The 144,179-nt window shown below is 44.3% G+C and overlaps 1 protein-coding gene across 2 annotated transcripts; it reads right to left on the bottom strand.

Moving 5' to 3' along the window:
- Window positions 1–293: 293 nt before the first annotated feature.
- Window positions 294–78,702, bottom strand: slc28a1 (solute carrier family 28 member 1). Of its 2 annotated transcripts, none has more exons than XM_072281950.1 (18): window positions 78,614–78,702; window positions 53,780–53,881; window positions 53,615–53,691; window positions 45,095–45,186; window positions 37,057–37,246; window positions 36,437–36,578; window positions 34,198–34,311; window positions 32,865–32,942; window positions 30,283–30,363; window positions 29,895–29,975; window positions 20,481–20,606; window positions 18,583–18,713; window positions 14,101–14,269; window positions 11,412–11,609; window positions 9,403–9,484; window positions 4,907–5,005; window positions 4,077–4,188; window positions 294–937 (listed from the first exon to the last, which is right to left on the bottom strand). In XM_072281950.1, the coding sequence occupies exons 2-18, from the start codon at window positions 53,831–53,833 to the stop codon at window positions 808–810; spliced, it is 1,956 nt and encodes a 651-aa protein (XP_072138051.1). In that variant the 5' UTR covers window positions 53,834–53,881; window positions 78,614–78,702; the 3' UTR covers window positions 294–807. The 2 variants fall into 2 exon arrangements, with proteins under 2 accessions (XP_072138051.1, XP_072138053.1); XM_072281952.1 differs by lacking the exon at window positions 78,614–78,702 and adding an exon at window positions 56,798–56,819.
- Window positions 78,703–144,179: the final 65,477 nt, after the last annotated feature.

The following is a 144,179-nucleotide window of genomic DNA, read 5'->3' on the forward strand; positions in this document are numbered from 1 at the left end:
AAGCACTTTGTTGATGAGAGAGGTCAGAGGAGAATGGCCAGACTGGTTCATGCTGACAGGAAGTTGACAGTAACTCAAATAACCACACATTACAATAGTGGTGTGCAGAAGAGCATCTCTGAATGCACAACATGTCAATCCTTGAAGTGGATGGGCTACAAGCAGCAGAAGACCACAAACATAAACTCCGTGGCGACTTTATTAGTTTGAGGAGTATGTAATAAAGTGCCACTGTGTAGATGTCATTATTTTTCTAAATGTTTGAAGAGGGAAAAAAATACAGATTGAAAGAATTTAGCAAATCACATTTAATGTTCTTGTATAATAAACAGAAATGACCAAAGCAGTAGGCGTTCCTCCTCCAGGTCATCTGCTTGTGTTTCAACAGGAATGATCAAGTGGAAGTCGCAATCCCCACTGTTCTTCACTGTCACCATGTCAATCACATGTTTACCAGTAGCACAGCCCATTGGTCGTCAGCAATGATGTCGGCACCACAAACTGTGGTCAATTTTAATTTAGACTTTTCACTCCCTTCTTCCCACCACATGGCTAAATACTCGGAATGTGGTCACACTGTGATGATGTTGCAATATACAGTCAAGTTTGTTACACATAGGGAATAAAGGGAAATGTTCTACGAAGTGCATGTCTGTGGACACAATTAATTCATACAACAGCATGTGTACATGACAAAGCCAGCAACTCTATTCCTTGTTTTGTAGACAATTGGTTGGGGTAATCTCCATCTTTATAATAACATGGCAACTGGACAACAAATTTTTTAAAAATCTATTTACAAATTTGTTAGAAGTGTTGTTTACATGGTTCAATGTTGTTATACAGTTTGCAGCAGTTTTGAAAGAAAGAATAACTCTGATTGACTTTCAACCACTGTCCTTCAAAAACAATGGTTTGATTTCCGGTGGACACCACACTGTGGAAAGAAATGATAGTGGGATGGAATCAGTTCTGATGGATAATGTTATAGTGACAAATCAGATCACAAAGAATTATAGACCAACACATGAATAAACCAGTCAACAGTTTTCTAACCCCACACAATATTAACTCGTTGCTTAGGTAGAAACAATGATCTTCCTTTGATCAAGGCTTCTTTCTGCCATGTAATATTTAAATGGTCAGGTTATTTGTGGTGTTCAATAGGAATCAGATTGTTGTTTTGGGTGCATTGGGAGATGTGCAAAACTGTAAATCATGGGTCTTGAAATTGCTCACAATGATGCAGAAAGAAAGCAACAACAAAAGGCTGTTTTGGGAGGCGGCTGTCTGCATGGGACATAACAAACTGATCTAGATACCCACCCACAGGCTGAATTAAATGGGGAGGGAATGGAGATGAGTTAGTGGGCACTGGGTTCGGGTGTTTCGGTCTTCATTCTTATCACACTTTTACTTTAAACTTTTTTAGCACTATGATGTTGAGAAACATGAATAAAATACTTATTTTTTTACAATAAGACCATATTTCAAAAGCCAAATCTGTGTTGATTCATTCCAATGGAAGGAGTTGGAAATCTGTTAGAAGATGCGTGAAAGAGTGGGTTCAGCGAGTCATGTATCTTAAAAACAGCCGTACATTAAAATGTTAAATTCCACTGGTGTGTGAGTCAGAATTTTTTCCAGGTAAGCTCCCACTGGGGAGTGTTGGATGATGAATTACTGCCACACCTTCTTGGACTTCTTTCCCAATTGTTTGTGACTGAAGAGAATGTTAGTTCCATTAATAGACTAGAGAGCACTAGGTCACCCTCTGTCAACCGAGCTCGGTGACCGCACTGCTGAAAATGACTGGGATTTATCTTTTGCATGTTATTTTTGTGTAACTATCTACCATTCTCTGCAACATCTACAGAAGTTAAATCCTTCTGTTTGCGTCTTTCCATTCCCCAAATGCCCTGGCATTCCCTGCAGTCTTGCCTTATCTGAAACATCTCATAGACTCATAGAATAGTACAACCCAGTACAGGCCCTTCAGCCCACAATGTTGTGCTGACCCTCAAACCCTGCCTCCCATATAACCCTCCACCTTAAATTCCTCCATATACCTGTCTGGTAGTCTCTTAAACTTCACTAGTGTATCTGCCTCCACCACTGACTCAGGCAGTGCATTCCACGCACCAACCACTCTCTGAGTAAAAAACCTTCCTCGAATATCCCCCTTGAACTTCCCACCTTAAAGCCATGTCCTTATGTCTTGAGCAGTGGTGCCCTGGGGAAGAGGCGCTGGCTATCCACTCTATCTATTCCTCTTATTATCTTGTACACCTCTATCATGTCTCCTGTCATCCTCCTTCTCTCCAAAGAGTAAAGCCCTAGCTCCCTTAATCTCTGATCATAATGCATACTCTCTAAACCGGGCAGCATCCTGGTAAATCTCCTCTGTACCCTTTCCAATGCTTCCACATCCTTCCTATAGTGAGGCGACCAGAACTGGACACAGTACTCCAAGTGTGGCCTAACCAGAGTTTTATAGAGCTGCATCATTACATCGCGACTCTTAAACTCTTTCCCTCGACTTATGAAAGCTAACACCCCATAGCCTTTTTTATCCACCTGTGAGGCAACTTTCAGGGATCTGTGGACATGTACCCCCAGATCCCTCTGCTCCTCCACACTACCAAGTATCCTGCCATTTACTTTGTACCCTGCCTTGGAGTTTGTCCTTCCAAAGTGTACCACCTCACACTTCTCCAGGTTGAACTCCATCTGCCACTTCTCAGCCCACTTCTGCATCCTATCAATGTCTCTCTGCAATCTTCGACAATCCTCTACACTATCTACAACACCACCAACCTTTGTGTCTGATGGGGTGTGAGAAAAAACACTTCACTGTTTAGGCCCAAGGGCTTGAGCTGAGCAAATAACTGCTTGTAGCCAGCCTCCAGAGTAAACTTCCTGCTGAACTGGAAGGATAATTAAGAAGGGGGTGAAACTGTATAGAATTGACAACATAAAAATAAGCCATTTGGCCCTTCCAGTCTGAACCACAGTTTATGCTCCACTTAAGCCTCCGCCTATGTTTCTTTGAATCCATCAGCATAGTGAGGTGGCACTTCACCTGTCAAAGGCCAGGGTCATCTACTGCAGCAGAGGCTCCCTGTGAGGCCTTTGCTACGTCAATGAGACTCCATGTAATTTGGTGGAATCGCTTCACCGAGCACCTTCGCTTCATTTGCCACAAAAGGAGGGATTTCCCAGTCACCAGCCATTTCATTTGACTTCCCATTCTCTTTCTGACATGTCAGCCCATGGCCTCCTCTATGATGAGGCCACACTCAGGTTGGAGGAGCAACATTTCATCTTCCGTCTGGGTTCATGAAACTAGGTGAAGGGGAGACGGGTGCGTGGGGTTCACCAACCTGATGGCATGAACATCAATTTCTCTAACCTACAGTAATTTCTCCCCCTTCCCCCCTTCTCCTTTTCCATTCCACATTCTGGTTCCCCTCTCACCCCTTCTCCTCGCCATCCCATCACCTCCCTCTGGTACCCCGCTTCATTCCCTTTTTCCTATCGTCTGCTTTTCTCCCCTACCAGATTTATTCTTCCTCAGCATTTGACCTCTTCCACCTATTATCCTCCAACTTCTTACTTCATCCCTCCCTCACACAGACACCATCCCCCTCACCTGGTTGCATCTATCACGTGCCAGCTTGTATTCCTCAACCTTCCCCTCCTTCTTATTCTGGCATTCTTTCCTGATAAAGGGTCTCGCACAAAACATCGACTGCTTAGTCCCCTGAATCGATGCTGCTTGACTTCCTTTTTGTACTTTCGGCATTGTGTGTGAGTATAGCCTCATATTCCCTTCAATGAATCCACGCCATTCCCAACATCACCAAGTTCCATTGTCTCCCCACTTGGTATAAACAGTTTCTTCTGAATTCTATAACGGATTTCAAGTTGACTGTTTTATATTGGTGTTCTTTCAAAGTGGTCTTTGCTAAAGACATTGAAAAGCGGTGTAGAATGAGTATTTGCTTTGCTTTGATTTGATTTATCCATCTGCACGTCTCTAGCCACTTTCCTCTTTAAACAGCGATGGAACTCACCTGTCAAAGAGATCCTGACAGCAGTTTTGGAGGTTTGCACTTGTCCCATTAAAGGAGCTGCTATTGAGGTAACTTATGCAGTCCAAAGTCTCCCTGGGCACAAACAAAATCCCTACAAGACAGAAAGTAAAGATGAATCCTGCACCAAATAAGTAATCAGTTTTAACTCAGTTTTTTTTTCTCTCCACAGATGCTGCCTGACTTGCTAGTTATTTCCAACATTCTCTTTTAATTTTTCAGTCTTGGTCTGTCCTGTGTTTTGTGATATCACACCGCAGGAAATATTGTATCATTTCTTAATGCATGCATTACTAAATGACAATAAAAAGAGGACTGTGTGTCTTCATAATCTAATCTAATCTCATTCAGGTTTCCAGTAAATCCTTGTTTCTATTTCCAGCAGGAATTTTTTTCTTTCTCAGAGCCTTCAATCTGAAACATCAACTGTTTCTCTCTCCATACTTGTTATGTGGCCTGTTGAATGTATCCAACATTTCTATCCCGGCTTTTGTCTTTTCCCTCTCCTCTGTCCCCATTCCCCTCTCCCTCAGACAGATCAACTGTGATTAACAAACCTCCACAACCCTCCCACTCACTCTATCCCTTGTCCTTCTTGCTCTCTACCTTCCCACCCCACAGCTCAAAGCAGGTTTGACTTCCATCTAGTTCTGATGGTAGGTCATCGACCCAAAACCTCTTTCGACTCCACAGGTGCTGCCCACCCTGTATAGTATCTTTAGCATTTTGTCCTTTCTGTGAAATTTGATTTTCATTCCTTTTGTTTTGTCGGGTGGGGATAGACCTGCAGTGTGAAGTTCATGGCTGAATACCTGCGACGCATGCATTCACCAGCGAGGTGACGAACCCGGTGATGAGAGCTCGGATAACCACCTCCGCAAAGTCATTCTTGCGGTTTGGGGCCATGGCAGCTGCAGAGGGCAGGACAAGGGGATGGTGGAGAGAGCATGTGTAGAACACGTGAATTTACACCAAAGAACTTGGCATAATTACAGCACATTATAGAATTTTTAGTGATTTTTAAAGAATGGCCTCTGGTAATTAGATAATCAGCTTTAGTTATTTCTTTGAGGGATAAATATTGGCCAGGATATGAAAAGAACACTCTGTCTTTTTAAACAGTACAAGGCATCTTTTCTATTCAGCTAAGAGGACAGAGAGAGCCTTGGCTCATGTTCTGTCTGGGTAGCCTCCAACCTGAAGGGATGAACATCGATTTCTCTAACTTCTAGTAATTTCTCTCCCCTCCCTCCTTCCCTCTTCTTCCTTGCCCCAGACTGGATATCCACTCACCCCTTCTCTTCGCCTCACCCACCTTCTGGTCCTCCTCCTTCCCTTTCCTCCATGGTCCACTGCCCTCTCCTATTAGATTTCTTCTTCTTCAGCCCTTTACCTTTTCCACCTGTCTCCTCCCTGCTTCCTACTTCATACCCCCTCCTTCACCCACCCATCTCACCTAGCCTCCAACTTGTGCTCCTCCCCCTCCCCCCACCCTCTTGTTCTGGCTCCTTCCCCCTTCCCTTCCAGTCCTGATGAGGGGTCGTGGCCTGAAATGCTGACTGTTTTTCGCTCTCCGCAGGTGCGCTTGACCTGCTGAGTTCCTCCATCATTTTGTGTGTATTGCTTGATTTAAAGTATCATCCGGAAAACATCTCTGACAAGGTCTTGACCTGAAACGTCAACTCTTCATTTCCCTCCATAGATGCTGCCTGACCTGCTGAGTTCTTCCTGGTATTTTGTGTGTTGCTACAAATTTACATTATCTGCTATCCCTCTTGTGTCTCCACTCTTACAGCATAGTGTGACCTTGGCACTCTTTATAAGATTCTTTTTTTTGGAGCAAGGCCATCATTTATTGCAAGTCTCTACTTGCCCCTGAGAAAGATAGCTACCTTCTCGAACCACCGCAGTCCTTCTGGTGTTGTTAAGGAGAGTGTTTCAGGATTTAGACCTAGTGGCAAAGAATGACCAACAATATATTTCCAAGTGACAATGTTGAGTGACTTGAAGGGCAACCTACAAGTGGTGGGGTCATCAGACCATATTGCCAGGTTCAAAGGAGGTTCATGAAAATGATTCCAGGATTCAATGGCTTGTCATATGAAGAGTGTTTGATGGCCCTGGCCTGTATGCACTAGAATTCAGAAGAATGACCTTATTGAAACCTATCGAATGTGAAAGGCCTTGATAGAATGGATGTGGAGATGTTTCCTATGGTGGGAGAACATAGGACCAGAGGACACAGCCTCAGAATAGAAGAGTGTCTGGAGATGAGGAGGAATTTCTTTATCCAGAGAGTAGTGGATCTGTGGAATTTGTTGCCACAGGTAGCTGTAGAGGCCAAGTGATTACATATATTTAAGGCAGCGGTTGATAGAGTTTTGATTGGTCAGGGCATGGAGGGATATGGAAAGAAGGCAGGAAATGGGGGCTGAGAGGGAAAATTGGATTAGCCATGATGAAATGGCAGAGCAGACTGGATGGGCCAAAATGGCCGAATTCTGCTTCTATATCTTCAGCTTGTATTGTCTTTCTTGGCAGTAGATGTCATGGACTTGGGAGGGTGAGTAATGGCAGTGGAATTTATAGTTGGAGAGTCATTGAGAGATTCAGTTTAGAATCAGACCCTTGGGCTCATTGAGTTTGTGCCAAATATCAAGTTCCCATTTTTACACTAATCCCATTTCATCCCACATTCCCATCAACACCACCCCCCCCCCACAGATTCTACCTTACACCTACACAGAAGGGGCAATTTACAGTGGCCAAGTAACCTATCAGCTTGCACAGTTTTGGAATGTGGGAGGAAACTGGAACTCCCAGAGCAGTCGACTGGGAAGATGCAAACTTTGGCCAGACTGCACCAGGACAGGTGGTGCACACCGTGGCCAATGTGTGCCAGCAGTGGAGGAAATTAATTTTTATGATGATAGACGGGATGCGGCTCAGGTGAGCTGCTTTAGTCCTGGATGGTGTAGTACTCACTGAGAGTTGTACTTGTGTAGGGGAATGTATTTCATCAAGGTCAGTGTTATTTGTCACATGTACGTGGAAGCATTAAAACATAAAATGAAATGTGCTGTTTGCATCAACGACTAAATCAGAAAGTAATATTAATGGGAAGACTCTTAGCAGTGTGGAGGATCTGAGAGAACTTGGGGTCTGTGTCAACAGGACACTTAAAGCTGCTGTGCTGGTTGACAGTGTTGTTAAGAAGGTGTATGGTGTGTTAGCCTTCATTAACCATGGGATTGAGTTCAAGAGCTGAGAGGTAATGTTACAGCTAAATAAGATCTTGGTCAGACCTCACTTGGAGTACTGTGTTTAGTTCTGCTCACCTCACTACAGGAAGGATGTGGATACTATAGAGGAGTGCAGGGGAGATTTACAAGGATATTGCCTGGATTGGAGGGCGTACTTTATGAGGATAGGTTGAGTGACTTGGCCTTATTTCCTTGGAGTGATGGAGGATGAGAGGTGACTGATAGAGGCGTATGAGATGATGAGGAGCATTGATCATGTGGATAGCCAGAGGCTTTTTCCCAGGACTGAAACGGCTAACACAAGGGGGTATAGTTTTAAGGTGCTTGGAAACAGGTATTGAGGGGATGTCAGAGGTAAGTTTTTCACACAGAGCGGTGGGTACATGGAATGCAGTGCTGGTGATGGTGGTGGAGGCGGATACAATAGGGTCTTTTAAGAGTCTCTTAGGTACATGGAGCTTAGAAAACTAGAGGGATGTGCGCTAAGGAAATTCTAGGCAGTTTTTAGAGTAGGCTACATGTCAGCCCAGCATTGTGGGCCAAAGGACCTGTAATATGTTGTAGATTTCTATGTTTTATGTTCTATGACCAATGTAGTTCGTCATATGCTGGGGGATAATCTGCACATGTCGCTAAGCTTTTGGCGCCAACATATCATGCCTACAACTTACTAACCCCAGCTTATATGTCTTTGGAATGTGTGAGGATGCCAGAGCATGCAGAGGAAAAGCATTATACTAACTTCTAAGCTCTCATGCTTCCCTACAAGGAACATACCCAGTTCCTGAGAGTGGACAGCACATGGAAGTGAGTCACTCACTGCAGGATATCCAGTCTGACTGCTCTTGTAGCATGGTGTTTATATGGCTGGTAGTGTTGTTGCTGGTCAATGCTTGGGGGAGTTGATGATGTCATATTGTACTTCAGGGAAAAGTGTTGGACACAGTAATTACTTGGCCCTTCTGTAGTACGAGTGTTACGTGGTATTTTCCAGCCACGCGTGGACATTGTCCAAGTCCTGCTACATACACGAATTGGACCGCTTCATTCCTGAGGAGTTGCGAATGGAATTGAACTGTTGAGTTGGCTTGAGTTAACTGCTCAGGTTTACAGAGTGGAACATTAGTCTACGAGCTACTGATTCGGAGATGGACATTTCACACTGGGAATATTGACACTTGATCTTCTACATAATTCTTTTATTGAATCTAAAAGGATGGTGTTGCTATACTAAAAGAAATTTAAATCAGTTCCATTCCCGAAGAAGCCCTTTGCCAAGTTCGAGCAAGTCGAAGCCCTTTCTACTGTTCACCTTCAAGGCTCAAACTTAAAATTTGGGCCACATCCCAAACAGGTGCCACATTGAGGGGTGTTATATTTTGGATGAGAGTTTTAATCAAGGTTCCTTGTTCCATCAAGCTGGATGTAAGTGATCCCATGACACTGTGTAAAAGGGAGCAGAGAGTTTCTCCTGGTATCTTGGCCAACATTTCTTACTCTGATTACAATAGCAATAGATAACCTGGCCATTACTGTTTGCCTTGTGTAAATCAAACACTATTACGCCATTCCTTAGTGATAGCAGTTCATGTCAGCTTCCAACAGCAGACTCCCAACAGATCCATTTTCACTCCTTATTTCCCTGTATCCCAGCAACATGTTCTTCCAACAAATCCATTAGCTCCCCAGTGACACATTCTTGCCACTTCCACCTGTTCCATGAACATGGTGTCTGCAAATCAGCCACATCTTATCCAGGGGCCACCCATGGAAATTGTCTGTGGGTGAAGAAGCCCAACCAGGAGGGAAAATACATCTGTTGGGCTTACGTGGAAAGAAAGAGAACTTTCACAAGCTCTGCTACAACCTCAGATTGCCCCAAAGCAATTGAATTGGACAGAAATTAAGACTATTAGAACAAAGAAGTTTAAGGTAAAATATGCGAGCATGGTTTGATGATGCAATTTAGAGCAGCTAAAGCTTACAGAAGATTGACTTGTTACATTGAGGAGCCATAAGCACATAGACAGTGACTGGCTACTTACAGAGTCCTCCGAGCGTGATACCGATTGAAGAGAAGTTAGCAAAGCCACAAAGGGCATATGTGGATATTGTTTCTGCTCTGAGCTACAAAAATAAAAAAGGAATCAAACCTTCTCCATTCACCGCTTTGATTTCTTAGAACAGGGGTTCCCAACCTGAGGTCCATGGACCCCTCAGTTAATAGTAGGCATCCATGGCAAAAAATGGTTGGGATCCTCTGGTTTAGATGTTCTAATTAAAGTTCCTACTTAGTTACAGAGTCATACACCACAGGCCCTTCTGCCCACCTTGTCTGTACCAGTCTTCAAGTACCGACCTACACTAATCTTATTTACCAATACTTGGTCTGTAACTTCTGTGCCTCAGTGACTCAAGTACCCATCCAAATGTCGTGAGATTTCCTGCCTTCAACAGCTCCTCAGGCAGATTCCAATCAGGCTCTGCATAAAAGCTTTCCTCCTCAGTTCCTCCCACCAACATCACCCTTACCCTAAAGCTTTAGTTTTAACCATGTGTTTGAATGAATGTCACTTTTAATTTAACAATACATGCTGCTTACATTTTGGGTAATAGGGTTTGCGGCGATTTGGATCTGAGCCAAGTAACCCGAATACAAATTCAGCCTGGACTGAAGTGTTACCAACATGTTGAAACTAAATGAAACTTCATCTGGTCTCCTCACTGGAAGTCACCGTGCAAAACGACTGGGTGATCTGACACCCACGCCACGGTGAAGAGGCACACGAGCTCTGGGAATTACATGGTCACACCACAAGTAGATGATTAATATTATAACTTTGCTACAGTTATATTCCGGTTATTGATGTTACAATGATAAAAAAGCTGCATGCTAATATGTTTTTGAGAACTCCTGCACAGGCTCAAATTGGCTAAGGTATTGGCTAAGCCTGATATGGAGGCTCCAATGCACAGGAATACAAAAGGCTGCAGATGGTTAGACACCCAGATGGTTGTACAGCCACAACCATCCCCACCATCAGGGGCATCTTCAATAGTTGGTGCCTTAGGGTTAGCGTTAGGGTGGTTTCCTTCACCGAGGGCCACCACCATCTGGGACACGGAGGTTACTATGGTGAAGAGGTACTGAATCCACACTCAATGTTTTAGAAGCATTTTCATCCCCACCACTGTTATATTTCTGAAAGGCCCACAAATCCATTAGTACTACCTTATTATTCCTTTTTAACATTATTCCTCAAGACCTACAGGGGCACCACTGAGAGCATACTGATTGGCTGTATCACCGCCTGGTACAGGAACTGCACCGATCTTGATTGCTGGGTGCTGCGGAGAGTGTTATAGACAGCCCAGCACATCTATGGATGTGAGCTTCCCTCCATTGAGGACATATACAGCAGCAGGTGTGTAAAGAAGGCCTGGAAGACCATCGGGGACACCAATCACCCCAACCATAAAGTCTTTCAGCTGCTTCTGTCTGGCAAACAGTACCGCAGAATTAAAGCCAGGACCAACAGGCTACGGGACAGCTTCTTTCTACAAGCCATTAGACGTTCAAATTCAAATATCCGTACATTGTGATGGAGTCATAATGCAAAGATTTTTACTCCTTCACATTGTGGGATGGATGTAAGATTTAAATAAATTCTAATTCTAATTGTAATTATTTCTGTAATTTACAATAATTTTACGTCTCTGCACTAAAATGCCACTGAAAAACAACAAATTTCATGTCATATACGGTAGTCAGTGATAACAAGTCTGCTTCTGATTCTAGTTGCCCACCCCTCCATCACCAGGTACCCATACTCTCCCTACTTCCCAAAACTTTCACCCTTTAGTAAACTTCCCACCATCATTGTCATTGCATTAAAGAAGTTATGTTAGGATTGGCGGGCACCTTGAGTTAATGTGACCTCCTGGAGGCAGATCCATGAGATGAAGTTTTCCTCAACCTGTTGGGTGTCAACAACTCCTTGGGGCCTGGCTACTTGTTGGCTGAAATTTAACATTGCACATGGTCCATACTCACTGAAATCCACTGCTTTCGGCCATCAATAAATTCAGGTACACCTGCCAAACGTTTGGTCTTGTACTCGGCAAGATGCTGGTAAGCCACAAACTCGTTGAGAAAGAGTTTGGTTCCAATCAACTCAGCCACAAGGAAGGAGTCGTTCCACTCTGCTCCCATTATGAAGGCGATTGGCATGAAGATGTAGGAGCAAATGTTCTGCATAAACAGTACAAAACAGTCCTCACTAAAGTGTCCCACATCCTGAGCCAGCGACTCTAACTAAGAGAGTTCACAGTTCATTTAGGGGAAGTGGTCTTCCTGGTTTAAAGCAGAACTGACTGGTGACTTATCAGGGATGGCTGTGGCTCTCTTCTTCAGAAAAGTGGCAGTGGGAAGCCTTTGAAGTTCTGAAAAAGTTTGATAGAGTAGATGAAAGAAGCTGCTCCCACTTGGAGGAAGCCTGTGAGGCAGTAAATAAAAATGCAGGAGGGATTTCAGGAATGGACTCTTAACCAAAAGGCTGAGCGAGCTAGGACTTTTCTCTTTGGAGCAAAGGAGGATGAGAAGCAACCTAATAGAGGTGTATGAGATTATACGATGCATACATAGAGCGGACGGCCAGCATCTTTTTCCCTGGGCAACAATGACTAATGACTAATATCAGGGGACATCCCTTCATGGGGAGCAGAGGAAGGTTTAGGAAGAGATGTCAGAGGTATGGTATTTTACACAGAGAGTGGTAATTGTCTGACGGTGGTGGTGAATGCTGATAAACTGGGAACATTTAAGGGACTGTTGCATAGGAACATGGATGAAAGAAAAATGGAGGGTTTTAGGCTATGTAGGAGGGAAGGGTTGATTGTGGTGTAGATTGAAAGGTTGGCACAATATTCTGTGTTGTACTGTTCTACGTTCTGTGTTCCAATGAGTGATTAGGAAGTGCAACTCGCTGCCACTGGGGGAGGGTGAAGCCAGTATAACGGATGCATCTGGGAGAGAGGTACAGTGGATAACACTGAAGTAGGAATGGCACTGGGATGCCAGAGTGCTTATAGCACGTACCACTGAATGGGATCATATGGGCATTAGCCTGGCACTTAGGGCAGCATGGTAGGGTAGCAGTTGGTTTAACGCTGTGACAATGCCAACAACCCAGATCGAATACCCCCGCTGTTGGTAAGGAGTTTGTATGTTCTCCCCGTGACCACGTGGGTTGCCTCTGGGTGCTCTGGTTTCCTCTCACATTCCAAAGATGTACACCTTTGGTAGTTTAATTGGTCACATGGGTGTAATTGAGTGGCACAGGCTCTTTGGGCTGGAAGGTGCATGTCACAGTGCTGTCTCTCTAAATAAATAAATAAGAAATAGCAGCAGGTAATGCTTGTAGTGCTCATGACTCTGCTTTCCTGTTCAGTAAGATGTCATCCTTTATATCTTTAATTTCCAAAAGAAATCAGGAATTAGAGTCATGCACTTCAGAAACAGGCCCTTCGGCCCAACTCATCCAGGCTGACCAAGTTGCTCAACTGAGCCAGACCCACTTTTCTGAGTTGGCCCTTATCCCTTTGAATCTTTCCTATCCAGGTGCATGTCCTTTTTAAATCTGTTGTGTCTAATGTGACATGGGTAACGAATGTTGTGGCTCATGTGACGTAGTGTGCACCCTTTCAGAGAATGTAGCATGTGAACAATTGCTCTGTGAATGCACTGCAACCAGTAGTCTGAAACAAGGTTCTAGAAAGTCAGTCAATGGGAGGGTCCTTGGGAGCGTTGCAGAATAGAGGAACCTAGGAGTACATGTACATGGTTCACTGAAAGTGCATTGCAAGTAGACAGGCTGGTGAAGGCTTCTTGGCATGCTGCCCTTTATCATTCAAGGCATCCAGCATGGAAGTTGGGTTGTTACTGTATATTGAGCTGTACAAGACGTTAGTGAGGACATATTTGGAATAATGTGTTCAGTTTGATTACCCTGCTATAGGAAAGATGCTATCAAGCTGGAAAGAGTGCAAAGAATACTTACGAGGATGTTGCCGGGACTTGAGGGACTGAGTTACGGAGAGTTCTTTCATTGGACAGTAGAATGAGTAGTGATCTTATAGAAATGTACAAAAAATGATGAGGGGCATAGGTATGGTGAATGCACATAGTCTTTTTCCCAGGATTGGGGAATCAAAAATACAGGGTATAGGTTTAGGATGAAAAGGGAGAGATTTAGTTGGAACCTGAAGGGCAACTTTTTCACCTAAAGCAGGGGTTCCCAACCTTTTTAATGCCATGGACACCTACCATTAACCAAGGACTATGTGGATCTCAGGTTGGGAACCCCTGCCCTAAAGGGTGGTCTTTATGTGGAATGAGCTGCCAGAGGAAGTGGTTGAGAGAGGGTTGTACATTATCAACATTTAGAAAGCTGGTTGGACAGGTACACGGATAGAGAAAGCTTGGAGGGTTAAGGGCCAAATACAGGGCAAGTGGGACTAGATTAGATGGGAATCTTGGTCAGCATAGACCAGTTGGGCTGAAGGGCCTGCTTATGTGGTGGGTCAGTTTACTGTGTGTCTCCATTACTTGCTGCAGCTGTGTTCCCATCGGTTTGGACTGAGTGAATTTGTCGCTCTGTGACATGTGGTCGAAGGCCGAGTCTGTGTGGGCGGACCAGTCAGATTCATTGTCAGATGGCCTTAGGTGGAAGGTTGGACCATACCTGGAAACTGAGCTGGGGATAGTCCACCATTCCTCCAAACCAGGAGAGTGCTGCATTCAAAAACGCCAGAATAGCTAAAAATGCAAGTAGGTTCACAGCAATGTTAGCAATCAGACCAACAGAGGCAGAGGCACCATTACTTGCAGCTTCTAGAACATTCTGTTCTTCACTGAAGAGGAATAAATAAGAAAAAAATGGTTACTCTCATTTTAGATTAAAGAGCATAGAAAATGAAACAATGGAAAATCGGTAAATTGAAAGGAATTTCTTCGGCCTTTCATAATGATACTAGCCACTGTTAGACTCGGTTCCTTTCCCTTTCTCTGGGGCCCTTTCTTTAGTCCTCACACCTCAAATCTACAGCTTCAGTTCTGTCGAGCCTCTTGGCAACACTTAGTATGTTATTGGGCTTGGATTTTACAATTTCTAACTAATAAAACCCAAAGCAACATCAAGAAATGAAACACAAGAGGCTGCAGATGTTGGAATCTGAACACGTAATTTGCTGTAGATTGGGCAGTATCAGTGGGGGGAAGGAGGGTCAAAACCCTGTATCAGTCTTGATGCAAGGTTTCATCCCCAAACACTGGCAACTTCTTTCATCTCATGGATGCTCCCTGACTCACTGAGCTTCTGCAGCAGGTTGTAACACCAGCAAAGGTCTAAAATACAAATAGAAACGTTGAGCAGTTCAGGCGTGCCTTCCACTGATGGAAAGAGTTTCAGTCAGGCTGTCTGCTCCTCTCATTATTAAACTCAGAGTGAGTTGACTCTGAGCTGGGAAGGTGTTTTAACTAAAATAAAAGAAAAGAAAATGCTGGAAACACTCAGCAGGTCAGATAGTATCTGTAGAGAGAGATTTAAATTTGAAGCCAAAGACAATCCATTGGAATATGTAGACTGAGCCTTTAGTCTATTTCTTTTTCTTCAGAGACTAAGTACTTCAGCATTTCCTGTTTTTATTTCCATCTTCCAGCGTCTGAGCTTCTTCCTTGATTTCTTCTGGGCGCCTCCTCTACTTAGGAAGCTGCTGCTTGAGCCAGTAAGCGAATAGCAAGTCCGCAAACTTGGTTTTAACTCCAGTGCTGGAGAGAGCACGTTGAAATCTCCTCCCTATTGTTAACTTAAAGCTGTATTAGCCAGGTGCAAGGTGAAAGCTTATGGTCTGGAAATCGGTCTTCAGAGTACCTTCATTGCAGTTAAACACCAAGTACTCTGTCTTTTTAGCGTTTAGGTGAAGTCCACCTTTATTGCACTCAATTTCCACTTTTGTCAGTAGATGCTGTGCTTCCTCTATCTGGTCAGAGAGCAGGACTATGTCATCTGCAAAATCGAGATCTGTGAGTGTAACTGCTCTGACCCTTTTGGTTCACCCTGGTTTTATGGTAAAACCGAGCTTGTCATGATCTTTGGTAGCTTGATGCAGAGCGTAATCAAGGACGATTATAAAGATGTAGGGTGCCAGAGTGTCTCCTTGCAGCACACCAGCTAGGAGCTCGAACACTGCTGTTTCTCCGTCTGGTGATATAGCTTTCGCCATGGTCTTGATATAGCTGGACTCTGTTGCTCTCAGTAGATGGTCTGGCACTCCGTGAGCTTTCAGGATCTTCAGCATTTTACCTTGGTGAATGGAGTCAAAAGCTTTGCGAAAATCGATGTAAGTAAGCATGGCTGGTAGGTTGTTCTTCTTGACTTCCTCGATGATCCTACAGAGAGCAAGTATTTGCGCTTCTGCTGAAAACCATTCTGATTGAATCTTAGCTTAGGGTCAATGGCGGTGTGAATCCTGTTCAAAATCATCCGATTGTATAACTTTGCTAAGATGCAGGTCAAGCTGATACCGCGGTAGTTATCTGTCTTCATGAGGGATCCACACTTGGGGACTGGGATAACGTTTGAGAGTGACCATTGTTCTGGTTTGTCGCCTTTCATCAGTGCCGTATTACATATGTCCAGCAAGATGTCGTCCAGGTCGCAGTTCTTCAGGACATCTGGTTGTGTCCCATCTGGTCCAGCGCTCCCGCCCTGTTTGAGTGCATATTTGGCCTTCTTCAGTTCCTCAATGGTGAATAGGCTGTCATCGATATCAACGTGGGTATGTCCTCTTCTTCTTCTGATATCATTGGAGGGCTTCCCAGCAGGCTCTTAAAGTGGGTAAACCATGTATAGACATGGTCCTCTGCTGTTTTACCACTTATTTGACCTGATGGGGACTTCTTCTGTCTACTGATCTCATTGACTAGGTGCCATGCTTCTCCATGCTGCATGTCTTCATTAGCATCCTCTATCTCTCTAATCCTCTCAGCTAGTTCCTCTTCCTTCAGTCGGTCATCAGTGGCAAAGAGATTCTTCTTTGCTGTCTTGAACTTGTCTCTTAGCTCTTCTGTTTCGCTCCTTCTAAGTTCGGCATGACAAGCATTGACCACACTTCTTGCTGCGACGATGTCAGGATGTTTCGAGATCCAGCTCTTCTTGATTCGCTTCACAGTAGGCAAACTCTTTGTTGTTTCTATGTGTGCATCTATGAGCCATTGATAGCGGTTGGTGGCAGTCTCTTCCTCCCCGCTTTCCAGTGGGCCGAAGCGATTTCTCACCTCCACTGTGTACTGGGCTTGAAGAATAGGTTGTGAGGAGAATGCCTTCCAGTCTATCTTCTCCTTGGGACCTGTGGCTTTGGGTTGCCGCAGGCTCAGCCTCACTTGCATTGACACTACTCTGTAGTCAGAACTGACCGAGTTGAAAGCGCTGTAGGCTTCTGTGTTGATCACACAATTACGCCATTTTGTTCTTACGAGGATGTAATCGAGCTGTTTCCTGTAGATGGAGGCTCTGTTTTCATATGTCCACAGTTTACCAGCTCGCTTCTTGAATTGTGTGTTGGTGGCAATGAGACTGTGTTCCTGGATGAAATCAACTAGATATTGTCCATTTCTGTTGGTGAAGTCTTGGTATAAGTATGGAACATCTTCCAGTCCGACCTGGGCATTAAAATCGCTGAGCACAGCCAGGAAGTTATGTGCCAGTATTGAAGTGACAGCTTCGTGAAGTTTACTGTAGAAGGCCTCCACCTCCTTCTCCTCGCTGCAGTTGTGCGGGGAATAACAGATGATGACAGAAGTCACCGGGTTTCCGTCGAATTCCGCAGTAAGGATTCTGTCACTGACTGAGACGACGCCCCTCAGTGCCTTCTTCGCCTTGCAGTTCAACATCAGCCCTACTCCACCTTGTGCTGACATCGTCGTCGGCTCTCCCCATGCGGATGAGGTGATGAGGTGCATCCCCTCTACCTCGGTGAATCTTATCTCTTTGTCAGGGTGTACATGACGGTGTTCTTGGATCCCCAGGATGGAGATCTTGTAGCTGCTTGCCAGTGATGCCAACTCTGTGCATGGAGGCAAGAGGCGGATGGTGTTTGCCTTGAAGGTTGAGACGATTGTTTTTACCTTACAACGCAAAAGAGGCACAGTTCGCTCAGCTCCCTTGTCAGACTCAACCCTCCCCGTGGGGTTTGAGGTTGCACCTTCATACTGCCTGTCTAGGCCAGGGTCTGGGCGTTCCGCAGAGTTCCTGAGCACTCCCAGCTCTGGAAGTATAGGGTTTGTTGGCTTGTCTGTCATCATAATGCCTTACGAAGCGCGAAACGAAAGACTGTGTGGCGCGCCACTCCTCACACAGACAGTAGGTAGCCGTTGACTCACAAAGAGTTCATCCACCCTTTGACAGGTTTTGTTTTCAGTCCTGCTGGGTGCCTACACACCCTCCTCCCTGGTTAACCGAAGTGCACCAGGGGGTGTGCCAGTTGAGCTGCCGACAATCTGACCCGAGACAGGTAGTACAGGTAATATGAGGATAGGCCCATTCTGGTTAACCTCTCCAGTTTAACCCAGATTCCTATTTGTGGTTTTCTTTGGGCTCATGGACGGTGGGTGGAATTTCTGCAGAGGGTTTTTCTCATGTCCCACTTTGACATCAATAGGAAAGGAGCATTATACAATCACATTAAGGTGATAAGTCAGGAGAATCCCTGCAGCAATCTTACTCTGAGGTGTCTTGACTTTAAACCATGTCAGGCAGCCTGGACTTGGTTTAATGTCTTTCTTTCTTTTTAAATCTTTTTATTAATTTTTCAAAATTATAAACTCAATAACAAAGTTGGTACAAAGAGATTGGAAAAATGTTCATCAGCATATATAAAATGAATTTTAAGTAACATAGATATAAAAGACTTCCAAATTCATAATAAGATTAAACATTAAAAAAGAAATAAAAAGAAAAAAAAATATATAAACAAAAAAAACCCCAAAAGAAAAAGAGAAAAAAAACCCAAGAAAAAAAAAACAGGGCTAGACCAGGTTTAATGTCAAGAATTAAACCTATAGCCCACTCCATCCTAAACCTGGTATTGTGATGTGTTATTCTGGAGGATTTTGATCATGAAATGAAGGTTCTGAGCACATTCAGTGCAGGGCTGATCTTACATACCTCTTATCAAGTTTTATTCCCTCTTCGGTCTTGAACTTGGATTCTTCCAGCTCAGGGTAGCTGAGTTTTGAAAGGGCGAGTGCACATGGTGCTGCCATCACAGAGGCTGCAATCAGATTGGATGCATTAATCTGGAATACAAGGTGAGAATGTCAGCTGACTGAAGCAGTTAATCGAGAAGAGCAACTAACATAAAAAAGTCCAAGGCAATTTCTTGGAAGATATGTTCTAGGATAATTCTTCACACATGAGAAGTATTTATTAACTCTCCAAAACTTTATGTTCACAAGTATATCCATGAGTACCTTACTATTCAATGTTACAAAGTTTGGTGCTACCCACAGTATATCCAAGGGACCTCCTGGGAAGTTGAACCCTTAGCCAGATGAGGGTAATTAAGTAGATCTACTTGGGAGTTCTGCAGACTCCACAAGGAATTCCTGTATTTGGAGGCAGAGAATGAAATTGCCCTTTGGGTCTCTTTTAAATCTTCCTCTCACTTTAAACCTGTGCCCACTAGTTTTTGAGTCCCTCTCCCTTGGAAAAAGACTGAGTACAATTGCCCTACCTATGACTTTTATGAGGCCATAACATCACCCCTGACTCTCCCGTGCTCCAAGAACAATAGTCCTTGTTGCGACTACATGTGAGCTGGAATGTTGTCTTGGTATATGAGCAAATACCACATCCCCAACTCTTGCACTCTATAACAAATACACACAGGAATAAAAAGTGTTAAAGCTCTTACAAGCTCATTTGATTGATTGTTTTATAATATCCCTATCATCCTTTTCCTCTTGTGATCCTAATTCATATTAATGACAGTAATTTGGAGAGATGGAATCATGGAAACAACTCGATCATACCAACCAACACGACCATCCAGGCTAATCCCATTTGCCCAAGTTTGTCCTGTATCTCTTTAAAACTTCCCTATCCATCTCTTCATTTCTGTAGAAAAATTTGCCAAGAATAATCATGGTCATGGAAAGACCATGATCACCCACGTCATACGACACAGCAGATAAGGAACAAACGGTCTCTTAAAACTACTACAACTACAACTACTTTCTCTGGCACCTCTTTCCTATGCACACCACCCTCTGCATGATGAAGTTGCTCCTCGGGGTAATTAAGTAGATTTACTTGCGAGTTGGGAAGAATTCTGCAGACTCCACAAGGAATTCCTGCATTTGGAAGCAGAGAATGGGCTTTTTTAAAGGATATGTCATGAAGAAGCTACTCTCAGGCCCCTTTTAAACCTTTCCTCTCGCACCTTAAACCTGTGTCCTCTAGTCTTTGAGTCACTTTCTCTAGGTAAAAAGGTGGTGTGCGATCATCCTATTTATGGTCCTTATGATTTTACAGACCTCTGTATGGTCACCCCTCTGTGTCCTATGCTCAAAGGAATAGAAAGCAAGCCTCCCCAGCCCCTAGCTATAACTTAGGCCCTTGAATTCTGGTAACATTTTCACAAATCTTCTCTGCATTTATGTATCGTTAGCAAGAATCATTTTGTTTTACAGTCATCAGAAATAGTAGTGAGCGGTGAGTGGTGGGGAAATAAGTACTCTAATGAACAGCCCATAGGTAAAATAATAATCTACCCTCCTAGTTGGATGTGGGGCTATCCAACCTTTCATGTCTGTTCTTTCATTTAAATTTTGACCAGACTAATTAATCTTAAAATACTCATTCACTGTCTACCTGCCTTTATTTCCTAACCCTTTGCATCAGGAACCAAGAAGCTACGCAGTTTTGACCTGTGGAATTGAACATGTTTTTGGGCAGTGACTTCCAGATTTCTGCTGTCGCATCTATGAAAGGTTTGAGAGAAAGGGACAAGGATTGATGGGAATTAATGCAAAAAAAGGAGCTTCAAACTGACACATACTTACCCCAAAGGAGATGTAGGCTCCCAGAACACTGCCAGCGATGGTGGCAAATCCTCCAGTCATAACAGAATGTATCTCTGACTTGGTCATTTCTGACAAGTAAGGCCGGATGAGAAGAGGTGCCTCTGTCTGAAAAGAAATATTCCCTCATAGTTGTTGCAAGATAGCTGTTTGGATGAAGGGTTCTGTTTGCAGTATGTCCTATAAGATTTGTTACCTAACTGATCATATCATATCAGTGATTTTTGCAAATATTGTTTTGTTGTTCCTGACTGACATCCAGTGGCATGGAAGTCTTGTGTCAGATCAATGATGATTTCAAGAATGGGAGATTGTGTTGGCAAAACCAAAGAAGATTGGGGTGAGTGAAGGTACAACCCCTGTTAGACCATAAGATCATAAAACATAGGAGCAGAATTAGGCCATTTGACCATTGAGTCTGCTCCACGATTCCATCCTGGATGATTTATTATCCCTGTCAACCTCATTCTTCTGTCTTACCCCCATAATCTTTAATGTCCTGACTAATCAAGAACCTATCAACTTTAATCTGCTTTAAGTATACCCAATGACGTTGGCCTCCCCAGCCACCTGTGGCTGCATTGAAGAGATTGTCTGAGCATTGGAGTTCAGTGGTGGGCTCAATGATGCACTGAGAGACCATTTAGTCTGTGGAATCTTACAAGAAAGCATTCAAAAACAGCTCCTAACTGAAGCACAACTCACATTTAAAAGAGCAGTTGAAATCACTGTATCAATGGAAACCACAGTTAAAGGCGCAATTGAGTTGTAGTCAGGAATAAAAGTGAGCGTGAACAAAATTGCAACATCTAAACAGAAGGTGATCTGGCAGAACAATTTGTGCTATCATGGTGGCAGGGGCTCACATACACCAGCCAGGTTTTGAGGTGTAACTTGCAGAAAATGCAACAGAGTAGGACACAAATAAAGAACATTTTGGGCAGACAAAAATAAATGGACTGTATATGTCACAGTACTACCACATGATAAGAGCATGTTTAGATTAGATAATGAGGACGCGCAGTCCTCTTTTATTGTCATTTAGTAATGCATGCATTAAGAAATGATACATTATTCCTCCGGTGTGATATCACAGAAAACAGGACAGACCAAGACCGGAAAACTAACAAAAACCACAGAATCATAACGTTTAGTTACAACAGTGCAACAATACCATAACTTGATAAAGAACAGGCCATGGCACAGTAAAAAAGTTCAAAGTCTCTTGAAAGTCTCACATCTCATGCAGATGGGAGAAGGAAGAAAACTCTCCCTGCCATGCCCGACCACAGTCTGACTCTGGGTCGTCCGAAAACTTTGAGCTCTGATCAGCCCTCCGACACCGAGTACCGAGCACCATCTCTGCTGAGTGCTTCGACCGCAGCCTCGGTCACCAGCAGCAGGCAAAGCCAGGGATTTTGGGGCCTTCCCTCCGGAGATTGTCGATCGCACAGTAGCAGCGGCAGCAAACCGGGCATTTCAGAAATTTCTCCAGATGTTCCTCTGCTTCTTACGTCTGTCTCCATCAAATCAGAATTGTGTACGGCATCCTACTTAACAAATATGATATAATTTCACCAGAGAGCTGTGGGCGCTGCGTCGCGTTGCCATCTTCTCCTTCCGCCACCAATGGGATGTCATTTACTTTAGCATGTCTTGCTAAAGTAAAGAACAAACTAAGACCCATTCTCCTGGACTCCTGTCTTTTTATTGCAATTAGTCTTTACGTTTTGAAGTTACTACACATAAAAAACAGCAAATTAATTAACACTGAAATGGACACTGGCTTGGCTGTTCAAGTCATTCCACAAAATGAGTTTGAATGACATTTCAAAGATACTGAACTGAAGCCTATAGATACCCAATTAAGAACTTATAATGGAGAAAAGATAACTCCTGTGAGCATGACATTTGTACCCGTGAAATACAACAACCAACGAGCCATACTTGGCTTGTATGTGGTAAAAGCAGATGGACCAGCATTGTGAGGATGTGATTGGCTGAGACAACTACAACTTGATAGGAGGTCCATTCACCGTTTGCATGCCACATCGCCTGCAATAGGGTCAGCTGAAATCGAATTAAGAAATATACTGGATGATGCCAAAGCAGTGTTCATAGTCATAGTCATAGTCATACTTTATTGATCCCGAGGGAAATTGGTTTTCGTTACAGTTGCACCATAAATAGTTAAATAGTAATCAAACCATAAATAGTTAAATAGTAATATGTAAATTATGCCAGGAAATAAGTCCAGGACCTGCCTATCGGTTCAGGGTGTCTGACCCTCCAAGGGAGGAGTTGTAAAGTTTGATGGCCACAGGCAGGAATGACTTCCTATGTCACTCTGTGTTGCATCTCGGTGGAATGAGTCTCTGGCTGAATGTACTCCTGTGCCCACCCAGTACATTATGTAGTGGATGGGAGACATTGTCCAAGACGGCATGCAACTTGGACAGCATCCTCTTTTCAGACACCACCGTGAGAGAGTCCAGTTCCATCCCCACAACATCACTGGCCTTACGAATGAGTTTGTTGATTCTGTTGGTGTCTGCTACCCTCAGCAGATTGATGGCATTAGAAAACTCAAACACATTGAGGTCAAATGAAAATGCTAAACCCGAAGTCTTATAAAGGCCATCTGGTTCCTTATACTATCCATGATAAAGTAGCCAGTGAGTGAGAGCGCATGGAGTATGAAGGAATTCTTTCCAAGTTTGAATGGAGCCCATGGGCAACACCAGTGATCCCAGTAGGCAAGAAGAATGTGTCTGTCAGGATCTGTGGTGATCTTAAGGTCACAATCAACTGAAAGTAGATCAATACCATCTGCTCAGGATAGAGGATATCTTTGCAAACTTTTCTGGAGGATAACACTTTAGCAAAGTGGACTCAGCTGAGGCCTACCTACAGTTGGAGATGGAAGGAGACTCCAAGGTGTTTCTCACCATAAACACTCACAAAGAGCTTTATCACTATAATAGGCTTATTTTTGGAGTAGCTTCTGCACCTGCACTCTGGCAGAAAGCTATGGACCAGGAGCTGCAAGGCTGCCCTGGCGCTCAGTGTAACCTGGATGACATCATTGTTATCAGTAAGGATGACAAAGAACATCGCCAAAATATCAAGGTAGTGTTAAAAATATTAGAAGATTATCGGCTCAGATCACAATGCAACAAGTGTGAATTCTTTAAACCAAGCATCACTTACTGTGCTTAGACCATCGACGCACGAGGGTTACTAAAAGTGTTGAGAAAATTCAAGCAGTGATGAGTGCCTCAAGGCTAAAGGACATGTCACAGTTGCAGTCCATTTTACTATTTGTCAATTACTATTACGGATTCCCACCAGAACCTGGCTACTGTGCTCAGCTCCTTGAACTTACTACTACAGATTGGGAAGAAATGGAAATGGACGTAGCAGTGCAGATGGCTTTCCGAAAGACAAAGGAAATGGTGACATCAGACACTGTACTCAACATTATGATCCACAACATCCAGCGAAGCTTGCCTGTGACACCTCCTTTTATGGTGTAGGTGCAGTCATGTCACATGCTATCAGTGATGGAAGTGAATGCCCATAGCCTTTGCATCCCGTTCCCTTACTGCTGCAGAGAATCGTTACGCACAGATTGACAGAGAGGTGATTCCACAGATTCCAGGGTTTAGCTGGAGTGGTCCCTTTAAGTGTCAGGACAATTCTGCTAATTGCCAATCACATTTTGGGCACCGAGAATTGCGCATTTAAAGAGCACCTGAATAGAGCCTTGATGCTCAATAGTAAGCCCTACTACTGATATCATCTAGTGTTTGTTTTGTGCTCAGTTCTCAATCCAGTTTCAAACCATGTCTCAGTCCTTGTTTCAGATACTCCAGCATTTGGGTCCAAACCATCCTCGTGAAGGACTCTCGTCACAGTAGCATGGACCCAGCAGGGTCAGGGTATCAGAGTCTTTCATCCACTGTGACCAGCCACAGCAAGAGGATTTCCAGACAGAGCCTGGAGCTACACGACCTCCAGGTAGCCGTTTGTCAACTTTCGCAAGAGGGAGGTCAGAGTCGCTTGGGGGAGGCAGCTGGTTGCTCTGCAGAATCAATACATCTTCCAAACCCGGAGAGATTGGACAGTGACCTGGATTCCTGCTGCAGCTTCCCCATTCAATGCTCATTAGTGTTTGAACTCCAGCTGCTCCGGTTCCCTTCGGTGCACGGAAAGGCAACCTTCGTTATCTCTCTTCTGACCAGGAGAGCCCTGGCCTGGGCCACCGCGCGTTGGGAATGCAGGTCAGAGATTTGCCCAGATTCGCAGGAATTCAGGACCGCCATGAGGAAGGTGTTCTATTATCCCACCAGAGCAGACTGAGCTTCGGACCGTCTGATGAAGATTTGACAGGGTGGATGGTCAGTGGCTGACTATGCGATCGAGTTTCAGACCTTGGCCTAAGAGAGTGGTTGGAACAGGGAGGCCTTGGCCTTGGCTATACTGCCACAGACTCCAAGGTGAACTGAAGGATGCCCTGCCTTGGGAGAATCAGCACAGAGCTTAGAGATTCTGGTTGACAAGTCCATTTGTCTTGATAAATGCCTGATAGAGTGATTGAGGGACTACTTCAGAAGGTCAAAGAGTGCTAGTCCCAACATATGGCAGTTCTGCTCCACAACCTTGGACCATGACTAGTCTGTCTCCTGCTCAAGATCCTGTTGAATCCATGCAGATCAGTTGCACTAGACTCTCTGTCGATGAGAGGTCCTGGTGTCAGAGTCAAGGGAGCTGTTTCTACTGCGGGGAAGCAGGTCACCTGCGGGCCGAGTGTTTCAGGCTGCACCTATCGGGAAAGTGCTGAGACTGTCCAGTGTCGGGAGGACTGTGTCAGTAGCAGACACTACTCCCGATCCCATGGATTCTGGTTTCGCGCTGAAGGCAGAACTCACTTGGGGTAAGAACCTGAGGCAGATGGCTTTTGTGGACTCTGGGGCAGGGGGTAATTTTCTGAACCGCCCGTCAGCTCGACATACCGCTGTGAGAGTTGAGCTGGTCTATGTCTGCAGTTGTCTTGGATGGCTGCCCGCTAGGTTCCGGGCAGATGAGGAGAGGGGATCATGTGGAAGACATTAGTTTTTACATCACTGACTCTCCACTCATACCCCTGTTTGTCAGGTACCCTTAACTGTCCCAGCATAACTCATCCATGGTCAGAAGGGAGGGGAGAATAATTCCTTGGTCCAGTCATTGTAAGAGGGTTTGTTTGCAGCCTGGTGTTCTGACCCCTAGACTCTCCCGAGACCAACGACCAACAAGGGGACACCCTTCAGTGTGAGGTAACCTGAGGCCTTCGGGAGACCTAGTCCTGCCCTCAAGGATAGACAAGATGGTCCCGGCCAACAGGACTGTGTGTGCTACGACCCTGTCTAGCTGGGACTGTGCATGAACTCGAGAGAAAGAATCTCTAGTTCAGGAGAAGACCAAGGAGATGCCCAAGCAGTCTGGAAAACCTGAGCTGAAGACTAAGAAATCCAGCCGACAGCTCTCAGGTCCAGAGAGAAACACAATGGAGGTGTATACAAAGGAGGCTGTTGCCATGGGCTTCATTCAGCCCTCCACTTCACCTGCAGGTTCTTCTCCATACGAAGGAAGGATGGTCATGCATTGATCATAGGTGTTTAAACCTCATAATGGCCAATAATTGCTAGCCCCACTCAAGAATGCGGCTTTCAAGGGTGAAGGCAAGGGCAAGAGTATTCACGAAGCAAGACCTGTGGAGTGCATAGAACGTGATCTGTATTAAGGAGAACGATGAGCAGAAAACTGAATTCAATACACTGACAGGTCACTACGAGTACCTGGTTATGCCCTTTGGTCTTCTGAATGCTCCAGCTGTTTTTCAGGCCTTCAAAAATGATGTGCTCCTGATGCTCTCCATAAGTACACTTTTGTCAACGTGGATGATCTCCTAATCTTCGCAAAGTCCGAGGAGGAGCACGTTGCTGACATCAGGGACATCTTAAAGAGGCTTCGAAAACATGGACTTTGAGAAGTCTGAGTTTCACATGGCCGCCTTTTCATTTTTGTTTTTTTTTTCATCTCTAATGGCAACCTAAAGATGGACCCTATTAAGACCCAGGCAGTCAGAGACTGGCCACAACCATCTTGTGTGAAACAAACCCAATGATTCCTGGGGATTTGCAAACTTTTACCAGAAGTTCATCAGGAACTTCAGCTCAGAGGCAGCCCCACTGAGAGCACTAACAAAGAGATCCATGGTCCCCCTTGTCTGGACTATCGAAGTGAAGGCTGCTTTTGTAGAGTTAAACAGCCGTTCACATCAGCTCCCATCTTGGTTTCTCCTAACCCGGACCTTCGCTTTGTCGTGGAGGTGGACGCTTCAGACTTTGGAACGGATGCAGTGATGTCTCAACAGACACCATCGGACAATAAACTGCACCCATGTACATTCTTCTCCAGGCGACTATCCCCGGCAGAGCGAAACTATGACATCAGGAATTGGGAGCATCTTGCAGTTAAGTTAGCTTTGGAGGAATGACGTCACTGGCTGGAGGGGGCCAAGAACCCTTTAATCGTCTGGAAGACCACAAGAACCTAGCTTATATTCAGGAGGCCAAGAGACTGGATTCCAGGCAGGCCAGGTGGTCTTTGTTCTTTAACCGCTTTAAATTCATCCTGACTTATTGACCGGGGACAAAGAACCAGAAATGAGATGGCTTGTCCTGTCAGTTTGATGAACCCACAGGAGAGGAGCAGCCTACCACCATTGAGCTCCAAGCCAAGGAGGTAGTGCTAATTCACTGGGGAATTGACGCTCTTGTTTGCAAGGCCCAAGCACAAGGGGAGATTCCAAAGAACAGTCCTCTGGGTCGGCTGTTCATTTCAAGTTCCATCTCATCTCAGGTCCTCCAATGGGGACATCGATAGAGAATAACCACTCTCCCAGGGATTGCCAGGACCTTTGAGTTTATCAAGGCATCATATTAGTGGTCTGAATTGATGAAAAATATCCGGCAGTACATGCAGGCATACAAGGTGTACGCTCGGAACAAGGAGACCTGTACCTGACCTCAGGGGTTCCTCCACACCCTAGCTGTTCTAGAAAGAGCATGGACTTTGTCATGGATTATCCACCATCCAAGCGAAGACTGTCATCATAGTCATCTGTTCCAGCTTCCAGAGTTTAGACACTGTCTCACCATATATGGATAGCTGGCACAGTCCCATGAGGGTTCAAGATCGTCTCGTTAATTGCCAGTCATGTTTTGGGTGCCAAGAATTGAGTATTTAAAGAGCACCCGAATGGAGCCTCAGAACTCAATTGTAAGCCCTACTAGTGATATCGTCTAGCATTTGGTTTGTGCTCAGTTCTTGATCCAGTTTGATACCATGTCTCGTCCCTTGCTTTGCAAACTCCAGCATTTGAGTCCAAACCATCTTTGTCAAGTGCATGGTCATGCACTTTGGTAGTAGAAATAAATGTCCGGACTATTTTCTAAAAGGGGAGAAAATCGAGGAGTCTGAGATGCAGAGGGACTTGGGAGTCCTTGTGCAGAACACCCTGAAGGTTACCTTGCAGGTTGAGTTGGTGGTGAGGAAGGCAAATACCATGTTAGCATTCATTTCAAGAGGTCTAGAATACAAGAGCAAGGATGTGATGCTGAGGCTTTATAAGGCACTGGTGAGGCCTCACCTTGAGTATTGTGAACAGTTTTGGGCCCCTCATCCTAGAAAAGATGTGATGTGCTGGCATTGGAGAGGATCCAGAGGAGGTTCACAAGGATGATTCCAGGAATGAAAGGGTTATCATACGAGGTACGTTTGATGACTCTGGGTCTGTACTCACTGGAATTCAGAAGGATAAGGGGGGATCTCATTGAAATCTTTTGAATGTTGAAAAGCCTAGACAGGATGAAAGGGCGCCCTTTCAAAACAGAGATGCAGAGAAATTTCTTTAGCCAAAGGATGGTGAACTTGTGAAATTTGTTGCCACGAGCAGCTGTGGAGGCCAAGTCATTGGGTGTATTTATGGCAGAGGCTGATAGGTTCTTGATTGGACGTGACATCAAAGATTACGGGGAGAAAGCTGGGAACTGGGGTTGAGGAGGAGACAGAAAAAAGAATCAGCCATGATTGAATGGCGGAGCAGACTTGATGGGCCAGATGGCCTAATTCTGCTCCTATATCTTATGGTCTTATGGGCAGGGACTCTCGTCACACCTTGAGTCTGGTTTGGGGTGTAAAATGTTTCAACTAGTACTTGTATGGGAGAAAGTTTACCCTCATTAATGACATCAAACACTGGTGTCGGTTTTCAATCGACAGAAGGGTGTTCCACTAAAAGCAGCAGCACGAATGCAGAAATGGGCTCAGCTTCTTGGGGGACACAATTACAAGATTTAATTCAAGAGGACAATTAATCATGAAAATGCTGATGGATTGTTCTATTTACCTTTGGAAAAGGAAACAAGTACCTGAGACATTTACAAAAGAGGACACTCCTTTTGACATATTCTTCATAATGCAAATCGACATTCTCCCTATTATGGCAACGATGATCCACAGGGAAACCAGAAAACGCCCCACACCATCTCAGGTCCACTTGACTACCCAAAATGGCTGGAATTTGCATTAGAATTTCCAGTTCCCACATTCTACCAGCACCAGGGGGGTCTTGCCCTTGACAGAGGTTGCCTTATGTGGGGATTAACAGTTGTTGCACCATCCAAGCTGAGAACTAAAATGTTGGAGGAGCTGGTCATCTAGGTGTGGTCAAAATGAAAGCCAGGCTTGAAGCTTTGTCTGGTGGCCCGGGAAAGATCAGCAGGTGGAGCAGCTTGCCGTGCACTGTTCACATCCGTAAGGAAGGTGTCCAGAGCTGTCCGAACCACTTCCTGTTGTTCCAGAGCCAACTCCTACAACCACCACGGAGGAGGCCCCAGAACCTGAGATTGTTTCACAGCCACCATTCTCACCTGCCAAGCAGAGTGACCCACCGCCCCACCACCACTGTCAGGAAAGATGCCCTTCCACAAGCAAGATGACTAGAGAGCAATACGTTACATATTTGAATTAAAATGCATTCTCTATTGAGTTGGAGTTTATAGCTAAGCAGAGATAAGTGTAGTGTATTTAATAGTTCAGTAATACTTGAGTAATATTGTAAATATATTGTTTGATTAAGCATTTGTTGTTGTTTACATAATTCATTATGAGTTATACTGTATATAAAAGTATGAGAATGGCGAATGTCATTATGCCACTATGTAATATATGCCAATAAAAGTAAAGAACGGATCTCGAGCATACATTTATCTTGGTCTCATGTTGTTCTTTTGATTAATTTCTGGATTGACAAAACTTAACAGAAGTTATCTTTAATTATCTACCTACCTGCCCCACAAAGATGTTGCCAGCAACACTCAGGGTCTCTGTTGCGGATGTACCCATTGAAACCTGCATCAACCATGCGATCTGAAAACAACACCAGATTTCACACTGACCACATGCAGCAAAACAGCTGAGTGCGACGGTGATACATCCATGTTTAACATATTGGAAACTCAAAGCAAGGGGAGGTGTGCGATGGTGGTGGGATGGTATGGAGGCACAGAGAGGGAAGCACAAGGAGAGGCAAGTAACTTTCAAGCTTTACATTTGCTCTGCCTCCGAAGAGTATCCTATTGAAGTTAACGGAATGATTTGGGGAAGCAGAATGTAATGCACTGATGTTACAGCATCATAAGTTCAGCAGTACCTACCAGGGATATATGTTTACTACCTTAAGAATTAGCCACTGCATAGCGCCAACGTAGTACAGAACGGACATCACAGAACTGAAGAAAACAATGATCGGCAATGCCTGTGGACAGAGAGACAAAACATTGAATAAAATCCTGAAGGAGTGAATGCAATGATTCAAGGATGCAACTGGCCAAGGCTGACCCTCCAGGACTGGGGGAATTCTGCCAACAATATTTTAAAAACCAAAGCCTTGCAACTGTCCAGCATTCAAGGAGATGTTACAGGTCTCACAGCGTGTCAGTAAAAGGGTATCTCTGAGTGACCTGGCCAATGTTTGTCGCCAAGTAACACCAAAACAGGTTCAAAAATAACATGCTGGGAAATGGACAGTTGAATTTTGGGGTTGAGACTCTCTATTTGGAATGAAAAGTAGTGGAGAGGTGGCCAGAAAAAAGCAGTGAGGGGAAAGGGTTTTGAAAAATCTGGCCAGCAACGGGTGGATCCAGGTGAGGAGGTGCGATAGGAGAATGGAGGAGGGAGGAGTCATGATCGTGACAGAGACTGTGAGGTTTGAGGTGGAGGCGATGAAGGCTGGTGGAATCTGACTATGGAGGAACGTGGAGTCTGGGACCAAATAAAGGAGGAGGAGCTGGATTTTGGCTCCAGATTCCAGCATCTGCAGTCTCTTCTGTTCCCAAAACAGAGTAACCCATCCCCTCATTTATGAAGCCCTGTGATCGATTCTCCATAATCAAATTCCTATCTTCATCACAGAACTGAAGAGGCTTTAATCGAAATTTCGACTGACCACCTCCTGTGATGGTGAGTGACCTTGGTTAATGACTTGTTCTGATCTTTCTCAACTTGTTGCCTTGCTTTGAGATAGGTTCAGTCTGAGGTAACACTGCTCCTAGATGATATTGCACTTGTCAATTAAGTTGTAATTGAACAATCCCCTGCAATGACTTCTCTTCCTGATTTCCCTCTTTGGTTCTCCCTTCCTCCACCTCCCCCCCACATCACTCAATTTCTCAGCCACGCCGTGCAGAGATATGTTGTAAGATTCTGCTGATTTGATGATGACACGTAGTTCAGCCTCTTCACAGCCTCCCTCAGCTCCTGCCCACTGCAGTTTGTCAGTGCTTGCTCCACATTCGGTCCTCAATGTGTGGAGCATAGGAGAATAAAAGGGGATCTCATTGAAACCTACCAAATGTTGAAAAGCCTAGATAGGGTGGATATGGAGAGGATGTTTCCAATACTGGGGGGGTCTCGGACCAGGGGCATAGCCTCAGAATACAAGGATGTCCCTTTAGAGCAGAGATGAGGAAGAATTTTTTTACCCAACAGGTGGTGAATCTGCGGAATTCATTGCCACAGATGGTTGTGGAGGTCAGGTCTTTGGGTATATTGAAAGCTGGGGTTGATTGGTTCTTGATTAGTAAGGGTGTAAAAGGTTATGGTTAGAAGGCAGGTGAATGGGTTTGAGAGGGATAATAAATCAGCCATGATTGAATGGCAGAGCAGGCTCAATGGGCCAAATGGCCTAATTCTGCTTCTATGTTTTATGGTCTTATGGAAATTTCATCTGATCTTTACATCCTGAATTGCTCCAGGCAGGCAAAATTACAACATTTAAAAGGCATTAGGACAGGGTCGTGGATAGGAAAGATTTAGGGCAGGGGTTCCCAAACTTTTTTATGCCATGGACCCCTACCATTGACCGAGAATGGAAACGGCCAAATGAGGGCATATGGGACTATTTTAATTAGGCAACTCAGACAAAGGGCCTGTTTGTGCACTGTGTAACTCTATGTCTCCATGACTCTTAAGACTTTATTTCCAAGTCACCTGGAACAAATGGGGACTCAAGAAAGTGCAGATGCTGAAACAACCTGGAGCAACAAACAAAGCACTGGAGGAACTCATGGGTCAGGCAGCATCTGTGGAGGGAATTGGACAGTTGACATTTCAAGTTCAAATCATTCATCTGTACTGAAAGGTAGAGGAGAGAGAGCTGGTATCAAGTGGTGAGGGGAAAATGGTGGAACAAGAGTTCCCTTCACCAGGATGTGCCTATCATTTTGCTAGTTCTTGCTCCACCTGTTTATACCTCTCTCTGATCTGTCTTTCAGTCCAGATAAAGGGTCTTGACACGAAACGTAGACTGTCCTTTCCTGCCTTAGCCATTGAGTTCCTCCAGCTTTTTGTCTGTTTCACCTAGAACAAACCTGATTCCCTGACCCAAGCACATTAACCCGATCATGTGAATACCCAGTATTTAAACTGATGAGTAAAGTTTTTGGCCTGAAATATTGGTCTGAAACTATCAGAACTTCCATAGTGTTTACAGCCTTTACTTATATACGCATTCTTTCAAAACTGCAATCACATGGAACTGCAATCCGTGTCCAGTTACAATTTGCTCAAATCTGTATCAATTTCTTCCCTCAGATTCCCTCCTTGAGTAGGTAACTCTGCGTTAAATATTTTCTTGGGTTAACCTGCAGTTGTGTCCTTCATTACAATTTAGGGACCAACTTGTTGTCTATAATGTTGTAAAACTTGGACCAGAGGCAATAGTTCATTCACCAGAATAAGAGGAAGTAGAAAACTGACCTGAAAGGCAAAAAGGCCATTGATCAACTCATTTCCAAACAGGAAGCTGGACCCTGCAGTTGTATAATTCAGAAAGGTCTGCAAGGAAAACGAAGCAAGTTATTGTTACAGCTGTAAGGCTTTCAGTGTTGATGTTGCTTCAGAACTCTTCTCAAAATAACAATAGATAAGGTGGAACAGTTCTGTTCAGGAGAGAAACCTTCCTTTGTTTGTTCGTCAGAGCTAACATCACCAGCTGACTACCTGCTGAGAAGGTCACGGCCATCCCGCCTCTGTGCCCACCACTTTCCTTGTGGTGGAAAGTAATCTCGCACTGTATTGGATAAGGATTCTTGGGGCTTAGACCCAGTGAATGGAATGAATGGCGATAGACTACATTTCAGAGTCAACAAGGTGTGAGGTTTGGAGTGGCAGTATTTCCATTGATAAATTGGTCTTGCTTTTCTAATTAACTGAGGCCGCAGGTTTACTAAACACTGATAAAGATGCTTTGGTGGGTTCATTGCTGATATTTAGTGATGAACACATTCAATATATTGTGAGTGGGAGGAGAGAATGTTCATACAAGCATGAACAAGCTGAAAACAATGCAGAACCTGGCTTTTGCACTTATCTTTCCTCAGCCCAATATTTGTATCTTATATTGTCTTACTCCAGAGGTGGGTTAGAGATACGTCTCTGCCAAAGGAGGTGTAAGGCTCTCCTTCCCTCTGCTAGCCTGCAGGTCACCCTTGGGCATCTGTTTAGTGCCTCCCCCGAACGGGGTCACGTGAAACCAAGGGAGAAGTTGGTGGATGGTCATATGAGCGGCTGGTGCATATCGCTAGTCCTAGTTATGCAACCACTGACGCCAGGCAGACAATCTCTGAAGAGTACTGATAATGGCTGGGTCGCCTGTCTTGTAAGACACTGCATAGAAGAAGGCAATGGCAAACCACTTTTGTAGAAAAATTTGGCAAGAACAATTATGGTCATGGAAAGACCATGATCGCCCACGTCATATGACACAGCACATAATGATGATGATTGTCTGACTAATTTTTTCTCCTCTTACCATTTCAATTAATCTATCACAAAGTATGAGCCCAGAAATTTGATCACACATTAATCTTGTACCTCCTTCATTTAGCAGACAACAGTGTACAATGGAAGTGTTAAATTATGGGACCAGGAAGTGGGTTGTCCAGTAATACTGTGACTCCTGTTTTTAGGAGATAACACTGAGCAATGAAAATGCTAAAATGATATGGAACTATTAAAGTACCAACAATAACATCGCATTGCTAGTGGATGACACCCACACCTGAGTGAGATTCCTTCCCTCTGATCTCACCTGAACCTGGGTTCCAAGCCAATCAAACGCCTGTAAGCCAGGTTCCGTCCTGATGATAAAGATGCCAAGGACAAACTGTAAGCCCAGTCCCACAAACAGTGCTCGGCAGGATACCTGGGAGGTGGGAAGTGGCAGTTAGTACACACTTAGGCAATGTCACTGAATGGAATTACGGCAAAATTCTCATTGAGACATACACACAAACTTAGTTGGCTGAACTATTTCAAACATTAGAGGATGGAGTGGTGTGCTGACAATGTTCGTTGTTTTGCAGGAAATTTTATTAATGATCTTATTGGTGAACAGATTGACACAGCCCATTATGTCTCTATTAACTCACAACTGCTCACAGCCTTGCATTATTTTCTTTTTTGAGCATTACCAAGCTCTCTATTAACCCTGAATGATAACCAGTTTTTTCAAAAAAAAACATATGTCCCTATCTCAATTTCAAAATGTCTTTTGAGAACTAAGCCAGGTTAAACCTACTGCCAATAGATCTAGTTTCTTCTTGAATGATCACTGCCTCTCACAATTCCCAATTCATTGATTCTTCCCTTAACCACTCTGGTTGAAAGGGAACAGCTATAATTTGTCCAGTCTGTCCACATGCTGAAACTTCATCAAACAAATCTCCCCACCACCCTCTGGGATTTGTCTATGAGAGTGATGCTCAGAACTGGCTGATGACTATGAAATCATTTAATAGAAGTGTCGCATTTCCTTACGCTGATGTACCTATACAAACCTATGGATGCTTGAGTGTTTTAGGATCTTATCCTGACATCATTCATCAACGTACTTGTCTGATTTCCCGTTTTCCCAGCAATAATGGATGACTGACATTTAGAATTTGGAGGGAAAAAATGTGTCTGTTCATTGGCTGCTTTTGGCCCACTTGAACTAATCTTCAGGTGGTCCTAAAAATAGGGAGACAAGATCTAAGCCCGATCCTGGTAGGAAAGTAAGTCTCCTTCAGTACTGGGATCTAGCATTGTCTGGTGGAACCAGCTTCCAATCTTCATTACCCCAGAAGTGTTTCAGATGTGCACATAATCCTCCCTCTATGATGAGCCATGAAGCAGCACAACCGACAGTTATTTAGGGGTTAAATCAAAGCAGTTGTGAGCACGTCGTTTGGATGGTTAATATCCAGCTCTGGGCACTCATCACCTTCACTGCCATTGACGTGAACAGTTCAAGAAATGTTAAACATTTACCTTCTTCAACAAGCCAAGTGCTATATCTGTTCAACGCTGGAATGCTATGACTCTGATGAATGGTCACCAACCTGAAATGTAAACTCAGTTTTTCTTCCACAGATGCTGCCTGGCCTGCTGAGTACCTCTAGTATTTTCTTCTTTTCCCATCTCAAGAAGAAAGATGTGACGGCCATGATGTGGTTCCAGAGGAGATCAAAAAGATTGTCCTCGGGAATGAAAGGCTTACCTATGATGAACATTTAATGTCTCAGGGAGTTTGGAAGGACACGGGTGGATCTTATTGGAACTGTCGGATACTGAGAAGCCTGGATAGAGGTGGAGGGTTGATGGGAGATGGTAGGAGATTCTAGGCCCCAAGGGTACAACCTCAGAATAAAAGGATGTCCTTTTAGAATGGAGACGAGGAGGATATTTTCCAGCCAGGGGGTGGTTAATCTGTGGAATTCATCAACATAGGGGGCTTGTGGAGGCCAAGCTTTTTGGTGAGTTTGAGGCAGAAATTAATAGGTTTCTGATTGGCAAGGGATTAAAAGTTATGGGGAGAAGGCGGGAGAGTGGGGTTGAGAAAAAAATCAGCCATGATTGAATGGTGGAGCAGACCCAGTGGGCTAGGTAGCCCAATTCTGCTCCTATATCATACATTTAGGAAGAATGTAATGTGTTGTCGTTTGAGAAGACAAATCAGGGTAACACATTCACAGTCAAAGAGAGAGCCCTGGGAGTGGATTTAAGTCCATGGGTGTATTTAAGGCAGTGATTGATAGGTTCTTGATTGATAAGGGAGTTAACAGTTATGGGGAGAAATGGTACTGGAGAAAGTAACGATATTGAATGATGAAGCTGACTCGATGGGCTGAATAGCCTGGTTCTGATTCTATACCTTATGGTCTGATAGTCTTTTATTTTAGATTTCCAGCATCTTCAGGATTTTGATTTTCACTTATGGGGAAGATTGTCTGGGTGCGTTTGTTGCAGATACATGAACCGGGTTAGAAGATGGAAGAGAGTGAACTCACCGCCAGAGGCTTTGTAGAGAAGATAAAGAGCAGGAAGATGAGTATACACAATCCTCCGAAGGAAATTAACTGCTCGGGTCTTTTTGAAGTATCAACGCCAATCCAAATAATTAATCCCGCCACAGCCAAAAAAGCAACAGTCCTGGCAGGAAGAAACCCCAAACCATTAGACCTTTCATCTGGTATTACTTTGACAGTTAATAAGGTTGAAGTGGGATGTGAGGAGTTCACTAAATGGCTTTACAAGGTGCTTGTATTTCGCTTACGCGCCGATGGTCGTGGGTTCGACACCTCACTCTAGTCTAGGCTAATGTACTGTGGGAGTTCTGCACTGTTGGAAGAGCAGTGTTTGGATGAGCAAATAGATCAGTTCTCTCAAGAGGTTGTAATAGATCGGTAGAGGATCAAGGGGTTCTCTCTGATTTTCTGCCCAGTGTTAATCCCTCAGCCCAGAGAGGTTCTGGAATAATGCAGGTCATCAGCCCTGAATAGAACTAAAACATAAAGAAATTTTATCCCTTTCTCTCATTAATGCTTTGCATTGGTTCAGCAAGTATTAAGTTTTGCAAGGCACAAAGAATAAGCAGCTTCACCATGTAGATCAGGTACAAATGACCTACCATTTAAACCACTTGCTGTACTTCTGTAGGAAGGAACTCACAGGCGCGAAGAAATTCATGATCTGTTCCCCCAGCAACTTTTTCACAAGCTCGTAAACCGTAAAGAAAACCACTATGCACGTCATGATGAGGAGGGCGAGAGCTCGCTGAAGATTAAGGATGCATGCGGCGATGAGAAACCCCAAAAAGGCTGCGTTAGGAGGAAACAAACAAATGGTCAGCTAATTTTAATTTCATTTATTGGGTAATAGATTGATATAACAGGCAAAAATATTGCAATGGAGACAAACGTTGGACTAGGCGAGGTAGAAGAGTACTTTTAATTAGACAAAGGATTTGGACGTCACTAGTAATACCAGCATTTCACAGTTCAAAGTACATTTACTATCAAAGTACATATATGTCACCATATAGAACCCGGACATTAATTTTCTTACGGGCATATTCAATAGATCCAATAATCAGAACAGGATCAGTGAAAGACCACACCAACAGGGCGGACAGCCAATGTGCAAAAGACAACAAACTGTGCAAATACAAAAAAGAAAAGAATAGAAATAATAATAATAATAATAGCTTTAAATAATAGCATTGAACAATTAGGCCTACACAGCAATATTTATGTAAATATCCAGAAAGCCACAATACTAAACAACACTAGAATAGTCCGAAAGTTCCTAGCAGTTGAAAATGAGTGTGATTGGCTATGCCCATACCTAAGGTTTTCCCAGCTAGAGCTGAGAAAAAGTACAAATAATAATAATAAATAAATAAGCAATAAGTATCAAGAACAGGAGATGAAGAGTCCCTAAAAGTGAGTCCATAGATTGTGGGAGCAGTTTAGTGATTGGGCAAGTGAAGCTAAGTGAAGTTACCCCTCTGGTTCAACAGCCTGAGAGTTAAGAGGTAAGAATTGTTCCTGAACCTGGGTGGTGGGGGTTCCTGAGAGTGGATGCTGCTTTCCTGTGACAGCGGGCCATGTAGATGTGCTCAGTGGTGGTATTGGCATTGATACAGGTTTTTATTGTCACATGTGCAGAATTACAGTAAGAAGCTTAGTTTTAAAAGCCATCCAGACAGATCATTTCAAAACAAAAGTTCTTAGAAACATATAAATTACAGAATGCATACCATAGTGTTACCGTTAGCGAGAACGTGCAATGCTGGTAGATAATAAGGTACAAGGGTCATAATGAGGCTGATTGTTAGATTAAGACTTTATCTTCAATATACAAGATGGGAGAGATGCTGTCTTTGAGTCTGGTGATGTATGTTTTCAAGATTTTGTATCTTCTGCCTGATAAGAGGGGTAGAAAATGTTCGGGTGGGAGGGATCTCTGACTGCTTTTCTGAGACAGTGAGAAGTGTTGACAGAATCTGTGGAGAGGAGGCTGGTTTTCACAGTGGATTGAGCTGTGTCCACAATCCTTAATCGCTCATAAGCTGATGAGGCGGTTAGAAGTCAGGTACATTGTTAGGTCTGGAGTTATATGTAGGCCAGACCTAGTAAGGATGGGAAATTTCCTCTCCAGAGATGTATGGATAGGTTACTAGGTCATTGTAAAATACCCTCTCGGTGTTGCTAATTGGCAGAAGAATCCGAGGGGAGGTGAAGGTTATATAAAAGAGGGTAAGTTTCAGGAATACAGGTAGGAAAGGAGAGTGGGAATGGGCCTGATGAGATTACTCTGCAGGGAGTTGGCAAGCGGCAAAATTACCAAATGCAGTCCTTCTGCATTGTACTAAATAAAAGACAGACAGCTTCCATACTGGGAGAGAACAGCCAGTGGAGTTTTGGGGACCAAATGAGATGCGGGCGGGTGATTTTAAACAGATCATAACCCCAGTGAACTGGATAAAGTTTACAACAGTCCAGAAGCTTTAATACTCCTGTTACTGAATCTGGGTGTTTATAAATTCCTGATGTTCGTAATTAAAAGGCAACGTGAAGAAAGGCTGTGTTTTGTCACCTTATTAAAATCTGGAAGAATCAAGAGTGGCATTCCAAAGGGAATTGGGTATATACTTGAAGAATTTGCAGCAGAGTGGAGAAAGGGAGGGAACATGAGACAATTGATAGCGTTGTTAGAGAGCCAGAACAGTAATGATGGTCTCTGATTCATGATTTGAATACCAGGTGTTTCCACAAATGGTTCTGGAGATGATATGGAATAAAGGCCTAAAGTGTCCTTACTGACCTAGAGAAGATCAAAGTTAATTGATATATTTAAATCACCTGCATATCCCTCTAGGTCCTGCTTATTTTTGATTTAGTACAATGCAGAAGGAGTACATTTGCCTTGTTGGGCCCTTGCCAACTCCCTGAAGAACAATCCCATTACTCCCAATCCCACTCTCCTTTCTTGCCTATATCCCTGAATCTTATTCTCTTTCACAACTCCTCTCAGGTTCTCTTGCCACTTAGCAACACAAAGGGATATTTTACAAGTGGCTTAAGCTGCCAGAACATCCTTGGTACGTGGGAGGAAACTAGAGCACCCAAGGGATCTATGAAGATTGATACTGAGATCCTCACTGGTTGTTGGATGTGAATGTAGGAGATATAGTTTTCAACCACAGAACAATAGACAGAAAACGGAAAGAGGCCCTACACAGTGAGTATATAGAGTTAGGAAAGAGGCTAAAGAGAAAGGTAGTAATTTCTGGATTACTCCTGGTGGCGTGGGTTAGTGCGGGTTGGAATGGGGTGATAGCATGGATGAATGAGTGGCTGAGGAAATGGTTCAGGGGACAGGGATTCAGGTTCTACGATCAATGGAACTTTTTCTGGGGAAGGGGTGCCCTGTGCAAGAGGGCCAGGTTGCACATGAAATGACGGAGAACCAATATCCTGGCCGGGAAGATTGCTAATGCTACTCGGGAGAGTTTAAATTAGTTTTTCAGGGGGCTGGGAACTGGAGCACCAGGTCAGTGAGGGAAGGATCAGACTGAAAGGTAGATGTCTGGGAAAGTATTAAAATACCAGATATGATAGGTCAGATAGTCTGATGTGTGCTAGGAGTATTATGGATAAAGGAGATGAACTTAGAGCATGGATCAGTACATGGTACTACAATACTGTAGCCATTACTGAAACTTGGTTGAGAGAGGGGCAGGAATGGGTGATTAATGTACCAAGTTTTTGAAGTTTTAGGAAAGATAGAGAAGGAGGTAAAAGGGGTGGGGGGATTTGCACTAGTAATCAGGGTCAATATCACAATTGCATTCACGGAAGACATAATGGAGGGGCCAGACACTGAGTCCATTTTGGTAGAACTCAGGAATAGGAAGGGTGCAATCACACTAGTGGGATTGTACTATAGACCTCCCTCCCCTCTGTCCCCCATAGCCACTGGGACATTGAGGAACAGATATGTAATCAGATTAAAGAAATGTGTAATAATAATAAAGATGTATAATGGGGGATTTCAACCTTCCTAATATAAACTGGGACCTTCTTAGTGCAAGGGGTTTAGATGGGGTAGAATTTGTTAAGTGTACCCAGGAAAGTTTCCTAAATCAATATGTAGATGGTCCAACGAGAGGAGGGGCTGTACTGGGCCTGGTGTTGGGTAATGAGCCTGACCAGGTGACTGATCTTTCTGTGGGTGAACAGGGAGTGAGCAGAGACAACATTTCCTTAACTTTCAGGATAACTATAGATAAGGATAGGTATAGTCCTTGCAGGAGAGTTTTAAGTTGGGGTAGGGAAAATTATGAGGGCATTTGGCAGGAACTAAGAAGCGTTCATTGGGAAAACCTTTTTTCTGGCATGTCCACGTCAGACATGTGGAGGGTGCTTAAAGATCAATTGCACAGATTACAGGAAAGGTATGTTCCTGTTAGAAGGAAGGACAGGGATGGAAAGATTAGAAAACCTTGGATGTCCAGAGAATCAAAAAGTCTTTTTCTTTTTAGTCAAAAAGAAAAAGGAAAACTATGTAAAGCTTTAGAAGTTAGGATCAAACAAAGCACACGAGGAGCATAAAGATGCCAGAAAAGAACTAAAGAGGGGAAGTAGGAAAATCAGGAAGGGCCATGAAAAGTCCTTGGCAGGTAGGATTAAGGTGAACGTCAAAGTATTCTATACATATATCAAGAGCAAAAGGATAACTAAGGACAGGGTAGGGCCACTCAAGGATAAAGGAGGCAGAACATTTGCTTGGATGAGGAGAATGGGAGTGAGGTACTAAACGAGTACTTTGCTTCAGTATTTACCAAGGAAAAGGATATGGAGGGACCAGAGATCAGTCATGAGTGTATATGTTAGGGTGTTGAAGAAGACAAAAAGAAGGAAGTGTTGGGCCCCCTAATGAGTATTAAGGTGGATAAGCCCTTAGTGCCTGATGGAATTTACCCCAGGTTATTGAAGAAGGCAAGAGACAAGATTGCTGGGTCTTTGACCGCTATCTTTGTGTCGTCTCTGGCCACAGGTGAGGTCCTGTTGTACTTCTATTTAAGAAGGAAAGAAGGAAAAGTCATGAGAACTCTAGACTGATGAGTCTTATGTCAGTTGAAAGGAAATTGCTGGAGAAAATACTTAGGGATAGGATATATGAGCATTTGGAAACCCATAGCCTAATGAGGGAGAAGACAGCATGGCTTTTTGTGGGGCAGGTCGTGCCTTACCAACCTTAATGAGTTATGAGTTTTTTGTTAAGGTGGTGAGAAAGATTGATGAGGGTAGGGCAGTGGATGTTGTCTACGTGGATTTTAGTGAAATGTTTGACAAAGTCCCTCATGGGAGGCTAATCCAGAAGATTAAGGTGCATGGGGTCCATGGCAAATTGGCTGCTTGGATTCAGAACTGGCTTGCACGTAGAAGACAAAGGGTAGTGGTTGAAGGGACTTATTTGAGCTGGAGGTCTGTAATTAGTGGATCTGTGCTGGGACCTCTGTTGCTTGTAACGTATATAAATGACCTGAATGAAAATGTAGATGGGTGGGTTAGTAAATTTGCGGATGATACCAAGATTGATGGAGTTGTGGACAGTGTAGAAGACTGGCTTCAAATATAGTGTGATATAGATCAGTTGCAGATATGGGCAGATAAATGGCAGATGGAGGTGAACCCAGGGAAATGTGAAGTGTTGCACCTTGGTAGGGCAAATGCAAGGAGACAGTACACTGTTAAGGGCAAGATCCTTAGTGGTATTGCTGAGCAGGGAGATCTTGGGATCCAAGTTCATAGCTCCTTGAATGTGGGTACAAAGGTCGACAAGGTGGTTAAGAAGGATTATGGAACAATGAAGGGTCTCGGCCCGAAACGTTGGTTGTTTACTCTTTTTCATAGATGTTGCTTGGCCTGCTGAGTTCCTCCCGTATTTTGTGTGTGTTGCCTGGATTTCCAGCATCTGCAGATTTTCTCTTGTTTGTGATAGGAGGTAGAAAAGGGAGGTGCAGGATGAAGTTTCTCCCATTAGTCAAGAGGTTGTGCTGCAAACTTATAAAACTCTGGTTCAGCCACATCTGGAGTATTGCGTACAGTCTGGTTACCCTACTACAAGAAGGACGTTGAAGCTTTGGAGAGGGGTGCAGAAGATGGTTATCAGGATGCTGGCTGGTTTAGAGGGCACGTGCTATCATGCGAGACTGGATGAACTTGGGTTGTTTTATCTGGAGTGTCAGAGGCTGAGGGGAGATCTGACAGAGGTTTATAAGATTATGAGAGGCAATGATAGAGTAGACAGGGAGTATCTGTTTCCCGGGGCTGAGGTGTCTAATACTACAAGTACCTAACTTAGAATCACCTGTACTTATGTGACTTTCACTTTTGACTTTGATTAACGACTTTCCATGATCTTATTAAATTTAATAGTCCAAGAAACATACAGTGCATACTATATGGTGGTACCTAAGAATAGCAGAATCAGTTTCTTCTCTCCACTTTTAGTAATTGTTCTTCCTTATCAGCTACTTTTGATGCAGTTCACTATAACATGTGGAGCTGAGTTGTCACATTGAGTGACTTCTGTGTACTTTTTGGCTCACAGACTAAGTTGACTTAGGGACATGCATAGATAGGTGTGAGGTGATACATTTTGGAAAGCCAAATGAGGGTTGGACATTCACAGGGAATAGTAGAGCCCTGAAGAGTGTTGTTGGACAGGGGGACTAGGAACAGGAGTGCATGATTCTCTGAAAGTTGTGAAGCAGGTAGACAGGGAGGTGAAGAAGGCTTTTGGTACGCAGGCCTTCATCAGTCAGGGTACTGAGCATACAAATTGGGGTATTATGTTGCAGTTGCACAGGATATTGGTGAGACTGCCTTGAAGTATTGTGTTGGGTTTTGGTTACCTTCCTACAGGAAAGATAGCATGAAGCTGGAAAGACTGCTCAGGAGATGCCAAGAAGGCCCACCAGCGCCTTTACTTCCTGAGGAAACTAAAGAAATTTGGCCTGTCCCCTAAAACCCTCACTAATTTTTATAGATGCACCATAGAAAGCATTCTTCTAGGGTGCATCACAACCTGGTATGGAAGTTGTCCTGTCCAAGGCGGAAAGAAGCTGCAGAAGATCGTGAACACGGTGCAGCACATCACACACAACCAATCTTCCGTCAGTGGACTCACTTTACACCGCACGCTCTCAGATCAGTGCTGCCAGGATAATCAAGGGCACGACTCACCCAGTCAACAGACTTTTCATCCCTCTTCCCTCCGGGAGAAGGCTCAGGAGCTTGAAGACTCATATGGCCAGATTTGGGAACAGCTTCTTTCCAACTGTGATAAGACTGCTGAACGGATCCTGATCCCGATCTGGGCCGTACCCTCCAAATATCCGGACCTGCCTCTTGGTTTTTTTGCACTACCTTACTTCCCATTTTTCTATTTTCTATTTATGATTTATAATTTAAATTTTTAATATTTACTAATTTTAACTATTTTTAGTATTTTAATATTTAATATTTGTCATCCAGGGAGTGTGAAATGCAGAATCAAATAACGCTGTGACGATTGTACGTTCCAGTACCAATTGTTTGGCGACAATAAAGTATAAAGTATGTACAAGGATGTTGCTGGGACACGAGGAACTGAGTCATAGAGAGAGGTAGAGCAAGTTGGGACTTTAATCACTGAAGTGCAGGAGAATGAGGGATGATCTTATGGAATTGCATAAATTATGAGGGGTATGGATAGGGTGAATACACACAATCTTGTTCCCAGGGTTGGGGAATCAAGAGCTAGAGGGCCGAGGTTTAGGGAGAGAAGAGTAAGATTTAATTGGAACTGAGGGGAAAAATCTCTCACCTGGAGTTTGAATGAACTGCCAGAGGAAGTAGTTCAGGCAGGTGCATTAAAAACATTTAAAAGGCACTTGAGAGCAGATATGTGAATAGGAAAGGTTTAGAGGGATATGGACTACATGCTGGTAAATGGGACTAGGTCAGATTGGAATCTTGGCCAACACGAGGGGCCGAAAGACCTCTTCCCATCCTCTATGACTTCATGACATCTGTAAAGGTGGAGCTAATTTATTTCCCAGGAAGACCCCACAGTTGAAAACCTTCCCACATAGCATAACGTATAAGGAAAGGAGGAAGAGTGGGTCTGAGGAAGAATTTTTAGGACAATACTGGCTGGGTGGAAGGTAGAGGCAGGTACGCCCACTGCATTTAAAAATATGTGGTCAAGCAACTGAATCACCAGGGCACAAATATTACAAATCAGATGCAGATAAGTGGAATTAATATGGATAGGCGCACGATAGTCAGCATGGACTTGATAAGTCAAAGGGCCTGGTTCTCTATTGTATGACTGACACACACAGAGGTTGAGTGTGAGTCAGAGCTATACAGTGCAGAATCAGGCCCTGTGACACCAGTCCACACATTGGTTTTTCATTCCAACGTGTCCCATGGGCTGGAATTTTGATCCCAGTCTGGGGCAGGTTATCCTGGTAAAGGTCTGAAGGTTGTACAGAATACAACTGGAAGGGTCGCTCGCAGCTCACCTGCGGGAGCAGGATTTGAACTCAGGACACACATGTGACTGATGCTGCACTACACCAGCCAGCTTTACCTGATAGTTACTGTTACCTGCACTCAACAAGCCGAGGATCAATCGTTTAATCATTGTGGAGTGGGTGTTGTATGCCAACTTTACTGTAGAAGCACCCTGGATTATTTTTCTGCAAAAGACAAGCACATAAACTTTCAACTCAAGAGAGTCTGCAGATGCTGCAAACCCAGAGCAACGCACACGAAAAGGAGGATCTCTGCAGATCAGGCAGTAACTATGGAAATAAATAAATAGTCGACGTTTCAGGCCAAGCCCCTCCATCAGGACTGGAAAAAGAGAGGGTAAAAGCTGGAATAAGGAAGTGGGGGGAGGGGACAGAGTACAAGCTAGAAGGTGACAGGTGAAGACTGGTGGAGGAGGATGTAGTAAGAAGCTGGGAGGTAGAAAAGGCAAAGGGCTGGAGAAGAAGGAATCTGATAGGAGAGGAGAGTGGGCCATGGGAGAAAGAAAATGGGGAGGGGGCACCTGGGTGTAGGTGATAGGCAGGCTGTGTCATAGTCTGGTATGGAAACACCAATGTACTTGATTAGAAAATCCTACAAAAAGTAGTGTTTTTCCCAGTCCAATATGGGTAAAGCCCTCCCCACTATTGAGCACATCTACCCCAAGTGTTTTTTCAGGAAAGCAGCATCTATTATCAGGAACCCCACCACCCAGGCCATGCTCTCTTCTCACTGCTGCCATCAGGAAGAAGATACAGGAGCCTCAGGACGCACACCACCAAGTTCAGGAGCATTTACTACCCCTCAATCATCAGGCTGTTGAACCAGAGGGGATAACTTCACTCAGCTTCACTCGCCCCATTACTGAACCGTTCCCACAATGTCTGGACACACTTTTAAGGACTCTTCATCTCATGTTCTCAATATTTATTGCTTATTTATTATTATTATTATTATTTCTTTTTTAATTTTTGTATTTGCACAGTTTGCTCTCTTTTGCACATTGGCTGTCCACCCTGTTGGTGTGGTCTTTCATTGATATTCTTATGGTTATTGGATCTATTGAGTATGCCCACAAGAAAATGAATCTCGGGGTTGTATATAGATATATTCTGCATGTACTTTGATAATAAGCTTACTTTGTACTTTGAGGAGAAGAGAAGAGATGGGGGGGGTGCTGGAGTGAGGAACTGAAGAAAAGAGAAAGGATGAGGGGGGAAAATCACCATAAGTTGGAGATATTGGTGTTGATGCCATAAGGTTTGAGGCTCCTCAGGAAGAATACGAGGTGTTGTTCTTCCAAACTGAGAACAACCTCCATGTGGTAGTACAGGAGGACATGGACCGATATGGGAATGGGGATTGGAGTTGGAATAGTTGCCTACTGGGAAATTTTGCTTTTTGCAGATAGAGCAAATGTGCTCAACAAGGCAGTCCCCCAATCTACGCAGGGTCTCACCAATGTAGAGGAGACTGCATTGGGAGCACCAGATACAGTAGATGACCCCAACACATTTGCAGGTGAAGTGTTGCCTCACCTGGAAAGACCGTTTGGGTCTGAATGGAGGTGAGGGAGGAGGTGAATGGGCAGGTGTTGCACTTATTTGGCAGGGTTAAGTGCCAGCAGGGAGAATAGTGGGGAGGGACGAATGTACATTGGAATCATGGAGTGGGTGATCCCTGTGGAAAGTGAAGAGTGGGAGGGGTGAGGTAATGATGTGTTTGGTGGTAGGATCCTGTTGAAGATGGCAGAAGTTGTGGAGGATGATGTGGAGGCTCATGGGGTGGTAGGTGAGGACAAGAGGAACTATATCACTGTTAAGGCAACAGGAAGATAGGATGAGGGTGGATGTCCAGGAAATGGAAGAGATGTGGGTGAGGGCAGCATCAATGGTGGAAGGGAAACTCCTCCATTTCCCAAACATCTGCCCTCACCCCATCTTCCTGCTGCCCTAACAGGGATAGAGTTCCTCTTGTCCTCTCCTACCACACGAGCCTCTACATCCAGTATATCATTCTCTGCCATCTTCAACGAGAACTATCACCAAACACATCTTTACCTTCCCCCAATCTCTGCTTTCCACAGGGATTGCTCCCTCTGTGATTCCCTTGTTCATCTGTCCCTTCCCACTAATCTCCCTCCTGGCATTTATCAGGCAAATGGAGGAAGTACTACACCTGCCCATTTATCTCCTGCTCCCTCACTTCCATTCAGAGCCTCAAGCAGTCCTTCCAGGTGAGGCAACAATTTGCCTGGGAATCTTTTGAGGTCATCTACTGTATCCAGAGCTCCTGATGCAGCCTCCTCTGCACTGGTGAAAACCAACGTAGACTGGGGGATGGCTTTCTCAAGCACCTTCTCTCTATCTGCAAAAAGCAGGATTTCCCGGTAGTCAACGATTTTAATTCCAATCCCCATTCCCATTCTGACATGTTGGCCCATGGCCTCCTCTGCTGCCATAATAAGGCCACTCTCAGGTTGGAGGTGCAACACCTCATATTCCATCTGCGTAGCCTCCAACCTTAAGGAATGACCATCAGTTTCAAAGGTTTCAAAGGTACATTTAATGTCAGAGAAATGTATACAATATACATCCTGAAATTCTTTTACTTCACAACCATCCACAAAAACAGACGAGTGCCCCAAAGGATGAATGGCAGTTAAATGTTAGAACCCCAAAGTCCCCCCAGCTCCCCCTACCTACGCATAAGCAGCAGCAAGCAGTGAATTCCTTTCCCACACCAGTGAAAAAAGCAAAATACATTTACAGAAAGCTAAGAGAGATGAAGGTTTAGCATTACCTAACTTTAGATTCTATTATTGGGCAATTAATATTTGACACATGAAATTTTGGTTACTTGACCAAGATACACTATCCATTCCTAAATGGGTAGCATTGGAATTACAATCTGCTCAAGGTTATGCACTTGGCTCTATTTTAGGTTCTTCTCTTCCTTTTGATTTGAAACGCCACAAACAGGTCTGTAACCCGATAGTTAAATATACCTTACGTATTTGGTTCCAATTCAGAAAATTTTTCGATCTTAACCAATTTGGGCTAGCGATCCCTATTTTAGGTAACATTTTTTCCTCCCTCTTTCATGGATCGTGCTTTTCAAATTTGGAAGACTAAGGGTATTTCACGGTTTTTGGATTTATTTTTAGATGGTTCCCTTATGTCTTTTGAACAATTATCTAATAAATATATTTTACCAAGAATACATTTTTTTAGATATCTCCAAGTTAGAAATTTCCTAAGTACTATACTTTCTTCCTTTCCAATTCTCCCTCCTACATATATTTTAGATACTATAATTAACCTTAATCCATGTCAGAAAGGTGCAACGGCTATTATTTATAATATTATTATGAAACTTAGGAAAGCTCCATTTGATAAGATTAGGTCAGATTGGGAACAGGAATTGGGTTTTATTATTTCGGCGGATGACTGGGAGCAGATTTTACAACTAGTCAATACTTCCTCTATCTGTGCTAAATTCAATTTAAAGTTGTCCATAGAGCACATATGTCCAAAGATAAATTAGCTCGTTTCTATTCTCATATTAATGCTTTTTGTGATAGATGTCAGGGGCAGATAGCCTCTTTAACTCATATGTTTTGGTCCTGTCCTACTCTGGAAACTTTTTGGAGAGACATTTTTAATATTATCTCAAAGGTATTGAATATAGATATCTCTCCTCATCCTATTACTGCTATCTTTGGATTACCTAAAATTGCCAGTAATCTTTCTCCTTCAGCCCGTAGAATGATTGCATTTTTTACTTTAATGGCGAAAAGATATATTTTACAACATTGGAAAGAGGCTAATGCTCCAACTACGTTTTTTTGGTTTTCCCAGATGATATTATGCTTAAATTTGGAGAAAATTAGAAGTAATCTTTATGATTCTTCAGTTAAATTTGATCAGACCTGGAGATCTTTTATTCAACATTTTCATTTAATGTAATTTTTTTTTCTCTCAGTCCATATTTATATTCCCTTCTTGTTTTTTTTTAACTGTTTTTAATGGAGGTCGGGTTTGAGGACGTGATTTTAAGTTCTTTAACTCTACTTGTTTCCTAGTTAGCCCATTGCTTTGCTTTGCTTTTTAGTTTATTTGCACGGTGGGTTTTTTTGGGTTTTTTTTTTCTTTTTCTATTGATATGTATAAAAATTAGTATACTATTATATTACCTTGTTATTTTATGTTTAAATTGCACTGTTTGTATTAATTTTTTCTGTATTAATATTTCCTGTAATATATTATATTCTAACAGTGTATTAGTGCCTATATGGTTTACCTTCTGTGTACTTATTCAATAAAAAGATTTAAAAAGAAAAGAAAGAAAAAAAGCATCAACGCCCCCCACCGAGCACTCAAGTGTGCAGCAAAGCATCAATAAACACACAGACTTGCAGTACCCGATAATTCAACATACCACAGGCTCTCTCTCTCTCCCTAATAAGGGAAAAAGCTGATTTCACCAACTTCTGGTACTTTCCCCCCTCCTCCTTCCCTCTTCTTAGTTTCATGCTTGGACCTTACCTTTTCTGTGTTCTTCACCTGCCTATTACCTCCCTCTGGTGCCCCTCCTCCTTTCCTTTCTCTCATTGTCCTATCAGATTCATTAATCTCCACCCCTATCCCTTTTCCACCTACCACCTTCCAGCTTCTTACTTCATCTTCACCCCTCCCACCTATCATGTTTTAACTTGTACTCCTTCCGCTCCCACCACTTTCTTATTCCTGGCTTCTACCCCCTTCCTTTCCAATCCTGAAGAAGGATCTCGGCCTGAAACATCGACTGTTTGTTCATTTCCAGAGATGTGGCCTGACCTGTGGAGTTCCTCTAGCATTTTTGTGTTTATAAGCTTTCAACTCATCATTCAGAGGAAAACATTTCGTGGTTTGGTATGCAATTTCAATGATAAGTAGAGTCAGTAACTAGGCATGTGAATTGAATTGGAAACACAGCAGACTGCAGATGCTGGAATCACTGCTGCCATTCCCCACCTCTGCCCCGGCCTCCAGTGCTGTTCCTCTTTACTACACATCCCTCCGCCACTCCCCTCCCTACCCTGGTCTCTCACGCCAATCCCCAGCCTCTCAATCTCACTTTACTTCTCTGAGTCCTCCTCTTGCCCCCACCTCATGTCCCCCGAGTCCCATACTCAACCCCACTGCCCTCCTCTGAACCCCCACGTGACCCCAGCTCCAAACCCTGTCATGTCTTTCCCACCCCCTCGCTCTGAAACAGAGTGGTCTATACTGAGCAGAGGTTTCACTTTTGTACCCCTGTGCCTGCACATCATTGAGTTCCTGCCATGACACCGAGCTCTTCTTCCATCATGTTTGCATCAAATCCTGGCTCTTCGGCAAGGATACTCTGCCCTCCCCCCACTAATGATCCCTTCTCCCACCTCAAACTCTCCTCCACCTCTTGCACACTTCACTCAAGCCTTTTGCTCTCTCTTTTCATTTGCAACTACCAAAAGGACATCAACCATAGAACATAGAACAGTAATGAACAATATGGGCCTCTCAGCCCACAATTTTGCATGCTGACCTATATAAACCTTCTCCGTCATCAATCTAACCTCTTCCTCCTACACAACCCATAACCCACCATTTTTTCATCCATGTGTCTAACCATCTTGACTTCTCCATTCCTCTCACCTCCTCCAACTTCACTCCCTCTGAATATATTACTCCCCACTTGCTCTGCACCAATTCGTCATCAAAGCCACAGAAAGGTAGTGCTGCTGTAGTGAGGTGGACTGACGTCAAATTTGGAGAGGCCAAATGACAGCTTTCAGACTCCTTCTTCTACTTACCCCTGGACCAGGACCTCACCAACAATAGTCAGACCACCATCTCCAACATCATCACAGACTTCATCACCTTCAGAGATCTCTCCACCTCACCCTCCAACTAGATTGCTCCCCAACCCTGTTTCTGCTAGGATTCACAAACAAGACTGCCCTGGGTAGGCCCATTGTTTCTGTCTGCTCCCACCCAAATGAACTCCATCCTGTTCCCCCTGGTCCAGTGTCTTCCCATTGACACCTCACATCCTCACCACCACTTCAACAAGTTTCAATTCCCTGGCCCTGACCACCTCATTTTCACTGTGCACATTTAGTCCCTGTACTCTTTGTCCCCTATTAGAAAGGCCTTAGGACTCTTTGTTTCTTTCTGGAAGAAACACCTAAACAGTTCCCTTCTACGACCACCACCCTCTGTCTGGCAGAACTTCTGCTGCTCCTTAACAGTTTCACTTTTGGCTCCGTACACTTTCTCCAGACCATGAGCACCCATATAGGCCCTAGCAATGTCGCCTTTTTTTTGGGCCCATGGAACAGTCCATGTTCCAAACCATTCATCTACTCATTCTCCACTGCCTTGGTGCCACTTGCAGATTTCATCAATTCCAGCTTCCTCCCCCACCCTCAGAATCTCTTGGTCCATTTCCGACCACTCTCTCCCCATGGTCTTTGTGTATCATTTTCAAATGACAGATGGTCCTTTGATTTTATATGAGAAACCCACTGACTCCTACCGCTTCTAAAGTTCCTTTTTCTCAGTTCCTCTGTCTCCACCACATCTGTTCTCATAATGAATTCCTCTTCTCCAGCACATCTGAAATGTCCTCCTTTCTCAGAAATCTGAGCCTACCCCCGCCCACTGCTGTAGGTGGAGCCCTCACCCACATCTCTATTTCTTGTACTCTGTCCTTGATACCCTTCCCAGAGAATGGGACAGTGATGGACCTACTCTGAGGCAAGTACCGTAAAATTCATGAATCTGACATGCATGGGACTTTGGTGGTGCCAGATTCGCAGAGTAGACTACTGCCTGGCACTCTGAGTTCCTCAACCATCTTGTGTTCCGGCACACTTTTAATTCACTTGTTTTAAATGTTAAACAGTCATATAATAATTTTTCCTGAGAACCTGGTGAGTTTAAAGGGAGGGCAGGAGTCTGGGGGAACAACATAGAAGTGGGGCCTGGTGAGTATGAAGGGAAAGCAGGAACTGGAGTCCTGGAGAGTGAGAAAGAAACATGGCGACCATCATCTGGTGAACCAGGTGCAGAACCTTTGGGGTTTATGATGAACTAAACAGCTGATTATTGGAATAATACTGTTGAAGTGTCTGTGGGTGAGCATTTTAAGGCAATTATCCATTACTCTAAGTTTCAAAGTAACTATGGAAAGGGATTAGGTTGTTCTAGAAATTAAAGTCCTGAGTAAGGGGAAGGCCAATTTTTACATCATAAAACAGGACCTGGTAAAAGCTGATTGGGAGCAGCTAAATCTACTTTTGAGAATAGGGGGTCTTTTAGCAAAGGGATATTGAGAGCTCAGGGTCAATGTGCTCCTCTAGGGATGAAAGGTACGAAGACAATCCCAGGGAACTTTGGATGTCAAGAGATGTTGAAGGTTTGATAAATGAAACCTAGGTATAGGGAACTGAGAATATTGACGCCCTTCAGGAATTCAGTATGAGTACAAGGGATCTTAGAACAGAAATAAAGAGAGCAAATAGGAGCCAAGAGTATCTCTGACAGACAAGAGTAAGGACAATCCCAAGGCAATTTAAAATATAGTAAGTGCAAGTGTAACAGGGGAAGGATAGGGTGCATTAAGGTTCATAAAGGTTGCAGTTTGCTTCCCTTTCTGTGCCTAGATATTTATAAAATTATGAGGGGCACAGACAGGGTGGAGAGTCACAATACTTTTCCCAGGGTAGGGAGATCTAAAACTAGAGCACGTGGGCTTGAAGTGACAGAGGAAAGATTTAAAGGGGTTCTGAAGGACAAGTTTTTCACACATAGATGGTGGTGGGTATGTGGAACAAGCTGCCAGACAGTGTTAGAGGCAAGATTAATTACAATGTTTAAGAGCCATCTTGGCAGGTCCATGGGCAGGAATGGTTTAGAGGGATATGGGCCATTTACAGGTGTAGATAGGGACCTTTTACTTATGAGAAGAGGAAGAGACAGTATAAGCTTGCAGTGAAGAAAGCTGAAGGGGGATCTAATGCATAATTATGAGTGGATTGAGTGGATATTCAGCAATGTGTCCTTATGACAGAGGCAGGTAAAACTAGAGGAATAGATTTGCGTTAGGGTTAAGAGATTTGGAGAGGACCTTGGGGAGAATGTGTTCACACAGAGGGTGACTGAAGTCTAGAATGCACTGCCTGAGTGGGTGGAGGAGGAGGAGACTGACAACTTTGTGAGAAAAATCAGGACATGTTTGAATTGCCAAGAAGGAGCAGGCTACAGAGTATGTGCTGGTAAAAGGAAATAGAACAGATAGTCATGGTTATCTGACTGGAAATGGTGGGCTGACATTTCTGTGCTGCATCACCTTATAGCTTGCACAGTTTGGAAGGATCTCATGGAACATAGAGGAGAGGAGGAATAAAAAAAAACATTTTGGATCAGTTGTAATCTAATTGAATAATTAACCAGCAGTGAGTTGTTCCCATTCCTGACATTCTGATTTGTCGTATATCTTTGAGAAAGAACCAGGTGAAAGACTGGTGCCTTGTTGAAAAAAGAAATGTTAATCCTTATAGACCTGTACCTCACAATCTTGGGTTTCTGTTTCGTTCTGGAAGAGCTGGTGGGTTCTTCATTTTTATCTTTGGATGGTGTGTCTTCCTGCAGTATAAAGAATAAGTTGAAGGAATCCAGTGGAATTGGCTGCCTCACGTTGACTGGGCCGTGCCAAATATATTTGAAAAATTACCTCTATTTCAAATCCTAGATTGTCCATGCAATAAGTATTTTCAGGTGAAGACATTGTGCTTCCCCTTTCCTGGATTCACCAATCCTTCTAAAACAAAACTGCCTGTAAATAAAGGGGGAGAAATCACATTTTAGGATATGAATAATTTAAGGATGAATTCAATTCACGGAATTTACACCTCTAGACTTTTAATCAGCTGAACAGGGATAAGCCCTCCATTGTTCACAGAATTCTTGTCATACCTTTACATCTCATTTGCTTGGTAACATTTCAAGACTTAACAGTTGCAGTAATTGTGTTTCTTGTAGTTTGACAGATTAACCCTGGACATTTCGGTCTTAAATTCCCTCATCAAACACTCACCTCTGAGCAGGATTGAAACCAGGGGCAGTACTTTAACCCTTCGCTTCCACTGTACCACTGCAGCTGATTTATACAGCCGGATAATAAATGGACGGATTCCATTATAGTGAAGGCCAATGAATTTTGGAAAGCCTAGAGAGAGTGGGTGTGGAGAGGATGCTTCCTATAGTGGGAGAGTCTAGGGCCAGAAGGCACAGCCTTGGAATACAAGCACGTCCCTTTAGAACAGAGATAAGGAGGAATTTCTTTAGCCATAGGGTGGTGAATTGGCCGTTGAGGCCAAGTCATTTGGTATATTTAAAGTGGAGGTTGGTGGGGTCTTGATTAGTAAGGGTGTCAAAGGTTACAGGGAGAAGGCAGGAGAATGGGGTTGAGAGGGACAATAAACCAGCCATGATGGAATAGTGGAGAAGACTCAATTGTGCTCCTATGTCTTATGGTCTTATGGTTTCTTCCTGTTCCCAAGCCAGGTATGGCTGAGGGTAATTGCAACAGTACTAATCCCCATTTTACACATACTGGGCTCTGAGATGTCACTGTGACCACTGAGCCAGGCAGAACCAGACTAGTGGCTGACCCAGGAGCAGAGACAGCGGGGCAGTTCAGTCATGGCCTTTCATTGCCTTCTATTAAGAGGACCTATAAAAGATCCCAAAAAAAACTACCTTGAGTCTACTTCCACCCCTGGGACATTGCTCTGGGAACGTACCTGGAAATTCACTTCAGGGGTGTGATGATCCAAATACTGTACTCCACGCACATGAATTAAACACTTTCCAGTGCTCTGTACGGTCTCCCTGATGTGAATTCCCAAGTACATTGTAAAAAAGCATTGGAAACCATTTAACTTGGGTGCATAGAGCACTGTTTTTGGAGAATCTTTTCCCTCCCATCTGTTACCGGTTATTTTCCGATTACTGGTTGTTCTTTCCAGTTACATAAAGTCTCTGTTCCTGAGAATTGTTGATACATCGACTCCTCCCTAAACCAGAAGCTATCCGTAACTAGCTATATCATGTTGCCTATGTACATCCACAGCAATTCTTTCGTTTCATTAGTTACTCTAATGGTACGCATATTTAAACAAAGAATTTATGTTGTATCCTATCAGTAATGAACGCAATGTAATGTTTCAAACATGACATTCAACTCTATTTCAATTCTATTTCAATTTTACTTCCCACTCCCATTCCGACAGGTCAGTCCGTGGCCTCCTCTACTAATGCAGTGAGGCCACACTCAGGTTGGAGTAGCTGAAGTCGGCCTTGACCATCCTTGTTTTCCCAACTAAGTCAGCAGTTTCTGTCACAAACAAGAGAAAATCTGCAGGTGCTGGAAATCCGAGCAACACACACAACATGCTGGAGGAACACAGCAGGCCAGGCAGCATCGATGGAAAAGGGTACAGTTGACGTTTTGGACTGAAACCCTTCGGCAGGACTGGAGGAAAAAAAGCTGAGGAATAGATTTAAAAGGTGGGGGGTGGGGGGGGGGAAGGGAACACAAGGCGATAGGTGAAACCTAAAGGGGGAGGGATGAAGTAAAGAGCTGGGAAGTTGATTAGTGAAAGAAACAGAAGGCCATGGAAGAAAGAAAAGAGGGGAGGAGCACTGGGGGGGGTGATGGGCGGGCAAGGAGAAAACATGAGAGAGGGAAAAAGGGATGGGAAATGGTGAAAGGGAGAGTGTGGGAGGCATTACTGGAAGTTTGAGAAATCAATGTTCATGCCATCAGGTTGGAGGCTACCCAGATGGAATATGAGGTGTTGTTCCTCCAACCTAAGTGTGGCTTCATCAGGACAGTGGAGGAGGCCATGGATGGATATATCGTAATGGGAATGGGAAGTGGGATTAAAATGGGTGTCCACCAAGAGATCCTGCTTTTTCTGGCAGATGAAGCAAAGGTGCTCGGTGACGCAGACTCTCAATCTACGTTGGGTCTTACTGATATACAGGAAATCACACCGGGAGCACCGCACACAGTATGTGACCCCAACAGTCTCAAAGGTGAAATGTCGCCTCACCTGGAAGGACTGTTTGAGGCCCTGAATGGTACTGAGGAAAGAGGTGTAGGGCAGGTGTAGCACCTGTTCCACTTGCAAGGATAAGTGCCAGGAGGGAGATCAATGGGGAGGGACAGATAGACAAGGGAGTCGCGTAGGGAGTGATCGCTGCGGACAGCAGAAAGTCGAAGCGGAGGGAAAGATGTGCTTGGTGGTGGGATCTCATTGGAGGTGGCGGAAGTTCCGGAGAATTATGTGTTGGACGCGAAGGCTGGTGGGGTGGTAGGTGAGGACAAGAGGAATCCTATCCCTGGTAGGGTGGTGGGAGGATGGAGTAAGAATGGACGTGCATAAAATGGAAAAGATGTGGTTCAGGGCAGTGTTGATGGTGTAAGAAGGGAAGCCCTTTCCTTTGATGCCCTCCATCCCCCTCCTTCACCATTTCCCATCCCCTTTCCCTCTCTCACTTTATCTCCTTGTCTGCCCATCGCCTCCCTCTGGTGGTCCTCTCCCCCTTGTCTTTCTTCCATGGCCTTCTGTCTCTTTCATCAGTCAACTTCCCAGCTCTTTACTTCATCCCTCCCCCTCCAGGTTTCACCTATCACCTTGCATTCTTCTCTCCCCTCCCCCAACCTTTAAAATCCACTCCTCACCTTTTTCCCTCCAGTCCTGCTGACGGATTTTGGCCTGAAACGTTGACTGTACTCTTTTCCATAGATGCCTCCTGGCCTAGTGAGTTTTGTGTGTGTTGCTCTGCAGTTTCTGTAACTATTCCCTGAAACTGGTGTCACGGGTAGACAGGATGATGAATAAAGCTTTTGGCATGCTGGCCTCCAATAGTTGCAGCACTGAGTATAGAAATCTAGATGTTATGTTGCAATTGTGCAAGACATCACTAAGGCTGCTCGTTCTTGGAACATTCTGTTCAAATTCATTAAGCAGGAAAGAGCTCAGAAAAGATTTAAGAGGAGGTTGGCAGAACTCAAGGGACTAGATTATAAAGAGATTAGGCGAGGACTTTGTTTCAAGTATTGGAGACTGAGGATGATCTTATAGAAGTTACAAGAGGCATGGATAGGGTGAATGCCCTTGGTCTTGTTCCGAGGGATGGGAAATCAAGATAGAGGGGGCATAGGTTTATGGTAAGGGGGTGAAAGATTTAATAGGAACCTGAGAGGGGGGAGTGATTGAGGCAGGTACGTCAGCAATGTTAAAAAGATATTTGGACTGTGCATGGATGGGAAATGCTTAGAAAGATATGAGTCAAATGCAGACAAATGGGACTAATTTAAAAGGCATCTAGGTCGGCACGGATGAATTGACCTGAAGCCGCTGTTTCAGTGTTGTATTAATCTGCAACTCTGGCTTAGTTCCCTGGCTTTATTTTTAAAGGGCAGCACAGTAGCGTAGAGGTTAGCACAACGCTTTACAGTACCAACGACCAGGGTTCAAATCCCGCCGCTGTTTGTAAGGAGTTTGTATGAAATGCCTGTGACTGTGTGGGTTTCCTCCAAGTGGTCTGATTTCCGCCCACAGTCCAAAGATGTACAGTTAGGTAGGTTAATTGGTCATTGTAAATCATCGCGTGATTAAGCTAGGGTTAAATCGGGTTGCTGGACTGCACAGCTCAAGGGCCAGAAGGGCTGTAGCTCAATAAATTAATAAATCATTTCAAGACCTGGGTATTATTAGCCAGGCTGGCATTTTTTTGCTCATTCTAACTACTCTTGAGAGAGGTCTTCTTGAATTGATATAGTTCTTCCTGTGAAGGTGCAGCCACAGTGCCCTTGTGTAAGCAGTTCCAGAATATAGACACAGTAATAAAAGATTGGCAATATATTTTGAGGTCAGGACAGTTAGTGACTTGGAGGGGAACCAGCAGGAGGTTGTAGGGTAATGTAAGGGGAGGAAATATATGTATAATTCACAACCACTGACATTGAGTTGGGGTTCACTTTAAGAGGCTCCACTGACGTGATGACTTAACAACGTGAAGATTTTTACTGTGCTTTATGTTCCCTGTTTGACGATAAAAGGAACTTGTTACGGTTTTCTTTAAACTTAAAACGCCTCCGTCATTTTATTTACCAAAGCCTATACATTGGTGAGCCTGATGCTCTAGGATGATTCCAGGGTCATTCAACATGTTGGCCAACACTGTCGCTTTGAAACTGCTGGAGTTTTGGGAGCAAAATGTTGTGATTTGGTTTGTAAAAGCCAAAGCTCAGTTTGTGCTACGTGAAGTCTCTGCAGCTGACACCAGATATTACCACATAGTAGTGTCACTCAGTAGTTCCACAGCAGTGAGAGTGGTGAGCCTGCTAGAACACCTGCCTGCATGTTATAAATGCGGAACGCTGGAAAGTCACCTATTACAGACTTGTGGACTATCGGGGTCTGAGCGAGCCAAACAGTTGCTCTCCTTGCCCAGCCTGGGGGATGCCAGGCCTTCAGAGCTAATGGACCACACGCTGTCTCTCCTGGGAAATCACCACCCTCATTTTATTTTTAAAGAACTCTTCATGCAGCAAATGCCCGATCAAGTTCACACAGCCCTCACTAATGCACCCGTAATGGACTATAGGGAGCTTGCTAAAATGGCTGATAGTCTACACTCAGCCTGGCTGCGGTGCATCATTCCTCCTCCTTTCCCTGCATCAATAAGCCCGGTCAGTAGGGCTTCCAACATGTGTACGCCCGCGACTGTGAAACAGACGCTGCCAGGTCTGAGCTTTTACCACGCTTGGTGTACAAACACCAGGAAGTGCTGACCACCTTGCAGATTGGCAGTGTCAGCGCATTGGGACATCAGAGGTCTGTGAGCACCGTGGGTTCCGGCTGCCAAGGTCATCTACTGTTCATTACAGACACCCTTTCAGGATGACGCGTCCTGTGTGACACGGGTGCTCCAGTGAGCGTGCTGCCAGGATCACCCATTGATCATAAGGCGAAGAGCGATGAAACCTTGCTGGAGGCTGCCAACAGCAGTTGGATCCAAACTTACGGGATATGACAGGTGACACTCTGCTTCAGCGGGCAACGTTACACATGGGACTTCATCCTGGCTAAAGTGGCTAGATCTCTACTCAGTGCAGATTTCCTGTGTGCCCAAGAACTGTTAGTTAATCGTAAGAACTGCTGGCTTGTGGACTTTGGGTTAACCCTGCTCCTCCAGTAAGTTCCCCACAGTGACTCTGCCAAGCACAGGCACTCCCGCATGTGAGTTCACTCGACTGCTGGGCGAATTCCCAAACCTCGCCGAGCACACATTCTCAACTACAGTCACAAAACATTGGTTTGAGCACCGCTTTCCACAACTGGCCTTCTGGTCTGTGGCAGCGTGTAAGCTGGACCCAGAAAAGCTGGTCACTGCGGAGGCTGAGTTTGCCAATGTGAAAAGGCTTGGTATTGTACACAGGTTCAATGGCCCCTGGGCTTTGCCCCTCTATGTGGTCCCTAGGCCCAATGGTGGTTGACGCCTATGTGGCAATTACCGAGGCCTTAATGAGGCCACCATCCTTAATCATTACCCTATCCCACACATCCAAGACTTTTCAGCACTTTTAGCCAGAAAGTAATCTTTTCCTAAAGTTGACTTAGTTAGGGGCTACCATCAGCTTGCCTGTATGCTTGGAGGACATTTCCATAATGGCTGTGATAGCCCTATTTCTGCAGAGAGTGGTGCGGACAGCCCAGCGCATCTGTAGTTCTGAACTTCCTACGATTCAGGACGTTTACAAAGACAGTTGTGAAAAAAGGGCCCAAAGGATCACTGGGGACCTGAGTCATCCCAACCACAATCTATTCCAGTTGCTACCAAATGGGAAACAGTACCATAGCATAAAAGCCAGGACCAACAGGCTCTGAGACAGCTTCTTCCACCAGGCTATCAGACTCACACTGATGTGAGTGCATTTCAATGTTAGATTGTTCTATTTATTATAAATTATTATAAATTACTACGATTCCACATTGCACATTTAGACGGAGATGTAATGTAAAGATTTTTACTCCTCATATATGTGAAGGATGTAAGAAATAAAGTCAGTTCAATTCAATTTGGCCTCTTTGAATTTCTGCGCATGCTGTTTGGGCTGAAAAATGCAGTTTGGACTTTGCAACAGCTGATGGACTTTGTATTAAAAGACTTGGATTTTCTTTTTGTTTACCTCGATGACATACCTGTCGCCAAGGCATTCAAATCCAAATACATATCACATCTCCCCATATTTTCCGAGGCCTGTCAACAGGGGTTGATTATTATTCCTGCTAAACGCCAGTTAGTGTGTCAACCATTGACTTTCTCAGCAATCACATCTCCGCAGAATGTATGAAACCCCTCCCTTCAAAAGTCACCGCTATCATGGATTTCCCACTGCCCTGCACTACTAAGAAACTACAAGAATTTTTAGGTATGGTGAATTTCTATCACCACTTAATTCCGTGAGCAGCATCTGTAGGAAGAGGTGCAGTCGACGTTTCAGGCCGAGACCCTTCGTCAGGACTAACTGAAGGAAGAGTGAGTAAGGGATTTGAAAGTTGGAGGGGGAGGGGGAGATCCAAAATGATAGGAGAAGACAGGAGGGGGAGGGATAGAGCCAAGAGCTGGACAGGTGATAGGCAAAAGGGGATACGAGAGGATCATGGGACAGGAGGTCCGGGAAGAAAGACGGGGGGGGGGAACCCAGAGGATGGGCAAGAGGTATATTCAGAGGGACAGAGGGAGAAAAAGGAGAGTGAGAGAAAGAATGTGTGCATAAAAATGAGTAACAGATGGGGTACGGGGCCTTAGCGGAAGTTAGAGAAGTCGATGTTCATGCCATCAGGTTGGAGGCTACCCAGACGGAATATAAGGTGTTGTTCCTCCAACCTGAGTGTGGCTTCATCTTTACAGTAGAGGAGGCCGTGGATAGACATGTCAGAATGGGAATGGGATGTGGAATTAAAATGTGTGGCCACTGGGAGATCCTGCTTTCTCTGGCGGACAGAGCGTAGATGTCCAGCAAAGCGGTCTCCCGGTCTGCGTCGGGTCTCGCCAATATATAAAAGGCCACATCGGGAGCACCAGACGCAGTATGTCACCCCAGCCGACTCACAGGTGAAGTGTTGCCTCACCTAGAAGGACTGTTTGGGGCTGAATGGTGGTAAGGGAGGAAGTATAAGGGCATCTATGAATTTGGCAATGACACAACTGTTGTTGGCAGATTCTCAGATTGTGATGAGGAGATATATTGGCTAACTGAGTGCTGTTGCAACAATAACCCTTGCACTTAATGTCAGAAGGAACAAGGAATTGGTTGCAGACTTCAATAGGGGGAAGTCAGGAGAACACACACCCATCTGCATTGAAAGGTCAGAGGTGGAAAGGGTGAGCAGCTTCAAATTCCTGGATGTCAACGTCCCATAGGATCTGTCATGGGTTCAACACACTGATGCGATCACAAGGAAGGCATGCCACGGGATATACTTCATTAGGAGTTTAAGGGAGATTTGGTATGTCAACAAAGACTGTAAAGATGTACGGTGGAGAGCATTCTGACTGGTTGCATCACTGCCTGGTGTGGAGGCTCCAGTGGGCAATGTCGAACGAGGCCGCAGAGATTTGTAGATTCAGTCAGCTCCATCAGAGGCACAAGCCTCCCTCGTCGAGGACATCTTCAAAAGGCAGCATCCACGATTAACCACTCTCTCCACCCTCTTCTCACTTTTACCATCAGGAAAAAGGTCCAGGAGCCTGAGAACCCACATTGAATAGTTTAGGGACAGTTTTAGGAAATGTTTTCTTCCCTTCTGCCATCAGATTTCTGAACAGCCCATGGACATATGAACTCTACCTCACTTTTCCTCTTTTGCACTATCTATCCACTTAGAGTAATTTTAATGTTTTGCACTGTGCTGTTATTGTAAAACAAAAAAATCATGACATATGTAAGGGTTAGTAAACCTCATTCTCATTCTGAGTCAAAGTTTTTTTTCTCATTTTGGAAAAATCTTAATTGATTTGAATATTGCGTTGGGATATGATGTTACAGTTGCACAAAATGCTGGTCAGGCTACCTTTGGAGTATTGTGTGCAGTTCTTGTCACCGCTTAATAGAAAAGATGCAATTGATTGAAAGATGATGCAGAAGGAGGAGAAGATGGCGGCGCGATGGCAGCGCGCGCGGCCTTTCCGGTGAATGATATCTGTAATCTGTCAAGTAGGGGACCGTGCACAATTCTGATTAGATGGAGACGGATGTGACAGTACAGAGGAACATCTGGAAAACTTCTGAAATGCCCGCTTCACCACCGCTGCTACTGTGTGGTAGCCGGAATCTCTGGAGCAGAAGGCCCCGAATCCTCGGCTTCGCTTGTTTCAGCGTCCGGGGCAAGGTCGAAGGCGCTCGGCAGAGGATGGTGCTCAGGAGGCTGTATCGGAGGGGCTGGTCGGAAGTTCGAAGTTTTCGGACAGACGGACTCAGTGTCGGCTGTGGTCGGCTGCTTCCAAGGCATCGGCAATTTGATGGTGCCTGGAGGTTTATGGCAGGGAGTTTCTCCCTTTTGCCGCCTGCTATTGGGGACTCGGGAGTTGATCGACTCGGGGACTTTGAGATTTTTTTACCGTGCGCATGGTTTGTTCTTCATCAAATTATGGTATTGCTTTGCACTGCTGTAACTATATGTTATAATTATGTGGTTCTGTCAGTGTTAGTCTTTGGTTTGTCCTGTTTTCTGTGATATCACTCAAGTGAAACATTGTATCATTTCTTAATGCATGTATGCATTTCTAAATGACAATAAAAGAGGACTGAGTGTTCTTATAATCTAAAAAAAAGATTCACAAAGATGTTGAAGACACAAGAAACTATAGATACAGGAATCTGGAATAACAAAGTCTGCTGGAAGAAGTGGATTCAGTCTCGATACAGGCTTTCATCCTGAAACATTGACAGTCTCCTCCCCCACAGAAGCTGCCCGGTGTTCTGAGTTTCTCCAGCAGGCTGTGTGTTACTTCACAAGGATGTTGCCTGGCTAGGAGGACATGAGATACTAGCAGTGATTGGATAGGCTGGGTTTGTTTTCCCCATACCAAAGAAGGCCGTGAGGTGATACCATAGAAAGATATAAAATTATGGAAAGCAGAGATAGGATAGATCGTCAGAGACTATATCTCTTGGTAGGATTGTCTAAAACTAGAAGGCACGGGTTCGAGATGAGAGGATGGTTTAAAGGGCATGTTTTTCACTCAAAGAGTAGTTCGTATCTGGAAGTTGCTAAAGGAGGTGACTGAGGCAGGGACAGTAACAACACTTAAGAGGCAGCTTGGCAGGTACGTAATTGAGCACGACATGGAGGATATGGACCCAATGCACACAAGTTGGATTGGTATAGATAGGCATGATGGTCAGACTGGTTGCTGTGGACCGAATCGTCTCTTTCTATACTGTACAACTTTAATTTCATCTCAACGGACAAGTTCCTTACCCCCAGTGAATGGATGCTGCACTAATTATGTATATAGGAACTCAAACAATGCCTAAGAGTGTTCTCGCCAAAATCTTGTAGTTGTAACAAGATTTCTGTACCTTTGTACTCCAGACCCTTGAAATAAAGGCCAACACACTATTTGCGTGCTGTCTGCTTTCCACACCACTCACACCAGCACCAAGATCTCTCCTACCATTAACACAAATTAATTTCTTACCTTTAAAAGACAATCTGCTCTTCTAGTTTCTAGTATGTGGATAATTTCCCAATCCTCCCACCCCCCCATCTGATACTTCCCTTGCCATTGGCTTGTATTCTTTATAGACTTGCTGTCCTCATTTTCTCTCTTCACTCTATTTATCAAACATGATTTTCTTTGCATAAAACCATGATGAATTTGCCTAATTAAGGTTTGATTTTGTTAGCGTAGTGGCTAGCATAAAACTTTACAGTGCCAGCGCTCGGGGTTCAGTTCCTGCTCCTGTCTGCAGGGAGTTTGTATGTTCTCCCCAGGACCTAGTGGGGAGATCGTACAGGTGGATTTCCTCTGGTTGCTCTAGTTAGGGGTAGTAAGTTGTGGGCATATTATGACTGGAGATAGGTGCATAGCAACACTTGCAGTCTGCCCCCAGCACATATTTGGACTGTGTTGGTCCAATGCATTTCATGTGACAGATAAAACTAATATTTTGATCTTGTCACATCCTTGATACTGAGTTTGTGCATCTTCTGTACATTTCTATTTTGAAATGAAAACCTGAATGGTTTTGTACGGAAACCTGACATACGTACTTTTGACGTATGGAGATTGGTTCGTAATGCTGGAAGGGGTTCAGACAACTAAAACACGGCTACTCCAGCTTTTGGTAACATTTACTGAGTGAGAAAGATTGGTCAGGGCTGTAAGGAGATACTTCCTTTTAAATATTGTCACAGGATCTTTTACAATTGGCTTTGCAAAGTGCTTCCAGCCAACTGGTGCAGCCAGTACAGCCACTGCCCCAGGGCTTCGGTGACCTGGGTTCAATACTGCCCTCCGGTGCTACCTGTGTAGAGTTTGCAAGTTTCTCCCTTTGACGATGCAGATTTCATCCAGCCGTTCTGGTTTCCCTCACACTTCACAGAAGCACGTGGATTAGAAAGTTAACTTTTTAAAAAATTAACTGTTAATAAAGTAAATTCCCTTAGTGTGTAGGTAAGTGCTAGAATCTGAGGCAAGAGAGTTGGGAATGTGGGGAAAATAAAGATGCAGGATTTGTGTTCAATGGCTGGTGTGGATACAGAGCCTGTTTTTGTGCTCAATGACTCTATGACTTCCTGATAGCACGTTCCCCGCTAAATTCACCAGCTTACCAGCAAACTCTGCAGATCAAATCCGAATCTGAATCAGGTTTAATATCACCCCGGCATAGGTCATGAAATTTGTTGTTATGTGGCAGCAGTACAATGCAACACATAATAAGAAAAACTGTAAATTACAGTAAGTGTATACATTTATTAAGAGTGAAATAAATAGTGCAAAAAGAGAGAAAAAAGTATGAGGTAGTGTTCATGGGGTCAATGCCCATTCAGGAATCTGATGGCAGAGGGAAAGAAGCTGTTCTTAAATAGTTGAACAATTTGAATTAGGCTCTTGTACCTCCTCCCTGATGGTAGCAATGAGAAGAGGGCATGTTCTGGGTGCTGGTGCTCCTTAACGATGGATGCCGTCTTTTCGAAACATCACTCCTTGAAGACGTACAGGATACTGGGCAGGTTAGTGCCTATGATAGAGCTGACTGACTTCACAACAGATTCAAAATATTGGTTTCAATTCGATTGTTGTCATATTGTAGAAAAGTAAATATTTTGTGAACTGAACAACAGGAACGAAATTCATGATTTTCCATCACAATGCGAGAATTATGGGATATATTTACTAAGATGTTACTAGTAACAAGTGATGCCAGTTGTGGAGGGTTGGACATTGGAAAAAGATTCTGATGGTATAGTCTATCTATACCTCTCATAATTTTAACAAACTTCTCTCAGGTCAGTCTGCCTCTGTCGGCAGAAGCTGCAGCTTGAATGCTCTCTGACACTGTGTGCTTGTCTTTAAGTTGCCAGACCTATGAGGTATCAGACTATTTTGAGAGGGAACAAGATGGAATATTATTATACGGTACTGTACAAAAACCTTAGGTATATATAAATTTTGCACAGTACTATATCTGTCAATGTGGAGTGGAGAGCAAGTTTGTAAATTTAGCAGAAGCAAAGGATGCTGGGAATGGTGAGTGGGGCACCCCGTGGGGGGTGTGGGACAGGTGGCAGAGAAGGATGACTGGGGGGGGTGGTGTGGGACAAGTGCAGACACACTCAACCCTGAGACACCAGGCAAGGTTATTTCATTCTAAATAATTTGTTTTTTGATCATTATAGAATGTCTCTGTGGTTCATCCTGCTCCCTCCCTTCTCCCTGCCCCCTTCCCACTTTCAGTCCACATTGGAGACCCATATCAGAATTAGGTTTATCATCATCAATATATGTATGCCATGAAATTTGTTTTTTTTTGTATGGCAGCAGTACAGTTCAATACATAAAATTACTACAGTACTGTGCAAAAGTCTTAGGCACAGAAGTCTTAAGTCACAGTAGCTACTGTGTATATACTGTACATATGGAAAATTCAGAAAAAACTTTGATGTATTACTGTATTACAGGGGTAAAAAGTGCATGATAAGACCAGGGATAAAGTCATAAATACAGTATTACGTACACAATTTCTAGACAAAGTATCTGGAGCAACTGTGTCCAATGCTCAGGGGTAAGTCAAATAACTGTGGTTAATGTTTGGTTATCAGGGTAAAACTAAGTTTAAAGTCTCCTGTAAATAAGTAGAGTTCGAATAAAAACGGTGTGTCTGCAAGGCCTTGGAGGAGGGAAAACTGCTTGCCTGTGTCGCCTGAGTCTGTGAGACTCTGCAATCCACTGGAGAAGTTGGAGGCTCTATGTCTGCATGTCTGAGTCCACTGGAGGCTGGAAGCCTAGAGCAGGCCGGTCCTGGGGTTAGAGGACTCTCTGTGTTTGTCCATGGGTGGTAGGAAGATAAAGGGTTTGTTTTGCTGTTGTTGCTTGTCTGTTCTGTGAAATTGTGGGCATGCTCTATTGGTGCATGGTTGTATGGCAATACTTGCGGCCTGTTCCCAGCACATCCTTAGGTTGTGTTATCTGTTAACTCAAATGACAGATTTCACTGTCTTTTTCAATAAATGAATCTGAATCTGAATTCAAGGAATACTAATGCCCTTGAATGGAAAATCTTACCAAAAAGCAGTGGATACAGCCCAGTCCATCACGGGTAAAACCATCCCCATCATTCAACATATCTACATGGAGCACTGTTGCAGGAAAGCAGCATCCATCATCAGGGATCCCACCCCCTAGTCCAACCTCTCTTTTCGCTGCTGCCATCAGGAAGAAGGTACAGGGGCCTCAGGTCTCACACCACCAGGTTCAGGAATAGTTGATACCCCTCAACTATCTGGCTCTTGAACCAAAGGGGTAATTTCACTTGCCTAAAATGTTCCCACAACCTATGGACTCACTTTCAAGGACTCTTCACCTCATGTTCTTGATATTTATTATTTATTTATTATTCTTGATCCTTTCTTTTCGTATTTGCACAGTTTGTTGTCTTTTGCACAGTGACTGAACGCCATAGTTGGTACAGTTATGGTTATTATTCTATGGTCTTATTGAGTACGTCTGCCAGAAAACAAATCTCAGGGTGGTATATGGTGATGTACATGTACTTTGATAATAAATATAGTTTGAAATTTAAACTTCGAATGTCAACATCTGTTGGGTACCTGCTGGTATCAGAGCTGTTGCTGCTGGAGAGAGGTGAACGATTTGGATTTCGAATGGGTTATGCAAATATTATTACAGCAGAGAAGATCCTCAGGGGAGAGTATAAACTGAAAACTCAGCCAACTCTCGGCAGCTCAGGAAGATCTACATAAATGATCAGACATATGTGCTGTCAGTGGATGGGTTAAAATGTATTTCTTTACTTTGAGGCAAGAAGTTTTAAGAATAAGGGTGATGAACTTCGCAGCTGAATAAGTAAGTGGAATTACGGTGTGTTCAATACTGAGATTTGGCTGCTTTATGGGCATGGGTGGCTGCTGGACATTCTAGGGTTTTGCTGTTTCAAAAGGGGAAGGAAATAGGTAAAAGAGGTGGAGGAGTGGAATTACTAATCAGGGATATTATCACAGCTATAGGAAGGGAATACGGTGTGAGGAAATGCCTAGAGTCAGAGTTCGTGGAAGTCAGAAGTGGGAAGGAAGAAATCACTCTATTACAAATACTCTATAGACGCCCTCCCCCCACCGACACACACACACACACACACACACACACACACACACACACACACACAATAGCAACAGAGGCAGTGAGGAACAGATCGGGAGGTAGATTTTGGAAAGGTGCAGAAATAACAGGGTTGTTGTCATGGGTGACTTCAATTTCCTTAATATTGAATTGCACCTCCTTAATGCAAAAGATTTTGATGGGGGCAGAGTTTGTTAGATGTGTCCGGGAAGGATTCCTGACAAGATGTGAAACCAGCTGAATAGAGTAGAGGTCCTACTGGATCTGATTTAGGCATTGAACCAGGTCGGGTTCAGATCTCTGGGTGGGTGAGGATTTCGGAGATGGTGATCAAAAGTCCCTGTCTTTAAGCGTAGCTGTGGACAAGAATAGAAGTAGATGGCATGGGAAAGTGTTTAATTTGGGAGAGGGCTAATTACAAGGATATTAGGAAGGAATGTGGGAATGTAATTCAGGAGTAGGATGTTCTCAGGGAAATGCACAGTGAAAATGTGGAGGTTGTTTAGGGAGCACTTGCATTTGGTTATGGGTGCTTGTCATACTGAGGCAAAGAAAAGGTGGTAGGTTGAAGGAACCATGGTTGACAGGAGAGGTGGAATTATTAGTCAAGAAGAAGAAGCAAGCGTTCTTAAGGTTTAGGATGCAAAGATCAGCCGGCTCTTGTGAATTATAAGGTTGCCAGCAAAGAGCTTAGGAAGGTATTTAGAAAGCTAGAAGGAGACATGAGAAGGCTTGGCAAGTAGGAATAAGGAAAACCCCAAAAGCATCCTACACATACGTGATCAAAGAGGAGATGTGTACCTGGCATTGGAGGAGATAGGGGGTGGTCCTTAAGGTACGCATACATCAGTATTCACTTGAGAGAGGGACCTTGATGAATGTGGGGTCAGCATAGAACAGATTAATATGCTGCAGCATGTTGAGGTTAAGAAAGAGACAGAGCTGTCCTTTTGAAGATAAGTCATTGGGGCCAGACAGGATATACTCCAAGTTACTACAGGAAGCAAGGAAGAGAATACTGGGGCATTGAAGATGATCTTTATGTCCTTCCTGGTCACAGGTGTGCTACCAGATGGTTAGAGATGGTAAGCGTTATTGGTTTGTTCAAGGAGGGTAATAGGGATCATCCTGGGAATTCTAGATCAGTGAGTCTTCTGTCACGGGAGGGTAAACTAATGGAGAGAATTCTTAGGGACAGGATTTATGAGCATTTGGAGAAGCAGAGTCTGATTAGGGATAGTTAGCATGTTTGTGAGGGGAAGTTCATACCTCATGAGCCTGATTGACTTTTTTAAGAAAGTGACAAAACAAATTGTTGAACGTAGAGTGGTAGATGTGGAGTATATAGGTTTTAGTAAGGTGTTTAACAAGGTACCCAGGGAAGGCTCATCTGGAAAACCATGAGGCATGGAAACATATCAGCATGGATTCAGAAATGGCTAGCCCACAGAAGGCAGAAAGTGGTAGTAGATCAAGCATATTCTACCTGGATGTTGGTGACGAGTGATTTTCTGCAGGGATATTCTGTGACCCAGGCTCTTTGTAATTTTTATAAATGACTTGGATGAGGAAGTGGAAGGGTGGGTTAGTAAGCTTGCAGATGGCCTGAAGGTCAGTGGTGTTGTGGTAGTGTAGAAGGTTGTTAAACGTTACAATGGGACATGTAGAGAATGCGGATCTGGGCTGAGAAGTGGCAGATGCAGTTAAATCTGGAAAAATATGAAGTGATACACTTTGGAGAGTGTAGAGGAACAGAGAGATCTTGAGGTCCAAGTCCATAGATCCCTCAAAGTTGCCGCACAAGCTGATGGGTTTAAAAGGTGTATAGTGCGTTGGCCTTTATTAGTTGGAGGGCTGAAGAGCCATGAGATAATGTTGCAGTTTTTCAGTATAAAACTCTGGTTAGACCTGACAAAGGGTCTCGACCCGAAACATCAACTGTACTTCTTCCTCTTAATGCTGCCTGGCCTGCTGCGTTCACCAGCAACTTTGATGTGTGTTGCTTGAATTTCCAGCATCTGCAGATTTTCTCGTGTTTACGTTCGACCACACTTGTAGAGTATTGTTTTCACTTTTGACCACCTCATTATAAGATTTGAAGCTTTAGAGAAAATGCAACGGATATTTACCAAGATGCTGTCTGGATTAGAGAACATGTCTTGTGAGGAAAGGTTGAGTGAACTTGGACTTTTCTCTTTGGAACTATAAAGGATGAGCAGTGACTTAATGAGATTATAAGAATAGACACCGTCCTCCAGGTTCAGAGGTTCAGCTCAGGGCTAACAATCCTGACCGGTAAAATAAATTGTTACAGGAACAGCAATGAAGAATCCTTCTACATCTGAGTATGATGGTATTTCTGACAGTAGTGAAATCTGGGAAACCCCAGACGTGATGAAGGAAGTCTTGAACACTACCTGAGGTGGAGGACCTTCTTTGCCACCCCAAATGCCAGTGGCATAACAGGCAGTAAGTAATAGATAAAGAAGACAGCCGGCCCCTTCTTCCCAAGGCAGCAGTGGCTAATGCAAGGGGAGATGTCCGAGGAGGCATTTTTACACAGAGAATGGCAAGTACCTGGAATAGGCTGCCAGGGGCGGAGGCAGAGGCAGAGGTAGAGATGCATGAGGGACATTTAAGAGAATCTTACTTAGGTGCATGGATGATAGAAAAATGGGCTGCGTAGGAGGGAAGGGTTAGATACATCCTCAGGAGTTGTGGAGATTCGCCATGTCATCAAAAATTTGGGCAAACCTCGACAGATGTGTGGTGGAACGTGTGATGACTGGCTGCATTATGGCCTGGTATAGGAACACCGAAGCCTTTGAGCGGAAAATCCTACAAAGGGTAATGGATTTGACCCAGCACGTCACGGGAAATACCTCCCGACAGTTGAGCACATCTACATGAAACATGGCCGTAAAAAAGCAGCATCATTCATCAAAGATTCTCACCACCCAGGCCATGCTCTTTTCTCACTGCTGCCATCAAGTAACAGGTACAGGTGTCTCAGGACTCACACCACCAGGTTGAGGAAGAGTCACTACCCTCAATCATCAGGGATCTGAACAGAATGTGGATAACTACATATGTTTAAGGACTCTTTTATCTTGTTATTTTATGCTCATTATTTATTGTTATTTATTTATATCTGCAGTTGCATAGTTTGCTGTCCATTGGTCCTGTTTACAGCTACTGTTCTATAAATTTGCTAACTATGCCCACAGGAAAAGAATGTCAGGTTTGTATGTGGTGATGTGTGTGTACCCTGATAATAAATTTTACTTTGAACTTTGAGTATCGTGCTGTACTAAGAGAATCAAAGTTAATATTTCTGGCCAAGGGCCCTTCATCAGAGCTGGGAAAGAGCAAAGGCAAGTTAATTAATGTTGAAGAGAGGGTGGAGAGGAAATGGGAAGAACAAAGAGCTGCTGGAGTCAGACCAATATTGTTATAAAGATATGATGCTGATGAAGCCTAGGACAGTCATCGATGCTCTGAAGAGTACACAGTACTTTGATGATTAATAACTATGAAATAAGACTCACAAAAGAGATTAATGTTTACGTGGTGTATCATTGTTTAGGGGAAGTCTATCTCTGTACAATCTGTTGGCAGCAATTCTACCTGTCTTGTAGTCACATTTTTTGGTCTCTGGCCACTGACCAAATCCAGACTATTATCCTGGCAGCTGGAAAGAATCCGTTGTCTATTTTTAGGTGACAATCTGAATTTGTTCATTTGCTTTAATCATCTTCAGTAAAAATACTAAAATGCAAATATGTTGAATAGCATAAACAACTTTCTTTTTTCTCCAGCATGGCTCTCCTTGAACATGGAACATAGAACAATACAATGCAGTAACAGGCGTTCAATCGATGGTGTCTGTGCTGAACATGATGCCAAATTAAACTAAATCTTTTCTGCCTATCTCCCTCCCTTCCCACTGCATATCCATCTAACATCTCTGAAATTCCCCTCAAGCATCTAACCCCTCTTTAATATCTACTTCCATGACCATTCCTTTCAACCTAGTCTTGGCACTTACCCACTCTCTGTATAAAAAAACCTTTTGCTCCACACATCTCCTTTAAACTTTCCCCCTCTCATCTTAAATGCATGTTCTCTAGTATTTGATATTTTCAGCTTGGGTTAAAGATTCTGACTGTCTGCCCTGTCGTTGCCCCTCATAATTTTTCAGCTTCCATCATGTCTCTCCTGAGCCTCTGCTGCACCAGAGAAAGCAACTCAAATTTGTCCAACTTCTCCTTATAGCTCATAGTAATCCAGGCAGCATCCTGGTAAACCCCTTCTGCACTCTTTGCAAAGCCTATAATGGCTGTCTTGGTGGTGTGGGGCAGCCTTTCTGTAACGGGGCGATCAGGATTGTATCCAGTGCTCCAACTGCAACCTAAACAAAGTTTTATATGGTCACTGGTCAGCATTGACTTAGGGGGATAAAGGGCCTGGTTCTGTGCTGCCTGTTCACATAGTTTATTGTCTGAAGCATATTAATTTGCAGTTTCGAGTTTATTTTGAGACTGGCAGTGTCAGTGGTCTGGAAGAAGTAACAGGACTAGACCAAACACAAGAGATTCCACAGATGCTGAAATCTAGAGTAACACACACAAAATACTGAAGGAACTTAGCAGGTCGGGTAGCGTCTGTGGAGAGGAATGAAGAGTCAATGTTTAGGGTTGAGATCCTTCATCATTTCCCTCTCAGCTCCCAGTCTCCTGCCTTCTCCCTTTATCCTTTCATACCCTGACCAATCAAGAATCTATCAAACTCTGCCTATGACTTGGCCCTAAATGTTGACTCTTTATTCTTCTTCATAGATGCCTCCTGACATGCTGAGGACTAGACAAAAAAAAATCATAAATTAAGTCAAGGTTTTTGAACACACTGTGAAGATGCAGTCTTGACATCAGTTGCTCAGAGAAGGCATTTAAGTGTAAAAGCATCCAAGACTCCTCATTATCCATCCACTGAAATGTGAGCAGTGTGGGAGTGCAATGCTCCGTCAGAGTACCAATAGGAATAAAGGTCAAGAGAAGATTACAGGAAGGGAGTGGGACAACCCTTTAAATCCATGTTCTGCCCCTAAAGTGCTCTGTTATGTGGAGTAATTGGGAAACCATAAAGCTTTGGAGCAGTAAAACAGGATTGATACAGAGCCTTTGCCCAAAACTTCAACAGTTGCTTTAGTCCAACAGGACTAAATTCGCTGCTTGACTCACTGAATTCTTCCAGTGCCTCCTTTTAGCTCCCAATTCCAACACCTGCAGCCTCTAGTGTCTCCAAAATCAAAGTCAACGTCACTGCTGAGCTTATTGTCATATTGCCCAAGTAAAATGAAAAACTTACTTGAAGCCGCTGCATAGGCACATAGTATTACAACACACAATATTGACAAGAATAAAAAACATAAGTTAACTATAACTTACTTCAAAAATCAAGAATGAGCACAATTAGAACAAAAACAACTTAACCCATTGAGGTGCAAAGTGGTCACGGTGTTGCTGTACTGAGGTAGTGATTAGGGTTCTGCAGCCTGGTTCAGGAACCAAATAGTTGAAGGGCAACAGATGTTCTTGAACCTGGTGGTGTGGGACTTTGGGCTTCTGTACCTTTTGCCTGATGGTAGCAGTGAGAAGATGGCATCTCAACCAAGGAACTATTGCAACCGTCTACACAGTGTAATCAAAATGACTTGATGTGACATCAGACCACAAGGCCATAAGATACCAGAGCAGAATTAGGCCATTTGGCCCATTGAGTCTGCTCTGCCATTTCATCATGGCTGATCCATTTTCCCTCTCAGCTCTCAATCTCCTGCCTTCTCCCTGTATCCTTTCATACTCTGACCAATCAAGAATCTATCAAGCTCTGCCTTAAATATAGAACATAGAACATAGAATAGTACAGCACAGTACAGGCCCTTCAGCCCACAATGTTGTGCCGACCCTCAAACCCTGCCTCCCATATAACCCCCACCTTAAATTCCTCCATATACCTGTCTAGTAGTCTCTTAAACTTCACTAGTGTATCTGCCTCCACCACTGACTCAGGCAGTGCATTCCATGCACCAAGCACCCTCTGAGTAAAAAACCTTCCTCTAATATCCCCCTTGGACTTCCCACCCCTTACCTTAAAGCCATGTCCTCTTGTATTGAGCAGTGGTGCCCTGGGGAAGAGGCGCTGGCTATCCGCTCTATCTATTCCTCTTATTATCTTGTACACCTCTATCATGTCTCCTCTCATCATCCTTCTCTCCAAAGAGTAAAGCCCTAGCTCCCTTAATCTCTGATCATAATGCATACTTTCTAAACCAGGCAGCATCCTGGTAAATCTCCTCTGTACCCTTTCCAATGCTTCCACATCCTTCCTATAGTGAGGTGACCAGAACTGGACACAGTACTCCAAGTGTGGCCTAACCAGAGTTTTATAGAGCTGCATCATTACATCGCGACTCTTAAACTCTTTCCCTCGACTTATGAAAGCTAACACCCCATAAGCTTTTTTTAACTACCCTATCTACCTGTGAGACAACTTTCAGGGATCTGTGGACATGTACCCCCAGATCCCTCTGCTCCTCCACACTACCAAGTATCCTGCCATTTACTTTGTACCCTGCCTTGGAGTTTGTCCTTCCAAAGTGTACCACCTCACACTTCTCCGGGTTGAACTCCATCTGCCACTTCTCAGCCCACTTCTGCATCCTATCAGTCTCTCTGCAATCTTTGACAATCCTCTACACTATCTACAACACCACCAACCTTTGTGTCGTCTGCAAACTTGCCAACCCACCCTTCTACCCCCACATCCAGGTCGTTAATAAAAATCATGAAAAGTAGAGGTCCCAGAACAGATACTTGTGGGACACCACTAGTCACAATCCTCCAATCTGAATGTACTCCCTCCACCACCACCCTCTGCCTTCTGCAGGCAAGCAGATTCTGAATCCACCTGGCCAAACTTCCCTGGATCCCATGCCTTCTGACTTTCTGAAAAAGCCTACCGTGTGGAACCTTGTCAAATGCCTTACTAAAATCCATATAGATCACATCCACTGCACTACCCTCATCTATATGCCTGGTCACCTCCTCAAAGAACTCTGTCAGGCTTGTTAGACATGATCTGCCCTTCACAAAGCCATGCTGACTGTCCCTGATCAGACCATGATTCTCTAAATGTCTATAGATCCTATCTCTAAGAATCTTTTCCAACAGCTTTCCCACCACAGACATAAGGCTCACTGGTCTATAATTACCCGGACTATCCCTACTACCTTTTTTGAACAGGGGGACAACATTCGCCTCCCTCCAATCCTCCAGTACCATTCCCGTGGACAACGAGGACATAAAGATCCTAGCCAGAGGCTCAGCAATCTCTTCTCTCGCCTCGTGGAGCAGCCTGGGGAATATTCCGTCAGGTCCCGGGGACTTATCTGTCTTAATGTATTTTAACAACTCCAACACCTCCTCTCCCTTAATACCAACATGCTCCAAAACATCAACCTCACTCATATCGTCCTCACCATCATCAAGTTCCCTCTCATTGGTGAATACCGAAGAAAAGTATTCATTGAGGACCTCGCTCACTTCTACAGCCTCCAGGAACATCTTCCCACCTTTATCTCTAATCGGTCCTACCTTCACTCCTGTCATCCTTTTTTTCTTCACATAATTGAAGAATGCCTTGGGGTTTTCCTTTACCCTACTCGCCAAGGCCTTCTCATGCCCCCTTCTTGCTCTTCTCAGCCCCTTCTTGAGCTCCTTTCTTGCTTCCCTATATTCCTCAATAGACCCATCTGATCCTTGCTTTCTAAACCTCATGTATGCTGCCTTCTTCCACCTGACTAGATTTTCCACCTCACTTGTCACCCATGGTTCCTTCACCCTACTATTCTTTATCTTCCTCACTGGGACAAATTTATCCCTAACATCCCGCAAGAGATCTCTAAACATCGACCACATGTCCATAGTACATTTCCCTGAAAAAACGTCATCCCAATTCACACCCGCAAGTTCTAGCCTCTAGTCATATACCCTATGACTTTGCCTCCACAGCTGCCTGTGGCAATGAATTCCACAGATTCACCATTCTCTGGCTAAAGAAATTCCACGTTATCTCCATTCTTAAAGGGCACCCCTCTATTTTGAGGCTGTGTCCTCTGGTCTTATATTCCCCCACCATAGGAAACATCCTCTCCACATCCACTCTATCGAGGCCTTTCAACATTCGATAGGTTTCAATGAGGTTGTCCCTCAATCAATTGAATTCCAGTGAGCAGGGCCCCAGAGCTATCAAACACTCCCCGTGTGACAAGCCTTTCAATCCTGGATTCATTTTTGTAAACCTCCTTTAAACCCTCTCCAATGTCAGCACATCCTTTCCTAGGTAACAGGCCCAAAACTGCTCACCATACTCCAAGTGAGGCCTCACCAGTGCTTTATAAAGCTTCAACATTGCATCCTTGGTTTTAGATTCTAGCCCTCTCAAAATGAATGCCAACATTGCATTTAACCATATAACCATATAACCAATTACAGCACAGAAACAGGCCATCTCGGCCCTTCTAGTCCGTGCCAGACTCTTACCCTATCCTATTCCCACCGACCTGCACTCAGCCCATAACCCTCCAGTCCTTTCCTGTCCATATATCTATCCAATTTAACTTTAAACGACAACATAGAACTTGCCTCAACCACTTCTGCTGGAAACTCATTCCACACAACTACCACTCTCTGAGTAAAGAAGTTCCCCCTCATGTTACCCCTAAACTTTTGTCCTCCAATTCTCAACCCATGCTCTCTTGTTTGAATCTTCCCCACTCTCAGTGGAAAAAGTCTAACCACGTCAACTCTATGAATCCCCCTCATAATTTTAAACACCTCTATCAAGTCTCCCCTCAACCTTCTACGCTCCAAAGAATAAAGACCTAACTTGTTCAACCTTTCTCTGTAACTTAGGAGATGAAACCCAGGCAACAGTTTAGTAAACCTACTCTGTACTCTCTAAATTTTATTGGCATCCTTCCTATAATTCGGTGACCAGAACTGTACACAGTACTCCAGATTTGGCCTTACCAATGCCTTATACAAATTCAACATTACATCCCAACTCCTATACTCAATGCTGTGATTAATAAAGGCCAGCAAACCAAAAGATTTCTTCATCACCCTGTCCACATGAGATTCCACCTTCAGGGAACTATGCACCATTATTCCGAGATCCCTCTGTTCTAAAGCATTCTCTAATGCCCTACCATTTACCATGTATGTCCTATTTTGATTAGTTCTACCAAAATGTAGCACCTCACATTTTTCAGCATTAAACTCCATCTGCCATCTTTCAGCCCACTCTTCTAACTGGCCTACATCTCTCTGCAAGTTTTGAAAACCTACCTCATCATCAGAACACCACCTATCTTAGTATCATCTGCATACTTTCTATTCTAATTTACCACCCCATCATCCAGATCATTAATATATATTACAAACAACATTGGACCCAGTACAGATCCCTGAGGCACACCTTCCTCTACACCGACTCAACCGGCAATTTAACCTTTAGGGAATCTGCGCGAGGACTCTCAGGTCCCTTTGCACCTCAGATTTTAGAATGTTTGAATTGGCTAAGTACAGCACCAACACTATATACAAGTTTGCTGATGACACCACTGTTATGGGCTGTATCAAAAGGGTGATGAATCAGCATACAGGAGGGAGACTGAAAACTTGGTTAAGTGATGTAATTACAACAACATCTCACTCAATGTCAATAAGACCAAGGAACTGATAGTAGACTTCAGGAGAGGGAAACCAGGGGTCCATGAGCCAGTAATCATTGGAGAGTCAAAAGTGGAGAGGGTCAGTAGTTATAAATTCCTGGGTGTCACTATCTCAGAGGACCTGTCCTGGATCCATCTTATAAACATCATTGCGAAGAAAGCATGACAGTGCTTGGCATTTATTGCTATTGATTTTTATCTGCATTTGCAAAGTTTGCTTAGTTTACAGTTTACAGTTACTGTTCTATATATTTGCTAACTATGCCTGCAGAAAAAGAAGCTCAGGGCTGTATGTGGTGACATGTATGTACTCTGATAATAAATTTTACTTTGAACTTTGAACGTTTAGAAAATAGTCTACCCTTTTACTTCTCCTACCAAAGTGCATGACCATACACCTCTCGACACAGTATTTCACTTCTTTGCCCATTCTCTTAATTTGTCTAAGTTTTTCTGCAGCCTGTCTGCCTCCTCTAAACTACCTGCCCCTCCACCTATCTTGCTATCGTCCGCAAAACTAGCCATAAAGTCAACAATTCAATTTGTCATCCAAGTCAGTGACATTCTGTAAAAAGAAGCGATCCCAACACAGACCCCTCTGGAACAGCTCTAGTCACCGTTAGACCACGGGCCTTTACTTAACTGGAGTGTCAGCTTCATCAAAGCCTCTCCTGTCAATGTACAAAGCCGTTCCAGAGCAGGAAGATTTAATAGTTTCTGTGAAGTTGTGCTCTGTGGCTCTGCTTAAGCAAGAGCTGGCTGCATCCCTGTTCAAACAGGTACAAAAGCAAAAAGGCAGGAACGCTTTCTCACAGTACTTACTTGGTTTGAGATAACGTGACCGTCCTCTTGTCGTCACCTCCGAAAACAACCTGCCTCTGTCCTTCTCAAAGGGTAACTCCACATTCACTTCCTGCACATGAGTAATTATTTCGTCAGGTATAGATAACCAGGATTATTTACCTGCCAGCCTTATCCTGAGTCTTATGCCAAGTTTGGTGATTACATAATCAAATGATTGAACAAGATTTGTGTCTTTATGATTCATGACTGGTGTTGCTAAATCATGTTAGGAGCTGAAGAGGGAAGAGATTTGAAATTATGTTTCCCCTTCCACAGTCTTGGATTGTCCCCAAAAAATCTTTGCAGAGATCACTTAGTTCTGAAGTGAAGTTACTGTTGCAGTATAGAAAACACAGTGGCTAATTTGTTTAAAACAAACTCCCACAAATATCAGCATGACCACGGCCAGATCATCTGTTTTAAATCATCAATGAATAGAACTTACAGAGTTTCATAAAATCATGAAGGGCATAAATGAGGTGGTCACAGTCTTTTCTCCAGGGTAGGGTGTTGTGTATTTAATATTTAAGTAATATCGTAAATATGTTGTTTGATTAAGCATTCTTCATCTGAATATTTCATTATGGGTTATATGTAAAAAACGTGAATTGCATATGTCATGACGCTACCACATGACATGTGCAAGCCTTGCTTAAAGTGGATATGAAGTACACGATTTATCTCCTGGCTCTCTTGTTTCTCTTCTAATTAGTTCAATGTTTTTTGACATTACAAAATTTAACAGTGGCAATGAATTGATTTTGAAACAAACCCGAGACGCCTACCGAACTGTTGTAGCAAAGTATTCGATTAAAGAAAGTGCAGTGAGGAACAATCGAGTTTTAAAAAAAAGCAGTGCAGCATGTGTTTTTCAGAAGGGAGGACACGGTCAAGTAAAAAAAAGACAGAAAACAGATAAATTCATGGGTTCATAAACAGTGGGTACCAGATGATAATAATTGTTTAAAAAACGCAGAAATGTCTGGCAACATCAGAAGGACTGAATGTTTCATTGCTCAATAAATAACTGGCTCATGTATATTGAGCTAATTGAACAGTATTTTGAGGCAAATGAAATGGCCAATGAGAAACAAATATCAATTTTGCTGAGTACATTTGGGTTTAAAGACATATGGTTTGCTTCAAAGATTGATTTCTCCAACCAAGCCAGCAGAAACATTTAGAAACAAAGCTATTGTTGAATTCCGAACACTTTAGGTTTCATAAGTGGAATCAAAAGGCTGAATTGAAGTGATTGTCTGAGAATTGTCAGTTCGGTAATGGGCTTACTGATGCACTGAGAGATTGTTTAGTTTTGGAGTCCTACAAGAAAGCATTAAAAAATTGCTTTTAACTGATGCGCAAATTACAATTAAAAAAAGCCATGGAAATAGCTGTGTCAATGGAAGCAGCAGACGGATGCAATGGAGTTGCAGTCAGCAATGAAAGTGTTCATGAACAAAATTGTAAACCAGCCTGGCCAAAGACATTTGTTACCGTTGTGACCGTGGCTCACATACACCAGACCAATGCAGGTTTAAAGCCGAAACTTGCAGAAAATACAACAAAGTAGGACTCACACAAAGAGCACGTCAGGCAGACAAAAATAAATGGACTTCACATGGAAGAGAAAACGATAAAAAGTCACGTTGCAGTTTCAAACAGCACGAATCTGCATGCTGTTGATAAAAAATCTGATAATGATGAGAGTACCACAGAACTGGCTAGCCTTGAAATTTACAATGAGAAAGCTAACAATAGACAAGCAGTGAGGCTTACACCACAAGTGAACAGCAAATTAATTAAAACAACAGGAATTCTGCAGATGCTGGAAATTCAAGCAACACACATCAAAGTTGCTGGTGAACGCAGCAGGCCAGGCAGCATCTGTAGGAAGAGGTACAGTCGACGTTTCAGGCCGAGACGATGTCTGTTGAGCAAATTAATTAAAATGGAATTGGACACTGGCTTGGCTGTTTCAGTCATTCCACAAAATGAAATTGAACAGTATTTCAAACATAATAAACTGAAGGCAGCAGAGATCCAGCTAAGAACTTATACTGTAGAAAAGATAACTCCTGTGGGAATGAGATTTGTAACAGTGAAATACAGCAGCTGACAAGCCAAATTGAGCTTGTATGTGGTAAAAACAGGAGAGCCGGCATTGTGGGGCATGAGTGGCCGAGACAACAACTTGATTGGAAATCCAACCATCATTTGAATATCACATCCCCTGCAATAAAGTTAACTGAAAGTGAATTAAGAGAGATACTGGATGATGCCACAACTGTCTCCATGCTGTACACCATGAACCATTGCCCAACAGAGGGCGAACAGGTATTGGTGCCATCAGGTTGGAAAGCATATTGGACCAAGAAAGGACCATGATGCTCAGAGGAATCGTGAAAGTGAAAGAAACATTGGTCAAGTTACAACAGTTTTTGTTGGTAACATATCTGAGAAAGCAAAAGGGTCTAGTGCTTTCAGAATCTAATGGATTGATACCATCCACAAACCTGTAAGGAAGCTCAAATCACAGCTTATGAGGGTCAAAGATGACCTGGGACTCAGGGTGGCTATAGTTTACAGGATTCCCTGTGAATGCAGAGCAGTTTGTATCGGCCAGATAGGACGCATGATGGAACCCTGCATCAAAAAGGACAGGAGGTTTGGGTTATCCAGAGAAATCGGCGGCAGCAGAATATTGGCCATAGGATTGACTTTGATGGTACAAAACTACTGTTTAAAATGTATAATGCTGAGGACGGCTGTATAGTAGTTGTATAGTATATCGTGTATATTGTTGAGATGCATTCTCTGTTGAGTTGGATTTTATAGCTAAGCAGGGAGGAGTGTTGTGCATTTAATATTTTAACAATATTTGAATAATAATTTGGTAATATTGTAAATATTTCTTTAAGCACTCTTGTTTTTTTAAAATAATTTATTATGGGTTATGTGTAAAAATACATGAATTCCATACATCATGCAGCTACCATGTGATATGTGTGTCCCTTGCTTAAAGTGGAAATGAGGCACACAGCTTATCTCCCAGCTCTCTTGTTTTTTCTTCTAATTAATTTAATGTTTTGAAGCTACAAAATGTAACAGTGGTGACTTTAATGATGCTGGGGTTCCGATGTTCTCCAAAGGATTCATTATGGTGCAGATGTGGTGGGACAATTACTTGGGTCATTCTCTTGTTCCATCAGAGGTTAGCATTGCCAACGAGAAGAGTGATTCACATTTCTCTTCTGGTCTCCAGGTGGGGCTGTGTGTTGGAGGCCCAGATAGTTTGGAGCGGAGATGGTGGCGTTGGTGGGGTGGGTGTGATGGAGAGGGTTGGAATGATTCCATTGTGGCTTGGAACAGAAATCCCACTGCACAGGAATGCAAGAGGCTGCAGAGAGTAATGGTCACATCCTGGTCCATCATGGGCAAATCCCTCCCCACCACTGACAGCATCTACTGGAGGCACTGCCTCAAAAAGGTGGCATTTATAAAGAAGGATCCTCAGCACCCTCTTCTCACTGCGACCATTGGTCAGGAGCTACAGAAGTCTAAAGTTCCATGCCACTGTGTGCAGGAACAGTTAATACCCTACAACCATCAGGTTCTTGAACTGACTTGTGTAACCCTAACCCTACCTCAGCAACGGGACACCATGGACCACCTCTTTCACCACCACAGACTTGGCTCTGTGTCCTTGTTTCTTTATCTGCTTTTGCATAAACATGTTTTTCACTGGATGGGATGACCTCATGTATAACCTACATACTGTACAATTCATATTTGGTGAGTCACCTTTATCTAGTGCCTGGGATGCTGCTGTAAGCACATGTTTCACCTGCACCTCACGTGACTATCAACTTGACTTGGTTCCTTAGCGAGCAGCATTTGTGGCTGGTGGAGGAAGCAGCTGGAGGCTGGGGATAATGGGGGGAGCGGTGGGTGTTGGAGATGTAGAGTTTGCATAGTCTTCCCACCCCCCAAACTTCTACTGGGTGCTTCTGTTTCTCCGATGACTAAGGAACCAAAAAGAACCAAGGGGGAGATGATAGGCATGTGTGTGAGAGAGAGAATAAGTTGCAGGTCTGGAGAGAGATGAAAAGGGAAATGGGGCTAAAGGGATTCCTCAACTGGGACCCAATAGGAATCCTGGGATGGGGGGAAATTGTAGGTTGGAGAGTCCTGCAGGCTGACAGGGTCCTGATGGAATTACTTAGAGATAGAGGATATTGGGGGCATTTAATGTGTGGTAAGGGTGAGATAGGGACTTATATGTATTTCATTCACTTCAAAGGCCTTCTAGCTCTGTGTTGCAATATGAAGGCCATGTTACCCCAGCTGTGCCTCATAACCATCATCTCTCAGATAACACAGTACACAGATCCTTCCATTGCTTCAAATGGAACATTGCACAGGGAGTGACTTCATTGTTGTGGTCCTTTTGGTATCCATCTAAGTGGAAGATCCAAGCTTTCATTTGCCAATGTGGTGGGGAACAATTCAGTTCCGGTCTCATTAACGTGCCACGAGTCCAGTCGTGGCACATGGTCATCGCAGCTGTCTCTGAGCATGGGGATTTCCCCCTTTGGTTCTCCAAGATGCCTGGATCCCATGTTTACAAGAGCTGCCTCGTGTGTTGCTCCACCCGATCAATTCAGGAAGGGCATTTTCCATAAATTGCCCCATGTGACTCAGCTTTTTCAGATACTCCCGTCACCCCACTTCCATAAACTTCACTTCTTCTCTCCCTCCACCTCAAACCCCCTCCCGGAATTGAATATTTCAGGCAAGGTGATGTGAATTGGGGTGGGAGGAGGGAGATTGAGGTAGGTGGTGTGAGCTGGGGAGGCTCAGCAGCAGATACCCAGGAATTTCTTACTTTCCTTTCAGGGCCCAATGGCCATCATGCCAGTGCCCAAGAAGAGCAGGATGAGCTGCCTTAACAACTATTGTCCAGTAGCACTCACATCTAATGTAATGAAGTGCTTTGAGAGGTTTGTTATGGATAGAAATAACTCCTCTCTCTCAACAAGGATACGGACCCACTGCAATGTGCCTATCACACAGTAGGTCTACAACGGATGTGATCTCAATGCTCCACGCGGCCTTGGATCACCTGGATGATATTAATACTTATCTTGGGATACAACTCAACATTCAACACAATCATACAGCCAATTCTAATTAAAAGGCTTCACAGCCGGGGCCTCTGTATCTCCATTTGAAACTGGATTGTTGACTTCCTCACTGGAAGGCCACAATCTGTGCAGATCCGGAATAACATCTCCACCTCACTGACGATCAACACTGGCGCACCTCAGGGATGTGTGCTTAGCCCACTGCTCGACTCTCTCTACACCCACGACTGTGTGGCTAGGCACAGCTCATATGCCACAACTATTGTAGGCAGAATTTAAGATGATGATGAGAGGGCGTACAGGAGCGCAATATATCAGCTGGTTGAGCTGTGTCACAGCAACAACAATGCACTCAACGCCAGTAAAACCAATGAGCTGATTATGGACTTTACAAAGGGTAAGATGAGGGAAGACACACCAGTCCTCATCGAGGTGTCAGAAATGGAAAGAATGAGCAATTTCAAGTTCCTGGGTGTCAACATCTCTGGGGATCTATCCTGGGCCCAACTATCGATGCAGTAGCGAAGAAGGCACTGCATATTTCATTAGGAGTTTGAGGAGATTTGGTATATCACCAAAGACACTCATAAATCTCTACAGATATACTGTGGAGAGCATTTTAACTGGCTGCATCACCATCTGGTATGGGGGGGGTGGTGGTTGGGGTGGGTGTATACTGAGCAGAATTGAAAGAAACTCAGAAAGCTGTGAACTCAGTCAGCTTCAACATAGGCACCAGCCTTCCCAGCATTCAGGATATCTTTAAAGACCATTATCTCAAAAAGGAGGCATCCATCATTAAGGACCCCATCACCCAGGATGTCCCCTCTTCTCATTTCTACATCAGGAAGGAGGTACAGAAGCCTGGTGGCACACACTCAGCAATTCAGGAACAGCTTCTTCGCCTCTGCCATCCAATCTCTGAATGAACCCGTGAACACTACTGCAATGTTTATTTGTCTTGCACTACTTATATAATTTAACTATTTAATATATATATACTTACAGTAATCCACAGTTTTTCTTTTCTAATATTATGTATTGCATTGTACTGCTGCTGCAAAGACAGCAAATTTCAGGGCATATGCTGGTGATATTAAACCTGATTCTGATCCTGGTTCCGGGAGAGTGGAGGACCAGATTTCAAACCCTGCACCTTAAACTTTTTACAACAGTGGAAGCCATCCTAGCCCATAATTAACCTGATCAAAAAAACTTCTCAACCAGTTTCCAGGCCCTTTAAAACAACAGTAAACATCCTGTCAAACAATAAATGAATACATTTGTTTATTCAATGTACATTTCCCAGCCACTTTCAATTCAAATGGGCTTTCACTTGTTGCTAATGTTGTTTGATATACAAATATCATTAGATACAGAAGCAATTGCTCTTTCCTGATATGTGTCATTGTGTGGTCTATGGTAATCTCACTAACCCAGCAGTGATTAGATTGACATTGCTTATTGTTTAATTAGAATTCAATCGACTCAGCATCTCCTGTGGTCTTGGTTGGTGGAGAATCGATTGTCCCACCCCAGAGACCTGAGCATGCAATTAGCCCACAATTCTACAGTTCTTGGCCCAGCTGGTGTGCAGAAGCTTGTAGACTAGTTCCACCAGCTTTTCATGGATGGTCCGGGGAGAATGTCCCTGGGGTCTGATGAGATCCAGTAGAACAACTTTCGACATGCACTACAATTGGGGATGTCCAAAATTGTGGCCACTTTATTCACCTATCTCAATTTCTCACTGTTGGAGGGGCTGCCTCTTCATAGAGGGATCCAGCACAGAAATAGGACCTTTAGCTCACTGAGCCCATGCTGACCATCAACCGCCCATTAACTCCAAATCTTATGTCAATCCCATTTTTATTCTCATCATTTCCCCCCAGACTCGACCACTCACCTAAACGCAAGGGTAGAAATTACAGCAGCCAATTAATCTACAAGTCTCCATGTCTTTCTTTGTATGTGGGGGAGACTGGAGGACCCAAGGAAAACCTATGTGGTCACAGGGAGAAAGTGGAAACTGCGCAATCTCAGCAACAGAAGTCAGGTTTGAACCCAGGTCTCTGGCACTGTAAGGCAATGGCTCTGTCAGCTCTGCCACTGTGCCTATGAGTTAGGATCTCAAGTATGTATAAAATTTTCCCAAAGAAGGGCAAAAGCTGTTGATGTCTTGTCAAGTGCTCTCCCAGTAGAGATTCACTCAAATAGATCACCTCGCTGTGATGTAAATTTTGCTCATGGGGGATTGCTGTGTTTAAAATGGTCATCAGCTTCCTTAACTTATTAATACTTCTACCATGTCACCTTCCTGTCAGCTTGAACCAGTCTGTCCATTCTCCTCAGACCTCTCATTAGCAAGGTACTTTCACCCACAGAACTGCTGCTCATTGGATGCTTTTTGTTTCTCGCACCATTCTCCATAAACTCTAGATCTGCTGTGTGTGAAAATCCCGGGAGATAAGAAGTTTCTGAGATACTCAAACCATCCCATCTGGCACCAGCAATCATTCCACGATCAAAGTCACTTAGATCTCATTTCTTCCCCATTCAGATGTTTGGTCTGACAACAACTGAACCTCTTGGCCTTGCTTGCATGTCCTTATGCACTGAGTTGCTGCCACATGATTGGCTGATTGGATATTTGCATTAACCAGCAGGTGTACCTAATAAAGTGCCACATTAATGCTACACCAATCCCATTCTTTATTCTCCCCTCCTTGGTAAAAGTTACTTTAAAAAAGGTAATTTTTTTTTCCTTTTTTCCAGAATTATCTCCAAACTCATATCAAGATCCAATGATCATTTCCTGGAATGGATATGTGTCGGCTGTAATCTACTTCATATTTGTCCTTCTATTTTTTGGACGCCAGCCCACACCCTCAGTTGAATTAGTACATTTACCAATGAGCAACAGCGAAAAAAATATATAGCATAGCAATGCATCACGTTTTGTTTGACAGAGTTGAAATTTGGGTGTTCCTTTGACAAAGGCCATTTTTGGTCCTACACCCAGTAAAGTGCACCAGATAAAGCCAGGCCAACTTTCAGCCCAGTGATAGATCACACAGCATAGGTCCAAAGGTCCAGAAGATGGCAACATTTGTAGATAGAGTGGTGAAGGAGGCATACGGGATGCTTGCCTTCATTATGTGGTTGAGTGGGATCTGGGATCAGCCAAGATGGAATGACAGATCAGACTCAGAGTGGCTTAATTCTCCTCCTATGTTTTATGCTCTGATTAGCCAGGGAATAGTGTAGAAGAGCAAGGAGGTCTTGCTACAACTTTATAAAACATTGTTTAGGTTTCAGCTGGAGAATGGAATGCAGCCTGCTTGATACATTAGAGGACAGACGTGGTTACATTGGAAAGGGTGTAGAGCAGGAGGTCCCAACCATTTTTATGCCATGGGCCAATACCGTTAAGCAAGGGGCCTGTGAACCCCAGTTTGGGAACCTCTGATGTAGAGAGATTCATCAGGATGTTGCCTGGGAAGGAATGTTACAGTTACAAGAAGAGACTGGTTAAGCCAGGTTTATTTTCCCTGGAATGAAAGAGGCCCAGAATGGGACTTGATGGAGATATAGAAATTTTGCGAGGGGCATAGATGGCTAGACAGGAAAAAAAAACTTCTCTCCATGCCGCAGGCATCCAAGACCAGAGGGCAGAGTTTGAGAGGAGGAGTGAAAAGCTTAGAGAAGACCTGAGGAAGAATATTTTTTTACCTGGGGGGGTGTAGCAAACTGGAACTCACTGCTTGAGAAGGTGATGGAGGCAGAGATTCTCTCAATATTTCATAAGCATCTCGTTGATCACTTCTATCGCCAAGGCATTGAAGATGATGGGCAAATGGGATTAGTACAGGTAGGCGCATGATGGTTAGCATGGGCACAAAGCGCTGAAGGGCCTACTTGTGTGCTGTGTGACTCTACAGAGAGTAGTATGGAAGGGAACTGCCTGAGATCACTTGGCTTATGGGATGTGAGGTATCCTTTTCTGGTGGGGGGGGGGTGTGAAGGGAGTCTGCTTTCACTTCCTATACTCCCACAATATGGCTTCCGCCCTACCAGAACCAGAGCCTTGGTTGCCAATGGTGGGCAACCTTGGGATCCATGGAATCAAAGTACGAGGATCAGCCTGGAAAGGAAGTAGCTCTCACAGAGAAAGGACAGAGTCGTATTTAATGCAATACTGGGAGACCTCATCAGATCAGGCAACATCTACAGAGGTAAGCAGACAACTCATTTCCCTCTATAGATGGTGCCTGGCCTGCTGAGTTCCTCCAGTGCTCTTTGTGTTGCTCCAGATTTCAGCAGCTCCAGCCTCCTGTGTCTCCAGTTGTTGTCACTGGTTGCTGTAGCCAGGAGAATGGTTGGCAACGGTCAATGTCAGTACCCCTGGTACCCAGAGCACAGCAGTGAAATGGAACTGAAGTCCTGGACTCTGAGAGGCATCCTGCGACTCCCTGGGATAGACCCACCTCCACTGATGGCTAAACTGTCTATCTGCCTGTGCCATGTTTTTGGAGAATTACAGCGGCCTTCCACTGAATTGAACCTTGCAGCATTGACTGTCACTGAGACCCTTTGCTACTCTGTCTGTTAGGGCTTGGGCAAGCCATTGCAATCCCTAATGTATTTTAAGGTACTGCATCAGTGACATGCACTGTAATCCGGGCCGGTACATTCATGTTGGTCTGGAAGAGTGCTGACTTTCGCATTCATTGTAAGAACAAGCAGTAGGAGGGGAGGCCATTCGGCTCCTTTGAGCTGTTCTGCCACTCATCAGGAGCATTGTGAACCTCCTCAATGTCCTATCTCAATGTCGTTGACCCATCAATATCCAGAAACCCGCCAAGCACTGCATTCAATTATGGGGTCTCCAAAAACCTTCAGGATAGAGAATTCCAAAGGCACACCACCTTCTGAATGAAGAAAATTTCTCTCATTCCACCTTTGAGGTATAATATGCCAAAGGAGCAGGAGTGATTAGCCCTCGACCAACGCCACTGACCAGCTTTTGCCATTATCTCACTGTGGATTAAAAAAGTTGCTACATTACCCTTCACTGGAGTATTGTGAGTAGTTTTGGACTCCTTAAAGAATTACTGGTAGAGTAGGTTTAACAGAATGATCAAGGCATGATGTAGATGTAGATATAGATAAAATGACGCTGGAGATATTGTAATGAGAGATGCAGAGATGGCAGAGGAACTGAATGCGTATTTTGCATCAGTCTTCACAGTGGAAGATGTCTGTAGTATACCGGACATTCAAGAGTGTCAGGGGAGTGAAGTTTGTACAGTGAAAATTATGACTGAGAAGGTGCTCAGGAAGCTTAATGGTCTGAGGGTGGATAAATCTCCTGGACCTGATGGAATGCACCCTTGGGTTCTGAAGGAAATAGCTGGAGAGATTGCAGAGGCATTAACAATGATCTTTAAGGAATCGATAGATTTTGACATTGGACTGGGTAACTGGAAAATTGCAAATCTCACTCCACTATTTAAGAAGGGTGGGAGACAGCAGAAAGGAAACTATAGACCTGTTAACCTGACATCAGTGGTTGGAAAGCTGTTGGAATCGATTGTTAGGGATGAGATTATGGAGTACCTGGATTATGGAGCACATGACAAGATAGGCCATAGCCAGCATGGTTTCCTGACAGGAAAATCCTACCTGACAAACCTACTGCAATTCTTTGAGGAAATTACAAGCAGGGTAGACAAAGGAGATACAGTAGATGTTGTGTACTTGAATTTTCAGAAAGCTTTTGACAAGGTGCCGCACATGAGGCTGGTTAGCAAGATAGGAGCACGTGGAATTGCAGGGAAGTTACTAGTGTGGGTGAAGCATTGGCTGGTCAACAGAAAACAGAGAGTGGGAATAAAGGGATCCTATTCTGGATGGCTGCTGGTTACCACTGGAGGTCCATAGGGTCGGTGTTCGGACCACTGCTTTTTACGATATATGTCAATGATTTGGACTATGGTATTAATGGATCTGTGGCTAAATTTGCCAATGGTACAAAGATAGGGCAAGGAGTGGGTAGCGTTGAGGAAACAGAGGGCCTGCAGAGAGACTTAGATAGTTTAGGGGAATGGGCAAAGAAGTGGCAAATGAAATACAATGTTGGAAAGTGTATGGTCATGCACTTTGCTGGAAGAAATAAATGGGCAGACTATTATTTAGATGGGGAGAGAATTCAAAATACAAAGATGCAAAGGGACTTGGGAGTTCTTGTGCAGGATACACTAAAGGTTAACCTCCAGGTTGAGTCAGTGGTGAAGAAGGCGAATGCAATGTTGGCATTCATTTCTAGAGGTATAGAATATAAGAGCAGGGATGTGATGTTGAGGCTCTATAAGGCACTCGTGAGACCACACTTGGAGTATTGTGTGCAGTTTAGAGCTCCTTATTTTAGAAAGGATATACTGACATTGGAGAGGGTTCTGAGAAGATTCACGAGAATGATTCCAGGAATGAAAGGGTTACTGTATGAGGAACGTCTGGCAGCTCTTGGGCTGTATTGCCTGGAGTTCAGGAGAATAAGGGTGGATCGCATAGAAACATTCCAAATGTTAAAAGGCCTGAACAGATTAGATATGGCAAAGTTATTTCCCATGGTAGGGGATTCTAGGACAAGAGGGCATGACTTCAGGACTGAAGGACGTCCTTTTAGAACTGAGACATGGAGAAATTACTTTAGTCAGAGGGTGGTAAATCTGTGGAATTTGTTGCTATGAGCGGCTGTGCAGGTCAAGTCATTGGGTGTATTTAAGGCAGAGATAGATAGGTTCTTGATTAGCCAGGGCATCAAAGGGTATGGGGTGAAAGCAGGGGAGTGGGGATGACTAGAAGAATAGGATCAGCCCATGTTTGAATGGCGGAATAGACTCGATGGGCCAAATGGTCTACTTCTGCTCCTATATCTTATGGTCTTATGATCCCTGGCTGGAATTAAACGATTAATGCATGAGGAGCATTTGATGGCTCTTGGATTGTATTCATTGGTGTTTTGAAGAATGAAGGTTGAGGTGGCGGGGGAGGTGGTGCGGTTGTCATTGGCACCTATTTAAAATTGAAAGGCCTAGATAGTGTATACGTGGAGAAGATGTTTCCTATAGTGGGAGAGAGTCTAGAACCAGAGCCTCAGAATAGAAGCACATCCCTTTAGAACAGAAGTGAGGAGGATTTCTTTTTTACCAGAGGATGGAAAATCTGTGGAATTCATTGCCTCAGTAGAGGTTGTTAGGTTTTTGATCAGTAAGCGTGTCAAGGGTTTACAGGGAAAAGGCAGAAGAAAAGGGTTGAGAGGGATAATAAATCAGCCCTGATACAATAGCGGATCAGACTCGATGGGCTGAATGGCCTAATTCTGCTCCTAAATGTCTTATGGTCTGCTGTGAGTGAGACTGCACTTTGAAAGGGTTAGGCATATTTGCTTTTCATCAGGGGTTACAGCAGATCATCTCGCACTTCCCCAGAGAGCTAATACGAACCAACGTCTCATCAAAACAGCAAAGTAACAGAGGTGAAGATGTGACACCGAGAAAGCAGCATATTGCTAAAGTTCCAGACCAAAATGAGGTTGGTAATACTGCGGCCTGTGGAATTCAAAGACCAGCAGCAACCTGGCGAGGACCAAGTTCAGGTGCAGAAAGGAGAGGGTTGTAGTTAATGGCTGTTTTCCACACTAGAGAATATTTGGTCAGTGTCAGCAACACTGGTTTTGTTAATATAAGTTAATGAGTTAATGATTTATTCCTGGCTGTGCAGATTTGCAGATGACTTGGAAGTGTTGGAAACAAGTTCCAGAGGAGGCTGAAGATGTGTCAGAAGCTGATGGACTGTGTATGCATGTAGATGATGAAACTGAATTGAATTAGATTGACTTTATTACTTACGTCCTTCATATACATGAGTAAAAATCTTTATGTTACATCTCTGTCTAAATGTGCAATGTGCAATTTATGGTAATTTAAAATAAATATTATGTTCAACAGGATAGTCAATATAACACAGAAATACAGATGCGCCTTCTATCAGACAATGATGCACTTCAGGATAAATCAGAGACATACAGAAGGACACAGAACAATACAGCACAGGAACAGGCCTTTCTGCCCATGATGTCCGTGCTGACCATGATGCTGACTTAAACTGTAAACCTGCCTGCACATGGTCTATATTCCTCTAACCCTCCATTGCCTGCCTGCTCATCTGTCCACCAAAAGCACGGTTATCATTCCTGCTTGCACCACCTACCACTCTCTGTGTAAAAATGTTGCCTCATAAATCTCCTTTAAACATTTCCCCTCTCACTTTGAACCTGTGCTCACTAGCATTTGACAATTGCAACCTTGGGAAAGGACTCTGACTACTTATCACCTCTCACAATTTTGTCGTCTTCTATCAGGTAATACCTCAGGCGGTGATGCTCCAGAGTAAACAACCCAAGTCTGTCCATCCTCTCCTTGTAACTTATTCTCTCTAATCCAGGAAACATCCTGGAGAGGCTCTTTGGCACCCTCTCCAAAGCCTCTGCATCCTTCCTGTAGTGTGTCAACCAGAACTGCACAGAGCATGTGAAATGTGGTCTCACCAAAGTTTTAAATAGAGTTGCAACATAACTCACAATTTTTATACTCAAATTCTCAACTGATGAAGGCAAATATGGTCTCTGTCTTCTTTACCATCCTACCCACTTGCTTGGCCACTTTCAGCGAGCTATGAATTTAGACTCCAAGATCCCTCTCAAAATTCAAAGATGAAAATATACTTATTATTAAAGTATGTGTACTATATACAACCTTGAGATTTGACTCCTTACAGACAGCCATGAAACAAGGAAACCCAATAGAACCCATTAAAAAAGACTATCAAACACCCAATGTGCAGAAAAAAATCAAATCATACAAACAATTAAAAGTACGCAAATTATCTTCAGAACTGAAGTTCATGAAAGTGAGTTCACAGCCATGAAGACAGTCAAGTCCAGTCAAGTCCAGTCAAGTCAAGAGGCTTTCTATTGTCATTTCAACCATAAGCTGCTGGTATAGTACAGAGTAAAAACGAAACAACGTTTCTCCAGGACCATGGTGCTACATGAAACAACACAAAACTACACTAGACTATGTGAGACAGCACAAGGCTACACTAGACTACGTAAAACAACACAAAAACTACACTAGACTACAGACCTACACAGGACTACATAAAGTGCACAGAACAGTGCAGGGCAGTACAATAAATAATAAACAAGATAATAGGCACAGTAGAGGACAAATTACAATATAATAATAAATGATGTAGATGTCAGTCTAGACTCTGAGTATTGAGGAGTCTGATGGCTTGGGGGAAGAAACTGTTGCACAGTCTGGTCGTGAGAGCCCGAATGCTTCGGTACCTTTTGCCAGATGGCAGGAGGGAGAAGGGTTTATATGAGGGGCGCGTGGGGTCCTTCACAATACTGTTGGCTTTACGGGTGCAGCGTGTGGTGTAAATGTCTGTAATACATTTACAGGAAGAGAGACCCGGATGATCTTCTCAGGTGACCTCACTATCTGCTGCAGGGTCTTGCGATCCGAGACGGTGCAATTCCCGAACCAGGCAGTGATGCAGCTGCTCAGGATGCTCTCAATACATCCTCTGTAGAATGTGGTGAGGATGGGGGGGGTGGGAGATGGGTTTTTCTCAGCCTTCACAGAAAGTAGAGATGCTGCTGGGCTTTCTTGGCTATGAAGCTGGTGTTGAGGGACCAGGTGAGATTCTCCGCCAGGTGAACATCAAGAAATTTGGTGCTTATAACGATCTCAATGGAGGAGCCGTCGATGTTCAGTGGAGAGTGGTCACCCCGAGCTCTCCTGAAGTCAACAACCATCTCTTTTGTTTTGTTCACATTCAGAGACAGGTTGTTGGCTCTGCACCAGTCCATTAGCCGCTGCACCTCCTCTCTGACTCGTCGTTCTTGCTGATGAGACCCACTGTGGTCGTATCATCGGCCAACTTGATGATGTGATTCGAGCTGTGTATTGCTGCACAGTCGTGGGCCTGTTAGCTGCTAGTCACAGCCTCAGTTCAGTGCAGAGATGAGTAAACCCCGCCACGTAGCAAGCTGAACACTGGCCCATCTCTCGCCTGACCTCTTCAATCTGGCCCAGTGCTTAAATTGGCCAAACCTCGGGTTGTTCCTTGCTCTCAGATCAGGGCCCTGCTGCTTCGATATATTCTCGGGCCCAGGCTCTGCCGCCTTGATTCGGCCCACACCTGATCTTTCCGATCTGGCCCTGCCCTTAAGTCGGTCAATTATTGGCTTGTTCCACACTCTTGAACCCCGGCCCTGTCACTTGAACTCTGCCTCACCTTGTACTTGCTGCTTATAGTTGGCTCTGGGCCCTTTCCAGCATTGGCTCATTCCTCGCTCTCGGTCTGGGCCCCACTGCCTCGATTCATCAATACACCATCTCAATAGTCCTGCCATTTACTGTATAATGTTATAAGTGCGTGGTTTGGCTTCCATCCTGATCTCTGTCACTGCTTCTCTGGATTTTACTTGCTTTTCTTTTAACTATGTGGATTTTTTTCTCAATCGCAAATACATATGGGTAGGTTAAGTTGCTACTGTAAATTTCCAACAGGGTAAATGGGTGACAGGAAAGTTAGACAAATTTGATGGATAAGTGGAAGTACTGTGAGCACTCCTGAGTATTCCTTAGAAAGGAGATAGAGTCATGGTCATAGGGTCATAGAGACAGGGAATGGAAGAGTAATAGCAAGGAAAAAGGCCCTTCGGCCCAACTTGTCTATGCTGACCAACATGCCCAATGAAGTTAGTCCCATCTGTCCCTAATTGTCCCAAATCCCTCTAAACCTTTCCTATCCATACAACCTGTCCAAATGCAGAGAGTATGTTGGCCCTGATTCATTAGACTGATACCTGGGCACTGGGTGCGAATCATGAGGAGAGATTACAGATACTGTAGTGAATTGGAGCAGAATTGGGAACGGAGTGATGGCATGGGATTATATTTGCTCTTTACTCCAGCAGCATCTGTGAGCCAAATCTTACAAAGGAGTTAAAGAGGCCAAAGTCCTCCCTGTCTGCCACCAGCTGCTGGGTGGCATGCCAGAGTAGCTCTAGCTGGGTTCGATCCTGACCCCAGGTATTGGCTTATCATTGTCGCATGTACTGAAATATAGTGATGCCGTCTGCGTGGAGATTGCATATTCTCCATGTGACCCCACAGGTTTCCTGTGGGTGTTTTAGTTTCCACTCACATCCCAAAGATATGCTGGTTGGTAGATTAATTGCCCTGAATGTGTGAGGTGAGTGGGGAAAATGGAGGTACAGTAGTTGTTGAGAATGTGGGAAGAACAAAATAGGCTAGGATAGCATTAGTGCAAAATGAGGTAGCTGATAGTCAGCAGATGCGAGGCTGTGTCTGGGGTGTCACCTAATTACTTCAAATTCACTGCACCACTGGAAGTGGTCCAGTCTTCTGAGCCACATAAAGATGATGTGGCTTGTACGGTTTGTTACAATCATCAGACTGGCTGGGTTTATTATTCATTATAATCTTGCCACAGCATGCACACTGACAGAATGCAAATCTACTGTATGTTAACTATTTTCATTTTAGTTCGCTGCCTCACAATTTCATGGAACCAGATTTTGCATAGAAGAATTATAGAGGAAAGAGGAGACCACTTAGCCCATCAGCCTGCCCTGCTCTACAGCATTATGGGCAATCTTTTCTCTCAGATTCCATACAATCCACTCAGTCGAAGCCCCTAATGTTTAAACTTTCATTAACCTCTGCTGGGAATTAATTTAGTTTGGGTTAATCAGTTTCTCAGTTTAATAACACTTACCCGCGAAATTCTTCTTCACCCAGAATGAAATGACTGACTTCTCCTGAGAATGTAGCCTTGTTCCTCACAATCACAGCCACTTTTATAATGTTAATGACCTCCCATAGGCTACACCACCTTCATAAAAGCCCATTCCATTCAACATCTCTCTGGGAGAACTACTTATCTCAGGAATCAGTCTATTTTTGGAATGCCTGCTAACAAAACTGTTAATGCCCACCCCTAAGAGAACCATGTGATCTTGCAGTAATGATTTCTTGGCATCTCAGAGTCTGAAAGTTCAAGTTCCAAGACCCAAGGTTTAGTGAATTCCAGGAAAGTTGGGCTTGAATTTGCATTTTGATAATGGTCTGTTTGTTCACAGTGAGTTTATTCTCTCCTTTCCCCCAACACCTAATTAACGAATTGTTATTCCATCAGAAATAAAACTCAGGTTCTCCATGGTTCTGATAAGGCAGCATCGTCCTTGAAATGGATGTCAAACTCAACCCACTCTCTCTCATCCCATTCAATTTTCCTGACAGTTACACCCTGCCTATGACAACAATAAATTTAAACTTGAATTTGCAATATAGACTGGGTGTCATTAAAACCCACCTGGCTCACTAATGTCCATTGAGGGAGGAAATCTACCGCACTCACCTGGTCTGGCTCATACGAACGTGGTTGGATCTTAAATGCACCCTGAAATGTCCTAGCAAGCCGCTCTGTTTCCTTGGGGACAGGCAATAAATGCTGACTCCAGCAGCAATCCCCACTCCCCACATCCAGACAGTCAATGAATAGAGGGAAAGCCCCGTAACTGAGTCAAGGGCAGGCAGCTGAATGACTAGATGTAGAGGATGAGAGATGGGAGTCCAGACAGTAAAGGGTATCCCATAAAAAGACCAATGCCTCTTTGTCGAGCACACAGGAAAGTTGCGATTTACTCCTGGAGGAATAGCAAGCTCCCCCTCCTTTTTTTCCGATGGAGTGAGGAGTGATCTTCTATATACTGGACAGATTCCAATTTATAGATTCAATGATTCCCTTAGCTATTCCTTACATTGTGCTGATCCTGACTCCTTGAAAGTTCTAATGAATCCCAACTCGTATACACTTCGCTCACATTCATGATAACAAGTAGACATCCAATTCTTTTGCAAATGAATCTCCATCCAGATTCTAATTAACCCTTCACAAAGATAATACTTTACATTTTGCCTCAGGTTCTTTTCTCAATTGTTGTCAACTGCACCTTTTGGTTAATGACCTTCCCATTGGAAAAAGCTGTTTCATTCCACTTCCTTTATGAAACGATGCAAAGTGACCCCATTAGATCAGAACCCATGGATAAAAACACAAAAGTGGCAGCAGGAGTCAGACATTCGGCCCCTTAAGTAATTTATTGAGATTGTAGCTGATCTTTGACCTCAGTATAGGTTCCCTGCACTAACTCCTTATGTATGGAGGTCTATCAATCTATGCCATGACTTTCCATAGCCCCTTTGGACAAAGAGTTCCAAAGGTTCTTCACTCTTTGATGGAGGAAATGCTTCCTCATCTGGGCATCCCTTTTTTTTGGGCATTGATTCCTGGTTCTAGCCAAACCAGCCAGAGAAACACTAAATCCACATCTACCCCTCCAAGCCCCTGAAGAACGTCATACCTTTTGATGAGATGCTCTCTCATTCTTCCAATCTCTAAAGAGTAAGGTTTAGTGTGGTTGGTATCTCCTTGTGGGACAAGCACACTATTCCAGGAATCCTCTACACAAAGCTCCGGTAACAGAGCCAGTTAGGACTGTAATCCATGGCAAAAGCTCTAAACTGAGTTTTGAAAGCATTAACCTGACATTGGAATCTGAGCTTCTCACTGAAAACCAGGAAACCTTGAATACCACCGAACCAGAGTGACTATCTGGACAAAATCTCGGGAAATGCTTATTAATTGCACCACTCTAATCTGGCCCTTAGTGCAAGAGTGTAAAGACAAGGGATGGCAGGCATGATTGTTCCCTGTGGAGATCGGCTGCAGAGGTTTCCCAGCCAAATCAGCATGGCGGTTGTTGTCTGATCTGGGCCTGGACGAAAGGAGCAAAAAACAAGCAGCTTGTAGGATGGGGGAAGAGGCAGAACGAGCCACTTGTTGCATTTGGAGTAGACGAGAGGAGGGGAGCTGGAAGCCAGGAGCAGATGGGCAGTGATTTGGCCACCACTGCCGGCCCACCAACTGGAGAGTGTCGTGGTCAAGGGTCGAAACACTCTGTGAAGGTTGGGAACCACCTGATGACATCTGCTCCCGGCTGAAGGCTATGGTTACCTTATAAGGTAACTGGAAAATGCACCCTAACAGGTGTATGTAACAAGGTGAACTTGCATCCTCTCCATGTGTAAAGTGTGTCCCACATAGAAGGAACAGAAATGCTGCCTTTTGGCTTAAATGACAAGGTGAGACAGATTCTCAGCAAACAGAAAAATAAATATTTAGTTGATTTGGTGACTCAAAGGCTACCAGAAGACATTAAATGTCATAATCACAGCAGACTACAGCAGTTATAAAAAAAGGTAAACATCAGCTTACAGTGGTTCTCAGAACATACGGTAATCCAACAATCAATTAAGCGTTCATTCATCCATCCTCCCTGTTGTAATACAAGAAAACTTTCAGCTGTCTCCCACAACAGCAGGACAATATCATCTGTTTTGGTTCGCAGGTTGAATCACAAAAGCATAAGCAATGTAACATACTGCATGGGCCACGCTTTGCTGATTAATTATTAAACGCTTCTGTCTCTTACCTAGAAGTACTTACAAGTAGTTGTGAAATTTAGCTCACCAGAGCTGTAGTGATGGACAATATCATTATGATTTGGCTGTATTTTACACATATCTCTTCACAAGACATCCAAAGTATTCATGGACAATTACCTCAGTCAATTTAGTTAGATAGCTAAAGATTATTAATATAGGAAGTGTTTTAGTCAGGACATCTTAAAGGGAAGATGAGCTCAGTCAGTTGACTTCCTTACAATAAACTTATTTGGTGTCAGCTTATCGCCACCAATGTTCCTAATTTTTTTTCACAGCTTTGCAGATCAATTACACGGCCTGAAAACTGCACAGCACTTTATATTAACATTATATAAAGGAAAAGTCCAGCTGTACGGCAACAAAGGCTATGTGCATGGGAGCATTTCAGTAACTGCGCGACCGTGCACCCGCGCAGCTTAGGGGGAGCAGGGGTCATCCCTTCTGAGAAGGTGTCTGTGGAAGGAAAGAGCAGTGGGGTCTGTCTCTGTCTCTGTGCACATTTGGAATGTGGGGGTTTAATGCTGGGAAACTGATACTGAAGCCTCCAAAGGGACGGTGAAGCACATGGACATATTGCAGCCAGCTGCCTGCTGGGCATGATGCTTGTATCAGAAGGAACGAAAAGTAAGTTCCAAGCTGAAAAAAAATGCTGGGACCTTCACCGAGATGAGCTGGGAGCCTACTATCCCCACCATAGTGAAAATGAGCTGCTTTCAAGTTAAGGCTCCAGGCCAGACGTGTTTAGGTAAATTTAATCAATGTGGACTGTCATAAGGAGCTTAGCAGGTCAGGCAGCACCTATGGAGGGAGATACACAGTTAATATTTTGGGCCGAGATCCTAAATCAGATCTGGTAAGGAAGGGAGCCGAAGCCTGAGTAAGAAGGTGTGGGGAGGGGGATGAGCTGGCAGGTGATAGGTGAGACAAGGTGAGGGGGAAGGTGAGAAATGGGTGACAGGGAGTGAAGTAAGATACTAGGAGAGCACTTTACCTCTTCCAGCTATTCCCCCCTCTTCTCACATCATCCCCTGAAACTTCAGAGAAGCTTCTCAATATAAATATTAAGGAATTGGTAGATCTGTTAAATAAACAGTTTCACCCAAAGCCAAGCCAAACCGTGCAGAAGTTTTAAGTTCACAAACGTGAGAAAATCTGCCGATGCTGGAAATCCAAGGCTAACACACAAAATGCTGGAGGAACTCACAGGCCAGGCAGCATCTATGGAAAAGAGTGAACAGGCAATATTTTGGACCAAGATATTTCAGCAGGATTAAGTTACTGTTTTTGGTTTATTATATAACTTTGTAATTATCTAAGTTAAATTAATGTTAATAAGTAAGTTACTTATATAAGTTTAATTGATGGTTAAGAAAACTGCACCTTGTAAGGCATGAAAACGCCTGACGCAGGCCTCTCATGTTCCAAGAAAACCCTAATAAAAGATGGCTGAACTTAGGAAGTTATCACAAGATAGTGGTTAACTCAACACATATCTGTCACATGATAGGAACAGACATAGAATCAGTGATGTCTGAATTCAGAGACAGTTTCCATTAGTGGCCAGTCTGCCTTTTGAGAGCACACTGAAAATTTCCCAAATAGTGGAAATGACAAAACAAAATGTGCAGGAATTACAAATGTGGAGAGACACAGTACCTGAATACTAAGTCTCATATCTGTAGTTTACAAGTCCCAACGCCTGGTTCTAAAACCCAAGACTTCATTTATTGATTGACGTCCAATCAGTTAACCGATAGCTTTATGTAAAATCCATTGTGAGTATTCATATGTACTGACAGATTTTTTTTTGGTCGACATCTTTATAATTTAAAAACTGATTACTGCTTATAAGTTAAATTTGGAATTAGTCTGGAGGCTGGTTTTTGTTGCAAGGCCATGATGAGGAAGACTGACAGATGAAGAGTTTGTTTTTATCGTATAAAAGACCTGTTCAAGAGTCTTTTAACAGAGGGGTGGAAGATGTCCTTGGGCTGGTGGTAGGTGTTCCAAACTTTTGCCCAATGGGGAAGTGACTGGGGTGGGAGGGACCTTTAACAATGTTGGCTGTTTTCCTAAGGCAGTTCAAAATGTAGACAGGGTCCATGGAAGTGAGGCTAGTTTTTAGCAGTTACAATAAAAGTAGATTGTTGTCAAACTGACTGACAAGCAAGTGATGGCACGGTGGCAGAGTGGTTAGCATAATGGTTTACAGCTCGAGCTATACGACTGGAGTTGAATTCCAGCCACTGTTTGTAAGGAGATTTTACATTCCTTGACAGGGCAGATTTCTTCTGGATGCCCTGCTTGCCTTCCAAATTCCAAAGATGTGAATAGTTTGGGGTTAGTGTGTTGTGGGCATTCTCTGTGGGTGCCAGAGGCATGATGACCCCAGCAAACCTCAGACTGTGCTGGTTGCTGGTGGAAATGAGTCATTTTACTATATGTTTTGAAGTACATGTGACAAATAAAGCTTCTCTCTCTCTCTCTCTGTCTGTCTCTTTAAGCGACTCTTGAACATGACTTTTTTCTTGTACGTGTTAATTCTGGGAATCTGGGTGTTACTGACAAAACTAAAATTTATTTCCTACTCTTAGCTGCACATGAGGAAGAGGTAATGCACTAAGACCGTAAAGTCATTAGACATAGGAGCAGAATTAGGCCATACAGCTCATCAAGGCTGATCCGCCATTCCATCCTGGCTGATTTATTATCCCCCTCAATCCCATTCTTTTGCCTTCTCTCTGTAACCTTTGATACCTTACTCATCAAGAAAATATCAACCTCCAAATTTAAGTATACTCAATGACTTGGCCTCCACAGCCGTCCATGGCAATGAATTCCACAGATTCATCACCCTCTGGTAAAGAAATTCCTTCTCAGCTCTGTTTCAAATGAACACCCGTCTAATTCTGAGCCTGTGGCCTCTGGTCCTAGACTCACCCACGATAGGTTTCAATCAGTTCCCCTCCCATTCTTTTAAACTCCAGTGAGTACAGACCCAGAGACATTAAATACTCCTCATACATTAACCCTTTCATTCCCAGAATCGTTCTGATGAACTTCCTCTGGACCCTTTCTAATGTCAGCACATCTTTTCTTAGATAAGCAGCCGCTCATAATGCTCCATGTGCAGTCTGACCAATGCCTTATAAAGCCTCAGCATTACAACCCTACTCCTATATTCTAGTCCACCTGAAAGGAATGCTAATAATGCATTTGCCTTCCTTACCAGTGACTCAACCTGCAAGTTACCCTTTAGGGAATCCTGCACAAGGACTCCCAAGTTCCTTTGCCCCAATGATTTTTGGATTTTCTCCCCATTTACAAAATAGCCTACACATTTATTCCTTCTCCAAAGTGTATGACCATACAATTTCCTGCACTTTATTCCATCAGCCACTTCTTTGCCCATTCTCCCAGTCTGTCTCAGTCCTTCTGTAGACCCCCTACTTCCTCAACACTATCTGCCGCTCCACCTATCTTTGTATCGCAAGCAAACTCAGCCACCAAGCTATCAATTCCACCATACAAATCATTGACGTATAATGCGAAAAGGAACAGTCCCAATACCAACTCCTGTTGAACAACACTAGTCACCGGCAGCCTAAATTTTTCTCCTGCCTGTCAGCTAATCTTCTATCCATGCTGGTACTTCCCTGTAGCACCATGAGCTCTTATCCTGTTAGGAGGCCCCATATGACCATAAGAGCAGAATTAGGTCATTCAGTCCCTCAAGTCTGCTCTGCCATTCTATCATGGCTGATCCTGGATCCCACTCAACCCAATGCCCCTGCCTTCTCACCATATCCTTTGATGCCCTGACCAATCAGGAAACAATCAACTTCCGCTTTAAATATAACCATGAACTTGGCCTCCACCACAGTCTGTGGCAGAGCATTCTGCAGATTCACTACCCTCTGTAGTAAAAGGTCACCTCTCAATTTTTAGGTTGTGCCCTCTAGTTTTGGATACCCCTACCCTAGGAAACATCCTCTCCACATCCACTTATCTAGTCCTTTCAACATTCGATAGGTTTCAATGAGATCCCCCCAGCATTCTTCCAAATTCCAGTGAATACAGGCCCAAAGCTGACAAATGCTCCTCGTATGTTAACTCCTTCATTCCTGGAATCATCCTCATGAACCTCCTTTGGACCCTTTCCAATGACGACACATTCTTTCTGAGATACGGGGCCCAAAATTGTTGACAATTGTGTGGCCTGACTAATGTCTTATAAAGCCTCAGCATTATCTCTTTGATTTTATATTCTATTCCCCTTGAAATGAATGCCAACATTGTATTTACCTTCTTTACCTCAGACTCAACCTGTAAATTAACCTTTTGGGGGTTTTGCACAAGGATTCCTAAGTTCCTCTGCACCTCTGATGTTTGAATTTTCTCCCCATTTAGATAATAGTCTGCACGATTGTTCCTTTTACCAAAATGCATTATCATACATTTCCCAACACTGTAACCCATCTGTCACTTTTTTGTCTATTCTTGCAACTTGTCTAAGTTCCGTTGTGATCCACCTCTCTTCATATCATCCACAAAACTTTGCTACAAAGCCAACCATTCCATTATCGAAATCATTGACAAATAATGTGAAAGGTAGAGGTTCCAATACTGATCCCTGAAGAACTCCACTAGTTACTGGCAGCCAACCAGAAAAGACCCCTTTTATTCCCGCTTACTGCCTCCTGCCTGTCAGCCATTCCTCTATCCATGCCAGTATCTTTCCTGTCACACCATCGATTTTTCTCTTGTTAAGCAGTCTCGTGTGGCACCTTCACAAATCCCTCTAAAAATCCAAGTAACTGACATCTACTGTCTCTCCTTTGTCCACCCTGCTTGTTACTTTCTCAAAGAACTCTAACAGATTTCTATGATGGGTCATGTGAAGTTGAGTGAAGTTATCCAATTTGGTTCAATAGCCTGATATTTCAGGAATATCTATTCCTGAAGCTGGTGTTTTGAATCCTGAGGCTCCTGTACCTTTTTTCTGATAGCAGCAGCAGAAAGAGAACATGACGTGGATGGCGTGGGTCCCTGATAATGGGATGCTCCTGTCCTGCATCAGCGCTTCATGTACATGTGCTCATGTAGAGGGAATTACCCATGATAGACTAGGCCGTATCCATTACTTTTTGTAGGATTTTCCATTCAAGGGCATTAGTATTTCCATCCCAGACTGTGATGCAACCAGTCACTATACTTTACACCACACATTTATGGAAGTTTGTCAAAGTTTAGATGTCATGCTGAATCTTTGCAAACTCCTAAGGAAGTAATGGTGCTGCTGTGTTTTCTTCATAATTCCACTTACGTGCTGGGCCCAGGAATGAACCTTTGAAATAATAACTCTGAGAATTTACCTCTGATCCTCTGATAAGGACTGACTCATAGGCCTCTGGTTTCTTCCTCCTGAGGTCAATAACCAGCTCCTTGTACTTGCTGATATTAAGTAAGAGATTGTTCTCTTTGAATCAACTTTGGCCAGCTCCTCTCTCATGCCTCTGTAATTCCCTTTACACCACTGTAATACTGATACATCTGATTTTATCTTCTCTCTCTCAAACTGCAGGGTGAATTCTCTCAGGTTATGATCACTGCCTCCTGAGTGTTCCTTAATCTTAAACTCCCTAATCAAATCTGGTTCATTACACAACACCCAATCCGGAATTGCCTTTCCCCTAGTGGGGTCAACCACAAACTGTTCTAAAAAGCCATCTCATAGGCATTCTGCAAAATCCCTTTTTGGAATCCCGCACCAACATGATTTTCTCAATCTATCTGCATTTTGAAATCCCTCATGTGTTACGTGTCCACAGTTTCGTTTTCCTGGGAGTCCATAGTTTTGTTTACTGTGGGCATCACATGTCCCCAGTTTCGTTTTACTGGGAGTCCACAGTTTCGTTTCTGTAAACGTTCCCTTATGACATATGCTGACGGTATAAAAGAAATGTGGACATAGTATTAAGAAAGGAGTCAAAAGAAAGAGAGAGAGAGTGAAGATTGCAGACTTCGGGCTATCAGGGAACAGCTCACGATCAAGAAGGGTAAAGTCTAATGCTTACACATACCCCAAGGATTGGGTTAATCAGCGGCACACTGTGCATTGTGGAGACATGTCTGGCCCTCGTATGATCCATGGGTGTGGGTTTTGTGTCAGTCACTTTGTGAAATCGCTCTTTGTGGACTTCGGAACATTATTCCTTGGCTGGGATCTTCGGTAAGTGTTTCTTCGTTCGCTAGCCGTGGAATCGTTAGAATTCGTCATGATCGCCTCGTCGCTGCACTGTGAATCCACAAGCCTCTCCTCTCACCTATTTCGTGAATTACTGGGACTCTCTGAACTGCCACTTTAAGACTGTGCTTGAGTAAGATTTGTTAAGAACGAGTTCTAAGTTTGACTGTAAGGGAACTATAGATGCATAACACTGTTAACTTCTGTTTAAGAAGGTAGTTTATTTAATTTTCTATATTTTTGAGAAGATGTAAATAAATATAATGGTTTTAATATTAAAACCTGACTCAATTTGTCATCTTATGCTGTTGGTACGTTACGAAATCGTAACAAATGTGGGGGCTCATCCGCGAAATGAACGAAATTGGAGCGTATTGATTGATTGATTATCAATCTCATTGGCTACTACGCTTTTGATTGACTTGTGTGGGGAGACCAGCAGCAATTGATATTGGGGAATTTTTGACATGGCCGGACCCTAAGGCATTAGGGGATGCCAGAAAGGATGACTCTTTGGCCATTGCTAAGGAGCTGGGACTTACTGCAGTAAAACCAGATATGAAAAAGGTACAGATTCAGAGGATAATAGCTGAGCACTATATTTCTTTGAGGAAGTTTGAAGAGGGGGTGTTAGAAAGGTTTCCTGAAAGTTGGAAAAACTAAAGATGGAGGCTGAGAATAGGCGAAGACAGCAACAGCTCGAGACTGAGTTAAGAGGAAAACAGCTCGAGGCTGAGTTAGGAGGAAAACAGCTCGAGGCTGAGTTAGGAGGAAAACAGCTCGAGGCTGAGTTAAAAGGAAAACAGCTCGAGATTGAGTTACAACAAAAACAGCTTGAGGCTGAGGAAGCAGAAAAAACAGAGGCTGTTTGCAGCTGAAGGAACAGAAAAACAGAGAGAAGAAGCAGGGAAACAGAGGGAAGAAGCAGAAAAACAGAGGGAGGAAGCAGAAAGACAAAGGAAGTTTGAGTTAGAGAAGATAGAGAAGTTGCAGCAAAGAGGTTTAGAGTTTGACTCTGGTGGTAAGTTTCTTGCCAGTCGGGATGTTAAATTGATCCCTCCATTTGATGAAACTGAGGTTGATAAATACTTTCAGCATTTTGAGAAAGTGGCTCAGAGCCTAAATTGGCTGGAAGGAAGCTGGCCTCTCTTGTTACAGAGTGCAATTAAGGGTAAGGCTCAACAGGCTGATTCTGCCCTATCAATTGAAGTTGCAGCTAATTATAAGGCCGTGAAACAGGCTGTGTTTAAAGCCTATGAACTGATTCTAGAAGCCTATAGGCAAAGGTTTAGGAATTTGAAGAAATCTGTGAATCAGGCTCATGTGGAATTTGCTTATGAGATATCTATGTGTTTTGAAAGGTGGTGCACATCTAAAAATGTGGGTGGTAATTTTGAGAAACTAAAAGAGCTAATTTTAATTGAAGAATTTAAAAGGTGCGTCCATAATGATATAAAAGCTTATTTAGATGAAAAAGACGCTGCTGCTTTGCAAGAGTCTGCTAAGTTAGCAGATGAGTTTGCCTTAACCCACAAGTTTAAGTTTATCCCGAGTAAGACCTTCCAAAAGAGTAGCATGGATAGTCAGGATAAACCAGAAAACAAATCTGGGTCTAATGACAAAGGTAAGGGTGAAGGGAAACAATTAAAGGAGAAGCCCTCTGGTCCTACTTGTCACTATTGTAGGAAACCTGGTCATGTTGTGGCTAACTGTTTCCTTCTGAAATAGAAGAAGGAAAAGGAGGCAGTCCCAGATGCCTGTGTTCAAAATGCTGAAACACCTGTGAACCCATGGGGTTCTGAACATTCTGATGAATCTCTGTAAAAGGCTAAAACTTCTGGTCAGGTTAGGAAAGAATTCCTTCATTTTACGTCAGATGGGTTTGTTTCAGTAAAGGAAGGGTCAACCCTGGTACTGGTGAAAATTCTTCGAGATACTGTGGTTCCTCAGTCACTTATGTCAGACAGTGTTCTGAAGTTTGGTGATGAGACTGCCATTGGTGAAGTAAATGTTATTCGAGGTATTGGGTGCGACATTGTTTCTGTACTTCTGCACAAAGTAATTTTGAAGTCAGAGTTAGTTTCAGGACTTGTTAACATAGGACTACTACCCAGTTTACTGGTGGAAGGTGTTTCTTTGTTGTTAGGGAATGACCTAGCAGGTGGTGAAGTTGTTCCTGCAGTGCAGCTGTCAACTAAGCTAATCAATGATGATTCAAAGATAGACCCTAATATTTATCCCTCGTGTGCAGGAACTTGAGCTAGGGCCAAGAAACTTGCCAATGCAGATGGTCCTGTGCAGGATGATAGCCCAAGTAGGGAATCAGATTTTGATGACTTGTCAGAGACTTTTCTGCCTTCATTGTTTCACCAGGATCCAGGTATTAAATCTGATAATAAAGATTTGTCTCTGTTTAGGAAGGGGTTTATAGCAGCAGAACAGAGCAGAGATCCTGAGATTAAAGCTTTCAGAGAAAAAAACTCTCTCAGGTGAGGAGATTGATAAAGTGCCTGTAGGGTATTATTTCAAGGATGGAGTGTTAATGAGGAAGTGAAGACCACCTGATGTTCCTGCAAGTGAGGAATGGGCAATTGTTCACCAGGTTGTAGTTCCTAAAGCCTATAGGAAAGAGATTTTAACTTTGGCCCATAGTAAACCCTTGGCTGGCCATCTAGGTGTGAAGAAAATTGTGAACAAAGTTTTAAAGCAATTCTTCTGGCCTAGTTTGAGGAAAGATGTTGCAACATTTTGCAGGACTTGTCACACTTGTCAGGTTGTGGGTGAACCTAATCAGGTCACCCCAGTGGCCCCACTGCAGCCTCTTCCTGTATTTGGTGAACCCTTTTCTAAAGTTATTGTGGATTGTGTTGGCCCTTTGCCAAAGACTAAAGCTGGTCATTAGTATTTGCTAACTATCATGTGTACAGCATCTAGATTTCCGGAGGCAATACCTCTCAGAAATATAAAAGCCAAAACTGTATTGAAGGCTCTCGTAAAGTTTTTTTTTACTTTATTCAGTTTGCCTAAAGAAATTCAGTCTGATCAAGGGAGTAATTTTATATCAGCAGGTAGTTTACAAACTGGATCCAAACAGATTATGACATCTGTGTGTCATCCGGAATCCCAAGGGGCCTTAGAGAGATTCCATTCTACCTTCAAAACCATAATTAGGACATTCGATATTGAAAATGAGAAGGATTGGGATGAGGGAGTTCATTTGCTTTTATTTTCAGTAAGGAAGTCAGTACAAGAGTCCCTAGGCTTTGGTCCCTTTGAACTTGTGTTTGGTCACCAGGTCCAAGGACCTTTGGCATTGTTAAAGGAACAGTGGGTTAACAATGACCTGCAGATTATGTTTTGAAGTTCAAGGACAAATTGCAAAGGGCTTGCAACCTGGCAAAGGAAAATTTAAAATCAGCCCAGGAAAGAATGAAAACTTAGTATAGTAAACAAGCCAGAATGAGGTCATTCAAGCCAGGAGATAAAGTGCTTGTTTTGTTTCCTATACAAACAAACCCTCTGCAAGCTAAGTTTCATGGTCCCTATGAAATTGTGGCTAAAGTTAATGATATGGACTATGTAATCAAAACACCAGATAAATGAAGGCCAACACAGCTTTGTCCCACAAATATGCTTAAGCTGTATCATGAAAAACAAACTGCAGCTGTGGTGGTTGCTGTAAACAAAGATGGATGTGAGCTCTCTGGAAATTTATTAGCTGATCCATCTGAGGCCTATTTTAAACTGAACATTATTTCAGTCAAACTGACAAATTCGACTATTTTGGAAAATATTGATGAGAAACTAGCTCATTTCGCTTAAACAAGTCCCAAGTCCAAGTCCAGGTTTTCTGGTTTGTCACTCTAGGTCTACCTTCGTGTTATCATTTTGTCCTCACTCCTTGGCTTACCTAGCATTTTTAATAAACATAGTCCAGTTCCTAATACTTCAGAGTTTGTGTCTTGCATTTGGGTCCGCCACCATCACCCCCATTGCAGCAGCGGCAGCAGATGAAGCAATTAACTATGAAATTTAAGGATTTATTTCCTGATATCCCAAAAACAACCACAGTGGCCTTGCATGATGTAGATGTGGGTAATAACAAACCTATAAAACAACAAACATTTCGTATGAATATTGAAAAAGGCAAACTTGCTGAACAAGAAATTGAGTATATGTTAGAAAATGATATTATTAGACCTTCTGCTTCGGATTGGAGTTCACCTTGTGTCATGGTACCTAAACCAGATGGCAATATCAGATTCTGCACTGATTACCGAAAGGTGAACGTTGTAACAAAAACAGATGCTTATCCAATCCCTAGAGTGGATGATTGTGTAGACAAGGTTGGAAAAGCTATGTTTCTTACAAAGGTTGATTTGTTAAAATGATATTGGTGTGTTCCATTAATGGATAGAAGTAGAGAAATTTCTGTCTTTGTGACACCTTCTGGGTTGTATGAATGCAGGTTTCCCCCGCCATCTGAAGGTAGAGCATTCCTATGAAATGGTTCGTAAGCTGAAATGTCGTAAAGCGAAGAAGCAGTTACCATTTATTTATATGGGAAAATTTTGTGAGCATTCGCAGACCCAAAAATAACCTACCAAATCATGCCAAATAACACATAAAACCTAAAATAACAGTAACATATAGTAAAAGCAGGAATAATATGATAAATACACAGCCTATATAAAGTAGAAATACTTTTCCACAATCATTGCCGGCACTGTTCTCCAAAGCGAAAATCTCACGCAAGCTCTCTCGGCAGAAAATCTCACGCAGGCGCTGTTGACAAAAACACTCTTTCCAGTAACCTTTAAGCTATGAAGCTGCCAAATCATACCAAATAACACGTAAAAATACACAGCCTATATAAAGTAGAAATATTGTATGTACAGTGTAGTATCACTTACTGGAATTGGGAAGACAGCGCAGAACACACTGATGATGGTGTGTTAGACTGAGTTGTCGCAGGTTGGGGTGATGCAGTGGTCTCCACCCTCCAGGCTGCCGACAGATACATTGTTGCGAAGCACACAGGGGTCCAGAGGTAGCCAGAAGGCACACAGCACATCTTTAAGAAAAAAGCTGAAATAAACATGCTAATTAATTACGTGCCGCCCGACATGTAATCGTCGGCCCAGATCAGTGCCATTTGCCGATTGCATCGCCTCTGATCTGGGCCGACATTTACGTGTCGGGGGGCACCTAATTAATTAGCATGTTTATTTTGGTTTTTTTCTTAAAGATATGTTGGGTGCGTCCCGGCTACCGCTGCATTCTCCGTGAATTGGTATCTGTCCGTGGCCCGGGGGTTGGACACTGGGGTGTCATCTCTTCATTGTCTGTTTCCATTAGAGCAGGTGGCTCATCTTCTCCTATGACTGCCCGCTTCAATGTTGAAGGTCGAGGTTCGTCGTCTGCTGTGGCTGATGTGGAAGGCTTGCTTGACTGCTGAGTCTCGCGCATTTTTAGATCATACAGTTCTTTGTAAGCACTCAAATCATCCTGCAAATACCCCCTAAACCTACGTACCCTTTCAAAATTAAAGTCGTACTTTATCATTGCAGCGAAAATCTCACGCAGTTGCTTCACGTTCATTTCGTTACTGCATTTGGTTTCGATTGTTATCCTTTCCTCTTCCAATTGCATCAGCTCTTCATCTATCAGTTCTTGGTCATGGGATGCCAAAACCTCTTCAACATCATCTTCGTCAACTTCCACAAGCCAAACTCACGTTGTCCTTACTTCGTTCACCACGATCAAAATGCTTAATTATGTCTAGTTTTATGCTAAGTGTAACACCCTTACGAGCTCTTTCAGGCTTTTCCGATACCTCAGAACTCATCTTGCAAACGGCTGCTCACAGGCACCTGTTAAAGCAATGCCGCCGAGAATGCCGTTCCGAATCTGGGGAGGAGCGACTGCTCGGGGTGCATGCTGCCTTTTTATCGCGCGCTGACTTTTTATCGCACGCTGATTTTTTTCGTAAATGTGAAAACACCTTCTGTTAGCGAAAACAGGGTACTAATGTAGGTCTTTCATAACAGTCAGGTTTCGTAAAGTGAACGTTCAAAAAGCGGTTGACACCTGTACAATGTTCTGCCATTTGGAATGAAAAATGCTCCGGGAACATTCCAGAGACTGACTAATTTTGTAATTCAAGGGTTAGAACACACAGATGCCTATATTGATGATTTAGTCACGGGGAATGACACCTGGGAAGCCCATATCTCTGCAGTGGAAAAGCTGTTTGAAAGGCTCTCAAAAGTCAACCTTACAATTAACCTAGATAAGAGTGAATTTGGCCATGCCACTGTGACCCATCTTGGTTATGTTGTAGGTCAAGGCAGGTTGGCTCCTGTTCAGGCCAAAGTTCAGGCAATTTCTGAGGTTCCCATTCCAACCGGGAAAAGGGCACTTAGAAGATTTCTGGGAATGGTCGGATATTATCGCAAGTTCTATAAGAACTTTGCTGATATTGTTCTCCCATTGACTAACCTCCTGAAGAGAGGTGAAAAGCTTGTTTGGACAGAACCTTGTCAGGAGACACTTGATAAATTGAAAGCTATCTTATGTCACCAACCTATGCTCAGGTCACCTGATTTTGCCAAGCCATTCTCCATAGCTGTGGATGCCAGTGATGAAGCTGCAGGAGCAGTGTTACTACAAAGGGATGATTATGATGACGTTGAACACTCTTTGGCTTACTTTTCAGAGAAATTCAATAAGCATCAAAGAGATTATTCCACCATAGAGAAGGAACAATTATCACTTATTTTGGCTTCGCAGCACCTTGATGTGATTGTTTGCACAGCTCAGAAACCACTTGTGGTTTATACAGATCATAATCCATTGGTGTTCTTGAGTAAGTTGAAAAACAAAAGTAGAAGGCTGCTGAATTGGAGTTTGATTTTGCAAGGGTATGATCTCATGATAACTCACATTAAAGGCAAAGATAATGTAATTGCCAATTGTCTTTCCAGATGTTAAACTTGAAATATAATTTTAATAATAGAGTGGAATTTAATGTTTGTATATGCTCCTGCAATATGTTGTATTAGTTTGTAGTGTGCTGTATGATAACCGTGCATGTATTGTTCCACATATTATAGATTGTAGTTAAAATTTTGCTCTTACAGATTAAAATATTCTCTTCTTGGGGGAGGTGTTATGTGTCCACAGTTTTGTTTACTGTGGGGGTCACATGACTGCAGTTTTGTTTTACTGGGAGTCCACAGTTTTGTTTCTGTGACCGTTACCTTACGACGTATGTTGACGGTATCAAAGAAATGTGGACATAGTATTGCGAAAGGAGTCGAAGGAAAGAGAGAGAGAGTGAAGATTGCAGACTTTGGGCTATCAGGGAACAGCTCACGATCAAGAAAGATAAAGTTAATGCTTACCCATACCCAAAGGATTGGTTTTTTCAGTGGCACACTGCATTATGGAGATGTGTCTGTTCTTCGTATGATCCATGGGTGTGAATTTCCTGACAGTCACTTTGTGAAATTGCTCTTCGTGGACTTTGGAACAGAATTCCTCGGCTGGGATCTTCGGTAACTGTTTCTTCATTCTCCAGCAGTAGAATCTTTGGAATTCATCGTGATCACCTCGTCGCTGCACTGTGAATCCACAAGTCTCACTTCTCACCTTTTTCATGAATTACTGGGACTCTCTGAACTGCCACTTTAAGACTGTGCTTGAGTAAGATTTGTTAAGAACGGGTTCTAAGTTTGACTGTAAGGGAGCTTTAGGCACGTAACACTGTTGACTTCTGTTTATTTAATTTTCTATATTTTTGAGTAGGTGTAAATAAATATAGTGGTTTTAATATTAAAACCCGACTCAATTTGTCATCTCTTGCTGCTGGTATGTTACAAAATTGTAACACATGACTATTGTAAAATTGCCCTTTTTACATACCCTTTTATCTCCTCTTGTAACTTGTATCAACAATCCTGGTTGCTATTCGGAGGCCTATATATAAAATCAAGGCCTTTTCACCCTCGCAGCACATCACACAAACCAATCTTCTGTCCTTGGACTCACTTTACACCGCTGCCAGGATAATCAAGGACGCAACCCACCCAGCCAACACACTTTTCGTCCCTCTTCCCTCCGGGAGAAGGCTCAGGAGCGTGAAGACTTGTACGACCAGATTTGGGAACAGCTTCTTTCCAACTGTGATAAGACTGCTGAACGGATCCTGACCCGGATCTGGGCTGTACCCTCCAAATATCTGGACCTGCCTCTCAGTTTTTTTGCACTACCTTACTTTCCATTTTTCTATTTTCTATATATGATTTATAATTTAAATTTTTAATATTTACTATCGATTTGTAATCCAGAGAGCGGGAAGCGCAGAATCAAATATTGTTGTGATGATTGTACGTTCTAGTACCAATTGTTTGGCGACAATAAAGTATAAAGTATAAAGTTTCTTAACTCTACCCACAAGGATTCTACATCTTCCAATCCTATGTCACCTTTTCCTAAGGATTTGATTTCAGTTTTTACCATCACAGCCACCCCATCCCCTCTGCCTATCTGCCTGTCCTTTCGAATCAATGTGTATCCTTGGATATTAAGCTGTCAACTATGATCTTCTTTCAGCCACGACTCAGCGATGCCCACAACATCATACTTGCCAACAAGATCATCTACCTTATTCCATATGCTAGGTGCATTCAAATATAACACCTTCAGTCCACCCGTTTTGATTTTACCCCCTTGTTACACTTCAGCACATTCCACTGATTGCAATTTTGCCCTGTTATCTGACTGTCCTCCCCCACAGTCTCACTACACAATATATTGACTTATATACCAACTGCCTGATCCTCAATCCTATCACTCCAGTTCCCATTTCCTGCCAAATTAGTTTAATCTCTCCCCAGCAGCTCTAAGAAACCCGTCCAGAAGGACATTGGTCCCTCTTGGGTTCAGGTGTAAAGCATTCTATTCTTTTGTACAGGTCAACTGTGCCTTCCCCAGAAGAGATTCCAGTGATCCAGAAATATGAAACCTTGTCCCCTGCACCACTTCTTCAGCCACTCATTCATCTGTGTTAGGGCGTTTTTTGGGGTTAGCACATATAGCAAATAACTTCAGCAACTGACTTCAGCTGCCAGCCTTCAGATGTGAATATGAACTGTGGATTAAATCTAAAAGACAGCTCTGAACAATGGCTTCCTAAGGCTGTGAACCACAGTTAATTGTTCGACCAGGCAATGCTGTTTAAGTTCGTTATTTGGGTGTCTGTCATGTGGGTGTGAGGATGGTGTGTAGCTCAAAGGAAGCATTGTAAATATGGAATTGTCCTTTGATCTTTAGCATATAAAATGTCAGTAGTGTTGGGTCAGGCAGACCTAATTCCTCTGAAAGGGGTCTCAATATGATGTTTCCTCTGTCTCATTTTGTCCAATAAAGAAACTGCTTCATATTTACCACTACTTCTTCTCCAGTGATTTTGTTCATGCAACAACATTTGGGGGCTCACCCAGGATACCTTTGCATCCCAGCGATCTCAGCAGACTAAGTGGGTTAGTGCTCACCCTTGGACCTGTTCAGGTTAGTGGCTATGGGACTGTTAGATATGTTCAGGACAGAAAGCTGAACCGGTAGATATAAAAGTTGTGTGTGCATGTTGTGTGGTGTGCCTGCATGTAGTGTGTGTGTGTGTGTGTGTGTGTGTGTGTGTGTGTGTGTGTGTGTGTGCATGTGTGTTTATGTAAGAGACTAAAGTTTGTGTGTTAATTTGGTGAGACAGGGCCACCAGTTGCAAACGGTGGTTGCTGAAAGTTTGCTCAGCCAGTGGGGGCGTGTCTACCTGTTCTGAGAACTGTACTTAAGCATACGCATTTGTGAGTGTATGTCTCTAGGTGTATCAGATGCAAAGCAATACAGCAGGTATCATGAGTTTAATGCACATAAATCACAGGTCACAGATTACAGAGTACATACTCTGCCATTTTAAGTGTGTACCGTTTAACTTGTATCCGTCTTTTATGTTTTGCCTAGTGTGAGAATTAGTGTGGTGGTATTTCAGGGAGAGATTTTACCCAGATATATCTGTCAGGAGGGCACCTATTGAGGTCAGGAAACAACAGATTGAGAACCCTGAAAACCTGAGCGAGCCCTTGACTTAGATTATAACCATCCATAAGCACTTCACTCCCGGGGGAGAAGCAGAGACCTCACTTAAGGTTGCCTGCAGGAATGCAGAATTCTGGCACGACCTCAAGGAAATGGCTGAAATTCACGAGATGCACCCCAAAGATATGCATGTGTTGGTATAAGTGAAGTGTCCGAGGGATATGTCGAAAGTGTAAGCTAGGGAGTGTAGTGCGGTACGTGGGCAACTTCCAGCATGGCCAACAATGAAGACATATATTGCTTCTTTAAAGTGGAAGTGAGGCATTGACTCGGAGGGGGGTGGAGGTCAGAGTAGCTGCAGAATGAGAATGTCAGTGGTTCAGAGAGCTGATAAGCCAGCCATGGATGATGCAGAACGTAAATATCGAGCATATGAGGGGTATTCAGAGTTGGATAATCCAGGGAGCGATGACCCAGTTGTCCTGAAAATGGTGAAGGAAGGCCTGAGCTCTGCTCACCAGGAAGCTTTAGATTTGGGGATTGTGGAGTTATTGACCTACTCAGCTAAAGTGTCATGGGTCTGTGAGACCAGTGGAGGGGAAGTCGTACAGTGGCTGTAGTGAATGTATCTGCTGTGACGTCACAGTTCTCTGTGTGCTTTGTGTGCCAACAGTCAGGGCACTTACCAAGGAACTGCTGGAATAGTCGTGGGAGGGTAAAGGAGATTATTTGTTAGAGCTGTGACTTCTCAGGACATGGTTGGAGGCAGTGTTCTAAAAGCAGAGGAAAGTGTGAAAATCACTCAACACAGCAGGCAGAATCCACAACTGTGTCCTTCCTTTTCAATTTGGCTGCTGACCAGATTTTAAAGCTGGTGAGGTCAGACAAACAGCTGACGGCAGCCTCTGTTGCCAGTGGCGGTCATCCACAGATGTACACAAGAGGTTTATTAGGGGGCAGCAAAGTGAAATGTTAGTGGACACGGGGCTGTTGGTGTTGATAACTGATCCACTCCTGCCCACGACTGGAGAGGCGATTTACATTACCAGTGCAGGAGGTGAAACAATGAGGGTGGAGAGAAGTCAGACCCAGGTACTTGAGATTGAGGGAGTGCAGTTTCCTGTAGATTTCTGGGTGTGCCCAAACACTGAAGGTACTGTCCAGGGGACAGACGCACTGACTAAGGCAGGTGCGATCATAGGCTCAGGGAAAGGAGAAATAACATGGACAAGACAGGGACAGTGAACATATGTGACCCACAAAGCAGCTAACATGGCCCACAGAGAGACAGTAGCCCCAAGCAGGGAGGAGAGACAGGGCGGTGTGTGGGAATCATATCAGAAGGTCTGCAAGGGGAGGGTCCAAGCACAGTTAGGGGCTGTTAGAGGCAGTGCAGCTGCCTGAGGTGATTAGAGTAAAGGCCCACCAGAAAGAGGAGAGTAAGGAGCAGAAAGGGAACCAATGGGTAGACATCAGTGTGAGGAGGGGCAATAGAAATTACAAGTGTACAGGAAGAAGCTACAACTGTCAATTTAGTAACATTACACTGAGATGCGAAGGAGCACTGTGACCAGGGTAAAGTGTTGAAGGACCGAGCAAAACAACAGCCCCACGTTGCTGATCAGAGAGAGCTGGAGGGAAAGGAGATGGTCCTCCCACAGCCGGGTAACCAAGTCATGGTGAGGGTGCTGCCTGAAAGGGTAGGGTTTTGCTCCCAGATGGATAGGGCCACAGATGGTATTTTTTACCAACGACACTTGTGTCTGTGTGCAGACTCGGCGAGGCAGCCAGTGGAAACACTGGACTCCGGGTGGACCGTACGACTCACCTTCTTACTGCTCCCACAGACAGAGCGGGGGATCAAGTGTCCCCAGCAACCGTGTAATTACAGACAGCCTAAGAGATGAACACCAGCCGGCCACAGTTGGTGGAAACAGACCCACAGCGAATGCGAAGGCAGAAGGCACTGAGAGTGTGACAGAAACCTTGTGAACAGCATACTAAAGCGTAATGGTGATGGTACTCTGTCGTGAAGGCTGGTTGCTGAAGGTAAGTGATTATTTGTGTCGCATAGAATAGAAAAGATATTGGGGAAAATAGATGAGAAGGGATTTGAGTTACGGCAGAGAGATCAGGTTTCACAACTTCGATGGCATGGCAGACTGAGAAAGAGAAGAAATTGCACATTGCATCTGAAGGCAGTCACCCCCAGCCTGAATGGGGAGTGAATACAAATGAGCTGGGCCCTTTCAGCAGTTGGGCCAGCCATCAACTGGTCAGTTCAGAAGAAGGTGCCACCAGGGGGAGGTCCTTGCAGGCATTCAAATAGAGACCATCCCAAGCCCTCCTGTGCATTGATGAGAGGGCCTGTGAGCCTGATACACTTACCTTGCTGGTGTCCCTGGAAAGAGGGAGTTTTAGCTACCAGAGAATGAAAGGGTGAGATAAAGAATGTGACCAAAACTGCAATCGACCAACAGGGAATGAACCAACAGGGAATGAAGCAACAGGCATTTCTAAAGACTGTTGTGCAAATTTCTGGGACAATCTTTCTGCTTAGCGTTTTGTAGGTACATGATAGGGTAGATGTAGATGCACATAAAGTAATTGGAAGGGGTTCCGAGGCAGGGTATTTTTGGTGCCCCATTTGAGTCGATCCCCTTTAAGGTGGCCTTTCCTGGTACAAATTTATTTTGTCCAGGAGGGACTGTGACAGCATTTTTTGGGGTTAGCACATATAGCAAATAATTTCAGCAACTGACTTCAGCCACCAGTCTTCAGATGCAAATTTGTACTGTGAATTAAATCTAAAATGCATCTCTGAACAATGGGTTCCTAAGACCGTCAATCACAGTTAACTGGAAGACCAGACAATGCTGATTAAATCCGTTACTTGGTTGTCTGTCATGTGGGTGTGAAGAGGGAGGTGTGTAGCTCAAAGGAAGCATTGTAAATGTGGGATTGTCCTTTGATCTTTAGCATATAAAATGTCAGTAGTGTTGGGTCAGACAAACCTTCTTCCTCTGAAAGGAGTCTCAATATAATGCTTCCTCTGTCTCATTTTGTCCAAGAAAGAGAGTGCTTCATAGAACATAGAACATGGAAACCTACAGCACATTACAGGCCCTTTGGGCCACAATGTTGTGTCAACCATATAACCTACTCTAGAAACTGCCTAGAATTTCCCTAGCGCATAGCCCTCTATTTTTCGAGGCTTCATGTACCTATCTAAGAGCCTCTTAAAAGACCCTGTTGTATCTACTTCCACTACTGCCACCAGCAGAGTATTCCACGCACCCACCACTTTCTGTGTGGAAAAATTTACCCGTGACATCCCCTCAGTACCTGTTTCCAAGCACCTTAAAACTACGCCCCCTCATGTTATCCATTTCAGCCCTGGGAAAAAACCTCTGACTATCCACACAATCAATGCCTCTCATCATCTTATACACCTCTTTCAGGTCACCTCTCATCCACCATCGATCCAAGGAATAAAGGCCAAGTTCACTCAACTTATTCTCATAAGTTACACCCTCCAATCCAGGCAACATCTTGTAAATCTCCTCTGCACTCTATAGTATCCACATCCTTCCTGTAGTGAGGTGACCAAAACTGAACATAGTACTCCAAATGGGGTCTGACAAAGGTCTTATATAGCTGTAACATTACCTCTCAGCTCTTGAACTCAATCCCACGGTTGATGATGGCCAACACACCATAAGCCTTCTTAACAACACTGTCAACTTACGCACAGCAGCTTTGAGTGTCATATCAACCTGGACGCCAAGATCTCTTAGATCTTCCACACTGCCAAGAGTCTTACCATTTATATTATATTCTGTCTTCAAATTAGACCTCCCAAAATGAATCACTTCACACTTATCTGGGTTGAAGTCCATCTGCCACTTCTCAGCCCAGTTCTGCATCCTATTGATGTCCCGTTGTAACTTCTGACAATTCTCCAGACTATCCACTACACCCCATACCTTTGTGTCATCAGCAAACTTACTAACCCACCCTTCTACTTCTTCATCCAGGTCATTTATAAAAATCACAGAGAGGAGGCATCTCAGAACAGATCCCTATGGAAAACCTCTGGTCGCCGACCTCCATGCAGAATACAAATCATCTACAACCACCCTTTGTCTTCTGTAGGTAAGACAACCTGGATCCACAAAGCAAGCTCTCCTTGGATCCCATGCCTCCTTATTTTCTGAAGGAGCCTTACATGGGGAACCTTATCAAATGCCTTACTGAAATCCATATACACTACATCCACTGCTCTACCTTCATCAATGTGTTTAGTTACATCCTCAAAGAATTCAATCAGGCTTGTAAGGCACGACCTGCCCTTGACAAAGCCATGCTGATTATCCCTAATCAGATTATGTCTCTCCAAGTGCTCATAAATCCTACCTCTCAGGGTCTTCTCCAGCAACTTGCCCACCACTGAATTCAGATTCACTTGTCTATAATTTCCTGGGTTATCTCTACTCTCTTTCTTGAACAAGGGAACAACATTTGCAACCCTCCAATCCTCCAGTACTTCTCCTGTTCCTATTGATGATGCAAAGATCATCACAGGAGGCTCAGCAATCTCCCCCCTCACTTCCCACAGTAGCCTGGGGTCTATCTCATCTGATCCCACTGACTCACATCGCTCATGCTCTTGCTCTTCACATTCTTGTAGAATGCCTTGGGGTTTTCCTTAATCCTGCTCACCAAGTTCTTCTCATGGCCCCTTTCTGGCTTTCCTAATTCCATTTGTTAGCTTCTTCCTAACAACATTGTAATTTTCTAGAGCTCTAACAGAACCAGTACCAGTACATATCATATCTACACTCCCAGTACTTCTCGCCAATGATTTCATTCACACGACAATAATCTGTACCATCATCCTATTCCTGCTCTGACTAGCACTGGCACGGGAGTAATCCAGAAATTACTACCTTGGTGATCCTGTTCTTCGGCCTCTTCCCTAACTCCCTATGCTCACTGCACATGACCTCCTCCCCCTTTTTACCCATGTCATTGGTGCCAATGTACACTATGACCTCTGGCTGCTCACCCTGCCTCCTGAGAACCTTCTGTAGCCTCTCTGAGACATCCTGGACCCTAGAACTTGGGAAGCAGCACACCATTCTGACATCTTTTTCACAGCACAGAATCTCCTGTCCATCTCCCAAACTATCAAGTCTCTTAACACCAATACTCTGCGTAACTTTACCCTTCCTCGCTGAGACTGAGAGCCAGCCACAGTGCCACTGGTCTGGCTGCTGCTGCTGTGTCCTGATAGGCCATTTCCCCCCCCCCCCCAGCAGTATCCAAAGGGGTAAACTTGTTCCTGAGGTGAATGGCCACAGAGGAATCCTGCACTGACTGCTTACTCCCCTTACTTCTCTGGTGGTCTCCTACCTACTCTCTGAAACTGGCACTCTGCGGCGTGACCACCTCATTAAAGTTCCATCTATGAGGTTTTCACCCTCCTAGATGGTTCTGAGTGCATCCAGTTCTGACTCCAGTTCCCTGACCCTGGCAGTCAAGAGCTGCAGCTGGATGCAGTTCCTGCAGATGTAGTCATCAGGGAGATTGTCAGGTACCCTCCAATCAATGGTGTCAAGAAAACAACCTCTCCCTCAATGTCGCAAAAACAAAGCAGCTGGTTGTGGACTACAGGAGGAATGGAGACAGGCTAACCCTTATTGACATCAATGGATCTGGGGTTGAGAGAGTGAACAGCTTTAAGTTCTTTGGCAGGCACATCACCGAGGATCTGACGTGATCTATACATAACGGCTGTGTGGTGAGAAAAGGACGACAGCGCCTCTTTCACCTCAGATGGTTGAAGAAGTTTGGCATGAATCCCCAAATCCTAAGAACTTTCTACAGAGGCACAATTGAAAACATCCTGACTGGCTGCATCACTGCCTGGTATGGGAACTGTACCTCCCTTAATCGCAGGATTCTGCAGTGAGTGGTGCGGACAGCCTAGTGCATTTGTGGATATGAACTTCCCACTACTCAGGAAAATTACAGAGACAGCTGCGTAAAAAGGGCCCGCAGGATCATTGGGGGCCTGAGTCATCCCAACCACAAACTGTTCCAGTGCTACCATCTGGGAAACGGTACCACAGCATTAAAGCCAGGACCTACAGGTTTCGGGTCAGATTCTTCCAGCAGGCGTTCAGTCTGTTTAATTCACGCTGATACAATTGTATTTCTATGCTATATTGACTGTCCTGTTGTACATACTATTTATTACAAATTGCTATAAATTGCACGTTGCACATTTAGACAGAGACGTAATGTAAAGATTTTTACTCCTCATGTGAGTGAGGAATATAAGAAATAAAGTCAATTCAATTCAAATCAATTCAGTTCCACTTCTCAGAGGAGGACCATTCCACTGCCTAAACTACCATCCTGCTGATACTTGTTACATCTTTATCTTCTCAAGCTTAAGATCTAATGATTTGAACAATAGTGTTACACCCTTGAAATACATTGAATGTGCAACTGAGCAGCAGCAAAACACTGATCCTTGAAATTACAGTATACTCATTTATTTATAGACATACTGCATGGAGAAGGCCCTTCCGGCCCTTCGAGCCATGCTGTCCAGCAAAGCCCCCAACTTAATCAGCCCTAATCACAGGGCAATTTACAATGACCAATTAACCTATAAACCGGTACATCTTTGGAATGTGAGAGGAAACCAGGGCACGTGGAGGAAACCTACGTGTCCATGGGGAGAACATATTAGGGGGTACATAGAAACATAGAAAACCTACAGCACAATACAGGCCCTTCAGCCCACAAAGCTGTGCTGAACATGTCCCTACCTTAGAACTACCTAGGCTCTACCCATAGCCCTCTATTTTTCTAAGCTCCATGTAGCCATCCAGGAGTCTCTTAAAAGACCCTATTGTTTCCACCTCCACCACCGCTGCGGGCAGCCCATTTCACACACTCACCACTCTCTGCATAAAAAAACTTACCCCTGACATCTCCTTTGTACCTACTTCCAAGCACCTTAAAACTGTGCCCTCTTGTGTTAGCCAATTCAGCCCTGGGGAAAAGCCTCTGATTATCCACACGATCAATGCCTCTCATTATCTTGAACACATCTATCAGGTCACCTCTCATCTTCCGTCGTTCCAAGGAGAAAAAGCCGAGTTCACTCAATCTATTCTCATAAGGCATGCTCCCCAATCCAGGCAATATCCTGGTAAAGTTATTGTAAAGGTACAATTGATCTCTCTCTCTGTCTGTTGGGGGAGGGGGGGAGGTGGTGGTTGTTGACAAGACGGTGAGTCATGCATTTAACCTGAGTCTAGTGTTTCCACTGGCTGCCTTGTCGGGCCTGTACACCAACACAGGCATCATTCATCCACAGCACCAGCTGGGAGTGAAACCTATCTTTTCAGCCAGCTCCCTTACTGTGACGTGGCCAAATGGCTGTGGGGGGACTACCTTCTCTCTCTCTCTAGCTCTTCCTGATCTGCAATATGTTGCTGCTGCCTTGCTCGATTTCTCAATGTGTTACCATGGTTACAGTGGTCCTTCACATCTCTTCTCCATGTAACTTTACTAAATTAGTAGTTGTAATTTCTTTCTGTGAACTTGAAATTTCTGGTGTTTCTCGTTCTTCCGCTGTCCTCCTCGCACTGATGTCTGGCCACTCGTTCCGTTTCTGCTCCTTATTATCCCCTTTCTGGTGAGCCTTTACTTCAATCACTGCTCCCTCCTCAGGCAGTTGCACTACTTCTAACAGCCCCTGACTGTGCTCAGCCCCTCCCCTCGGGACCTGCTGACATGATTCCCACCACATCGCCCCGTCTCTCTGCCCTGCCTGGGGCTACTGTCTCTCTGTGGGCCATGTTAGCTGCTTTGTGGGCCACACGTGTTCACTGTCCCTGTCTTGTCCGTGTTATTTCTCCTTTTCCTGAGCCTATGATCGCACCTCCCTTACTCAGTGTGTCTATTCCCAGGACAGTATGTTCATTGTTTGGGCTCACCCAGAAATCTCCAGGAAGCTGCACTCCCTCAATCTCAATAACCTGGGACTGCCTTCTCACAGCCCTCATTGTTCACCTTCTGCAGTCGAACCCACGCAGATTGGCTGCACTAGACTCCCAACCAAAGACAAGTCCCATTGCTGGAGTCAGGACTGCTGCTATTACTGTGGGGAGACAGGTCGCCTGCAGGAGGAAGGCCTGAGGCTGTAGCTGTCAGTAGGACAGCAAAGACCATCCAGTTGCAGGAGGACTGTGACAGTAGCAGCCACTACTCCCAATCCTACGGATTCTGGGTTCTTCCTGGGGTAAGAACCCAAGGCAGGTGAAAGCTTTTGTGGACTCTGGGGCAGCGGGTAATTTTCTGGAGTTGGGAACCGCACCTTGACTCGTTGTACTGATGCGAGAGTTGAGCCGGTCCTTGCCCACAACTGTCTTAGACGGCTGCCCGCTCGACTCTGAGAAGATCAAGCATCAGACTGTGGTCTTGCAGGTGAGGATAGGGGATCACGTGGAAGACATTAGTTTCTACATTATTGACTCTCCATTCATGCCCTTGATTCTCGGCACCCTTGGCAATCCCAGCATAACCTATCCACTGACAGGAGGGAGGGAAGAATCATTGCTTGGTCCAGTCATTGTAAGAGAGTATGTTTGTGGCGTGGTGTTCTGACCCCCAGGCTTTGCTGAGAGCAACAACTAACAAGGGGACAGCCTTCAGTGTGAGGTAAGCTGAGGCCTTCTGGAGACCTAGTCCTGCCCTCAAGGACAGACAAGATGGTCCTGGCCAACAGGACTGTGTGTGTTACAACCCTGTCCAGATGGGACCGTGCATGAACTCGAGAGAAAGAATCTCTAGTTCAGGAGCAGACCAAGAAGGTGCCTGAGCAGTATGGAACACTTGCAGCTTAGCCTAAGGAATCCAGCCACCAGGTCTTGAGGAAAGACTCCTATAGGCAGATCCTCAAGCCTATTCCGGGGGGGGGCAAAGACCATCTGTAACGCCTCACTGACATTGTCTGAGGATTTAGACGAGGATACGGACTCTGATTTAGCCACTATTTCTGAGACCGAGTTTTGTGAACCTAGGGAGGTGACTCTGAAGTCTGTTTAGTCACCCCTGCCACTTAAGAAGCCTCTGAAGTTGTCTTTGAAGGAAGGTCTGGAGGAGATATCAACACTCAAACCGGTGGAAATCCATTCTGTCTACAAGGACTTAGAGGAAGTCTTCAGCAAGGGAAAGGCCTTGATTTTTCCACCGCACTGAACATACGACTGTGCTATAGATCTGCTGCCTGGTACTTGCCCTCTGGGGTGTCGATTCTATGCACTCTAAGGCCCAGTGAGTAGCACAACGGAGGAGGATATAAAGGAGGCTCTTGCCGAGGACTTCATTCAGCCCTCTACCTCAACAGCTGGTGCCAGCTTCTTCTTCATACACAAGAAAGATGGGAACCTGTGGACATGCAATGATTATAGGGGGTTAAACTGCATAAAGACTAAGAACCATTATGGTCTTTGAGATGTTCCGAGTTGCAAGCGAGACCTGCGGAGTGCATACAATCTGGTCTGGCGATGAATGGAAGACTGCATTCAATACACTGATGAGTACCTGGTTATGCCCTTCAGTCTTGCAAATTCTCCAGCAGTCTTTCAAACCTTTATCAGCAACATGCTCCAGGGTGCTCTCCACAAGTATGGCTTCATCTACTTGGACGGTATCCTAATCTTTTTGAAGTCCATGGAGGAGAACATTGCTCACAGCAGGGACATTTTAAAGAAGCTTTTGGAGCATGGGCTTTACGTCAAGCTGAAGAAGTCCAAATTTCATGGAATGACCACTTCATTTTTGAGTTTCATCATCTCCAATGGCAATCTCAAGATGAAACCTACCAAGACCCAAGCAGTTAGAGACTGGCCATAAACATCCAGTGTCAAACAAGTCCAATGATTCTTGTGGGTTTGCAAAGTTTTACCAGAATTTCATCAGGAATTTTAGCTAGGTGGCAGCCGCACTGATGGTACTAACTAAGAAAGTCACGGGCCCTTTTACCTGGACTATCGAAGCGGAGGCTGCTTTTGCAGAGCCTAAACAGCAGTTCACATCAGCTCCCATCTTGGTTTCTTCTAACTCGGACCATCCCTTCATCGTGGAGGTGGACACCTCAGACATTGGAGTGGGTGCAGTGATGTCTCAACGGTCACCTTTGGACAGTGAACTGCAGCTGTGGGCATTCTTCACCAGGCGGCTAGCCCCAGCGGAGTGAAACTATGACATCAGGAATTTGGAGCTTCTTGCAGTTAAATTAGCTTTGGAGGAATGGTATCACTGGCTTGAGGGGGCCAAGAACCCTTTAATTGTTTGGAAGACCACAAGAACCTGGCTTATATTCAGGAAGCCAAGGGACTGAATTCCAGGCAGGCCAGGTGGTCTTTGTTCTTTAACCGCTTTAAATTCATCCTGACCCATTGACCGAGGTCAAAGAACCAGAAACGCGATGGCTTGTCCTGTCAGTTTGATGAACCCAAAACAGCCTACCACTATTGTGCTCCAAGCCAAGGAGGTAGTGCTAATTTGCTGGGGAATCAGCGCTCTTGTTTGCAAGGCCCAAGCACGAGGGAAGATTCGTAAGACGGTCCTCTGGGTCGGCTGTTCATTCCAAGTTCCGTCTCGTCTCAGGTCCTCCAATGGGGACATTAATAGAAAATGACCACTCACCCAGGGATTGCCAGGGCCCTCGTGTTTATCAAGAGAAGGTATTGGTGGTCCTGAATGATGAAAAAGGTTCAGCAGTACTTGCAGGCATATGAGCTGTGTGCCTGGAACAAGGAGCCCTGTACCCAACCTCAAGGGCTCTTCCATCCCCTAGCTGTTTGGAAAGACCATGGGCGCATGTCTCCATGGACCTTGCCATGGGTCTTCCACCATTCAAAGAGAAGACTGTCATCATGGTGATTGTTGATTGGTTTTCAAAGTCTGCAAGTTCGTTGCCTTGGAGAAATGACCATCTGCTGTGGAGATGGCCGAAATTGTTCTGGGCCAGGTCTTCAGGATAAGCGTATTCCCAATGGACATTGCCTCAGATCATGGTCCACAATTTGCAACATACTTCTGGATGTAATCTAAATGTGGCAACAGCAACTCTTTCCTCTGGGTTTCACCTGCAGACGGAGCAGACCAACCACGATTTGGAATTAACCCTAAGATGTCTGGCCTTAGAAAAATCTGAGGAGTGGTGTGACCATTTGATATGGGCAGAAGACACTCACAACACCTTACAGCGTTCGGCACACAGGGTGTCATCGTTTGAGTGTCAGTTTGCTTATCCTCTACTATCTCCAGAACAGAAGGCTGAGGTTGGTGTTCCTCCAGCTGAAGATCTCGTCCAACACTGCAAGCAGAAATCGATTAGAGCACAAGAGATTTTGCTGGCCTCTACCCAAAAGGTGGAGACCAAGGCAAACCAAAGGAGAAGACAGGGACCTGGTTTGCAGCCTGGGCAACAGGTCTGGCTATCCACTCATGATTTGCCTCTCTGGGTGGAGTTTAGAAAGTTGGCGCCCAAGTTCATTTGAAGTAAACCCGGTGGCTTACAACTTGCAGATCCCCTAGACCCTAAAGATCAAACCCATCTTCCACATCTCTAAATTAAAACCTGTCCACACCAGCCCCTTAGCCCCACCGTCATCAGTCCTACAGCCACCCAGGTTTGTCAATGGGGAACAGGTCTTCATGGTGAGAAGACTTTTGGACTCACAAACTGTTTGGGGTGTTCGGCATTACCTTGTACACTGGGAAGAATTTAGACCTGAGGAGAGGTGCTGGGTGCCTGAAAGAGACACTTTGAGTCTGTTTCTCATCGCTGTTGACTATCACAGTCTTTCCAAGCAGCCAAGGCCAACAGGAGTCAGCCATAGTGGAGGGGATCCCATTACGAGACACATCTAAGTGTGCCAGCTTCCGAGGTTTAGATGCTCTAACTCTCCAGAGTATGGATTCTGGGCTTTAAGGGTTCAGGGTCATCCTGTTATTTGGCAGTCATGTTTTGGGCACCAGGAGTTGAACACTTAAACAGCATCTGAATGGAACCTCAGTGCTCATTTGTAAGCCCAATCAGAAATATCATCTAGCATTTTGTTTTGTGCTCAATGCTTGGTCCAGTTTCATTCCATGCCTCGATCCTAGCCTCAGATACTCCAGCATCTGGATCCAAACCATTCTCGTCAAGGACTCTCGTCACTGCGCCACCTGCTTTCATGTATGCTCAGACATCTCAGGTGATCAACACCAATCTGCAGCTCCAGGAATACTATTGTTCAGAGTTGCATTTTAAATTCAATCTGCAATCCATATCCAAACATAAAGACTGGTTGCTGTTGAAATTAATATTTGAAATTATATTTACCTTAACTCCAAAATAACACATCAATGCCCTTGCTACAGATTTTAGTCTAAAAGTAGTGGATATGGTCCAGTCCATCATGGGTAAAGCCATCAGTACCATTGAGCACATCTACACGGGGCACTGTCGCAAGAAAGCAACATCCATCATCAAACACCCCCACCACCCAGGCCATGCTCTCTTCTTGCTGCTCCCATCAGGAGGAAGGTACAGGAGCCTCAGGACTCACAGCACCAGGTGCAGGAACAGTAATTACCTCTCAACCATCAGGCTCTTAAACCAAAGGGATAACTTCTTTCAACTTCACTTGCCCCATCACTGATCAGTTCCCACAGTCTATGGACTCACTTTCAAGGACTCTTTGTCTCATGTTCTCAATATTAATTGCTTATTTTTTATAATTATTATTACTTTTTCTTCTTTCTTTTTGTATTTGCATAGATTATTGACTTGTTCCCAGTTGCTATGGCCTTTCATTGATTCTGTTGCAGATATCTGAATTTATTGAGTATGCCCACAAGAAAATGAATCTCAGGGTTGCATATGGTGACTTATATATACTTCAATAATAAATTTACTTTGAACTTTTGAACTTTGAACTGACAATGAAATACCAAAGAGAGATTAATGTATTGCCATTAGTAATTGTTACAGAGTTTAGTCTAAAAACAATCGGGGAGAGCTAGACTGCAAGAAATTCCTTGGACTGGAGGAACATTCATCAGATTAAGAAGGGCGAGAGTGGAATATTACTGGAGGTATTGGAAAGTCGTGAAGAGGTTTACAGAAATGACCTGGCTCTGTTACAGGACACCCAAGCCAGAATCCATGTTGGATCCAATACCTATTCATGATTCAGCACGCCCAGATCATCAGTAATTCATTCACTATGTGCTGTGTCATACGACGTGGGCGATCATAATCTTTTTATGACTACGATTGTTCTTGGCAAATTTTTCTACAGAAGTGGCTTGTCAATGCCTTCTTCTGGAAGGTGTCTTTACAAGACAGGTGACCCCAGCCATTATAACTCTTCAGAGATTGTCTACCTGGCATCAGTGGTCACATAACCAGGACTGGTGATATGCACCAGCTGCTCATACGACCATCCACCACCTGCTCCCATGGCTTCATGTGACCCTGACCGGGGAGGTTAGCAGGTCTGTCACCTTGCCTAAGGGTGACCTGCAGACTAGCGGAAGGAAGGAGCGCCTTACACCTCCTCTCCAATACAATGGAAGCAGAAGTTGACTCACTTCTGAAAGAAAAATAAACTAACCTGTTGCATTCTCTGAACAGCCAGTGCTAAAGTGTGATGGATCCATCAGGATGTGTGGAGATTACAAAATAATTGTTAACTCTGTCTGGAATAGCGGACTTATCTGGAGAACAATTTGCCAAGTTGGACATGAGTTTGCAGAGCTTGGCCATGTTGGATCTTTATTCCTTGGAGTGCAGTGAATGAGAGGTGACGTCCTAGAAGTTTACAAAATCATGAGGGGTAAAGATAAAATGGATGCTCATCATCCTTTCCCCAGGGCTGGGCAGTCCTAAACTAGAGGGTACAGACACAAGAGGGGAGTGTTTTAAAAGAGACCTTAGGGGGAACTTCTTTAAATAGAGAAACACACACAAAATGCTGGAGGAACTCAGCAGGCCAGGCGGCATCTATGGAAAAAAGCACAGTCGATATTCTGGGCTGAGATCCGTCGCAGGAGTCCTGCTGGGTTCCTCCACCATTTTGTGTGTGTTGCTCGAATTTCCAGCATTTGCAGGTTTTCTCTTATTTGTGTTCTTTAAAGCAGAGGATAGTGAATCCCTGGAATGAACTGCCAAAGGATGCGGTCGAGGCATGTGCAATTGCACACTGAAGAAGTATTTGGATAGTTGGGAGGGGCTTGGACAGTTAGGTGCTAAAAATGGGCAACTGAGACTAGCAGGGAGAATGCTGTGGCGTGAACCATTTGGGCTTAAGGGCCTGTTTCATGCAGTATGACTCAATGATTCTGTAACGAGATGAGTCATGTACAGTAGACCATCAGATATAGGAGCAGAATTAGGCCATTTTGTCCATCAGGTCTGCTTTGCTATTTCATCATGGCGGATCCATTTTTCCTCTCAGCCCCAATCTTCTGCCTTCCCCCTGTATCCCCTTATGCCCTGACCAATCAAGAACATATCAACCTCAGTGTTAAATATACATAAAAACTTGGCCTCCACAGCTGCCTGTGGCAAAGAATTCAACAGATTCACCACTCTCTAGCTAAATAAATTCTTCCACTTCTCTGTTCTAAAAGGACACCCCTCTGTTCTGAAGCTGTGTCCCCTGGTCTTAAAAACGCAAACACGAGGAAATCTGCAGATGCTGGAATTTCAAGCAACACACATCAAAGTTGCTGGTGAACGCAGCAGGCCAGGCAGCATCTCTAGGAAGAGGTACAGTCGACGTTTCAGGCCGAGACCCTTCGTCAGGACTAACTGAAAGAAGAGCTAGTAAGAGATTTGAAAGTGGGAGGGGGAGGGGGAGATCCGAAATGATAGGAGAAGACAGGAGGGGGAGGAATAGCGCCAAGAGCTGGAAGTTGATTGGCAAAAGGGATATGAGAGGATCATGGGACAGGAGGCCTAGGGAGAAAGAAAAGGGCGAGGGGGGGGAAAAAGCCCAGAGGATGGGCAAGGGGTATAGTGAGAGGGACAGAGGGAGAAAAAGGAGAGAGAGAGAAAGAATATGTGTATATAAATAAATAACGGATGGGGTACGAGGGGGAGGTGGGGCATTAGCAGAAGTCTGAGAAGTCAATGTTCATGCCATCAGGTTGGAGGCTACCCAGACGGAATATAAGGTGTTGTTCCTCCAACCTGAGAGTGGCTTCATCTTTACAGTAGAGGAGGCCGTGGATAGACATATCAGAATGGGAATGGGACATGGAATTAAAATGTGTGGCCACTGGGAGATCCTGCTTTCTCTGGCAGACAGAGCGTAGGTGTTCAGCAAAATTATCTCCCAGTCCGCGTTGGGTCTCGCCAATATATAGAAGGCCACATCAGGAGCACCGGACGCAGTATATCACCCCAGCCGACTCACAGGTGAAGTGTCGCCTCACCCAGAAGGACTGTCTGGGGCCCTGTATGGTGGTGAGGGAGGAAGTGTAAGGGCATGTGTGGCACTTGTTCCGCATACAAGGATAAGTGCCAGGAGGGAGATCGGTGGGAAGGGATGGGGGGGGACAAATGGACAAAGGAGTCGCGTAGGGAGCGATCCCTGCAGAAGCAGGAAGGGGGAGGGAGGGAAAGATGTGCTTAGTGGTGGGATCCCGTTGGAGGTGTCGGAAGTTACAGAGAATAATATGTTGGACCCGGAGGCTGGTGGGGTGGTAGGTCAGGACCAGGGGAACCCTATTCTTAGTGGGGTGGCAGGAGGATGGAGTGAGAGCAGATGTGCGTGAAATGGGGAAGATGCGTTTGAGAGCAGAGTTGATGGTGGAGGAAGGGAAGCCCCTTTCTTTAAAAAAGGAGGACATCTCTCTCGTCCTGGAATGAAAAGCCTCATCCTGAGAGCAGATGCAGTGGAGACGGCGGAATTGCGAGAAGGGGATGGCATTTTTGCAAGAGACAGGGAGAGAAGAGGAATAGTCCAGATAGCTGTGAGAGTCAGTAGGCTTATAGTAGACATCAGTAGATAAGCTGTCTCCAGAGATAGAGACAGAAAGATCTAGAAAGGGGAGGGAGGTGTTGGAAATGGACCAGATAAACTTGAGGCCAGGGTGAAAGTTGGAGGCAAAGTTAATGAAGTCAACGAGCTCAGCATGCGTGCAGGAAGCAGCGCCAATGCAGTCGTTGATGTAGCGAAGGAAAAGTGGGGGACAGATACCAGAATAGGTTTGGAACATAGATTGTTCCACAAAGCCAACAAAAAGGCAGGCATAGCTAGGACCCATACAGGTGCCCATGGCTACACCTTTAGTTTGGAGGAAGTGGGAGGAGCCAAAGGAGAAATTATTAAGAGTAAGGACTAATTCCGCTAGGCGGAGCAGAGTGGTGGTGGAGGGGAGCCGGTTATGTCTGGAATCCAAAATGAAGTGGAGAGCTTTGAGGTCTTCCTGGTGGGGGATGGAAGTATATAGGGACTGGACATCCTTGGTGAAAATAAAGCGGTGGGGGCCAGGGAACTTAAAATCATCAAAAAGTTTCAGAGCATGAGAAGTGTCATGAACATAGGTAGGAAGGGATTGAATAAGTGGGGATAAAACCGTGTCGAGGTATGCAGAAATGAGTTCGGTGGGGCAGGAGCAAGCTGAGACAATAGGTCTACCAGGACAGGCAGGTTTGTGGATCTTGGGTAGGAGATAGAAACGGGAAGTGCAGGATGTGGGAACTATAAGTTTGGTAGCAGTGTATGGGAGATCCCCTGAGTGGATAAAGTTGGTGATGGTGTAGAAGACAATGGCCTGGTGCTCTTTAGTGGGGTCACGATCGAGGGGTAAATAAGAGGAGGTATCCGCGAGTTGTCGCTGTGCCTCGGCAAGGTAGAGGTCAGTACACCAGACTACAACAGCACCCCGCTTATCGGCGGGTTTTATAGTAAGGTTAGGATTAGTGCGGAGGGAGTGGAGAGCACAGCGTTCGGAAGGAGTAAGTTTGGAATGGGAACAAGGTGCAGTGAAGTCGAGACAGTTGATGTCCCGTCGGCAGTTAGCAATAAAGAGATCCAGATCAGGGTGTCCATGAAAAGGAGGAGGGTTGAAGACGGGAAAAGGGGTTATCGGTGGGGGTGGGAGAGTCCTTGCCGAAGAAATAGGCTTGGAGACGGAGCTGGCAGAAGAAGAGTTCAGTGTTATGGCGAACGCGGAACTCGCTGAGGTGTGGGCGAAGAGGGACAAAGGTGAGGCCCTTACTGAGGACGGAGCGCTCTGCTTCAGAGAATTGAAGGTCAGAGGAGATGGTAAAGACCCGGCACGGATGAGAGCTGGGATACCAAAGCATTCTACAAGTATGTGAAGAGCAAGAGGATAAGATATGAGAGAATAGGATGAATCAAGTGTGACAGTGGAAAAGTGTGTATGAAACTGGAGGTGTGACAGCAGAGCTATTTAATGAATACTTTGCTTCATTATTCAGTACAGAAAAGGATCTTGGCGATTGTAGGGATGACTTACAGCAGACTGAAAGGCTTGAACATTAAGAAAGAGGATGTGCTGGAGCTTTTGCAAAGCATCGAGTTGAGTAAGTCATCGGGGCTGGACGAGATGTACCCCAGGCTACTATGGGAGGTGAGGGAGGAGATTGCTGAGCCTCTGGCAATGATCTTTGCATTATCAATGGGGACAGGAGAGGTCCGGAGGATTGGAGGGTTGCTGATGTTGTTCCCTTATTCAAGAAAGGGAGGAGAGATAGCCCAGGAAATTATAGACCAGTGAATCTTACTTCAGTGGTTGGTAAGTTGATGGAAAAGATTCTGAGAGGCAGGATTTATGAACATTTGGAGAGGCATAATATGATGAGGAATAGTCAGCATGGCTTTGTCAAAGGCAGGTCGTGCCTTATAAGCCTGATTGAAATTTTTTGAGGATGTGACTAAACACATTAATGAAGGAAGAGCAGTAGATGTAGTGTATATGGATTTCAGAAAGGCATTTGATAAGGTACCCCATGCAAGGCTTATTGAGAAAGTAAGGGGGCATGGGATCCAGGGGAACCTTGCTTTGTGGATCCAGAACTGGCTTGCCCACAGAAGGCAAATAATGGTTGTAGATGGGTCAATTTCTGTATGGAGGTCGGTGACCAGTGATGTGCCTCAGAGATCTGTTCTGTGACCCTTCTCTTTGTGATTTTTATAAGTGACCTGGATGAGGAAATGGAGAGATGGGTTAGTAAAATTGCTGATGACACAAAGGTTGGGGGTGTTGTGGATAGTGTGGAGGGCTGTCAGAGTTTTCAGCGGGACATCAATAGGATGCAAAACTGGGCTGAGAAGTGGCAGATGGAGTTCAACCCAGATAAGTGTGCGATGGTTCATTTTGTTAGGTCAAATATGATAGCAGAATATAGTATTAATGGTAAGACTCTTGGCAGTGTGGAGGATCAGAAGGATCTGGGGGTTCGAGTCCATAGGACACTCAAATCTGCTGCGCAGTTTGAGTCTGTAGTTAAGAAAGCATATGGTGCATTGGCCTTCATCAACCGTGGGATTGAGTTTAAGAGCCGAGAGGTAATGTTACAGATATATAGGACCCTGGTCAGACCCTATTTGGAGCACTGTGCTCAGTTCTGGTCACCTCACTACAGGAAGGATGTGGAAACTTTAGAAATGGTGCAGAGGAGATTTACAATGATGTTGCCTGGATTGGGGAGCATGCCTTATGAGAATAGGTTGAGTGAACTCAGCCTTTTCTCCTTGAAGCGACGGAGAAAGAGAGGTGACCTAATAGAGGTGTATAAGATGATGAGAGGCATTGATTGTGTGGATAGTCAGAGGCTTTTTCCCAGGGCTGAAATGGCTAACACGCGAGGGCACAGTTTTAAGGTGCTGGGGAGTAGGTACAGTGGAGATGTCAGGGGTAAGTTTTTTACGCAGAGAGTGGTGAGTGCATGGAATGGGCTGCCGGCAACTATGGTGGAGGCGGATATGATAGGGTTTTAAATGACTTGTGTATAGATACATGGAGCTTAGAAAAATAGAGGGCTATGGGTAACCCTAGTAATTTCTAAAGTAAGTACATGTTTGGCACAGCATTGTGTGCTAAAGGGCCTGTATTGTGCTGTAGTTTTCTATGTTTCTATATTTCTAAGTCCTTTTATAGCTTCTCTACTTCCTCATAGCTACATGCCCCTCCACCTTTCTTCATATCATCTGCAAACCTTGGAACAGAGCCATCAATTCCATCATCCAAATCATTGACATATAACATAGAAAGAACCAGTCAAAACACAGACCCCTGTAGAACACCACTAGTCACTGGCAGTCAGCTAGAAAAGGCTCCCTTTATTCCCACTTCTTGCCTCCTGCCGATCGGCCACTGCTTTATCCATGCTAGAATCTTTCCTGAAATAACATGGGCTCATGCCTTGTTAATCAGCCTCATGTGTGGTACCTTGTCAAAGGCCTTCTGAAAATCTAAGCCCACAACATCAACCTATTTTCCTTTGTCTATCTTTCTTGTTATTTCTTCAAAGAATTCCAACAGATTTGTCAGACAAGATTTTCCCTCGAGGAAACCATGCTGACTACAGCCTATTTTATCATGTGCCTCCAAGTACCCTGAGACCTCATCCTTAATAATTGACTTCAGCATCTTCCCAACCACTGAGGTCATACTAACTGGCCTATAATTTCCTTTCTTCTGCCTCTCTCTCTTCTTGAAGAGTGGAGTGACATTTGCAATTTTCCAGTCTTCCGGAACCATTCCAGAATCTAGTGATTCTTGAAAGATCATTACTATCGCCTTCAGAATCTTTTCAGCCACCTCTTCCAGAACTCTGGGATGTACACCATCTGGTCTAAGTGACTTACCTACCTTCAAATGTTTCAGTTTCCCAAGAACCTTCTGTCTAGTTGCAGTAACTTCATACACTTCATTACCACTGACAGCTGGATCTTCCACCATATTGCTAGTGTCTTCCACAGTAAAGACTGATGCAAAATAGTTAGTCAGCTCTTCTTCATTTTGTTGTCTCCCAATACTACCTCTCCAGCCTCTCTTTTACACTTTATGTATCTGAAGAAACTTCTGGCATATTTACTGGCTAGCTTACTTTTGTATTTCATCTTTACCTTAATTATGTTTTTAGTTGTCTTCTGTTGCTTTTTAAAAGCTTTCAAATCCTTTAACTTCCCACTAATTTTTGCTCTCTCTTTGGCTTTTATGTTGGCTTTGACTTCTCTTGTTAGCCACAAATGGGTTATCTTTCTCTTAGAATACTTTGTCTTCTTTGGGATGTATATATTCTGTGCCTTTCAAATTGCTTCCAGAAATTCCAGCCATTGCAGTTCTGCTATCATCCCTGCCAGTGTTCTTTTCCAATCAATTCTGGTCAGTTCCTCTCTCATGCCTCTGAAATTCCCTTTACTCCCTTGTTATACTGGTACATCTGACTTTAGCTTCTCTTTCTCAAATTTCAGGGTGAATTCAATCCTATTATGATCACTTGGCCTTAAGCTCTCTGATCAATTCTGATTCATTGCACAACACACAATCCAGAATAGCAGATCCCCAAGTGGGCTCAACCACAAGCTGCTCTAAAAAGCCATTTTGTAGGCACGCCAGAAATTCCCCACCTGTAATCCAGCACCAACCTGATTTTCCCCATCTACCTGCATATTGAAGTCCCACATGATTATTGTAACATTGCCTTTCTGGGATGCATTTTCTATCTCTCATTGTAATTTGTAGACCACGTCCTTACTAGTGTTTGGGGGTCTCTATACAACTCCCATCAGGGTCTTTTTACCCTTGCAGCTCCTTAGCTCTATCCACAATGATTCAACACCTTCTGACCCTATGTCACCTCTTTCTAATGATTTGATTTCATTTTTTACCAATGCAGCAATGCTGCCTCCTCTGCCTTCCTGCCTATTCTTGTAATACAATGTTTATCCTTGGACATTAAGCTCCCAGCTATAATCTTTCCGACATGATTCAGTGCTGCCTACAGCATCATATCTGTCAATCTGCAACTGTGCTGTGTTTATCTGTATACTGCACGTATTCAAATACAACACCTTCAGTCCTGTATTCACTCTTTTCGATCTTGTCCTTTTACTTTGCAACTCATTCTGTTGGCTGCAATTTTGCCCTATGAACAGCCTCTCCTCACTGCACATCGGCTCTGTTTGTAAACCAGGAACCTCATCTTCAGTACTGTTGTCTGCCTTTCCTATGATACTTCTTGCATTGAAATAGACGCAGCACAGGACTCTAATCGCACCATGCTCAGCCTTCTGATTCCTAACTTTGAGGTCTTACCAACAGCTGCCTCTGCAACCTCTCCACTTACTGTCCTGGCACTCTGGGTCCCATCCTCCTGCAACTTCTAGTTTAAATCTCACTGTGCAGCATTAACAAAACCTCCCGCTGTTAGAGTGATCTTTGGGTTTAGGACATTCACATTTAGCAATTGAGTTTGGCTACCAGTCTTCACATCTGAATATGTATTGTGCATTAAATTTGGAGTGCAGCTCTGAACAATGGGTTTTGAAAAGAAGTGAATCCTAGTCCAGACAAAACTGATTAAAATTCATTTGGATGTCTGTGGTGTGGATGCGAATCAGGAGGTGTGAAGGTTGTATGTAGTTTTAAAGGAAGTATTGTCCATACATTGTAAATATAGAGTTGTCCTTTGATGTTTGGCACATAAAATATCGAGCCCCATGTTGGGCCAGCAGACCTTTCCACCGAAAGCGTCTCCATATGATGCCTGCTGTACCTTGTTTTGTCGAATAAGGAAGCTGCTTTGTATCTACCGGTAATTTTCTCCGGTTACTTATCCACGCAACAACATTTGGTGTCAGGAGTGACCTTTGTGACCCAACGTGTGGCCAGCGATCTTCGCTGTCTAAGTGGGCGAGTATTTTTGAAAAAATAGCACTCACGCTTGGACCTGATTGGGTCGGTGGTACACGGGAACACGAGGTATCACGAACATGGAGAGCCAGGTTGGTAGATAGAAAAGTGGTGTGTGCGTGTGCATGTGTGTCCATGTAAGAGAGGACACTTTGCGTGTTAGCTAGCTGGGATGGAGCCACCAGTTGCGGAGGGTAGTTACTGACAGTTTGGGACGCCAGGGTGGGACGTGTATACTCATTCGGGGAGCTGGATTTTAGCGTACACGTCTTGCAAGTTTGATGCAAAGAAATACAGCAGGCACCATGAGTTCAAGTGCTCAAAAGAAGCAGATTGTGGAGAACCTACTCTGTGGTTTTAAGCATGTGCTGTTTAACTGGTACTCTTTTATATTTTGTGTAGTGTGGGAATTAGTGTGGAGGTATTTCAGGGAGAGGTTTTACCCAGGTATATCTGTTGGGATGGCACCTATTGAGATTGACTAATGTCAGGTTGAGAACACTGATGATCCGAGCCCAGCCCACGACCCTGATTATGACCATTCGTAAGCCCTTCAGCCCGGGGAGAAACAGAGCATTTTGTCAGAGTTGCCCTCACTTAAAGTCGCGTGTGGGAATTCAGAATTCTGGTGCAAGCTCAGGGAAATGGTTGAAATTCACCAGATGCACCCCAAAGATATACACATGCTGGTAAAGCCGAAGTGCCTGAGGAATACGTGGGACAGGATGGCCAGGGGGTGCGGGATGGTACATGGGCAACTACCGGGAATGCCAGCAATGAAGAAAGATATCGCTCTTTTAACGGGGAAGTGAGGCAGCGGCTGTGAGGAAGTGAGAGTAACTGGGGAACAATAATGGCAGTGAATCAAAGAACTGATGAATTGAATAGAATTGCATTGTCTTTATTTCTTACATCCTTCATATACACCAAGAGTAAAAATCTTTACGTTAGGTCTCTGTCTGAATGTGCAATGTGCAATTTATAGTCATTTGTAATAAATAGTATGTACAACAGGACAGTCAATATAGTATAGAAATACAATTGTATCAGCATGAATTAATCAGTCTGATAGCCTGGTGGAAGAAGCTGTCCCGGAGTCTGTTGGTCCTGGCTTTTATGCTGTGGTACCATTTCCTGGATGGTAGCAGCTGGAACAGTTTGTGGTTGGGGTGACTCTGGTCTCCAATAATCCATCGGGCCCTTTTTACACACCTGTCTTTGTAAATGTCCTGAACAATGGGAAGTTTGAGTCCTGTGATTGAGGGTAGTACAGTTCCCATACCAGGCAGTAATTCAGCCAGTCAGGATGCTCTCAATTGTGCCCCTGTAGAAAGTTCTTAGGATCTGGGGACTCATGCCAAACTTCTTGAACAGTCTGAGGTGAAAGAGGGGCTGTTGCACGTTTTTTTAAAACCACACAGCCGGTATGTACAGACCACGTGAGATCCTCGGTGATGTTTATGCTGAGGAACTTAAAGCTGGTCACCCTCTCAACCTCAGAACCACTGATGTCTATAGGAGTTAGCCTGTCTCCATTCCTCCTGAGAATGTAAGTATTGAGCGTATGGGGAGTATTCCAGGTTGGATAATCCAGGGAGGGTCTTCCTGAAAATAACGAAGGAACGCCTGCGGTCACCCCACCAGAAGTTTTAGATTTAGCGATAACGGTGGGGTTGACCTACTCTGCGATAGTTTCATGGGCCAGTGAGAGAGAACAAAGAAAGTGCAAGAGAAACCGTTAAGTGGCTATAGTGGATGCAGGGGCTGTGATGTCCCAGAGGGGTGTTTTGTTTGCCCGTGACCAGGCCACAAAACAATGAATTGCTGGAATAGACGTGGGAGGGTAAAGGAGTTGATGTGCTACAGGTGTGGCCTGTTGGGACATGGTTGGGAGCCAGTGTCCCAAACAGAGGAAAGAAAAACAGGTGAACGTCACGTCTCAGCAGACACACAATCTCTCACCCCATCGGTGCCCAGTCTGAACAATCTGACTGTCAATCAGATCATAGAGCCAGTAAAGGCTCCTAGGTCAGAAAAAGATGTGGCAGTGGGCCCCACTGCCAGCGCTGGTGACTCGCAGATGTACACAACAGCATTTTTAGGGGGACGGAAATGCAATATGTTAGTGGACACAGGGGCATCAGTATCAATAACAGACCTACCCTTGCCAACAACCAGACAGGTTATTTATATTCAGGGTGAAGGAGGGAAAACAGTGAAAGCAGAAAGAAGCGAGTCACAAATACTCAAAATCGGGAGAGTGCAGCTTCCAGTGTATTTCTGGGTATATCCAAATAATGAGGGCACCATCCTTGGAACAGACATCCTAAGGGAAGCAGGAGCTGTTATAGATTCCGGAAAGGGAGATATAATATGGGGCAGCGAACATATACAACCAATAGAATACACAACCTGGCTAGCGTAGTGGCAGCTGCCCCGATCATTAGAGACTGGAGCCAGCAGGTCCCAACTGTGTGGGGTAGACACAAGCAAGATTGTGGCCGAGTAAAGATAAACCCAGTTAAAATATAGGACAGCCTGTTTAAATTCCATAAGCCATACCCTATAAAAACTGACACACTGAACGCTGTTCAGGGTATAATGACAGAACTAAAACACCCAGGGATACCCTGGGAGACTGCGGCAACTACTAACTCACCTATATGGCCAGTAAAGCCCAGTGGATCATTCCATCAACAACAGGGTATACTACCCTAAAGGCCATGATGAGATTGCATCCCATACTGGCGGGTCCTGCAACAATCCTGAATGGCCTGTCTTCAGAACATAATGTTTCTCCAGTTGTGGACATTGCTGATGGATTTGGGGGCTCCCTTTAGCACCTGAGACCCATGACAAATTCGCCTTCACCTTGGGTAGACAGCAATATACATAGGTCAGATTCCCCTCAGGGATTCCACAATCGTCCAGCCATTTTTCATAAAGTCGTGGTGCAGACTTTGGAAAAACTCAATGTAATGCCCTCCTGGTCATCACGCTTACAACAATATGCAGATGATCTACTAATTGTTTTGGAAGATGAAGCAGGTAATTTAGGTGCCATAGCCAGTGTTTAAGAGATACTGCAAGATGAGATGGCAGTAATTAAGGTAAAAGCTTACCAGAAAGGGGAGAATAAGGGCAGATATTACTGCGCAGAAGGCAGCAGAGGAACAAGAGGCAATTGAAATTGCAAGTGTGCAGGAAGAAATGACTGAAGCCAGTTTAGTAAAATTATACGAAGGAGTGGAGGCAGAAGAGAAGCAGAAATAGCAAAGAAAGGAGGGACCAGATGGGAGCTGGACACACGGGGAGGAAGGAGTCGTGGCACCACCATGCATTAGGTAGATACTACTGAAGTTATATCATAGGGTGATGTATCAGGGGAGGCAGAACATATTCACAACCCTCCAGCAGGACTGGTGGCAGCCAGGTATGAGCGGGGATGTTGAGGAATACTGCCGCCGTTGTATCATTTGTGCCAAGCATAATCCTGGTAAGGGCAGAGAGCTACAGCTGGCAGAACAGCCACGGTCGTGGGGATCCTGGGAAAATATCCAAATGGACTTCACGGGGCCCCTCCCCGAAAGCAGGGGGGAAAGCTACAGCCTAGTAATTGTGGATCATTTGACGGGGTGGGTAGAGGCTTTCCCAGCAAGGGACTGCACTGCCAGCACCACTGAACAGATTCTCGTTCAGGAATTCCTCCCAGTGTGGGGAACCCCAGTTCAGGTGGACTCGAATCAGGGAGCACATTTCACAGGGAAAGCGATGAAGGAAATGTGCTGACTGTTAGGGATTCGACAACGGTTCCACGTACCCTACCACCCCCAGAGTTCAGGAATGGTAGAAAGGATCAACCGAACAATCAAGAATAGTTTAGGCAAAACTATAGCTGAGACAGGAAAGACATGGGTTGATGTATTACCAGGAATCCTGAGTTTGTGAGCAGCCCCAAACTGCAGGTGCGGTTTCAGCCCCTACGAGTTATTGATTGGTTGAGCAATGCAATTCCCTTATGGGGTAATTACGGGTTGTGGTGGGCCTGGGGCTTACAGGGATAGAATGATACAGTATGTAGAAGACCTTTGTGACCAACTTAAACTGTTGAAGAACCGAACAAAACAATAGCAGCACATTGCTGATCAGAGAGAGACGGAGGGAAAGGAGTTAGTCCTCCCACACCCGGGCGACCAAGTCATGGTGAGGGTGCTGCCTGAGGGGCTGAAGGGCAGGGTTTGCTCCCTGATGGATAGGACCACAAGCGGTAATTTTACAAGTGACACTTGTGTCTGGGTGCAGACTTGGTGAGGCAGCCAGTGGAAACACTGGACTCAGGTTAGACCACACCACTCACCTTCTTGTTGCTCCCACAGACAGAGCAGGAGATCAAGTGTCCCCAGTAACCGTGTAATTACAGAGAACCTAGAAGATGAACACCAGCTGGCCACGCCAGATCTGACCACAGCTGAGGGAAACACACCAGCAGGAAACGCAAAGGCAGAAGGCACTGAGAGTGTAACAGAAACCCATGAATAGCATACTAAAGTGTGATGGTGATGGTACTCTGTAGTGAAGGCTGGTTGCTGAAGCTAGAAGCAAGAGTCTCACATGCAACAACTCTCGTTGGGATATTAGTCTTCCTCCAGTTCAGGTGCAAACTGTCCCTTCTGTACAGTTCCTACCTTCCCGGGAAGAGAGCCCAGTGATCCAAAAATCTTATACCCTCCCTCCTACAAACATTGCAAATAAAAAAAATACCGAGAACATGAATTGTAGAGTCCTTGAAAGTGAGTCTGTAGGTTGTGGAATCAGTTTGGGGTTGTGGTGAGTGAAGTTACCCACACCAGTTCAGGAGCCTGATGGTTGTAGGGTAACTGTTACGAGATGCTCCCGACCATACCAGCTTCCAAGATTTAAATGCTCAAACTCTCTCGAGTATGGATAGCTGGCAAGGTTTCTTTTAGGGCTTAGGATGTTCCTGTTAATTGATAATCATGTTTTGGGCGCCAAGAATTGAGCATTTAAGGAACATCTGATCATAGGTTCAGTTCTCAATTGTAAGCCCGCCAGTGATATTGTCTAGCGTTTGTTTTGTGCTCTGATTCAGTTTGATACAATATCTTGAACCTTGCTTTGGATACCCTGTATTTGGGTCCAAACCATTCCTGTCAAGGTCTTTCGTCACAGTACGATTGAGCCAACATAGAGTCGGTGGGGTGTCAGAGTCTTTTGTCTGCTGTGGCTGGCCACAGTGAGAGAATTTCCAGACAGAGCCTGGAGATACACAACCTCCAGGTCACCATGTGCCAACTATTGCAGGAGGGAAGCCAAAGTCGCTCAGCTGAGGCTGTTGGTCACTCTGCGTAGCCAGTCTATCTTCCAACCCCATGACTCGGGTTCTTGCCACGACTTCCTTGTCTAACGTTCATTAGTGTTTGAACTCCAGCTGTCGCGGTTCCCTACGGAACGTGGAAATTTGGCCTTCATTATCTCTCTTTTGACTGGAAAAGCCTAGCCTGGGCCATTGCGCTTTGGGAACATAGGTCAGCGATTTGCTTGGATTTGGAGGAGTTCAGGGCCACAATGAGAAAGGTGTTCCATCAGCCTGCCGGAGCCAGCCAAATCTCGGACGGTCTGATGAAGATTCCACAGGGGGGATGGAGAGTGGCCACTACGCAATCGAAATCCAGGCCTTGGCCCAGTAGAGTGGATGGAACAGGAAGGCCTTGGCCATGCTATACCACAACGGACTCTGAGATGAACTAAAGGATGCCCTCACCTTGGGAGAACCGGCAGAAAACTTAGAGGTTCTGACTGACCATTCCATCCACCTTGATAACTGTCTGACAGAGCGAAAGTGGGACAGCTTCAGGAGGTCCAGTCCGAGCCCGGTCCCTATGCACTGCAGTTCCACTCCCCAGCCTTTGACCATAACCAGCCCATCGTCTCTTCAAGATCCAGCTGAAACCATGTAGGTTGGTTGCACTGGGCTCTGCACCAGTGAGGGGTCCCGGCACTGGAGTCAAGGTTTCTGTTTTTACTGAGGGGAAGCAGGTCACCTGCAGGCCAAAGGTCCGAAGCTACAGCCATCATCCAATATCAAACATGTCCAACAACTCCTGAGGTTTGCTTACTTCTACCAGAAGTTCATTAGGAACTTTGGCTTGGTGGCATCTCCACTGACAGCCCCAACTAAGAAATCTTTTGTCTGGACTACTGAAGTGATGGCTGCTTTTGCAGAGGTTAACCACTAGTTTACTACAGCTCCCATCTTGGTTTCTCCTAACCCGGACTTTCCCTTCATCGTGGAGGTGGATGCCTCAGACATCGAAGTAGTTGCTGTCTTATCTCAATGATAACATTCGGACAGGAAACTGCTCCTGTGTGCATTCTTCTCCATGTGGCTACTCCCAACAGAGAGGAACTATCTGGAATTAGGAGCTTCTTGCAGTTAAGTTAGCTTTGGAGGAATGGAGTCACTGGCTGGAGGGGGTCAAGAAACCTTTTATCCTTTGGACTGACCATAAGAACCTGACTATATTCAGGAGGCCAAGATACTGAATTCCAGGCAGCTTTTGACAACCAAGTCCAGCTCTTGGTCTTCACGACATGGGCAGCAAAGTGGCTCGCTTCTGATTGACCTCAACTTGTACCAAAGGCCCAGACATGCTCAGGATGGAGTTTCTTGGCATCTTCTGTGGTTAAAGGTTTGGGCAATCAGTTCCGTTCTTGTCCAGGATCTCCACTCCCCCGGCATAGGTCACAAAGGTACAGCAGGCTAGCCAGAAAGGAATTTCTCCTGGTGCTGAATGAGCCACAGACTGAGTCCTCTCTACAATGGGAATGCGAGCCGCTCAGACCAGCATTTCTTACAGCTGCCAGGCGCAGCTGTGGTGTGCTTGTTATCCGCCCACCAATTAGCAGTGGGGCCTCAATCAGATGCAGCCCTTGACAGGCAATGTCCTTCGGCAGAGGGGCCTGAATTTTAACCAGTCCCACTGTTAGTTGTAGGATGGACCAGTGGTAGAGCAGGTAGTACTGCTGCCTCACGGCTCCAGGGACTCGGGCTCAGTCCTGACTTCAGGTGCTGTCTGTGTGGAGTTTGCACGTTCTCCCTGTGGCTGTGTGGATTTCCTCTCACATCCTTGGGTTGCGCTGGGTCGTAGGACAATCAGCCAGTGTGAACCAGCCCATGTGCGGTTGCGCTGTGGGAGAGTTGATGGGAATATGAGAGACTGGAGTACAGGAAAATGAGAAGGGGAATGAGATTGATTGGAGTTTTACTCCCAGCATAGACTCAATGGCCCCAATGGCCTCTATTCTTTTTGACATTATAGAATCCTAAACTTAATTGTAACAGGGTTTGCAGCCGAGGAGTCGGGATTAGGCTGCCTTCTATT

This window comes from Mobula birostris, chromosome 18 (genome assembly GCF_030028105.1).
Source record: "Mobula birostris isolate sMobBir1 chromosome 18, sMobBir1.hap1, whole genome shotgun sequence".
NCBI classification, from domain to species: Eukaryota; Metazoa; Chordata; class Chondrichthyes; order Myliobatiformes; family Myliobatidae; genus Mobula; species Mobula birostris.

Excerpts from the sequence above, each read along its gene's own strand:
- slc28a1 (XM_072281950.1), bottom strand. The coding sequence starts at position 53,833 with ATGTCTTCACCTGAAAATACTTATTGCATGGACAATCTAGGATTTGAA. Across the intron at positions 11,610-14,100 it reads ATCCCCAGCTCAGTTTCCAG|AACATTTGCTCCTACATCTT; the intron begins GTATGGTCCAAC and ends CTGTTTATGCAG. Across the intron at positions 4,189-4,906 it reads GGTGAATGCATGCGTCGCAG|GGATTTTGTTTGTGCCCAGG; the intron begins GTATTCAGCCAT and ends TCTGTCTTGTAG.